Source organism: Esox lucius, chromosome 13 (assembly GCF_011004845.1).
Source record: "Esox lucius isolate fEsoLuc1 chromosome 13, fEsoLuc1.pri, whole genome shotgun sequence".
Lineage (NCBI taxonomy): Eukaryota > Metazoa > Chordata > Actinopteri > Esociformes > Esocidae > Esox > Esox lucius.
This window is the reverse complement of record NC_047581.1, coordinates 7,410,711-7,535,070: the sequence shown is the minus strand read 5'-3', so window position 1 is coordinate 7,535,070 and position 124,360 is coordinate 7,410,711. Positions and strand designations below refer to the sequence as shown.

Genomic DNA, 124,360 nt, shown 5'->3' with positions numbered 1-124,360 from the left:
AACTAAATCAATTCAAAACAATTTTGTTTTCAGAATACTGTTATTTACTGCATTAAATTATCTTTTAACTAAATATTATCGCTGGACGCAAGAATAATCTCAATTGTCCATAAACATTCACAAGCCAATCTTATCTCAAATTTGGGAAATAAGTGGTTTTCTTCTCTTTACTCCTTCAAGGGTAATTGTTGTAAATTTTATTAGATAATGATATTATCATTAACAGATGACAACATTATCAATATCAAACCAATAATGAGGGGAACCAACACTACTACTCAGTTGTGGGTTGAGGTTTTAATATCAAGCCTGCCCTCTGCTGGTTTGTAAAATATAAATATAACACATAAGAATAAGAGCCCTTGTTTGAATCCCAATCATTACTGCTTTGTTCACTAACTTAAAATCTTTGGATTTGTGTTTGAAAGGGACTCAGTGTTTCAATATATATCAGAAAAATCACTGAAGGAAGGTGAATAAGTTTGCTTCAGGATAATGGGAAGATTACTGAGACACAGCCCTTAACAAATTCCCTAGGAAGTTAATCTGCACAAATAGTTTAAAGCAATATAGTGTGGCCTAGTGTGGAGCAGCTGTCTGAGACACTCCACCAGTGGACATGCACTGCTGCAACATGGGTTTAAAACAGGCCCACGGCTCTTTCAACAAGACCTAGAAAATATAACTGAAATAGAACTTTAATTAGAATCAATAATTATTTACTTTGAATTTATTCAGGAGTGTTTTCCTCTGATTAACACACAAGAAGACCACAATGTCAAAGTGAAAAATAAAAACTATAAATTGTTCTAAATTATTTAAAACTATAAAACCAAAAATTATTGAATGCATATGGTCACCCCCATCATATAACCCACCTGAATGAGCTGTGGTGCAACCATTTGTCTCTAGAAGTCACATCATTTGTTGAGTGGAGTCCATCTCTGTGCATTCACGTTCCACATGATTTCAATCTAAATTGGTTAGTACAATTCATAACAAAACCAACATGATGACAAAGGAGCATTCAAAGGAAATCTGGAAAAGATTCTTCAAAGCACCAATCAAGGTAGGATACAACAAAATTTTCAAGTCATCGAAAATCCTCCAGAGCACAGCAAAGCCCATTATTAACATAAGGAGAGGTGCCCTCAAAAACTGAGTATGCAGGCGAGTAGGACACTAGTCGGAGAGGCCACCAAGAGGCCTTTGGCAACTTGTAAAGATCAGCCTAGAAAACTAGTAAAGATTGAGTGTGAAATGAATGCAGAAAAGTACTGAGAAAACCTGCTAGAGTCTGCAAAAGACCTGGAAGAAAATTAATCCATAGGACAATGACCCCAAACATACAGCCAAAGAGACCTTTCTTAAAAACAAAAAGGTCACTGTCTTGAGTGGCCTAGTCAAAGCCCAGATCTCAGTAAAATGGAGAATATACACTCACCTAAAGGATTATTAGGAACACCTGTTCAATTTCTCATTAATGCAATTATCTAATCAACCAATCACATGGCAGTTGCTTCAATGCATTTAGGGGTGTGGTCCTGGTCAAGACAATCTCCTGAACTCCAAACTGAATGTCAGAATGGGAAAGAAAGGTGATTTAAGCAATTTTGAGCGTGGCATGGTTGTTGTTGCCAGACGGGCCGGTCTGAGTATTTCACAATCTGCTCAGTTACTGGGATTTTCACGCACAACCATTTCTAGGGTTTACAAAGAATGGTGTGAAAAGGGAAAAACATCCAGTATGCGGCAGTCCTGTGGGCGAAAATGCCTTGTTGATGCTAGAGGTCAGAGGAGAATGGGCCGACTGATTCAAGCTGATAGAAGAGCAACTTTGACTGAAATAACCACTTGTTACAACTGAGGTATGCAGCAAAGCATTTGTGAAGCCAAAACACGCACAACCTTGAGGAGGATGGGTTACAACAGCAGAAGACCCCACCGGGTACCACTCATCTCCACTACAAATAGGAAAAAGAGGCTACAATTTGCACAAGCTCACCAAAATTGGACAGTTGAAGACTGGAAGAATGTTGCCTGGTCTGATGAGTCTCGATTTCTTTTGAGACATTCAGATGGTAGAGTCAGAATTTGGCATAAACAGATTGAGAACATGGATCCATCATGCCTTGTTTCCACTGTGCAGGCTGGTGGTGCTGGTGTAATGGTGTGGGGGATATTTTCTTGGCACACTTTAGGCCCCTTAGTGCCAATTGGGCATTGTTTAAATGCCACAGCCTACCTGAGCATTGTTTCTGACCATGTCCATCCCTTTATGACCACCGTGTACCCATCCTCTGATGGCTCCTTCCAGCAGGATAATTCATCATGTCACAAAGCTTGAATCATTTCAAATTGGTTTCTTGAACATGACAATGAGTTCACTGTACTGAAATGGCCCCCATAGTCACCAGATCTCAACCCAATAGAGCATCTTTGGGATGTGGTGGAACTGGAGCTTCGTGCCCTGGATGTGCATCCCACAAATCTCCATCAACTGCAAGATGCTATCCTATCAATATGGGCCAACATTTCTAAAGAATGCTTTCAGCACCTAGTTTAATCAATGCCACATAGAATTAATGCAGTTCTGAAGGTGAAAGGGGGTCAAACACAGTATTAGTGTTCCTAATAATCCTTTAGGTGAGTGTATGGAAAGAGTAAAAAATTGCTGTTCATCAAAGTTCCCCATCCATCATGATGGAGCATGACCAATTTTGCAAAGAAGAATTGAGAAAGATTGTTGTGTCCAGATTCTCAGAACTGGTAGATCCTAATTGACTCATGGCCGTAATTGCTGCCAAAGGTACATTGGCCTAGAAATGAAGTAAAGGGTGAATACTCATGCAATCAATTACTTTATTTTTGTTATTTGTAAGTTATTTACAACCCCATTTCCAAAAAAGTTGGGACGCTGCGTAAAATGCAAATGAATAACAAATTGCAATCTGCCAATAATTTAATCACTATTTTTACCTGAAAATAGAACAAAGACAACATAACAAATGTTGAACCAGAGAAATGTTATTGTTTTTAGAAAAAGATATGCCCATGTTGAATTTGTTGCCAACAACACGTTTCAAAAAGTTGACAGGGGCATATTTATTATTGTGTTGCATCTCCTTTTCTTTCAACAATTCTCTGTATGTGTTTGGGAACTGAGGAAACCATTTGCTGTAGTTTTGAAAGTGAAATGTTTATCCATACTTGCTTGATATAGGATTTCAGCTGCTCAACATTTCGGGGTCTCCTTTGTCATATTATTATTTGTTTCATAATGAGCCATACTTTTCAATGGGTGACAGGTCTGAACTTTTTCACTACGAAGCCATGCTGTTGTAATACATGCAAAATGTGGTTTAGCATTGTCTTGCTAAAATAAGCAAGGCCTTCCCTGAAAAAGACATTGTCTGGATGGCAGCATATGTTGCTCCAAAACTTGTATATAGTGTTCAGCATTAATGGTGCCTTCACAGATGGTCAAGTCACCCATGCCATGTGCACTAATGCACCCCCATACCATCACAGATGTTGGGTTATGAACTATGCACTGATAACAAGCTGGATGGTCCCTTTCCTTTTTAAGCCTGGAGGATGTGGCGTCCATGATTCCCAAAAATAATTTCAAACCTTGATTCGTCAGACCACAGGACAGTTTTCCACTTCGACTCAGCCCATGTTAAATTAGCTCAGGCACTGAAAAGGCAGAAGTGTTTCTGGATCTTGTTTCTATATGGTTTCTTCCTGGCATGGTAGAGTATTAACTTGCATTTGTGGATGCAGCGACATACTGTGTTCAAAGACAGTGGTTTTCGGATATGTTCCTGAGCCCATGCAGTGATGTCCACTACAGAATTGTATCTGTTTTTAAGGCAGCACCGCCTGAGGGCCTGAAGTTCACGACCATCCAATTTTGGTTTTCGCCCTTGTTCCTTGCATACACAGATTTTTCCAGATTCTCTGTAACTTCTAATGATATCATATATTTTAGATGATGAGATCCCCAAACTCTTTGCAATTTTACGTTGAGGAACGTTATTCTTAAATTGTTGCACTATTTCAGTTTTTTACAGAGTTGTAAACCCCTCCCCATCTTTACTCCTGAAAGACTCATCCTCTGTGGGATGCATTTATTGTGTTACTGATTTGTTGCCAATTGACCTAATTAGTTGTGAGATGTTCCTCCAGGTTTATTTTTATTAGCAAAACTCAACTTTTCCAGTCATTTGTTTCCACTGTCCCATATTTTTTGGAACGTGTTGCTGGCATAAAACTTTAAGTGGGCATATAATTTCCAAGAAAAAATAAAATGTCTCAGTTTTAACATTTGATATGTTGTCTTTGTACCATTTTATTGAACATAACTTTTAAATGATTTGCACATCATTGCATTCTGTTTTTCTTAAAATTTTACACAGCGTGCAATCTTTTTCGGAACCAGGGTTGTAAGATAACGGTATGAAAAGACACAGTTACATCAGAAGATTGTTTTATGGAGACTTGTGTTTTTACAGAAAAAGCTCAAACCTGCCTGTTCTATACTTCCATTCAAAATGTAACATTGTTCTCTGAGAATCCACTGGTCAGTATCATATTAGCAATATAAAGATGTACTCACCCTCAAACTCAACTCTGAACCTTGAGGCCAGTTCCGACCCCGTTTGTTCACTGCAACCCTCTAATCAGGGACTTATTTAGACCCGGGATACCATGTGCGTGCGAATAATGATGAGGTTGAACAGAAAACTAGCCGGCTCTGGACATTGTAAGGTAACAGCTGAATTCATCTAATGTACTGTGTATTATGCCTATTTAATGTAATTAGTCAGATGTGCCTTTGCTTCCGTGCAGGTCCTGGCATGGTTTGAACACTGCTTCCCTGCAGGAGACCAGGGTCTCATATCTGCTCTAAATCATTCTAGACAAGCCTATCTGCGGGTAGCTACTGAAATTCAAAATGAGTGGCACCTTGAGGAACATAACATAAATGACACCAGCTTATGGTTGCTTAAGCACCATTTATCCTATAGGATTTCAATATATCACATAGCACACTTGAAACAGTAGTCCAAGCTAACCATAATCCAATAGATATGTCAACAGATGTCCAAACTTAAAGCTGTAACTCAAAATCCAGGGGGGGAGGACATCCTAGAGTTGATTTGTTGTGTCATGTCCCCTCATTATCTCCAAGCCTATAGCTGGATTGACTTCAGAGCAGAAAGTTAAGTTCATGAGTCGCGGGGTGTACAGACTTTCATTCCAGGACAGTTCTTAATTAGTTTAATCAGGTGTTTTGTTGCTGGGCTGGACGTAATGGTTACCAAGTTGCAGAGCTGCCAATTTTACTGAAAATCTTGAAAGTTACTACCAGAAATCTGGTAAATGATGTTAACATGAAATTATGTTACGTAATAAGAAAAATAACATGATACATTTTTACTTACTTTTAGAATATCAAATGTTTTTGAAATTATCTATGATTTAAACATTTTACGATGAGAAAAAAATACAAAATGTTTGGATAAAATTGTGTAAAGGTTTTTTCTGGTAAATTGGTTGGCTTCAATCTTATGGTCTATGCTCTAGGAACAAATAGGCATCATTAATTTTGTTTTTAAAAAGTACAAATTGTAAGTACAACTATATCATATAATACCAAAATCACAAAGATTCTGTATACAGTACTGTGCAAAAGGTTTAAGCACCTGAAAGTCAAATTAAAGTCATTTATTTGGATAGTGTTTATTTGCAAAAAATTATATTTTATATATATATATATTTTATATATAATCACATTGTATGATTTTAAATAATGAATTAGCATTTTATTGCATGACATAAGTATTTGATCACCTACCAACCAGTAAGAATTCCGGTTCTCACAGACCTGTTAGTTTTTCTTTAAGAAGCCCTCCTTTTCTCCACTCATTACCTGTATTAACTGCACCTGTTTGAACTCGTTACCTGTATAAAAGACACCTGTCCACACATTCAATCAAACAGACGCCAACCTCTCCACAATGGCCAAGACCAGAGAGCTGTTTAAGGACATCAGGGATAAAATTGTAGACATGCACAAGGATGGGATGGGCTACAGGACAATAGGCAAGCAGCTTGGTGAGAAGGCAACAACTGTTGGCGCAATTCTTAGAAAATGGAAGAAGTTCAAGATAACGCTCAATCTGCCCTCGGTCTGGGGCTCCATGCAAGATCTCACCTCATGGGGCATCAATGATCATGAGGAAGGTAAGGGATCAGCCCAGAACTACACGGCAGGACCTGATCAATGACCTGAAGAGAGCTGGGACCACAGTCTCAAAGAAAACCATTAGTAATGAAGAGTACATATGATAAAAAATACAGACTTCTACATGCTTTGTAAGTGGGAAAACCTGCAAAATCGGCAGTATCAAATACTTGTTCACCCCACTGTATATCTAATGCTCTGTAAATTGTTTTGTAACCTTCTCCTGACTGATATCTTTCAAAAATGAGATCCTTCTGATGCTTTGGAAGCTCTCTGCAGACCATTGCTTTTGCCCTGAGATGCAACTAAGAAAATGTCAGTAAAATCTTACTAGAACAGCTGAACTTTATTTGTGATTAATCAGAGTCACTTTAAATGATGGCAGGTGTGTAATGATAATGTTCTGTTTAACATGAGTTGGAATGTGATTGGTTAATTCTGAACACATCCACATCCCCAGTTATGAGAGCGTGTGCACACTCATGCAACTAGGTTATTGTAAGGTTTTTATTTTTCCTTTTTCCCCCTTGAAGATTTCAGTTTGTTTTTCAATTGAATTGTTCACAATATTGGTCACATTAAAAGTGGAAAAAGTTCTGAAATGATTTATATCTTTGTCTCATTCTTATACATCACAAACACCTGCCATTTTAAAAGGGTTGTGTAGTCTTTTTATATCCACTGTGTATATATTATTATTAAAAACACTTAAATTGCCTTTGTTTGACTTCCAGGTGCCTAAGACTTCTGTACAGGACTGTATGTTAAATGATGGCTGGCTATGCAACCCTCACTGGAACAAATGCCTGCAAAGCCAATTAGTTGTTTCCAACTGTGTGTTTGTGCTGTTTGTGATGACTGGGGTGGGGCATACACACTCATCTCTGAAGAGGATGGACAAGATTCCGATAACTCTCGCTTTGACTGGAACTAAAGGAGCTATAGTAGCCAACCTTTAGTTGCAGAACCTCATATAGGTTGACAGAAATGTTTAACATATCAAAACCCATAAGATCTTGGCAAAACGCATTTCTTATCAACAATTTATTTCATAACAAGAAAGTAAAAGTAGGCAAGTTCTGCCAGGCCGCAAGTAGAAGTTATTGTGGAGAACTAGGGAGGGGGTTTGAAAAAGAAATATTTATGGGCCAATGCCAGCTTTGTTATGAGAAGTGACCATATACTGTTGCTGTGATAATCCATAACCTATTGTATGGAACACCATTTGCGAATGGTGTAAACCGATTACTGATGTCTAATTAAAAGCTATACAGTAGTCTACGCATAATTAAAACAATGTTAAGTAGTTATTTTGAATTTTCGTAATAATTTGGTTTCAGGAAACTATTTTCAGTTTTCCTTTTAAAATAGTTAAAAAACAGATTAAAAGTCTAATTGTCTGTATCCAACTCTAAGAACCTCGGGGAAGGGAAAAACATGAATGCTACTGGTTTGTAAATCAACATATATTCGCATAGTTAACTTATTTCTTCACAAATTTCAGTCAAGCGGATTAGTTTGAAACTGCTCTTCTAGGATGAGACAGCCGTTTTGGCTTACTATATGTAGCTACTGAAGTTTGTAGCTGGTGACGTTTTAGTTTATCCTCAACTAACCCTAATTTGTTTTGTCCCTGGCTGGATTTGATACCCAGTCTCCTGTGTGGTAGGCTGCATCTCTAACCACTACACAGTCAGTCAGGTTCCGTCTGTCAGAAAAAATAGGCTTAATTAAATAAAACCATTGTTTTTTGTGAAGTCACACTCAGTGACAAAAACACTTGTGAGTGAAGATTGCATATCAACCTTTAATTGGTTTCAATATTATTAACTTTTCTGTCAGTCTGAAGTTCTGCAACTTGGAAGATATGATAACTCTAGTGTTGTAGAATTTTAGAGTTACTGGAACCTGCTATCTGGAGCCGAGGGAGCAGGTTCCAGTCCCGCCTGTCCCCATCATTACAACAAGCACAAACACAGTTGGAAACGACTAATTGTTGGTGCTATTAATTGAGTGTTTGCTCTGGCAGTGAAAAGCAGGGGAAGGGTCTGGGTGGCCAGCACCCCCACATCTTTTCTCCTCCTCTCTGCCTCCCTCCCACTCTCCATCTTTCCTGGATTATATTGGCAGTCTTGGATGAGATGAAATATCTTTAATTCCTCAACCAGTACTGGCACAAGTTGGCTGGCTCTTCTATACGTCTCAGCGTGTCTCAAAGCGGTAAGGGAATCTCCATGCATGGTTAAATCTTTTTTCATTTAAAACAACAACAATACATTTCACCAAAGCTCCATGGAATTGGTCTAGCCTTTGACAGGGGAAAGTTGGATGCCAGTTGATCACAGGGTGGGGAGGACAGGTCCCTAGCTCAGCTTCCACTGTTCCCGCATACACGCGAACCAAACCTCAGGTAAGACGTATCCTGGCTGAGCTGTTGATTTGCAGGCTGCCTGTCCTGCCAGTCCTTTGTGATTTGTGGGTTCTGTGATCTGACGGACCGTTTTCCCTTGCATAATTGGTGTTCTCCCCCCTGCGGTTAAACACTCAGCCAAGTGAAGAACACAGCAGTGCAGGAGGCCTGGGAGCATGTTGAGGGAGAGGGAGGAGATGGAGAGAGGGAGGAGATGGAGAGAGGAGATGGAGAGAGGGCGAAGAGGGAGGAGATGTAGAAAGAGAGGAGATGGGGAGAGAGGAAGAAAGAAAATTAGGACTTTGGGAGAGAGGTAGGAGATATGGAGAGCTGGAGTAAATATGGATAGCTGGAGATGGTGGAGAGAGGGTGGAGCAAAGGGGGGGGGGTGAGGACAGAGGGAAGAGATGTAGAGATGAATGAAAAGGAGAGAGAAGAGATGAGAGGAAGGAGATGGAGTAAGGATACAAGGTGTGAAAGGAGAGCGTGAATGGAGAGGAAGACAGGGTTGAGACCGAGTTAAAGGAAGAAGGACAGAGTGAGAGAAAGATGGGAGACGGGTATGAGTGGAGAGGAAGAGGGGTGTGAGAGATGTTGAAGGACAGACAATGTCCCAGACTGTATGCTTTCTCATGCACTGAGTTCCTCAGGGTTTTCCACCTTTCCCCTTTCGTTCCCAGGCTCATTTCCAAATCCCCTTTCCTCGGAACATGTCACTACCTGTCACACTCCTTCACGCTGCAGTTCTTTGAACTTTACTGCTGAACATTTATGTGCTCAGGCATTGATCTGCTTCTTCAAGCTTCATTTTTTTCAAAGGACTTTGATTGATCCAGGTTGACCAGACTGTTCCACACAGCAATACACATTACTTACAGCTCGACTGTTAGGAAATATGCCTGTTTAGTTCTGTTGTTGGATGAAGTTTGTCTTTTAACAAGATGCACTGGCATCGACCGATCGCCACCAACCAGCCAGAATGATCAGGCTTACTCTCTGCTGTTCTTTTTTTGAGGGTCTTATTTGTTTATTGGCTCGTGTATATTTTTAGCAGCAGAGTTGAGGTGCAGTGCAGTGCTTGTGTGCGTGTGTCTATGTGAGCGCATATGACTACTTAATTGTCAGAATATCACTTACTAATATTAATGAATCATTGAGAGGAACAATTATTACTGTGAAGACAATTTAAATGACTTCTTTCACTCCATTCCCCCCTGAGTCCATACCTGTCCCTGCAAGCCTTAAAAGGTGCATGTGCCCCACCTTAGAAGGACAGAAACACACTCGGAGAGGCCCTGTTGCTCAGAGGCTCTGGTGTGTGTGTGTGTTCACTATGGAATTAGGGCCTATTGAAATAATTCTCCCTAATCTACACTTCAAAGTCAGCATTCGCCCTGGGGCAGATCTGTCTAAGGGGCGGGACAACGGAGACTGAGGCGGTGTCAGTGCTTCTCAACACTTCAAAACCTCAACTATTCTGCTTGGAACCATTTGAAAAGTGAAATTAAATAACAAATCAGCGCCATAGGTAATTATTATGAAAAGGAAAAAGTTAATAGTAAATGTTTTACCTATACTGTTGTTATTTTTCCCACGTCCAATGAAATTACCACAATTTTACTATAATACCATAACAATACCAACATCAACATTAACAACAATAAAAAAATTATAAGTCTGACAGTCATTTGTCATCAAAGACATTGCTATTGATGGGGGGGGGTTCGACTGTCCTCCAGTCTAGACAATTTCGGAGTATGGCACGAAAGCAAACACTATCAGTGAGATCAAAGCAGTGTCTTTCTTTCTTCTGTCCCCCCTTTCTCCTTCTTATCTTTCCCCTCTCCTATCTCTCTCCTATCTCTCTCCCTCTATTATTGCTCTCTCCTGGCTATCTTCTGTCTCTCTCCCTCTCTGTAGCCATTTTGGTCTAAAGTGGCAGCAACAATACTACACAAGAGGTTGAGTTACTATTTATACACAAGAGTCCGTGGAGCGTGCAGCCTACAATTCTCACATCACTGCATCGCTCTGAGGGTCCAAACCAGGCCTTCTCTTCCACCTTCTCTCTTTCTCTCAATTGGCCCTTTGTTGGCGTAGTGCTGACGTTATGTTTTTAATGAAGAAAAGAGATGATGAGGTAGGCAGGGTTTCTATTCAGAGAGCAACTCTGCACTGTATTATTGCATAATGCAATTAAGGGGCGCTTTACCCCCAACTGGAGGGGGCTTCTTTCCTCTTGACGGAGCATGCTGACTGTTGGCTCTGGGAAAAGTAGGGGACTCCAAGGCTACATCCGAAATGGTTTTGTATTCCCTATTTCCTTAAGGGCCCTTGTCAAATGCACTGCACTTTTATAAGTGGCTGTGCACAGGCAATATGATGCAACTGGGCCTGCAGTTTGTTGCACATTAGAGATTTTGTCAGCTTTTAACTCTGCTCTGTCCCTTTGAAGAGTACAGTTGCAGGAAAAAATCTCAGAACTGGTAGACACTGGTAGTGGAGGTGGGGGCAATTCTTTAATTTCTTGTAATTTTTAGAGATGAAACCCGAATTAAAAAAAATAATAAAAATAAACATCATCTGCTTTCTGAAATAAACAATAAAATTTAAGACAATTTTGAAGTTCTAAAAAAACAAGGCGAAACACAAAAATGCTGAGTAGACTCAGAGATCAAACATACATTCAGATTAATCAATTTCTGGAATTAGGGTTGGCTACTTTTGTCTAAAGGTAACAAATGATGTTGGGTACAGTGCGCATTGTATTGACTTACATGCAGTAATTCATACTGAAACTGTTGCCTGTAATAATATCCTGGATGCCAGAGGCGTTGCTAGGATCACAATACATTTGGGTCTTAGACACCCCCCACCCCCCTGGGACAGAAATTACAGGGTTAATGTACATGAAAAAAATATTGCTGTACATGCTAGCAGCCTACACGTCTACATTAATATAATGCACAATTGGAATTATAGACGAATAGATCAGGGGAAATGTTTTTATTATAATTTATTTTGGTAAATATGAGAGCTATAGCCTCAGACGCCCAGGCCTAATGATGCCACTGCTGGGCGCTATAATGAACCTCCACTTAATGTGGCAGCCTCAGTCATATGACGCTGCCGTAGTCAAGGAGCATTAGTAGTGTCAGCTAAAGAATCTGCTTACTGATACTTAGCGAGAGCCATGACCAATTTTAATACACAGATTTCATTCTCAGCTTCTTTCTTCTCAGTTTTATGCTTAAACAGTTGAGCCTATTTTTGTAACCAGAGACACCGTAAATATGGACACAATATTCACATTTCAGGTTAATACCATTTATCTGTAACTATAATATGTATTTCTTATAGATCCTGATCAAAGTTGGGATTGATACCACTAACAACAAAAATATAGTCAACAAGTAAGGGCAGTTTACAATTTTTCAGTAAGTACTCACCAGAGGTGGGGGACTCGAGTCACATGACTTGACTCGAGTCTGACTCGAGTCACAATTTTCAGGACTTGTGACTTGCTTGATTAAAGTATGAAAATGACTTGACTTGACTTTGACTTGAGAACAAGTTACTTGAGACTTGACTTGAAGTGGAAGACTCGACAATGACTTGAACTTATAATAAACAAACAGCAATACAATTATTTTATATGTTGTGACATCAGCACCACTAATCAGCGTATGTGCCTTTAACGCTGCACAATTCAAACCGCGCCAAACATGGCAGACAGTAACGTTAGTCGAGCTCCACAAATAGTATCGTTTGGATACAAGGACTTTGAACTGGACCGTGTGAATAAAAAAAGATTTGCCAGATGCAAAATATGCAACAACGTCAAATATCATTCGTTATTTTAAGAACCACAAGGACAGGTAAGAAAGTAATCTCTTTATATTCAGTTTCACTAAGATCTATAACGATTAAGTTACTAATGTAATGAATTAATCTTTTGTTTGTCATAATTTGGCCTTGGTTGCATATTATGTTTGTTTTTTTCATGTTAGAAATGTGACCATTATCATTACTGAATACGTCTGGTAAATAGGGAATTTGACTATAACGGTGGCAACTTTTAATGTTGATGGGCATCTTAAAATGAGCGGGCATGTATATTATTACACGTAGGCTATAATGTCTGTATTAAATGTGGGCATTTTTAAGTGTTTGTGGACTGCGTGTGGAAACTAAAAAGAATTGTGCTTACAGCATAACAGTTAACTTTACTGCATGAAAGGCTAACATGGAGGCGCCGATGTGATTGCTAGCACCTAAACATTTCGAAGAGTTTTTTTTTACTCATACAGACAAGAATAATTACAGCGTAATTACATATTAGGCCGTTTTTCAGTCACAATAATTAGTTTATAAGGTTGTTATTATTATCCCTTATTACATGGATTGGCTGAATTCCAGTGCAGCATGCGTGTTATTTCTTGATAACAAACCGTTGCCATGAAAAACAGCGCGTTGCTATGGACGCAGCAGGATTCTAACTAGAGACGGAACGGACTATTTTCTTTAGAGGAAGCAATACAATCGTTTTTAAATCAATAAATTCCTTTTGAAATCAATATTTTGTGTCAAATTATAGATTTATTTGGTAGGTAGCCATGTAATAAGCGGGATAAGGTATAGCGAGGGGGTTGTTATAGCGAATACAACCACTTCAGGCTGATTCAAGATCCCTCCGCTTCGTCCCCCCAAAAAATTGTACCGCGGAGGAGAACAATATTTGATTTTGAAAACGAGCTTCGCACCAAGCGCACGTCAGAAACAGAGGACAGTGTGTGTGTGTGTTCATCTCTTTAGTACTGTGACTTGACTTGAAACTTATAAGGACTCGACTTGACTTGCTTAGGGTGAACCCTTGACTTGACTTGCTTGATTTATCTGAACTGTGACTTGAGACTTGACTCGAGACTTGATGGTTAAGACTTGAGACTTGCTTGGACTTGACCATGTGTGACTTGTCCCCATCTCTGGTACTCACGTATTCAGAAAACCTAATGTACAGTATCTCCCGCTGTAGATAGACATTAACTTTTATCTGTATATATTTATTTTCATTTTTAGGTTTCTTTCAGCCATGCCAAGGCCAAATGATGAAAGAGTAGTGAAGAGGCCTGCATGTTGCCTTTTATCCATGCAGTTAACCCCATCTTTATCAAGGCATGTTGTAGATATAGTGCTATGAACTTGTGTAAAGCCTGACTGTTTTTTAGAACACATTTCATTGCTAAGAAAAATCTAAGCTAAGAATATACAGTATCAGTTTTCACATGATTTGGTCCCCTTTTTCACCCTCCCCAATATTCCTGGTATTATATACTCTGTGTCTTTGCAGCAACTCCCAACAAGCTCAAGAGAGTTAAAGATCATAGTATGTCTTCCTTCTAGGCATCCACACCATTCTGTTTTGTTTTTTTCCCAAACATTAATCTGGAAGGGTGTGATGAAAAAAGAAAATCCTTGCTGATGTTGCCACCCCTAACGTAGTCATTGCCTTATGGGAGATGATTCCACAATCACAAAAATGTATAAAGTATAACTGGCCAAATGAATTGAATGAAATTGGGGTTAAAAGAATGCTCTTTTATGGACTATGGACCTCCTAGTGCAAACCACTAATTAATGAATCTTTCAGGTCTATGTGGGGGAGGGGTTTGGTTAGCCTGGGAATCTACAGAATTAGGATTTAAGTCTGGGATGACTAATCTGAAATAAAAGTGATTAATTGGACAGTTACAATATTACAGTAAGTGTTAATGCTGGTCCTAAAAACTGAAAATGCCCTTATGAGCCAGTGTTTATGGAATGGATAAAATTATTAATTAAACAATATGGGATTAAATTATGTTAGCAAAGATGGTGGAGGAAAATTATACAAACCCCAAAAGGCTACAGGAATGATTCTTATCCTCCCAGAGAGAATAAGTAATACACAAAAATCTGCGCTATGAAATATCTTGCCATAAAAAAAATATTTTAATGTTTTGTGTTTACAAAATTAGTTCTCACATAAGACATACATGACTGAAAACGTCTCTTATTCAGTTCTAAGTTGTGATGTCAAGGTCAAAACTTGCTCAGGCAGGGAAGCAGTGGAATTTGTGCAGTTTTCTGCATAGACAGAGATCAAACATTAAAATAACCTTAGTTTCACTTTCTTATTCCAAGATCAACATTTCTCTTTATAGGGTGATTTGCAGTAAACCTCCTCTTGGAAGCTGCTTTGCATTACAAAATTTGCAAAATGTCTACGTTGAAGTGGAGGGCCGATCTGCTTCCTATCAGGGTTCAGGTTGAGTTTATTTCCAATGAAAAAGAGTGACAAGGGTGAGTAGGGGCAAAACAATTATGTTTAATTGAAACTACAGCTGTGGTGGTTAAAGAAAGATGAAGGAATTTATCCAGAGACAACCAGAAAGAATAATTCTTATTGTGTGAAATAATTGGATAGGCTCAGTGGCTATTAAAAGCATTCACCCCTCTTGGACCTTTCCACATTTTACTATGTTATATCATGAAATCACAATGGATTTTCTTCCACTGGTCAATATACTAAGTTCATAAAATCTACTAATTGTTCTATAACCCGTTTCCAAAAAAGTTGTGACACTGTGTAAACAGAATGCAATGATGTGCAAATCATTTAAACCCTATAATCGATAGAAAATAGCGCAAAGACAACATATCAAATGTCGAAACTGAGAAATGTTATTGTTTCATGAAAAATATGTGCCCACTTTGAATTTGATGCCAGCAACATGTTACAAAGAAGTTGGGACAGGGGCAACAAAAGACTGGAAAAATTGTGTAATGCTACAAAAAACTAAATTAGGTTAATTGGCAACAGGTCAGTAACATGATTGGGTATTAAAACAACATTCCAGAGAGGATGAGTCTTTCAGAAATTAATATGGGGAGGGGTTCACCACTCTGTGAAAAACTGCAGGGGAAGTAGTGCAACAATTTAAGAATAATCTTTCTCAATGTAAAACTGCTAAATAACGGTACATAATATAATTCAACGATTCAGAGAATCCGGAGAAATCTCTATACACAAGGTACAAGGCCGAAAACCACTGTTGGATTGCCGTTCTATTCTGGCCCTCAGACAGCCCTGCATTAAAGCTTCCGAAAACCATTGTCTATGAACATACTAATTCCGCGTGATGATTGGAGGATCTGACGATCTGTCAAACTGCATCTCCTTTTGACTGACAGCGGTCTGTACTATAAGAAGTCACTGAAGCTATTTCGCGCTCAGTCCCATCACGGATTCCTCAAGTGTATTCAAAAGACAAACTGCTGCAATATTTCTTGATATTTGTTTGGTGAAATTGCTAGCCAATTTGCATCATACATTTCACACAATTATAGGCTACACCACAACCCCTTGTTTCAGTTTTACAAAGTTAAATATTTTTTTTTTAGATTACAGTAGTAGGCTAGGCTAGCGTCGTACGCGGGTGAAACTGCGCATGATGGCAGACAGTGCTAATATTGTCGACCTGATTTTAGTGAAGCCATTAATAGTAAATTAAATTAATTAGTAAAATTATATTTGTAAAAAAAATAAAATAATTAACTTTGGAACAGAACAATATGTGTTATTGTCTGGGGTCCAAAAGACCTCAAAGACCCCCAGGGTCACTACAAATGAAGACCATCAGAGGATTATAATGTAGGCCAAAAATGAGCTTCCCCTCTTTGAAAGACCAGCAGCCGTCACTGTTCAAAAGGCAGCATCCATGATGCTATGGGGGTGCAGTTCAAAAGCCAGCATCCATAATGGTATGGGGGTGCAGTTCAAAAGCCAACATCCATGATGGTATGGGGTTGCAGTTCAAAAGACAACATCTGTGATGGTATGGGGGTGCAGTCCAAAAGCCAGCATCCATGATGGTATGGGGGTGCAGTTCAAAAGCCAATATCCGTGATGGTATGGGGTGCAGTTCAAAAGCCAACATCTGTGATGGTATGAGGGTGCAGTTCAAAAGCCAGCATCCGTGATGGTATGGGGGTGCATTAGGGCACATGGCATGGGTGACGTGCACATCTGTGAAGGCACCATTAATGCTAAACAATATATACAGGTTTTGGAGCAACATATATGGCCATCCAGATGATCTTTTTCAGGGAAGGCCTTGCTTATTTCAGCAAGACAATTCCAAACCACATTTTGCACATATGACAACAGCATGGATACGTAGTAAAAGAGTCTTTGTGCTTAAATTGGCCTGCCTACAGTCATTGAAAAAATATGTCGAAGACCCCGAACTGTTGAGTAGCTGAAATCCTATACCAATCCTATATCTAAACGTGTCTACCTCGGGAACCTCATTTCTGCTATCCCTGAAGTTCATTTGCACATGCCACCTTGAACCTTCAATTTGCCTGCACATTAAAATTGGAATTGTGCTTGCATTTTTCAGTTGTTACATGTACCATAGGCAGAAATCCGGGGAAGGACATGGGGGACATGACCCCCCCCCCCCCCCATCTTGGGGAAAACTATGATTTGTCCACCCCAATATATAAATGTAAACATAAATATGTAATTTCAATAATAGTAATGAGACGCAATAAAAGTACTTGTGCTCATTATAGACACATTTAAGTTAAAATAATTGCGACACCCCTCACAGTGGTTTGATCCACTGCCCCCCAGCCCTCAGCATTGGCACATTGTGCAGGTACAGTGCATGTGTGGGAATCTCACAGTGTCGTTGGTGGTTAACTTTCAGTCAGTAGTTCAAACAAAGGATATGACAGACATTTCTTTACTTCTGCTACTCAGTACAATAAAAAAAACATTTCTAACGGTCACCAGCCTTCATTTTCTATGCATTGAATTACAGGTCACTCGTTATGTTATCTAGCGGTTAGCCGACGTTTGCTGGCAAGCTACAGTAACATCAACCAGCTTTTGCAGCTGTTTGAATTCTAGTCAATGAGAAAAGCTTGCAGTGTAGTGTTCCTTAGATGGCAAGGTGATAGTGTTCGTGACTACCATCTGAAATGCACGTAGCTAACCTGGGCTAATCCAGTAAAAAAAATATATATGTACACAATAGCTGAATATTTGCAGAGTTACAGTAGGAAGCAAACCGATGGTGTAAACTACAACAGTATTACAGAACTATTTTTGGTGTCCCGCTCAAAAATTGCTCTTGAGAATATGTTACGTAATTGTCCCCCAAAACTTGATATTAGATTTTCACCCCTGACATGTACATGTCTACATCAGGAACCTTGTGGCTGCTATCCCTGCATTTCAGTTGCATATACTGCCTTACATCTCCAACCTGCTCGATTGCAGTCAGAATTGCCATTTTGCAGTCAGAATAGCCATTTGCCTCATCGCACAACTATTAATTTCCCACATCTACATACATGTACTTAGTACTTGCATATTTTCGACCCTCCCCTATTAGTCTCCATTGCTCTTTTAGAATTGCCATTTGCCCTGTATTTGCCTTCATTGCACAACTATACATTCCACTTGTAACATACACTATACTTAATACCTGTACATTTCCTGCCCTCTTTTATTTGCACTTCAGGTTAGATGCCAACTGCATTTAGTTGTACTATACTCACGCTGTTCAGTTATAATATAGTTGAATATAATCTAATCAAGCAAGAATGGGAATACATTTCACTTTCAAAACTACAGCAATTGGTTTCCTCAGTTCCCAAACGCTTACAGAGTATTGTTAAAAGAGGTGTTGTAACACAGTGGTAAACATGCGCCTGTACCAACTTTTTTGAAACCTGTTGCTGCATTAAAAACAAATGGGCACGTATTTTTTCCAAAAACAATAACATTTCTCATTTTCAACATTTGATATGTTGTTCAATTAAATATAGAGACAAATGATGCCTAAAACAGCATTCTGTTTTATTTTGCATTTTACACAGAATCCCAAATTTTCTGGAAATGGGGTTGTACATCTCTCTCTGGGAGCCATCACCTTATCGTGGTGGAGAGGTTTGTGTGTTCCTATGAACCTGAGGGCTGTGTTGTCCGGGCCTTAGTGCTCCTGGTAGGGTTTCCAAGGGCAAAGTGGTCTCAGGGGAGGAGCCAGACTAAAAATGGTTCAAAATACCCCTATGTACAAACGAGAAAGAGGAGTTACCCTGCCCTGAGGAAGCCCGGGGCCTGAGGAAGGCTCGCCGGCGAGCGCCTGGTGGCCGGGTTTGCCGCGGAGCCCGGTCGGGCATAGCCTGAAAAAGCAACGTGGCATCCCCCTCTCCATCCTCACCACTCATGGGAGGAACCGCTGGGGTTGGGTGCGCTGCCATATGGGTGGCAGTGAAGGCCAGGGGCCTCGACAGACCAGACCTGGGCGGCAGGGGCTGGCTCTGGGGACGTGGAACGTCACCTCTCTGTGGGGGAAGGAGCCGAAACCTGTGAGGGAGGTGGAGCGCAATCAGTTAGATCTGGTGGGGCTTACATCCACACACAGTCTTGGTTCTGGAACTGTACTCCTGAATAGGGGATGGACTTTATTCTTCTCTGGAGTTGCCCAGGGTGTGAGGCGCCGGGCGGAAGTTGGGATACTCACAAGCCCCTGGCTGAGTGCCGCTATGTTGGAGTTTACCCCAGTGGATGAGAGGGTCACCTCCCTACGCTTACGGGTTGTGGGGGGGGGTCTCTGACTGATGTTTGTGCATATGCCCCGAACAGCAGTTCGGAGTACTTGGCCTTCTTGGAGACCCTGAATGGAGTCCTGTATGGGGCTCTAGTAGGGGATTCCATAATTCTGCTGGGGGACTTCAACGCACACGTGGGCAATGATGGAGACACCTGGAGAGGCGTGATAGGGAGGAACGGCCTCCCTGATCTGAACTCGAGTGGTCGTTTGTTATTAGAGCTCTGTGCTAGTCATGGATTGCTCATAAGTGTATGTAGTACCAGAGCACCCTAGGCCGAAGGTCGATGATTGATTTTGGGTTTTGGGATTGTGTCATTGGATCTGAAACTGCATGTTTGGACACTCGGGTAAAGAGATGGGCGAAGCTGTCAACCGATCACCATCTGGTGGTGAGTTGGGTCAGGGGGTGGGGGAAGACTCTGGACAGAACGGGAAAACCCAAACGAGTAGTGCGGGTGAACTGGGAATGTCTGGAGGAGGCCCCGTCCGAAAGATCTTCAACTCACACCTTCGGCTGAGCTTTTCTGGCATCCCTGTGGAGGTTGTGGGCATTGAACCTGAGTGGTCGATGTTCAAAGCCTCCATTGCCGAAAGCTGCGGCAGGGAGCTGTGGTCTAAAGGTCTTAGGTGCATCAAGGGGCGGTAACCCTTGAACACCCTGGGGGACACTGGTGGTCAGGGAAGCCGTCCGACTGAAGGAGGCCTTCTGGGATATGTTATCCTGGAGGACTCCGGAGACGGTTGCAGTGTACCGACAGACCCGAAGGGCTGTGACCTCTGCTGCGAAAGAGGCAAAACAGCGGGTGTGGGAGGAGTTTGGGGAAGGCATGGAGAAGGACTTTCGGTCGGCACCAAGGTGTTTCTGGAAAACCGTCCGCCACATCAAGGAGGGGAAAACGGGGAACTATCCAAGCTGTGTACAGTAAGGACGGGACACTGTTGACCTCAAATGAGGAGGTAATTGGGAGATGGAAGGAACACTTTGAGGAACTCCTAAATCCCACTAACACGCCCTCTATAGTGGAGGCAGAGCTGGAGGCTGATGGGGAAGCATCGTCAATCTCCATGGCAGAAGTCCCTGAGGTAGTCAAACAACTCCACAGTGGCAAAGCTCCGGGGATTGACGAGATCCGTCCAGAAATGTTGAAAGCTTTGGGTGTGGAGGGGATGTCTTGGATGACACGCCTCTTCAACATTACATAGGAGTCGGGGAAAGTGCCTAAGGAGTGGCGGACCGGGGTGGTGGTTCCCCTGTTCAAAAAGGGGGACCTGAGGGTGTGTGCCAATTACAGGGGTATCACACTTCTCAGCTTCCCTGGGAAAGTCTACTCAAAGGTACTGGAAAGGAGGGTTCGGCAGATAGTCGAACCTCAGATTGAAGAGGAACAATGCAGATTCCGTCCTGGTCGGAACAACCGACCAGCTCTTTACTCTTGCAAGGATCCTGGAGGGGACCTGGGAATATGCCCATCCAGTCTACATGTGTTTTGTGGAATCTGGAGAAGGCGTATGACCGGGATATTGTGGGAGCTGCTGCGGGAGTATGGGGTGAGGAGGTCCCTTCTGAGGGCTATCCAATCCCAGTATGTCCAAAGTGAGAGCTGTGTTTGGGTTCTCGGTAGTCAGACTCATTCCAGGTGGGGGTTGGCCTCCGCCAGGGCTGCGCTTTGTCACCAATCCTGTTTGTAACTTTTATGGACAGGATATCGAGGCGTAGTCTGGATGGGGAGGGATTGCAGTTTGGTGGGCTGGGGATCTCATCGCTGCTTTTTGCGGATGATGTGGTCCTGATGGCATCATCGGTCTGTGACCTTCAGCACTTACTGGACCGGTTCGCAGCTGAGTGCGAAGCGGTTGGGATGAGGATTAGTACCTCTAAATCTGAGGCCATGGTTCTCAGCAGGAAACCGATGGAGTGCCTCCACTGGGTAGGGAATGAGGTGTTACCCCAAGTAAAGGAGTTCAAGTATCTCGGGGTCTTGTTCGCGAGTGAGGGGACAATGGAGCGGGAGATTGGCCGGAGCAGTGGGGGCGGTATTGCATTCGCTTTACCGCACCGTTGTGACGAAAAGAGAGCTGAGCCGGAAGGCAAAGCTCTCGATATACCGGTCAATTTTCGTTCCTACCCTCACCTATGGTCATGAAGGTTGGGTCATGACCGAAAGAACAAGATCGCAAGTACAAGCGGCTGAAATGGGTTGTCTCAGAAGGGTGGCAGGCTTCTCCCTTAGGGATAGGGTGAGAAGCTCAGCCATCCGTGAGGAACTCGGAGTAGAGCCGCTGCTCCTTTGCATCGAAAGGAGCCAGTTGAGGTGTTTCGGGCATCTGGTAAGGGAGGTGTTCAAATTGAAATAAAGCTCATTTAAATCTGCTGTAAACTTGTACAAACTTTTCTGAACATGTTTATGTTTGAGAGTGGCTCTATCTCCATTGGTTTAACAAATATTCTATTCATTATTTTATGTAATTATCGACTTGGTGTGTTCCAGGGTCATTTCTGCTAAGGTTCAGCAAAGGCGGATGTCTAATTATTATCAGTATATACACCAATCAGCCATAACATTATGACCACTGACAGGTAAAGTGAATAACACTGATAATCTCGTTATCCTGGCACCTGTCAGTGGGTGGGATATATTAGGCAGCAAGAGAACATTCTGTCCTCAAAGTTGATGCGCTAGAAGCAGGAAAAATGGAAAGCGTAAAGATCTGAGCGACTTTGACAAGGGCCAAATTGTGATGCCTAGAGGACTGGGTCAGAGCATCTCCAAGACTGCAGCGCTTCTGGGGTGTTCCCGATCTGCAGTGGTCAGTACCTATCAAAAGTGGTCAAAGCAAGAAAAAGCGGTGAACAGGCAACAGGTTCAGGGTCAACTCTCATTGATACACGTGAGGAGTGAAGGCTGGCCAGTGTGGTCCAATCCAACAGACGAGCTACTGTAGCACAAACTGCTGAAAAAGTAAATGCTGGTACTGATAGAAAGGTGTCAGAACACACAGTGCATCGCAGTTTGTTGCGTATGGGGCTGCATAGGCATGCTTTGGGCAATGTTCTGCTGGGAAACCTTGGGTCCTGCCATTCATGTGGATGTTACTTTGACACGTACCACCTACCTAAGCATTGTTGCAGACCATGTGCACCCTTTCATTGCAACAGTATTCCCTGATGGCACTGGCCTCTTTCAGCAGGATAATGTGCCCTGCCACAAAGCAAAAATGGTTTAGGAATGTTGACTTGACCTCCAACGTCCCCAGATCTTAATCTAAGCATCTGTGAGATGTGCTGGAAAAACAGGTCCAGTCCATGGAGGACCCACCTCACAACTTACAGGACTTAAAGGATCTGCTGCTAACATCTTGGAGCCAGATACCACAGCACACTTTCAGAGGTCTAAGAAGTCCATGCCTCGACAGGTCTGGGCTGTTTTGGTGGCAAAAGGGGAACCTACACAATATTAGGCAGGTGGTCATAATGATATGGCTGATCTGTGTAACTTTCAGATTCAGAACCATCTTGTGTTCCATTGTGATTGAAGTGTAGTCTCACAGTTGACCAAAAGAGGGTAGTATGATTCAACTCTTCACCTGGGGAAAAATCCCCCCTAATCTCACTGAAAGTATTTCCGAGGTTTTACAGTAGTTAGTCCTTATTTTGAAGGCAGGAAACAATATAGGATGGTTAAAGCACAAAGGAGGCCTTTATTTGTAAAACCAACTAGACACATTCGGCTTGACATAGCAAAACAGATTTCCATCTCTGGGTTGTGCATCCTTTTGCTAAGAGCTCCTTACCATTGGTTGATCACTGGATCCTAAATGGCACCTTGTTCCCTATATAGTACACCAAAGGGTCAAAAGGGGCGCGGTATATACAAAGCAGGATGAATTAGGAATTAATAAATTTTTCTAAAATCACCAGAAAAAGAAATTGAAATATTGCAGTGTCCATTTTTGTTTCTTTCCAAAGTACAATTCATGTTATTTCCCCATTGTTTGTGGTGGGACATTCTTAGGTTTAAAACCCCAGTCAGAAATACCCAAGACATACTGTCTGACACTGGGCCTTGCCTTAAGCTGGTCAGAGTTAAGCATTCTCAATGCAATAAAATCCAGGGCTGTACTCATGAAAGGTCCAGGATCGGCCATTAAGATCCTTAGGAATTACATTTTATGGAGATTAGGTTGCTGATTCTAGACCAACAATGTTTCTTCTCACAGTTTAAATCCAGAGTGGATGGCCACCACTCCCCCTGTGAGGTTGTGATAGCGGACTGAAAAAAATCCTGCGTCCTCAATCATTCCTTTGAAAGTCTCCTGTAAAAGTGAGAGGAGAGAAACTGTTCAGTAATTATTCAATAAGAATAAGATACAGCTAGAAACTGTTCAGTAATAATTTAATAAGAATAAGATACAGCTAAACGTAGATTTACAAACTTAGTTTAATCAATAAAAAAAAAAAGGAACAAGTCCTAATTCAACAAATGAAAATTGGCCAGTATTTTTACGATATCAAAAAGTTGCAGAGAATAAGCCAGATTTAATAATGTTTCCATAAATCTGCCCAAATAGGTGCTGAAGGGACGACTGAATCAGTCAAACCTGGTCTGGGAATTTCCTGATGCTCTCCACTAGGTACTGATAGGACTTCCAGTCACCAGCGATCACCTCCCCCAGAACTGGAATCACCTGGAAACTGTAGGCATTGTAGAGCTGGGACAAGAGTGGGTTGGCCACCTTACTGAACTCCAGACAAATGAACCTTCCTCCTGGCTTCAGCACCCGGAAAGCCTCCTGTAGGGCCTGTTTGGGAATAAGAGTGGAAAACATTTGATGTAAAACACCATTCCACCCTGCTACATTAATTTTGTTTGATTTCTGGTGAACTTTCAGGCAATTACCTAAAGACAGCTATGACTATGATTTACATAGTCCTGGAATGCATGGCCAGCTAAAACAGACTAAGACCTAGCATTTGGTTTTGCTGGGCTAATATGGAGTAAGAAAACCTTTAATTACCAAGTCTATGTGTGTGACGTTACGGATGCCGAAAGCAACGGTGTAGACATCAAATTGGTCATCATCGAAGGGCAGCTCCTCAGCATTACCTACAACCCACGACAGGCCTGTAACACACACACACGCACACACGCACACACGCACACACCTTAATTGACCGGGTTAAAAATAATATAAAATGCACACTAAACTTTGAGTGCTAACTAAAAGCAGAGTGGACAAACCTCTTAACAACAGTCCCTATACTTTTCCAATGATAATAAGGTGAAATATTTCGAAATACATATTAGAAAAACTATTGAGGGGACTACTAAAGGACTGAGTGGTCATCCTGTAGTACAAAGTGATTGACACAAATTCAGAAGAAGTAACAATGTGATAATAAAGTGATAAAAGAAACGTCACCTCACATGTAATTTAGGCTAATGTTATCCCAATCCTGGTCCCGTAATCACCCTACCAATTATTTCATTTGAATCAGGCTTGTCAATGCTTGGGCAAAAACATGCATCCCTTGGGGCAAGACCGGGAAACACTGACTTAGGCAGTCAAAAGAGAGAGACCGACAGAGAAAGCCAGTAAGGAAAAAGTTCAGCAACACCAAACCTCCCTACCACTAGTGAGGCCCATGCGGTCTGCTTTCTGCTGGCCCACTTTGAGCATCTCCTTGTTGATGTCGCAGACTATGGCTCTGGACCGACGGGGTTCCACCTCCTCCTGACCGGGGGCTGCATAGCTGGTAGAGATCTCCTGCCACGAGGGCGTCTGGTTGGCTTGGGCCACTCGCCGCGCAACACGCTCCTCCTGTGACCTCACATAGTCCAGGAACCTGAACGAAATGTCACCTGGGCAAGCACAGCGGAGGGATATTTCAATGGACACCCAAACGGTAAGGGTTTGTAAACGTGTGAGATGTGAACCGAACAAGGGCTTTACATTGTGACTTGTGAGTTACTTCCTGGAAAACAGCAAGTAACATACTGTTTTCAAGCTGTTTACATCCAATATTAACAAATAGGAATGTTCCAAATCTAGTGTAGTACATGGGCTGAACTAATTACAGGGGTGCTATTCATAATCAACTCCTCTACATAAAGACCACTGCTAATAACACTGAATGAGGTTGCACGCACGCGCATACCAGTTCCTCCAGCTACATCCAGTAGTCGCATGCCCGGCTGTGGGTTCATAACATGGAGAAGCATATCCTTCCAGAGTCGGTGGACCCCAAGACTCATAGCATCATTCATCAGGTCATACTTCTGAGCCACACTCTCAAACACCTTGTACACTGAAGAAACACATACAGGCAAAGGTTGTTATGGAGATGTAATTTAACAAGAGGTGTATATGACTAAACTTACCACAATTTGATGTGCCACATATTACACCTGCATCGGCCTATGCGCGGCTGAGCGTGGTATTGCTACTGGTAGTAAGAGGGTGGGGGGGGCGTGTTGGCTACCCACGCTGATCGTTATAGGACAATGTGAACGACCCGTTTTGAAGTGGTGCAGCAGTCAGTAACACATGAAAATGGGTTGACATAACAATTTGATGTACATTTGCATAACGTATGTACGAACAAAAGTTTGACACTCGACTGAATCGGAGTGTCAGAAGAACGTTACCTCTCTCTGTCTTTTCTCCTTCAGGAACGGTCTCGAAGCCAAAATGAGTAGTTTTGTTCTCTGCATTGTCGCTGAAACAACGGCACGCTGATAGATTTAAAGGGCAACTTGATCTGACTATTTGACAAGACACGCTACAGTTTATGTTTCGAGAATAGTCACGAACCATTCTCCGAACAAGAAACCTAATGGAGGCCGCCATATTGAATCTGAATTTCATATGTCAACTGGACGCCTAACAACACGTCATATCTAAACGACCGTGATATCTGTAGTTCGCTTGTTTTCAATTGTGTAGTTTCCTTGTCAGTAGTTTATCAAGAGAATTATGTTAAATACAGTTTATTCATGTTTGTAGAATACATTTTATTCAAATTTTTTAAATCTCAATTGAGTTACATATTTTCAAATTGATTTACCCTATTGTGATGCCATTTCCACGGTTCAGTGTTTACCCATTATAATGTTTAATAATTCATACAGTTTCATGTATTATATACACACGTTATGTTTAACTGACCTTGTGGGGAGCCCATACATTATTCTCTTTACCTTAACCTAACCTTAACCCCCAAAACCTAATTCATTATATTCAACCACTAAGCCTAAATCTGAGCCTAACCTCAACTGACCCTAAGCTGAAAATGTTTTTTTTTACTCATGGGCACCAGGAAAATGGCCCAATAGGTTAACATTTTCCTTGTTTTATGTGTAGTCAGACATGTACACACTATCCTACTTGTGGTTTTATAACCATCCCACTCCAGTTTCCGACTGAAAAGTGGCAGGTCCTGCCTGTTCATCGATTGGGACCAAACCCTTTCTCTATTCCATGGTAACCAGACACCTGGGTCCATTGTCTCCATTGTTGGGTTAATTAGAGGCTAGATCTCAGGTTTGAAGGAGATGCTGGCAACAGTCTTTTCTCATGGCCCCTGCTACTGTGTAGTGGACAGGAAGAATAGAAGACCAGTCCATGGACATCCCAATGGGATGGTGGAAAGACACTGGCTCTGTGCAGAGAGAGGAGGGACAGGATTCCTTCTATGTGACTGTGTCACACATGGAGAGAGGAGTTGGTAGAGTCCTTGGTGTAATGTTACAGCCTAACAAAACGCTGGCAGCAACAGCAGACCAGGTGAGCAAAACGAGCATTTGGGACCACTATGTGTGGTGAGTGTGTGATAGCGATGATCCCCATGTCTTTCCTAAGTCCTCTAATTCACAGAGCAAGTCTCTCCCATTCATTCTTTATGAGGGGTCAGTGTCTCGCTAGGCTGTCTTCATTCTTTGTTCTTGTAGATGAACTATAGCTATAAGCTTGAAGAGTGCAGCACTGTAGGCAATCACTAGAGGGGGTAAGAGGACAGCATTTCAAAGTACACAACCTGTCACACAGGCTCTTATGTAAAAATATTCTCTGCATAATTGAACATCATACTAACTTTAAAAAATGTCTGTCTCACTTCAATCAGTGTCATTGATTTTATGATCTCCTTTAAACATATCTAAAGTAGTTATTGGTTCTAAATGTGTGTCTTTTAAGATTCAAATGATGCAGCGTCATTCCAAGACTCCTAAATGTGATTCGTTTTTTATGTGCCGTTTTATTTTATAATCTACGAGTCCCGTTGAGTTAGGTTAACCAGGGCCTCTTGCCCTCTGTCATTCAGCACAGTTGAAGAAAAAAAATACCTCTTTGATGCCTATAGCTACACACTAACCCGCATGAATGTTTCAGATTATAGCGTACCCGTTCATGTTTTACTCTTCATGCGGTTCCAATTGAAACTCTGACCTCACACCCGAACAAATCTCCAGGTTGCATGACCGACCTCCGTCCGCACAGAACAGAGGCAATGGTTCACACATGGTGTCCCCTAAAATATACCTGGGTTCAATTGAGTTTGAAACCATTCAAATACTTTGAGTGTTTCCTTTAGCCTGGGCTACTAGACGAGCAGGCATTGCTTGATTTTCACTTACTCTGTTGGTTGTAATGCAACATGCTTGCTCAAGGAACCACTGCTAAAGTGTTAGAAAGGACTTTGTGTAGTATCTGAACCCCAGTGTGGTCCGAACACCCACAGCTGCATCCGCTGAGGTATAGATAAGGGGAGGGGATGAGAGGGGAGAAGAAAGGGGATGGGAGAGAGATGTTGGGGTATGAGAGAACTGAATTTAGAGACAGACGGGAATATAGAGAGAATTTAATACAGCGTCAAAGGGGAAAATAGAGTGACCTGGGAGAGAGAAAAAGGGTGCAATAGAGAAATACTGGCACTATTCAGATACCTGATAAGCATTATGTTGCACAGTGAAGTATGTAATATTTTCTTCTCTAACACTGTATGGGAATATCAATATTATGCATTTATCTAGAATGTGTAGGAATTGTAAATATGAAGTCAATAAATTCACACTGGACAGAGAAATAAGAAACATGCATACAGTATTTATTTATTTATTTATCAGGATGACACATTAAATAAAACTACAAAGGTACTTCACTGATACAAAAGATAGAATATATCCCATTCAAATACAAAATAACAATAATTTACTGTATAAATTAAAATTTCACTATTTTATTTACAATGCTCATGGAAAGAAATGTTTTGTATTTTCCCAAAATCCCCTTTTGTCAATATCACATAAGTTTGGTCATCTTTATTCTGATGGCCAGAAAATCATGGGGGTGTACTATTTAGTATTACCAAATGTAAAGAAAGCAGAGGGGACAGATTCCATTACTATTACACTCTAACGTGGAATTGTCCGCTTGACCGGGAAGAAGAGTATGTATTATTCATCAGGCTATCCAAGCAGATTTGACCTTGCTAGATTTAAACTGTCGGGCTTGGTTCATTTCTATTTGATTTGACAAGGACTCCTCTGTCTGATCTTCCCTATACAAACACACATGCTTCTTTCTCTCTTTCAAACACCCAGAAACACAATCTTACGCACATGCTATCTCTGCCTGTCACGTGTGCGAGCACACAGAAACAAACAAACACACACACACACACACACACACACACACACACACAGATATATGATTCCCTTTCTCTTTCTCCCTCTAAGCATGAACTGCTCTTAACATCACCGACCCAAGGGAATGTGGCCTTTCTTGTCCTGCGATAATTAACTTGAGGAATAGATAAGCAGACTGACAAAAAACAACATCAGTCAACCGGCAGACAAACATGACCGGGGAGATGAACGTTCCCTTCATTGCGAGGCAAGGCACTCTTATTAAGCCACACCTACAGTAAATCCTAAACCTCATTCCAATGTGACACCGTCTGCATTCCAAATGGCTCCCTAGAAGTGCACCACATTTTGTTCGGCATCCATAGAGCTCTGGGCAAAAAGAGTGTACAACTTATATTTGGGAACGGGGTGCCATTTTGCATATTAACTATTCTGCATATTAACTGTAACTGGTTGCGAGGGATCTCAATGTCAAGTTTTCCGTTTGCATATTTCCCAATATCAATTGTGAAAGGTTTTCGTTCCGGAGCGTATAAGAGACATTCTGGTTTTAAGTACTTTTCATCTATTAGCTCACAAGTTGAGGCAAAACTAAGTGCATTGATGTTTTGAATTAGCTTTCATTGTGTTTGTGACTGTTGGGGAAATGCAAACTTAGAAGTGCTTGAGCAACACAAATATCTTCATCATAATTCAACCTAAAAGTCCCAGGGGCGCAGTAATGTGCTGTGACCTTTGACGTAACGCCAAAGGTCACGGAAACACATGGGACTGGCCTGCTGTCTGCTCACCCAGCGGACACTCAGCGAGCCGGTTTATTCATTCATCCCACATGCTTTGGCCAGCTTGACGCGAGTTGTGTGAGGCATTTCTCAGGGTCCGACAAGCCTTCTGAATGGGGGAATTAATCTGCTGCAGAAGACCAAAGAAAAGAAGAAAAAAAAGACGCCCCGACCTCGAAGCTAAGTGGCGGTTGATGAGTAAGTACATAAACGACCCTGATGCATTTCACCATTGGTTCGCAGGGACAGCAAATGAAAGAGCAGGACACACGCCATCATCATCATCCCACCCGTTGAATTACACAATATACAGCTCCACTTACTCCTCCTTGTAATCACACGGCAACACAACGAGAACAATATGCTCAGCAATGTCCGAGAAGACTACGCATAAGAACATATACTGCAGAAGAGAAGGGGGGGCGGGGGGAATTAAAGCAAACATCAAAGGTCTCGCCCACGCTGCTGTAATTCCCATAGCCGTGGTCTGTCATCGAGTGGACAGGGAACACAAGCAATGGACTTAGGCAAGGAGCAGAGGTGGAGTAGGGATACATGAGAAAAGCCTAGCAGCCGGGTTGAACATTCCCAAGGCACTTAAAGACAGGGTTCCTATTCCCCGTAGTTTGGACTTTATCAGTACTATGGGAAAGGTTTTGTCTGACCCCATGTGGAACCATTGAACAATCCTTTTTAGGTTCCAGGTAGAACCCCTGTAGGTTCCCACATAGAAAGCCTCTGTAGGGTTTCTACCTGGAACCTAAAAAGGGATATTTATAGGGTTCCCCCCATAAGGACGACCCCCCCGCCCCCCAAATAACCCTTGGGGAACCCTTTTTTTCTAAGTGTATGTGAATGCGGTGCCATCTGGGGCAGTCAAACCAGACAGATAACAACCCGGCGCTGAGCGGCGAAGGAGAGAGAGAGAGAGAACCTCTGAAGGCTTCAAAGACTCTTTCTAAATGGCGGTTGGTTAATGACAACCCTCCTTCTCCCCTCCCCTACTCCCCCCATCCACCCCCAGGGCCACGGGAGAGACTTCTGATCCCTCTTCCCTCCGGGGGCCGCGTGGGTGAGACAGAGGCAGCGAGCGTCCCCCCCAAATTCTCCACGGCCTCTCTGTGTCCTTTGACGGATTTGGTTATTCGTTTTTTGCCAGGGCGTGTCGCAGCGTGCCAAGGATCCGCGGCACCCTTCTCTGTGACTTCTTGCCATCCATTGTGCAGAGGTGGATCACCTCAGCGCTCCAGCCTCTCTGAGACAAAAAGCCACCGGGTGGCCAACATAACAAAAAACATTTGCAGGTAACTCAAAGATTTCTGACAGGCTGACTGTTCCCTAACTGAGGATATTCCATAGTGGTATTAATAGTAATACACAAGTGCTGTTGGCCATTTTGTGCCTGACCGGGGCACAGTTACAGTGGAAGACCTGCATTCTGGAGGAGTCCTGTGGAAACTGGTTGCTTTGGCCGCGATCAACCCTTGTCTGTAGAGTGGGACTCCTTTCAGACATCCATGGAGGGATGATGGAAGTGGATCCATGAGGAGATGAGTGGCCTAAATCTTCTACCTCGCGCTGTACATCTGCCCTGCTCTTCTCTCCCGCCGTGTACACAGCAGACGAAGACAGCCCTGTCCGGCTCCTCTCCGGGAGATATAGCCCTCGGGCCATTTGGTAGTAATCACTCAGTGAGTCAGCGGATCAGTCATTAGTTAGCATGTTAGCTTTGTAGCTCAGTGCCCCCATAGCGTCTCATTGGGTTAGAGGGGCTAGCTCCGTGGCTAGCTCCGGTAAAGGCAGGCCTTGGCACAGGGTGCAGCAGCGGTAGCGGTAGGGGACCGGGCTGCAGTTGGCTAGTTGCCCACCAGGGGGCTGAGGTCTCCGTGGTGGTTCTTTAGCTTCTTCTTGAAGAGGGAGATGGTTGAGGGGCGGTAAAGGATGATCCAAGGCTCAGACGCTGCGCTCTGGCCGCCACAGCTCTCCGAACCGCTAATGGTCGGGATGTTGGGAGATCTGAAGGAGAGATTAAAAAGGGACAGCAATAGATATGGCGCTGGAGTCAATTTGGCGTGAACTATACTTTGGTACTTTCGAAGTGTTGGTACAATACAACGCCATGCCTTTGTCAGTGACTGACAGCGAATGAGGGAAAATGAAATACTTACTTGACGGTGACGTGCAGCAGTAGTTTAGCCACCATTGCTATGACCGTCAGGGTCAGGAGAGCAGCCAGGGCATATATGGTCCACACTGTCAACAGATAAACACACCATTTAAATCAGGCAACGAATAAGAACACTAAACAGATGGAAAAGTACCAGAGACACTCTGACAGTTAGGTATGGAGACACACGTGGTATTCTGATCATGAGCTGATAAAAGGCACGTTTCACATTTCTGGGGAAATTTGTTTGCACAATAGAAAACAGTAGAAAGGGACTGTTGGTTACAAATGAGATACCGCAAATGTAAACTCAGCTTGCAAATAAATGTGCATTACCACTTATTCTCCCACGTAAACTGACTGAGAACACACCCCCATTTTTCAACCGGGGGAACATTTACTGGGAGGAGTTGGAATGAATGAGCCAATTAATGAACGAGCTGGGGATGATTAGGCGGCCCAGACGGTACGAGTTGCAGATTTTGCCAGTACACCAAGTTAACACGATTTTTATGGAAACGGCCAAGGTTTCTTTGCAATATGATGACCACAACACAGGATGTGTCCTAGGAGAATAAAAGGATGATTATACCTGAGAAAGAGAAAAAGGATGATGAAATTTAGACACTACAGGTTGACAGGATAGTTCAGTAGGATATTAGTATCAATATGTATTATAGGTTGACTGGATAGTTCAGTAGGATATTAGTATCAATATGTATTACAGGTTGACAGGATAGTTCAGTAGGATATTAGTATCAATATGTATTATAGGTTGACTGGATAGTTCAGTAGGATATTAGTATCAATATGTATTACAGGTTGACTGGATAGTTCAGTAGGATATTAGTATCAATATGTATTACAGGTTGACAGGATAGTTCAGTAGGATATTAGTATCAATATGTATTACAGGTTGACAGGATAGTTCAGTAGGATATTAGTATCAATATGTATTATAGGTTGACTGGATAGTCCAGTAGGATATTAGTATCAATATGTATTACAGGTTGACAGGATAGTTCAGTAGGATATTAGTATCAATATGTATTACAGGTTGACTGGATAGTTCAGTAGGATATTAGTATCAATATGTATTACAGGTTGACAGGATAGTTCAGTAGGATATTAGTATCAATATGTATTACAGGTTGACAGGATAGTTCAGTAGGATATTAGTATCAATATGTATTACAGGTTGACAGGATAGTTCAGTAGGATATTAGTATCAATATGTATTACAGGTTGACAGGATAGTTCAGTAGGATATTAGTATCAATATGTATTACAGGTTGACAGGATAGTTCAGTAGGATATTAGTATCAATATGTATTATAGGTTGACCGGATAGTCCAGTAGGATATTAGTATCAATATGTATTACAGGTTGACTGGATAGTTCAGTAGGATATTAGTATCAATATGTATTACAGGTTGACAGGATAGTTCAGTAGGATGTTAGTATCAATATGTATTATAGGTTGACCGGATAGTCCAGTAGGATATTAGTATCAATATGTATTACAGGTTGACAGGATAGTTCAGTAGGATATTAGTATCAATATGTATTACAGGTTGACAGGATAGTTCAGTAGGATGTTAGTATCAATATGTATTACAGGTTGACAGGATAGTTCAGTAGGATGTTAGTATCAATATGTATTACAGGTTGACAGGATAGTTCAGTAGGATATTAGTATCAATATGTATTACAGGTTGACAGGATAGTTCAGTAGGATGTTAGTATCAATATGTATTACAGGTTGACAGGATAGTTCAGTAGGATATTAGTATCAATATGTATTACAGGTTGACAGGATAGTTCAGTAGGATATTAGTATCAATATGTATTACAGGTTGACAGGATAGTTCAGTAGGATATTAGTATCAATATGTATTACAGGTTGACAGGATAGTTCAGTAGGATATTAGTATCAATATGTATTACAGGTTGACAGGATAGTTCAGTAGGATGTTAGTATCAATATGTATTACAGGTTGACAGGATAGTTCAGTAGGATGTTGGTTTCTACATACTAGAGGTGTGTCCGTTGGTTCCTTTGGGTCCGGCCCACTGACCTGGCACGTTGTGGTCCGGTTTACCAGGACTGGATGTTATCACGTAGACGATCTGCGAGGAACGGCCATTTCCATTCCCGTTGGACTTCTCTGTTACATCATTGAGCTGCGGCTTCGCTGTGCTAGTGTCCTCTTTCTCCTCTTCCTCACCTACAGGCCTGGTGTCCAGACCTCTCAGCGCTGGAACAACAATAACGATAAGGAACAACAAACGTTAGAATGTTTCACCGCCTCTCTTGTGGTGTGCCAGGGTGCTTGTTTCCCCAACCTGGAGTACTTGGTTTTCTTCATGTCATAAAAATACTTTCAAGTCTAAATTGGCAAGGATGTGTCTGAGTTCTTATTAGAGGAAAAAAAAGAGAGTTTTTCTTCACCCTTTGCCTGACTCTTTAGTAAGAGTTAAAGGCTTTTTACTCACATAACTCAACCTGACTACGATGTTCCCACATGTTCTCCATTTACCAATAAAATGCTGCTTCAAATCTCGGTTCGGCCAAAAATTCCTGAGACGTCATCTGAGAGCGTTTATCCTCATCTAAGGAGAAAATTAACATTGTAGCAGTCTGTACTGGGTAGATGTGCTAGCATTCTGGTTGGTATTTACATTCATCCTGCTTCGCCTCAAGGGAGATATCTCTCTCTCTCTCTCTCGTTTTCTCCATTTCTCTCCCATTTTCTCTCCCATTTATTTCCCTATACCCCCATCTCCCCCTTTCTCTCCTCCCAGAAAACCGATTGCTTTACCTGACCTTTTCTTAAAACAGGTTTCATAATATTGTATATTATTTATTTTCCCAACAACCTCTATTTCAGTTACGTGGTCTGAAACAAGTGAAGTCAGGAGTGAGACATAACCAGGAGCAAATTGGTGGCCAGTCTGGGTCACAGGCTCTAACCTGACAATATTGAACAAAACAAGAGGAGAATTACAGAGTGTGTGTGTGTTTGTTTGGACTGTGTGTGTGTACCTAAAGGCCTTGTAGGTTCTTAGTTTTAATGTCAACCGTATTAACAAACTCATAGCTGTGTGGTGTGCAGACGCCTTAAGAAAATAGAATTGAAACATTTCCTGTTCCTCACTCAAAACCTTCCTTTTTTACTATTTTGGAAAGGTGCAGTGGTCTCTTACATTTTTCAGGAGCTGTATGTTATTGACATGTACGAAAACCTGTGACAAAAAAACATCCCGCCTTACTGGCAAAGGATCGTTAACAACACGTTCTATGCTTAACATGCTAGGAAGAGAGCGCCCTTAAATGGTGTGTATACACTGCAAAAAACATGTCTTATCAGGTATATTTATCTTGTTTTCAGGTTAAAAATCAAACCATCCTTAAAATAAGGTACATTTATCTTAACAAGCTAAAGTTGTATTAGATAATACCGTTTGATTTTAGAATATATCCCTTGAATATCAAGTAATTTGTCTTGTACCATTGGCTAATTATTTCACTTTTTTTTTTTGCAGTGTGCCGGTGAGTTCCTAGAAAAAACGAAACTTTTCAGTATGCAACACCGATCTCCGTCGGGAGCTTTGAGGTATTGGCTAGCAAATGAGAAGAGAAAAGGTTCGCCACCCGCCCAGCAGCGCTAGGAACCTCGCCAGTCTGTCTCACTCTCTTTACACACTTGCGCGTGTATATTTACGTGCATGCTCCTATCCCGGAGCCACAGCCCATTTGCCTGGTTAATTTAACCGTGGCCGGGTGGTGCGGTTGCTATGCAAAACCCGGCCGTGGAAGCAGGATGTCAGGCTGCACCTGTTCATGCAAATTATGGCTCCTGGGGAGAAATGAATTGCTGTGGTTTCAGTGTGTGTGTGTGTTTGTGTTAGTGTGTGGGATTCGCTGAGCTGCGACTGAAATGCTTCAAGGCGAGCCAAGGGCGATAGAGGTCTGGAAAAGCTTGTTATCGCTCATATTTACTACAACAACTTTTTGTACAATTTTTCCAATTGTTATGACAATCTCTAAACAGTCTGGGCCAACGTTTTGGTTGGGTAATATGCCATTATAACCCTCTAACTAAAGTGAGTGATTGTTTCAATAGCATTAACTCTAACATCACTACAAGCATTTTGACTAGTAAAGTTATACATGTGAGTTCTTTACCTACACAATGTTTACAGGTCTCTTACTTTGTGTGTGTGTGTGTGTGTGTGTGTGTGGTTGTGTGTGTTGTGTGCGGTGTGCTGGTGGTGTTTGTGGGTGTTTATGTGCAAACCCACCTTGGTATGTGACAGCAAAGCCTTGAGCCTGGTTAGTTCCATCTGAGTAAAAGTAAAGGATGACAAAGTCTCCAGTGACGTTAACCAGATCTCTGGGTGGGTTGCGGCCATCGAACCTCGCCACCACCTGGTTGGTAAAGCCATCCAGCAGTTCAACCATGTCCTTCTGGTCCGAGATGTCGAAGAAGGTGAAGTTGAACAAGATCATGGAGGCTCCCGGAACCTGGTAACAACAAAAGCAGAAATAATTAACACAACTTTATTATTTCTTAGTTTTTCTAAATGAAGATGTCAGACAGGACGATAAAGCAACAAGGAAAAACATTTGAAACAATGTAACTGTATATAGCGAAACAGAGAGTGTAGGTTAGAAACCAAACCACATATACCTGGATGGTCCAGTAGCAGACCCTTCCAGCTTGGTACTTGTCAGGGAAGTCAGGGGAGTAGACAACCCCAGAGGGGGCAGAGTAGTTACCCCCACACGCCCCCACTCGAGCTGGAGGACAGAAACAGGGAAATATATTCAATTGATAACTCTTCAGTTATTTCCATTTGATTTACATGCAAGCTTTTATTTCCCTTGTTATTTCCCTTATTACATTTCAGTCATTTAGCAAACGCTCTTATCCAAAGCGTCTTACAGGAACAATTAGGCCAAAATGCCTTCCTAAACGGCACTATTTTCATTTGTATAAGTCAGTGGGATCTGAACTAGTGACCTTTCGGTTACTGACGTAATCATCGAACCAATCGGTTGTCTGGCATCTGTCAAACTAACCCCATCGACTTTTATGTGTCCATAGAAACATCCAGAAAACCACAAACAGTAAATACACAGTCTCAGTGAGCCACAGACTGGAATGAAGTGTTTTCAACACAGTGGAAAGAAGAGACTATATTGAACAAGGCGTATTTCATCATTGTTACAATTCTGTTGACAAAGGCTTTGAAATCTGTATTTCATTATGTGGCAGTCTGCCATTAACCTGAGAGAATCTATCATGTGTCCTTTTGCCAAAATCAGCAAACCATCTCAAGACAACAAAGGACGCGAGAACATTCTCTTTGTGTTACTCTTCCAACTTCTGAAGTGAAGTCTTTTACTTCTTTCAAAAGTTGGTCCTTGTAGATCCATTATTGTATGTGGGGAAATTGACGATTGCCAGTTTTCTGAAGCGTCTTCTTCCTTCCCCTCACACCAGTACATTTCCGTTGAGTACAAACAACTACTTTTTCAAGTGAAGCTTGATTATCGGGCACCAAGGAAGTGTTGGTGCTAAGGCTCCAGTACAGTTGTCTTTAATGGACCACATAATGGCAGATCTACTTACTGTCGAAGACGATCACCCAACCATCACCTCCACAGGGCTGGGTGTGGTCACCGAAACAAACGTGGTTGCATTCCATGCTGGGCGCCTCACCATGGCGACGCAGGTCCAGGTCATTGCCACAGAAACAGGCATAACCTGACTCCATCCCAGCCAGCTATAGAACAGGGAGAGACATGCAAATCAGTCCTTTGTACAAATAACTTTTATTTGTTTTGGACTTGTTTGACTCTTCAAAAGAGGACCAGACCTTTCGCATGGTCCTCAAAACAAACCCTTTCACATGAGAGCAAAGGAAAAAACACCACCTCAACCACCTTATGAGATTTAATGGCCGCACTTGATCAGAGATGCTATTATATTATCAAATTGGAATAGCTTGAAAATGGTTTCATACTAAAAATAATATATGTTCATTACCAAACTAAGTACAATCAGACGTTTGATGATAATTTGGTTCGTATTTTAGGGGAAATTAAGTATCCAGACACTCTTCACATGTACCAAATGGAAGCATATTCCCCAAACTGTGCACTTGCTCAACATAAGGGAAGGCTGGCATTCAGGACACAGCCCAACTCTGTCGGCAGTAATTAAAGGCTGCCTGCGAGTACCGTCTAAACATCAAAGCCCTCTCAGAGGAAGGTCAAAATAAAGCAGTCTGAAACAGTGTCGCCGTCAGACCTCTTTGTCAGAACACCAGCAAACATTTCCTTAAACCATGTTGTGGCAAGACATATCAGAATGAGAAACCAAATAAAAATACAGGTCCTAAATTACAGCCCATTCCCTTAATAGTTCACTACTTTTCAGCAATATAGAGTTTAAATGGACTACTAGGCTGCCTTTTTGGGAGCCCAAAACTATTCAAACGTCTCGACCTTCCTTTCACAATTGAGATCTAAACCAGCCATGCTCAGTTTAGAGGCAGCCCACTGACTAAGAGCTCCCATTGTCTCCAATTCAAAGACCGTTGTGTCATTTTCTTCCCATAAATGTATTCATACGAAGGTGCCGCATCACTTCCCTTCCCTTGGAACGTTTTCTCATTAGGCTGGAATTTATGGAACAAGGCTCCTCTGCCTGCCCACCCGACCAATGTGAGTGACGGCGTCCTCGCTCCGTGTTTATCGGACGAAAAAAGCAGTCAATGGGAGAGGAGGGAACGCCGACGTGAATTCCTCGGGTGACAGACCAGAAAGCGGTGGGCTGTGGCATCTGAATCACTGGCTGTTTTCCAAAATGGCTCCCGGTTCCTTATATGCCCTGGTCAAAAGTAGTGCACTATATAGCTAATAGGGTGTCATTTGGGTTTCACCACTGACTGAGTGACTGACTAATGGTCTGGTTAAGGTGGTTTATTATAGTGAAGTCAGATGGAGTCAAGGGACAATGCGTTTTAATTTATTTTTTAAAAGACAATCAAAGTGGTGAGAGACGTTGTGCCGTCAGGCTGTCAGTTCCAAGGAGTGGTGACACACACACACACACACACACACAAACAGGCGCACAACAGAGAGCACAGGGAGAGGGACTGACTGTCACTGCTCATCAGTGAAGACACCAGACAGGATCCGATAGTGGTACCAGACGCAGTGCCAGCCGGATGTAGTCACACAGAACCGAAACACCTGGCACCGTTTGTACTCATGGTCAATGCCCAAGATGATAGAAGGCCAAAGAGCATACATTAACAACTGTCTTGGACGATTTAACGTCTAATGCCACACTAGATAAAGAGTGTCTCAAACCGACTGCCATTTTCCCCATCAGAGGTAATTATTCGCAGACGAAACTGTGGTTAGGGAGTTCAGATGTCACAGTGTTTTGCTGAACCAATCTTGAATGGCATCCTATTCCCTATATAGCTCATTAAAGCGGGAGTCAGCAGAAACAAATTTAAAAAAGCTATTTCCACACCCGTTTTTGTAAAATTCTAAAATTCATGACAGCTGCTGTGGATGCAAGGGCCGACCAGCCACGCTAAAAAAGAACAGAAATGTGTTTTGTAAATCAAACAAGCTGATATATTTGGTTTTGAGTGAAACTAAGCCAACAAGGCATTTGGATTAGTGCAACTGTGAAACTAAGCTCACAAGGCGTGTTATATCCTTAAAGAATCTGTTGATAAATATAGGTTATTTACAAAATCAATGAATAAAGTTATTTATAGGTCCCTAGATGTATGAGGCAACTCCAAATGACTTTAAGTGATGAAACATTTTGTGAATTTCTTTTTTTGTGATACTGTTTCATGTATTTTTTAATGTATTTTCATGTACGTACTTTAATCGACCAGACAGTGGAAAAGAGAGGAGTATTGGTGCTGAAAGGGCAGTGGGCTGGACTCAAGCTCCTGCTGCAGAATGTGTGCCTGAGGTGGCGTCTCAGACCACTAGACCAATCAAGGCCACAAATTCATGGAATTTCAATTAATTCCCTGTTTTTCTTTTCTGGAAAATATGGTGCATTACCTTTGAATAGGGTAGGGTAGGAAATATGGTGTAATTTGGAAGAAACTGTCTCTGTGCTGTCTTACCTTGTATTTCTGTTTGCGGCAAAAACCAATGCAGTTCTGGATGGTGAGCTTGTTCGAAGTCTCACTGCTCCCCGTCAAGGTGGGCGGATCGCCACTGTCCTTAAAACAGCCCAGGTTCCCTGGCACTGGTGAAAGAACAGAGAAAAGGGCAGAGTTTAGCCATGTGGTACTTCAAACATTCACTACATTTCCCAAGATGCATCTTTAAAGATTGAGCGTGAGTTCTGAGAGAATTGGACAGCCTGACCATATTGCTTTTACTAGTCCAAATGATCCCAGAGAGATCCTTTAAATAATCTCCAGGGCACCATACAAACTACTAGGTTGAAGGACTCATAGAGCAGTGGTCTCTGGAAACCAGACTTCTTATGAACTACCAGATTTTTTGAACTGGTGTCAAATAAGAGATAGAGAGTTGCTGAACATGCAAGTTTAGCTCTTTAAGTAATAACATAATACTCCAATTCCCAAGAGCCATCTATGTCTCATAAAATGGGTGTCAACCCAAGACAAGGAACACAGTCCCTGATAGGCAGTCCTGGGTTGTACCTCTTGAATAATTAGGTCCTTATTCACTTGGTCTGTCCTGAGGCCCTATTGAAAGGTTTTATAAATTAACACTTCTTCACCTCTGGCAGTTTGGGCTCCATAATAGACATGTACACACACGCACAGACAGTCAGGCGTGTGCACACACAAACAAACACATACGCACACACACACACACACATACACACTGGGACCGCCATGAAACACAATGAGCTGCATGGAGCGGTGCGAAAAAAAAACGTCATCTCCCCGGAATTTTCTGGCTGGCTCAGATTGAGATTGTTTTGTTAATTGTCAACAGGCAAAAACTTGGGCTTGGAAGAAAGCCGGAGAGACGTGAGGGCTGGGGTAGGTATGGGGTCTGAGCCACAGCGAGGAGGTGCTGGAATCTAGAGTATGTGCATTGTCTAGGTTGAGCTGGGTTCATTTGGATGACAGGTGATAGGGCAAAGGATCATAACACTGGAAGTATCACTGCCATGGGGCTAATGCCTGCAAGTCTCTGTGTGTGTGTGAAACCGGCAGGAAGAGTGTGCACTTTCAAAAACTATGCTACAACACTGGCATGCGCGCACACGTGTGTCTGGTTGTGAGTGTGCATCTATCTGTGAAGTTACAATAGACAGAAACAGAGATATATCAGTGGGCGGAAGACTTCATACACTCCGGTAGTGGAGGAGGCCTTCTGAGACAGAGATAAAATAAGAGCCAAAAGATATTGTGTGTCTAGCACTGGAATTCACAGGACTAAACACTAGAGAGAGCCTGATTTGGGATGGCCTTGGGGAGGTTGGGGGGTTGCGGTTGTAAGGAAAAACACTAGATAACTAACTTTCTTTTCTCTCTTCTCTAGACCCACCCCAATCCACTGTAAGTTCATTAGACAGTGTGTGTAATAAAATGCTAAACTGTAGACATTGTGAATAATATTAGAACTCATGTTCCAAGATTAACAAACTCACCCGCAAGCCTGGGATAACATATCCGAAATAATACAGATTCCTTTGTGTCATTAGAATTCCAATTGTTTTACTTTCATTTCACTTCTATGTTCTGGGGCTATAATAGATTAAAGAGAACAAAAGTTAAACTCCACATCAAACTTGTTTCTGTTTCGAGAGAAAGAGGGAGAGAAAGAATGAGAGACGGGGACAGTTGTTCTATCAGGACTAGTTTGAAAGCCAAGCCGATGATATAACACTTTTAATACAACCTAAGGTGCCAAGCTCCAAGTAAGCTAATTCAACAGCAAATATCTGAGGCGTTTATCACACACACACCTGACAGCTGAATGAGATTGTGTAAACCTTAGTCCCTTTCCAATGAAAGGAGAGAATCAAAGATGTAACCTTAAGCCAATCTAGCTTATTGTTTATAGCTTATCGCTTATGACATTAAACTCTTCCTGACATAATAAAGAGGTACTAGTCTAGTTCTAAAGAGTTTGGAGAGTTCCAGAACAGACATGTTGTCTGTTCTGGAAAATAATCCCTCTGAAATCAGGTTACACAATTACAATGGTCTGGGAAATATTAATCATCTTGCAGCGTTTCTGCATTAATTAACATTTGTTTTGTTAAATATGTATTGAAATACAAGAAAAGGTTTTCAAAATGCATTTGTTAAAAAATGCAGCCATTTATTGAACTTTGTTATATACTCTATATTTATATAATTGGCAGAGGTGGTAAAAGAGGTCATTGGGAGAGAATGCTTTTACAATATGTTGTTTGGAGACTTTCATGTTTGTCAACTTCAACATTGTCACCAATCAACTACATCACAATTAAAGATGCAACCCGGGATTTCTGGCCATTAGAAGTAAAAGTGGAGATTTCAAGCCAAAATGGACCCGAAAACTGTAGACCAGTGATGTTCAAATCAGGCCCTCCAAGCCAGTTGCACATCATTTCTTCATTGCAACCCCCTAATTATGGACTTATTTAGACCTGGGACACCAGGTGGGGGCAATTAATGATGAGGTAGAACAGGAGGCTGATTAGGGGGTTGCAACAGAAAAATGGAGTGGATCTGGCTTTAAGGGACATATTTGAAAACCCTAACCCTATTGCTGTAGGCAATATCACGTATTTGCTGATATACACCGTGTCATCAAAATCACTTTCAAACTCTGACTTCCATGGCCTACGGAGATATAATAGTGATCCGACTTAAAGATTATGCACATTCCCTACAAACAACAAAAGTCCTAGCTCTGTTACCAAACTATTGTGTACGTTAGTATTTTCTCCTAAAAGATAGAAAGCACATTGTGGGCATGCCACAATACATAAACCTGCGGGATTTGAAAAAAATCTGCCTCGAGTTCCACTGAGATTTCTTGAAGATGGTGTCACTGCGGCTTGCTTCCTATTGGTCTCTTCACCGCATCTATGGACATCGTGTCAGCACACGCGTTTAAGACTTCAAACCAGGGCTTGTGTTTTGTTTCTTCGGGACACATTCTATACCTCGAGAACCGGAGAGAGAGACAAACAGCCAGAGAGAAGTAGGGAGGGGATCACACCGAGGACCACACACGTGTGCTCACAGTCCCGCTGCCTGCCTCAGCGGTGCCAATGTAAACGCTTTGGCTGACACCATGGCTTGTCTACGTAAACAGCAGCAGCCACAGATGCATCGATGTTTGCGTAAGGATGAAACACAAGCAGGGCAAGGTTTTCTGGGAATACCAGAAGAGGTTTAAAGGCCAGCGCTGAACACTCACTATCCATGAGTGCTTCCCAAATGGCACCACATTCTCTATGTAGTGCGCTACTTTTGACCAGGCGTCATGTGGAAAGTTTTCTCTTTGGACCGCTCTTCCGCCCCACGCCACTCGCCCACATTTATAGACCACAGTCATATAACACGGTTGACCGAAGGGCCACGACAAGATGAAAAGAGTGCGGACGGACAAATAGTATGGGAGAAACAAAGAGCGATGTAGAAAGACAGAGAAAAGGAAACACTCTGCGTTTGAGTGGAAGAGGAAACTGACAACATGTCCTCTCTATAAATCAGCCCGTCTGCCTTTTCTTTACGGCCACGTCAAAGCCCTCTAACTTTATCAGCAGATGAATACCCCCGTCTGGCTCATTTAGCGCACTTGGACGCAGCGGAGCGGCAGACTGAAGGACTCTATGTCAACCTTCCTCCACAGAGTTAACGCTAAAGCGGCCAGGTAGGCAGCAGAGACCACTTCAACAAGGCTTTCAAACAGCAGGCAAAGGAACTTCAGCGGGTCTCCAAGTTCCCTTCGACTAGAAGATCGCAGGCTACCGTCAATTCATCTGTCTTAGTCCTCCTGTCATCTTAGAGGCAACAGCTGGATGTGGATCGGCGGGGCAGCCAGGGGCGTATAGTGGGTGTTATTGGCCCCGTATATCTGCGTTCTCGGTTGCTCGGAGCTTGTCTGGAAATGGAGACGACAATGAAAGGCGGCTTCTCCGCCGACGTCTTTCAGCCACCTCTTTCTGCCAGCGTCCGCAAATAACGGCCCAATGGCTTAAGCGTCAGGGAAAAGCCCTGAGCGGAGCGTTGTTCATTAGCTACATCTGCTGCACAGACTCGGGCCGAGCAACAAGTGCAACATCTCTGCATGTGATGAAATAAATACCCACATGGGCGTACGTGGTCACACTTCAAAGAAGTCAGTGGAATTTGATTTAACAAGCTGTTGGGGAGAGAGAGACACAGGAGGGCGGAGGGGGGGTTAGAGGAAACAGAGAGAGAAAGAGAGGAAAGGGGAAAGAGGAGAGAAACAGACAGAGAGAGGGAGAGGAAAAAGCAGAGAGAAACTATATTTACAAAGGAAGACAACTGCAGCCAGATAGGACCAGACCAGACTGAAGGAGGGGGGAGACACAAGGACACACACAGAGACAAGCGCACAGACACACATACAGGAGGGCCTCCATAAACTGAATCGTCACAACTGTCTATGAATAAATCAGTTACCACAGCAGAAGACACATTTGAAACAAAAGCAGACAAAACAAGAAAAACAAACGTCAGAGTGTGCCTGTCTGCAACAGGATGAGACGGCTCATGAGAAGAGGCAGACACAATAACACCTAGGCCACACCTAAACACATGACAGTGGGGAGAGAGAAAGAGAGACACAGCATGATAACAAACACAACAACATCAGAGACAGCCACCAGCAGCAGGCTTTGGCAACACACTGCACTTGGCAGCCGTGGCGGCTGACTGAGTCTGTTTGTGTGCCTTCAGTCTCTCTCTATCTCTCCCGACCCACTGTGTTATTAAAGATGGGTAATTACAGACATAAATTGCGATGACATCTGGAGGGAGAGAGAGGAAGAGAGTCTCTCTCTTCAACAAACCATGTACTCTCAACCCCACACGTCACGCCCAGAACTTCAGAGATACTTACACAAAAGATGAGAGGAAGACATAAGCGAGAGACTGGGAAGGAAAGAGGGGGAAAGAAAGACAGCGGGATTGACAAAGGATGAGAAAGAGAGAAAATTTAGCTAAACAGAAAAAAAGTAGAGCAATATATAAAAAAAAGGAAAAGCAGAACTAGAAGAAGACAATGACAAATGAACTACCTAACAACCTGCAGGACTTATTCACAAACGAGCACTTTACAGATCCCAAGTATTGACTTGTCAACACATCAGTGTAAATGAGTCAACGGTCAGCGGTTCTGTGTCAGCCAAAAGAATGAGCAGCGGTCTTTCGCTGAAACACAAGTTCAGGGGTCACTATAACTCCTGATGAGGGTCAGCCCTCCCACACAGACCATAAATGATATCTGCCATCTCAAATGTCATTGTGTGGGCCAGTGCAGGCAGACAGCGTAAGGTCCCTTTAGCTTCTTAGCTAACGCTGTGGGTCCCTTCACATCTAACTACATTCCTCTGTGATGCCATGAAGGGAGAAGCTCATAGCACTTCCTGTTGGGAACACTGGAACGTTGTGAGGTCACAGGGAAAGCAGGAGCCTTTAAAGCACATTGTTCACAGTGTGGTAATTCAAGATGTTCAACAGGGCCGGGCCTTTAACTACTTTAATGTGTATGGATATGTGTTTCAGTGCCCTGCAACATCACAGGAAGGTATTCTGAGGCTTGGAAAGGATCCCAGAGGCCCATAAACGATGTTACCTCACCTCCACATTGTCAACACCCTAACAACTCTGACACACACACACACACACACACACTTGACACCAGCACTGACAACGTTTCTCACTTTATCTTTCTATCACAACTCATCGTGGAATGCTAGGACAATGCTCTTAACGTGGTATATTAGCAGTAAACATCTGACATATATTATTATAGGCTTAAAACAAAGAAATAAACACCTGTACCATGTCAAATATAGAGCTGACAATTTCATTAAACTTCAAGTTTGAAACTCAATATTATACCTACAGATAAAAGAGAAGGGATATAACAAAATCCCTAGTTAGCTTATTGAAATATTCACTAAGGTGGGTATGCAGAGATAAGGAGCCAATCAATTCTCCTCACAAGAACTTCCCCAGCATTTTGTAACCATGTTCCCTGAAGACACCTTATACCAATATGTTTGCATTGACTTCCATTCATGACAAGACCTATGCATTCACTAGTGGATTATTGTTCAGGTTTTGATGTAAGGCCTGCCAGCAGCTAAAAATGTATCACTCTGTGGCAGAGGGAAGAGAGACTAATACATATTTTAACTAGTGATATGGCATGCTGATCACCAGGGATATATAAACCAGAAATATTTATATATTATAAAGTGTTGTGTTAAATTAATGTTTCATAATGATGCCCATTGGGGCACTGTTTTTGTCTGTAATGGCTGGTATGAGACATCTGCTCACTTTGTTAGGCATATGTTGACAAGATGCTGGGAAATAAAAAAAAGTATTTTTATACAATGTAATTTTTGGACTAAACCTAATAAATTTCAACTCTATTTCTGACATAGTACAGATGTCCTCATTGTCTTCAGCCTATACTTATGCGTGATGTGTACACTCACCTAAAGGATTATTAGGAACACCTGTTAAATTTCTCATTAATGCAATTATCTAATCAACCAATCACATGGCAGTTGCTTCAATGCATTTAGGGGTGTGGTCCTGGTCAAGACAATCTCCTGAACTCCAAACTGAATGTCAGAATAGGAAAGAAAGGTGATTTAAGCAATTTTGAGCGTGGCATGGTTGTTGGTGCCAGACGGGCCGGTCTGAGTATTTCACAATCTCCTCAGTTACTGGGATTTTCACGCACAACCATTTCTAGGGTTTACAAAGAATGGTGTTAAAAGGGAAAAACATCCAGTATGCGACAGTCCTGTGGGCGAAAATGCCCTGTTGATGCTAGAGGTCAACGGAGAATGGGCCGACTGATTCAAGCTGATAGAAGAGCAACTTTGACTGAAATAACCACTCGTTACAACCGAGGTATGCAGCAAAGCATTTGTGAAGCCACAACACGCACAACCTTGAGGAGGATGGGCTACAACAGCAGAAGACCCCACCGGGTACCACTCATCTCCACTACAAATAGGAAAAAGAGGCTACAATTTGCACGAGCTCAGCAAAATTGGACAGTTGAAGACTGGAAGAATGTTGCCTGGTCTGATGAGTCTCGATTTCTGTTGAGCTATTCAGATGGTAGAGTCAGAATATGGCGTAAACAGAATGAGAACATGGATCCATCATGCCTTGTTACCACTGTGCAGGCTGGTGGTGCTGGTGTAATGGTGTGGGGGATGTTTTCTTGGCACACTTTAGGCCCCTTAGTGCCAATTGGGCATGGTTTAAATGCCATGGCCTACCTGAGCATTGTTTCTGACCATGTCCATCCCTTTATGACCACCATGTACCCATCCTCTGATGGCTACTTCCAGCAGGATAATGAACCATGTCACAAAGCTTGAATCATTTCAAATTGGTTTCTTGAACATGACAATGAGTTCACTGTACTGAAATGGCCCCCACAGTCACCAGATAGACCCAACCCAATAGAGCATCTTTGGGATGTGGTGGAACGGGAGCTTCGTGCCCTGGATGTGCATCCCACAAATCTCCATCAACTGTAAGATGCTATCCTATCAATATGGACCAACATTTCTAAAGAATGCTTTCAGCACCTTGTTGAATCAATGCCACGTAGAATTAAGGCAGTTCTGAAGGCGAAAGGGGGTCACAGTATTAGTATGGTGTTCCTAATAATCCTTTAGGTGAGTGTATATGTTTGCTTGAAACTGTTAAGTGACTGTATGGTGACTTTGTTTCAATCACTGCATTAAGATTACATAAATTTGTCCAAATAGCAAAAGGGCAGTCATTTCTATACAGTTAGTGGATGATAAACCCTCAAAATTGACAGATTGCTCTTTAACCTGTTGCTGGAAACAGAGCCCAAGGCAGGCCACTACCTCAATCTCACCCTTGCCAGACGGAGCTGCTCTTCCTTCAGGGAAAGGGCTGTCCACTCCAAGTCCTCTCCATTACGGTTGACAACATCATAGTGTCAACCTCCAAAAAGTGTATAACACTTTGGCATGACACGTTAACTTGTCGTTTTCCACAGACATCAAAGCGAGGACTCGCTCCTGCAGGTTCATGCTCTGCAACATTTTGATCTTAATTCACACAGCTTGGTCCAATTTCTCCCATGTCACCCCACTCTTCAACACACTCCACTGGCTTCCAGATTAAGCTTGCTTCCGCTATATGAGGAAATTGTACCTGTCTCTCTTTCCATATCACTTTACTACCCTTCATTAGTCTGCATGTCTATATTCAGACTACATAGACAAAATACAGCCAAGTCTTATTAAGGTCAGAATAGCTCTGTTTACTCCAGCATTAAGTTTAAATCTAATCATTGATCTTTTTTTTTTTTTTACTCAAGCATTCAGTGCTGAGTAATTAACCAAACTGTCAGTTTTTGAAAAACTATTAAATCCCAAACCGAACAAATTGCAAATCAATTTGGATTCCATTTCCAACCACAGCTTGAAAACATTATAGCTCTTTTACGTGATTGATATATCTATTTGAAAGAATATATCTACTTTGAAAACTATAAAAATATTTAAGTCAGTTAGTTCTGGGTTGTATTAGGCACCAGGCTACAGCACTAGCTAGCCACCTACTGCTAGTGTAGCTAAATTGATGAAGGGAGGACAGAGATAACATCACAGGGTCTGGCAAGGCGGTAATAAACTGCTTAGCAGAAATTTGATTATAATAATAATAATAATACTTTGAATTTGTATAGCGCTTTTCTAGGTACTCAAAGCACTTCACAGGGTGAGCGAGCATACAGAATACAATCACTTTAATAGGTGCAAAATAAAGAAATATGTGGTTAAAAACTAGGGAATTGTGAGATGGAGGGAAGGCAATAGAAGGGGTTCATTGCCGAACGCAAGTATGAAGAGATGGGTTTTGGGGGCCTGTTTGAAGGATAGCAGGGAGTTTGCCTGACGGATCTGGTTGGGGAGGGCGTTCCAGAGTTGGGGTGCAGCAACTGAAAAGGCCACTGTCGCCCCAGGTCCAGAGCTTGGTCCTGGTGGTTTTAAGAGTGGTTGTGTCCGCAGACCTGAGGCATTGGGTAGGGCGGACGAGGAGGTCGGAGTGGTAGGGAAGGGCCAGGTTATTTATGACTTTGTAGGTGGTGAGTAGTAATTTAAAATGAATCCTATATTTGACCGGGAGCCAATAGAGATTGTAGAGAACAGGGGTGATGTGGTCTCAGTGATGGGTGGTGGTCAGCGGGCAGCAGTTCTGGACATATTGAAGTTTATTGAGGACTTTGTTGGGTGAATGGTAGAGGATACAGCAATCAAGTCTGGAAGTTATGAGGGCATGGATGAGTGTTTCAGCAGTGGTAGAAGACAGGGAGGGCCAAATGCGGACAATGTTCTTGAGGTGGAAGAACGTCATTTTAGTCACTTGGTGGACGTGATGTAGGAACGAGAGGGTGGGGTCAAGGATGATACCTATGTTGCGGACCTGTGAGGAGGAGGTGAGGGAGCTTGGGCCAATTATGAGGATTTCAGATTTATTGCAGTTAAGTGTGAGCAAGTTCAGTTGCATCCATGATTTAAATGTCTGCAAGGCAGGTGGTGAGGGGGGAGAGGGTGGCTGAGGTGAAGGTTTGGAGGATTGGTGAAGTTGAGTGTCATTGGCATAGCAGAGAAACTGGAGGCCTTGACAGCGCGGAGGATCTGTCCACGAGGAAGGATGTAGATGAAGAGGAGGGGACCGAGCACTGAGCCCTGGGGGACACCATGGGTGACTGGGACGGTGGAGGATTTGCAGATGTTTATGGAAATGTATTGATGCCTGAGATAAGAGTTACTCCTGGAGAGGGCGGTGCCAGTTATGCCAAGGGAGTATTGATGGCGTTTGAGGAGGATGGAGTGGTTGATGGTGTCAAAGGCATACAAGGAGGATGGAGTGGTTCATGGTGTCAAAGGCATGTGAGGAGGATGGAGTGGTTGATGGTGTCAAAGGCATGCGAGAAGGATGGAGTGGTTGATGGTGTCAAAGGCATACAAGGAGGAAGGAGTGGTTGATGGTGTCAAAGCATGCGAGGAGGAAGGAGTGGTTGATGGTGTCAAAGGCATACAAGGAGGATGGAGTGGTTGATGGTGTCAAAGGTGGCGCTCTGGTGGAGGAGGATGAGGATGGTGATGAAGCCAGAGTCAGCAGAGAGAAGTATGTGATTGGTGATTTTCAGTAGGATGGTTTCTGTGCTGTGTTTGGAGCAGAAGCCAGACTGGAAAGGTTCATAGAGGTTATTGGAGTCAAGGTGGGATTTGAGTTGCTTAAGGATTTTGGACAGAAAAGAGATGTTGGAGATGGTCCGTTAGTTGTTAGGGGTGTCAGGGTCAAGTCCAGGTTTTTTTAGTATCAGGGTGACAACAGTAAGCTTGAGGGTGGGGGGACGAGGCCATTGGACAGGGAGGAATTAATTACATTGGTGATGAGAGGGGAGAGTGTGGGGAGGCATGCCTTGATTAGAAAGGAGGGGATCAAGGGCAAAATTTGAGGACTTGATGCTGGTGACTATGGGGGATAGTTCAATTTCAGTGATTTCAGTGAAGGATGAAAATGAGTGGCTTGGAAGTAATAATAATAATACAAACAATTTATATAGCACTTTTCAAAGACCCTTTACAATACATACATAACAAACAGCTACAGAGGAGACAAACAATGAGCAATGAGACAAACGGTAGCTAACAAAACAAAAAGGGGGGGTGGGTCAAACAACATAGGGCAGGGGCTAGGGATAGGCTTGTCTGAACAGATGAGACTTGACGTGGTGGATGAAGATGGCAACAGATTTAGAGCCACAGATGAATTGTGGAAGTGCATTCCAAAGTCTTGTAGCAGCCTTTGAAAAAGCCCTGTCTCCAAAGCTACGCAGCTTGGATCAAGGAATGATAAGGAGGCCAGCAGTGGCAGAGCGGAGTGACCTGGAGGAATGGTATTGGGGAATAAGGTCCGAGAGATAGGGTGGAGCAAGTTGGTGGAGGGCTTTATATGTGAGAAGAAGAATTTTGAAGTCAATGCGTTTAGAGATTGGGGGCCAGTGGAGTTCTTGTAGGATTGGGGTGATGTGCTGCCAGGATTTGGAGTGTGTGAGAAGTCTGGCAGCTGAATTTTTAACTAGTTGTAGTTTATGTGGCTTTAATTTTAAGAATTAAAGCCAGAAAGGAGAGAATTGCAATAGTCAAGACGGGCAGAAATGAATGCATGTACTAGTGTTTCAGCGGCAGTGCGGGACAGGGAAGACTGTAACCTGGCAACATTGCGAAGGTGGAAGAATGAGGTCTGTTTTATGTGTTGTTGGAAGCTGTAGTGGGGGGTTCAGGGTGGTGGAAGAGGAAGCAGCCAGCTGACTGTGTATAATGTCAACTTTGGTTTGGAAAAATCATAACTAACTGACTGAGCCATCAAATAAAACAGTTATATACACATGAAACATTGAGATGTGGATGAATGACGTAGGCTACTGTTTAATGGGCATATCAAAACGAAACTGAACCGACCTCAAGAAGCACTAATCGCTCAGCGCTACCAGCATGTTATGCCGTAAGTCCCCTAGGGAAATGACATGTACAAACATTTTAGTTTTGCTCATTAAAGAGGAGGAAGGGTGATTCCTTCTTAATGTCTTTATATGTCTGTGTGCTTTATACTTCATCCATGGCTTTAAATCGCCATAAACTCAGACTGCTGCAAACGAGGCAATGCAAAAAGGCTTTCATAGAACGCACACATTATGTTTGTGTGTGTGTGTGTGTGTGTGTATGTGAGCCATAAAACACAGTGCGGTAAAAGGCAGTTATTGTTGGTTATGGCAGTGCAAGACAATAGGCAGCAGATTGTAAAACAGATTATTTTTATTTTACCCAGACTGCCTCACTTAACTACTTCTCAGGGAAATTGGTGTCCTCCCTTCTGCGGAAGATGGGAGAGATTTTTGGGGGCAGAGAAAATAAGGGTGTGTGCTTGTGGGTGTCGCCTGGGCTGTGTTAAAACAGATAGACAAGGCAGATAGATGAGGCAGGGAGATCAATGCGTTAGCCTGAGAGGTTATGGGAGAATGACTAAGCAGCTAATTAAAGGACAAGAACACAACACGACTGCTTGGAATGAATAATTAGAGGGCTTTCCGTGTGACTGACTGAACAGGAAACAACAGAGTGCAGGGAAGAGGGCCTCCGTGCCGTGCTCACACAGAGCAAGCTCATGGAGAGACACGGGGCATACAGTATATGTACATGTATCATACAATGCAGACAGCCCAGCGGCTTGTGTAAAATAGCATGTGATAAGACACACGTCATGCCAGACGGTTCAGACTATTTAGCATATTACAATGATTCTTGTCTCTTTCGATATGCTTTGAAGGGATCGTCCCATTTGGCCTTAGGAGAAGATCCAGCCAGGAGATAGAGGATGACAGCTGAAACAGCAAACCAAACAGTACATAACAGGATGCCATTTCTGACTTCATTATCAACGGACATCTGGCCTCTCTGACCTGAGCATTCCCTAGCTTGCAGCTTCATTTATCAATGAGGATCAAATGGTTGGTCTCCTACACAGTGTACCAGCAATCCCAAAACCTTCATAGTTTTTTGATGTACTTTCCCTGGACTTGGTTCAGCTCTGCGGATTCCAGTTTAAGTGGGTGACATGGTATTCCGCTTTTCTTAGATGATGGATTAGTTGCTATACATTTTTTGGGGTTATAGTCTCCTGTATTTTTTTTTGCAAGGCTTTTATTTTCGGTACAAACCAGAAGGAGACAGGTAAGGTGGAGACAGAAAAGTGAAGGGAAGAGATGGTATTGAAGCCTGCTCCCTGACTGGGAGATGTTTATACAGCGATATATGGGAGCGTTACCAAGGCTTTGCACAGAATATGTTTCAATGCAAAGCATCTATTTTATGTCTGTGGAACAAATAATTGTTGAAATCCATTAATTTAAATCAGTAGTGTAGACAGTAGAGAGAGACAGATAGAGGGTGGAGAGAGAGACAGATAGAGGGTGGAGAGAGAGACAGAGAGAGGGTGGAGAGAGAGACAGAGAGAGGGTGGAGAGAGACAGCTAGAGGGTGGATAGAGAGACAGAGAGAGGGTGGAGAGAGAGACAGCTAGAGGGTGGAGAGAGAGACAGAGAGAGGGTGGAGAGAGAGACAGAGAGAGGGTGGAGAGAGAGACAGCTAGAGGGTGGATAGAGAGACAGAGAGAGGGTGGAGAGAGAGACAGCTACAGGGTGGAGAGAGAGACAGAGAGCCAGTAATTCATCAAATGACTCCCTCTGTTTTTTGTCAAGTCCCCCTCCTCCATAGACATCTTATCAGCCAGTCTGTACCTGTGTGCAAGTAGCCCCCTGCAGGGGAAAGGTTGGTGGAGCTATGAGGTCACAGGTCATGGAAACACAACAAAGAGTTGACTCAGATGGCGACCATGAGAGAATGGCTGACAGACAGGTGTCAAGGCTGAGATACAGATGAGTCATACACACACAGTCACGAATGTAAACACACACACACACACAAATGCAAGCATGCAAAGACGCATGAACGCACACACCCCTTCAGGGAACCACTTCAGTGAAGTTGCGACAGAATGATGACCACAAAAACACAGCTTGAAAGTCTGAGCAGGTGTGTCTGCCAGTGTGTGTGTGCAGAAACATACAACACTTACTGAGCAGTAATTTATAATAATATAATTGGTATTTTAGTCTAGGTAATTAGACAACAATAAGAAATCATACCAGCCTTACAACAGCATATTATTACAGCATTTTAATAATAATAGCGTCATAATACATAATAGCCGCATCCTAATGCAATACAGCAGTATTATAATGCATAGTAACAGTAGCATAATGTATTATAAAAACATCATAAAGAATTATAAGTGCACCATGACTACATTGTAATATATTATAGCAGCATCATAATGCATTATAATAGCATGAAAACACATTATAACGGCATCATTGTCCATTACAAGCCAACGTGACAATCAGTTTATGTATTACATCAGTCCACTGTAGCGAGGGGATACATAGAGTAAGCTCCTTATGCTACTGAACCACACGGGTCTCAGTTTCGCCCTACAATAGTGCTGTTGAGCTAAATGAACAATGGACCCTGTGGTCTCTTGGACCTGGAACGGCTAATAAGTTACACCTGAATGGAGGGAGAGTTCTCCATCTCAGGTGTCCGGTGCTACCGAGGGAAGATAAGCTGATATGACTTTACCTGAACAGTTTAAACCTCTACGTACAGATCTAGGATCAGCATTGCATTAACAAATCCAATTCTTAACCATTTATGGTGAGAAACCTAAACTGAACTCTGAATAGCTTCTAGGGGCAACTTGTCTCCACAGCAGCATGTTTTTCACTTATAGCTCTGGAAAACATTAAGAGACAACTGCACCTTTTCCTTTCCAAAAAATTTGAAAAGGAAGGTTTTGAATGAGGAACAGAAGGGTTAAAATTCAGAGACCACTGCAAATGTAATGCTTCTGTATCCTTTTCAACTTTTTTGGAAAGGAAAGAAAAAGGTGCAGTGGTCTCTTCATTTTCTCCGGAGCTGTATAGTGGCACAAATCTCGATCCCAGACACTCCCATCCAAAATCGCAGAAGGCCTGGTAGAAAAATCTTTTGTGTCTTCAGGATTTTGTAATTCAACTGAGGGCTGGACTTTTGTTTTGCAATGTACAATTGTGGGTCAAATTCAAAACAGGAGTTATTAAAACATTAATAGGTTTCAAAGTAAATGTTTTTCTTTTTTTTACTCCCATGAAAAATATTTCATTTTATACTTAAACCTACCAAGGCTCTCGGTCTGCCCATCCCTGCTTTCAAGTGTGACAATAAATCAATGGACCATGTCGTAGGAAAAAACGTGGTAAGGGCATTTGGAAGTCCCTCTGATAACAGAACAAGTGCACCAGGCAGCTTTAGGCTTCACCCATGTCACCCTCAATCAATCACTGAGACACAACCTTCAGCGACTGTGTTCTTTGAACTTCAACACCAAGCAAAGATTTATCTGTCTGATCAAGGTCTCTGTGTAGACTGAAATTGATCTACAACCTTTTAAAAACGTAATTTAAAGCAAACAATATTTTTGCAGGTGCAACTTATGCACAAAGTCTGACCTTTATGCTTTCATTGATCACAAACTACAATCTGAAAAGACTTGCCTTTGAACCTCACCTACAGAATTGAATTACCATATGCCCTAAGAATATGCTTGACACTTCAACTGCACTGAAGAACAATCTGTAGCTCTTCTCACACATGGGTTATGCTTGACAGTAGGCCTGGGTTTAATGATAGTGTGGATGTTTATGACGTTAAGGGATTATCAAACCAGACCAACAAACACACCATTCCTTTCTTCGAACCAAAAATGTAAACATTCTGTAAAGAACAAAGTGTACTACCGCGAAGACATAGATACAGTGTCTGAAAGCTGGAATTTAACACAGAGCCTGTTTTTCCTTGGTCATAAGGATAGTTGTTGAGAGGAGCTCTTCGCCTCGCTGACTTCAAAGTCTCCAACTTTCTTTCTATTTTTTTGCAGCGAAGGCTTTAGACTACAGTGTGTGTTGTGCGTGCTGTTTGTGTGTGTGTGTTGCTCCAGATCTGCAGTGCCCTGAGCCTTTCTCAACCTGCTGGAATAGAGTGGGTTGATGCTCATCAAGTAAAGTCAGCCTGGAAGCTTTTAAGACTGGAATGTTCTGCAACTGGATGAACCCTGAGCTGAAGTGTTCTCAGAAGCTGTGACATAATCTGCAGTAAAATGTTCTTTAACTTGCATCTGCTCAAAGGGTGGGTGGGTGATATTGAGTTGAGTTCGATAACTTGAAAATGTTTGCAAAAAAAACAAACGTGTATATTAGGCCCAATGTTTGACAGAATTGTTTCTGCTATGAGCATGCACCTTTTTTGCCAGCAACATTTCTTTTAGACCTTTTAGATCCCAAAGTTACTGTGAATAGCACATTTAAAAAAGACTTAAATGTCAATGATTGAATGTTACTGATTAAACTACTTGTCATCATTACATTTCCGGGAGCAGATGATTGGTTGGTAGATTATGCTGTGCTCTCTCCCAGTCTTTGTATTTGCTAAAGGTCAAGGTTCGCTCTTTGGTCCACCAGACTTCGCGCATTTAGGCTCAAGAGTCTGGAAAAGAGATTGACATAGAAATCGATGTGCCCCTCTCTCACTTCTACTGCCTCCATCTCTCCCGCTTTCTCCCTTATCATCTTTCTCTTCCTCCAACTCTCTCTTTCTCCCTCCATCTCTTGCTGTCTTCCTGCCTGTGTCCCTCTCCCTTCATCCGCTGACCTGTTTCACACAAGTGTCAAGTTATCCACAAGCGTCTGGACCAGCCTGATCCCCCACCTGGCTCTTTGTGTCCGAGCGGGGTGGTCCAACCCACCTACTCATCCACCTATTCCCTCTGGTTGGACTAAGAGCTTAGCCGAATCCTTATCTCAGGGAAATTGAGGCCAGCCTTTGTTGTAGTGCAGATCTGTCTGCCAGGCCATTATCGCTCTGCTCCCTTTCTGCCTCCCTGGATGCCTTTTTTGTCCGTGCGGTCTTCCAGTCTGGACCGGTGCTGCCCGCCTAGTTTGTAACCCATCCCTGTTCCATGTGCGTTTCACTTTTGCCTGCTTCAAGCTTCGCCCATATCAAATGTCGCTCAACACGCACCCTTCCTGCTCCCTTATTCTCCCTGGTATTATAGTACATAGATAACCACTCACTATTTGTGAAAAGACAGATAATTGAGAGAGAGAGACAGAGGAGCCTTAAGCAAGTCATTTACAATGAAGATGGAAAAAGTGTCTGTTCCTTTCTGAAGGAGATGTCTCCGCCTGCGGGGAAACCAGCAGAGAGAGAGAGAGAGAGTTCTAGAAGTTCTAGCAGTCGTCTCATCTCATTGTCAAAGCATGGTCGCAGCATGGTGCGGTCTGTCTGTCTGCCTCTGTCTGCCTGCCCTGCCTTCACCTCCAGCCATGCCTGTTCTCTGTGTTCTTGGCAGCTGCCAAATGAACGAAATAACACACTGCCGAGCACAATCTTACAAACAAAGAGTGCCTATGGTGTTTCCAAAAAAATGTCACAACCTGTCTGTGTTTAAGTTGATCTGCATTTAGTTTTGGATGATCTGCATGTTGTTTTCATTGATCTGCATGTTGTTTCAGTTGGTCTGTATGTTGTTTTGGGTGATCTGCATGTTTTGATTGGTCTGTAGGTTTTGGTTGGTCTGCATGTTTTGGCTGGTCTGCGTGTTGTTTTCGTTGATCTGCATGTTGTTTTTGTGGATCTGCATGTTGTTTTCGTTGATCTGCATGTTGTTTCAGTTGGTCTGTATGTTGTTTTGGGTGATCTGCATGTTTTGGTTGGTCTGTAGGTTTTGGTTGGTCTGTAGGATTTGGTTGGTCCGCATGTTTTGGCTGGTCTGCATGTTGTTTTGTCTGTGTGACAGTTTGTTTCTGTCTGTACCCGCCTGGATTGGTCAACCAGTCTTCCCACTTGTAAGCTGTCGTCTGGGGTCGCACCACACTGGTGAGGAAGTGCGACGCGGCCACACCCTGTTGATATTATTAGTACCAGACTAGGGTCACTTAAATCAAGGAACGTCTAGGCTTCTAGTGATCTTAAAAAGTTGTTTGTTGAGGCTCCGTAACAGCATAATATATCAAGTCAAGAAAGGCATGTGAAAGTCTAAAACGGGTTCCAGTAGCAGTGATTGCACCGTGTAACAAATTAAAAAAATGGTTTTGTTCCTGGGTAGTAAGTGTTATCTCCCAATTGCTTATGCCTCAGAAGTATAGAAAATGATTCCCCACAAACTTTGCTTTTGTGTCCAGGATCTGCATGTTGTTTAAAAATTTACCTATTTTCCAGAATATTCCAGATACATGAAGTGTTGAGTAAACTTGGAGTAACCTCTAGAACCTTCTAGAACTTTCCAGTGATATGAATAGTAGTATAAATACTGGATTACAACAGCATCAACACTATGCTGGATGCCTTGAAGTATGATGAGTGTGGCTGGGAGGTCATAGGAGACTTAAAATTGTGGAATTCCTGATGAGTCTCCAAGGCGCTTTTACCAAGTTTGCCTGCTATCTTTGCCTTTGGGACAGCAGGTTGGTGTCCACAGGCGGGACTGGCCACAGTGGACCGAGTTCTCTGTGGAGAGGAACAACTTCAAGTGAGAGCCACTGGTGGACCCCCGGAAGGTGCTGATCCCACCACTGCATATCAAATTGGGCCTTATGAAACAATTAGACAGAGCTCTAGATCGAACATGGGAGCATACTCAGAGTAGCAAGGCGAGTACTTCCACCAGGATATACTGGACTTTGAATGCTGCCACAACGGACAGTATAATGAGAACATGATGGGAATCTAGACATGGGGTCTGATTCGTGAAAGTGATTCACAGTATAATCGTATATCTCGAAAAACCATTCACTTCTAAATCTTTTGTAGTAATTTTTGTATTACTTAATATGAGTACATGTTAATTTGGATTCATATGTTGTTTATTTTCTGACTTTATGTGAACAAAAATACTGAAATGTGCCTGTTTTCTCATTGGAAATAGGTGCATTTCAAAATATCACTGTCCTGGTCACAAAAGCAAAGTTTGTGGGGAATAATAGTGATTTTCTATACTTTTCAAGCATAAGTGATTACAAAATAACACTTACTACCCAGGAACAAAAATGTTGTGTGTTCAGGTCATCTCCAAATTGTGATTCAGTTGATAGGCCTAGTCTCTCTCTCTCTCTCTGTTCCTCCCAGCAATCAGGTAATGGCTAATAGCAGCAGTTCCTATGCCAAGACCTTAATTAGGGGGAGGGAGGAGGGTATGCTGTATGTGATAATGAGACTGTTCTAGGGTGATGGAATTAAAGACAGACAGAGGCACCTCTGCTAGGTCCTGGCCAAGCCAGCAGAGAACGTATGAACACATCAACACACACACGCGCACACACTGCTGAGTTCTGACAGCTAATGAAGATAGATCACTGACAGCAGTGTAAACAAACACACAGACACACACACTGAGTTCTGACAGCTAATAAAGATAGAAAACTGAAAGCAGTGTACACACACACACACACACAACCACACACACAACCACACAGAAGAATACACACAACATTGGTTACAGTAGGTAACTAGAACTTTCCCATCAAGAAATTTCCAAAATATTGCTGTGATGCATAATTATGTATTAAACACCTCCAATCAATAGATAATTATGTTGGCAGACTGAAAAAAAACACCCCAAATAGTGTTTTACGGTGGAATTTTCTTAATGTATACTTAATCCTCTCCTTAATACCTAACACCTTACCTTAACCATTCCTGTACAGAGGGCATGCTAATCTTCCCTGTATCGTTCATAATCATCTCTGTATGGAGGCTATGCTAACCTTCCCTGTATCTTTAATAACCATCCCTGTACACACAACATATACACGTCTGAGTCAACCGTGATATTACAATGAACACACACACACATCATGCCCACTTAAAGTAAACACAATGTGACTAACTAATTGACTGACAGTTCATATCGAACAGGCAGGTCTGGACACAGCAGAGCTGTTGATGCGAGGCAATTAGGGAACATTCTTCAGGATGATAATAGCTCAGTGAAACCTGGATGACAACCTACAGATCCCTTATCTTAATTTGATCAAGCTGTTGTTGCTGGAATTTTCCTATAGAGCTTGAAGAGCAACCTTCGGGTGTATTCAAGGTTTAACAGGAATCTACACTTCAGACCGGTGGAACATGTATCAACCCCATGTGAGATTTTTACTACTGTGGGGAAATGGCTCAAATCAAGACATAGCATCTGGTGACATGTCTTAAAAACGATCTATCCGTCCAAAAGAGTGACGAAGCGAGCGACATGGAGATTAACGGATGATCATGAAAGGAAAAAGGCCTCTGGGTGTCATTTCAGCCAGGGTGGAATACAGGGTGTTGACTCCTGACACACACACACACACACGTTCATGAACGCACGCACACACTCAGACAAACACACAAGCGCACGCAACCGCTCACACACCAATGCAAGAAGACACACACACACAGACACAGAGACACTTACTGCGACAAGTGGGGATATCGCAGTATCTCCAGTAGATTCCATCCTCATGGTCTGCAATGTAACACCACGGCTGAACGTCACCGTCAGGATTCCTGAAGAGGACGATGAAGAGTGATGAAGAGGAGGGGAAAAGAGAGACAGGGAGAGAGACATAGATAGACGTTAATGACCGGAGAGTGAATGCTGAATAGCATTTCAGTTGGCTGTCTGCTGTGCCTTTTCTCTTTTTTCGTTTCATTGTATGGTTTTGTGGTGCCAAGGATGTTCTGCGTTCAGCACCTCCGCTAGGTGCTAATGTAGATAGCTGCTCTGCTTGTTCAGTTCGGCTGCGTTCTGACATGGCTTGACCATTTATGTCCAGCAGAACCTAAATCAGGCAGTCAACTGTCAGACAGACCGAGAGAAAGAAGATGGACAGCAGAGGCACATACACACACAGACACACAGACACACACAGACAGACACACACAGACACACACACAGACACACACAGACACACACAGACATACACACAGACACACACACTGGGTAGACAGAGACAGTCAGAGGCCTGGAGGAACATAGGGTCTTTGTTCTGGCTGAAACAGAGAGATAGACTCCTGTCCCCGAGAGAGCACAGCCTTTTGTGAAAAGGGGCCAGGGCCCTTTGAACCTCCGCACTGCTCTTTTAGCCCTTCAAACGTAACAGCCAGACCCCCCCCCCCCAAGCACCAGTTGGCCCCCTGCGGCTCATTGGCTGTTTTGGTTTCACTAAAACCAGGGTTGGGAAGGTGGGATTGGGGATGAAGTGGAGCACATCTAGACTTGGCTTTAGAGCAGGTGCTGGTTTCTATGCACTGTGATTTACTGCTGCCAAGTGGATTATGTTGTTCTACAATGGCCTTGAGTCCTCATTTCTGATAGGAGTAGGGAGAATTCTAGAGTGTGCATTATTTCCCTATGATGCACTGTATATCCGTACAGTAGAATTTCATAGCTTTACATTTTATTCTTTGACCTGATTTTGCAAATGTCAAATTTAAAACATTACTGGCATCAGTGAATTACACATTTATATTACCAAACTAACTTTGGTTAGCTCAGCTGGCTAGTTTGGTTACCAAGGTAAGTGTAGCTAGCTGGTAAACTGTCCAGCTACATCAGTGAATTATGTCACATTTATGGTGGATTTATATGTAAAATTAAAGCGATGCAATGGAAAGGAAAGGATTATCTCAGGGGTTTATGCACTCTCTGGAAAATTATATAACTTTGTGAAAGTTTAGTTCTACTCTACTAATGGAACATAGAAACACACTTCCATGTTGTGCATACGTTTTGCTTTAATTATCTTTTACCTATATTGAAATACTCCACTAAAGTAAACTTGCATAAAGGGTTCATGTAGAGTGTGTAAAGGGTTTATAAGAAGTTAATAGACTGTTTATTACATAATGAGTGACTAGGGACACTCAGAAGCAGATATCTGGATGTGGAACCTTTTTACGCAACGGTTCACAGGGCAACGAGAAAAAAACAACATCCCGGGTCAATAGAGGGGAGGCTTGTCTTTAAAAGCCACCACTGTTGTCTTTTTCACAGCTATGACTGTAATTGCCGGGACCCTATTCTGTTCTTTTCTTTAAATCTTCATTGTTGCCGGTTGAAAAAAACCCTGAGGCCTGAGCTATCCCGTTTCAGCCCTATTGTGTTGGGAATTCTGAAGGGCGTTTCCCTTTCCTTTCTTATCCTATCAAAAACACTTTCCAGGGTCTCTTCCTCTCTTTTCACAGTGCAGGAAGACGTTTTATTGAGCATGATGTGGTTTTAGGTAAGGTGGGTTATTTTATTTTCTTAAAAGGAGGACATACTATGTTTTCTGTCCTCCCTGGCAGAAAACAACCCCTCTTCTCCTACTATGTGCTTGTTAGCCCAATGTCAGTACGTTCCCTATCATAGAACAGTGCACTAGGTGGGTGATAGGGGCCGTCGAGCATTCAGCCTCTATTTATGATTAGATTACAAATCATTATTCTCTTTGTAGTATCTTGTACACTTCCTGGTATCTGAAACCCAGAAGTAAATCAAAGACAAGTCATTTGCATGATGTCCCTCTAGTCCAAATGGGTAGTCTGCCATGCACAAGCAAAACAGCACTTGTTTTCCACACTGATTGGCACAGTTGATGTTCACAGTACACCAGAATTTTTTACTTGAAGGGGATGACACTTGTTTGGTTGGAGCGGGGGGGGGGGGGGGGTGATTAATGCGTGTGATTCAATGATGGGGGACAATGATGGGGGCCTGTGAAGCTCAGATGTTAAGAGCATGGTGCTTGTGACAACAGAGTTGTGGGTTCTATTTCCGCAAACAGCCATCATAAGAACATATGAAAATCTATTCACTCACCAAGTCGCACTGAATAAATGTGTCTGTAATGTCAATGTAATGAATACTTGAAGTAGTACCAAACTTACTGCTTTGCCCTTGACTTACTTCAATTCACACACGCACACACACACACACACACTATACCCATGGATGCATGCACAAATAAACACTAATTAGACCTGTCAAACTCTTGCAGCACTTCCTGATGAGGTTATCCATTGCCTATAGTGAGTCATCAAATTCTCTTAATTATTTCTCTGCTAATTACACCCTCAGGAAGACATCGTCCTGAACACACACACCTAGACATATTTACTTGTTTTAGACACAAACACACACACTTTGGTGAAAAAATCTGCTTTCCCTCTGCCCTTCTGGCCTTGAGGGCCCGTGATAGGAGTGCAGAAGTAGGGAGCAGCTCCTTTCATGTAATACAGTAACCAGTGGAAATGCATCCATGGGAGAGTGGTGAATGAATGGCTAAAACCACATGAAAGAGGAAAGGCATTATCCCCAGCCCTGACGTGCGGTGGGGGGAGGCGATGCGGAGGATGGAGAGAACAGGTGGAGGACAGACTGTGGCAGGGAAAGAGAATCCATCACTTAAACATGTTAGTGTTTAAAAAAGCACTGCTGCCTAAATGATGCACTGGCTCCGATACATTAGCTTTAGCGGTGTGTGGCTACGGTGTGTGGGTACGTTGTCTGAGGGGGAGCTTATATCAGAGAACAGAGAAAAACAGATGTTCCCCTGCTGGCCGCTGTTCAAAACACTTCGGTTATAATAACCGTTTTCCAAGTACCGCTAGTCATAAAATGTATGCTAAACCTGAACATTTTTGGCATGGCGAAGCAATAAAACTCTCCAAATCTTCAACAGAGGGGAGAAAAATACCTGCAGTTCTGTGGATCGTCGAGCCAGGCTTAATATAGCATACGTTTCTGTGTGAGGCGGTTGGTTCACCCAGGAATCCCACTTTTAGCAATAACCAGCCAGCAACTAGAATCTGGTCCAAACAATATTTTTATGTGTCCTATATTTTTCAACTATTAACCAAGACAAACATAAGGGACTGCAGGTTACCTAGGGGTAGTAACATCTGAACAGTAACCAAAAGGTTGCTAGATCGAATCCCTGAGCCAACAAGGTGAAAGATCAACCTGTCAGTTAACCCTAATTGCTCCCAGACCATTGCTGTAAATTAAAAAGAGTTCTCAGTCAAATGTTTTTATCTTGAGCTAAAAGTTATTTAGGAAAAGTGTATTCAGATATATTGAGATACTTTCACTAAAAACTGAAGTCCTTCAACTTTGTGCTGGCATACAGATAGACTAAACCACTGCATGAAATCATTGGGACAGCAAAATATTTTGTCTCTACATGTGACGACTCCACCTTCCTGCACACCCCTCCCTGGGGTGTCGCGCTTCAGTAGGTCGACGTCATCGGCCTACTAGCTGCCCCCGTCCCATTTTCTCCATGTCTGGTTCTTGTTTTTCTTTGGATCACGCAGCACACACCAGACACACATTATCCGCTATCTGTATATATACTCCTTCAGTTCTGGGTTTGGTGTCCTATGTTGATTTGCTGTACATTCCATTATCTATGTGCTGCGTCACATCAGAAGAGACTTACTGTGCTACATTCTCCTGTCATTTTGGGGCATTTTTCGCTGTTTTTACTTTTGATCCAAGAGCCGGGCTCATTAAAATTCTCTCCACCTGCGTTTGGGTCTTCCTTTTGGAACATTACACTACACTCTAAAAGTAAAAAAAATCTAACAATTATGAAAACCTTTTGTAAGCTTTTATTAAAGGGAGATGTGTGTACATACTGGTTTCACCATCTGGTTCGCCCTATTTCAGGACATAAAAGTATTGGGACAATTGGCTTGAGATGTGTTGCAATCGACATTTACGTTGTCAGTGTGCAAGTGATGTGTGCCTTCACCTGTCCACCTGAGCACTATGCTGTCACAACATTCCCAGGCATTCCCTGTGTCAGTCAGGGAACCTTCTGAAACGCGTTGTGTACGGTGGACTCTCACAATGTCTCCATACCTGTCAAGTCTCCACGGAGGGACATCAGCACTCTTAACCTTTAATGTGGCTTTGGTCTCCCTTTCAGGGATTAATGTGACATTTCCTTCTGCTCTGTCTCATCCCACTCCTCCCTGTTTTCATTGGGCTGTTTTATGGCGGGCCGTAAAGATGAAATGTGAATGCTATTAGACCCCCTCTCTGCACAGCGCCTCACAGAGCCACAGACCCCTTTCAAGGAAATCAGGATGGTCGAAAGCCAACGATGGGATGGCAACAGGCAGGGTTTTATGATCCTTCCCTCGCTCCACGTGAGCCCCATCCACCTGCTTCTCATGTCCAGGTCCCGCCAACACATATTTTTTATAGTCTATTTATAGTCTTTAAAAAACACACACCTCACTCACCCCTTCTACATCTGATCTGTGCAGCGATGTCTGTTAGAGTGAAGGCACGCTGAGCGATACCTGGTCCTCGATCACCACCTGCGCTCAGCTCCGGGCTTCCACTGGTTCATTGGCTCCGGGCTTGCACTGGCCTTAAGATACTGTCGTTAACCCCCCCACCCCCAGACTCAACACCTCATTCCATCTCTCCCTCTCGTTCTCCATCCCTTTCTCTCTCCCCGTCTGGGTCTAACAACCAGTGGAGAAACTCAAAAGCCAGCTGAGGCCCTTTAAAACTCATTTCCAACACCTGCTCTGTGAATGGAGGGAAAGAGAGAGGTAGGGAGAAATAAAAGCATAAAGGTGGAGACAAAAGATGATGGAAATTGAATGGAAAAAAAAAATTTAAGGAGAGAAAAGGGAGAGAGAAGATGACTGAAGGAGACAAGGTGGATTCACTCTGTAGAGGGAAAGCAGTTGGCTGGTGAAGAGGCAGAAAACTGTAGAAAGAGGGAGGTAGAAAGAAAGAGAGAAATAGAGGAAGACAAAAAGAGAGTGAATATGAATTTCTATTGAAATATGCCCAGAATTTAAATTAGGTATTTTGCAATCCAAATGCTTCCGTCCAAGCTCTTATGTCTAGTCCGATCTGGCTAGACATTTACATGGAGCCCAGTCAACCAACTCTGGGATGAAACCTAAATGGAATAAACTAAAGAGCATTCGTAGGGATTCTAAGAATCCCCCCCCCCGACACACACACACGCAACAAAAGAGTGAGAATGTGTGCATAATGTTTGCAGTTATTGATTGTTTATTTAATTGCTTTGACAATTTAACCAATAAAGCCCATTCAACTGAAATTGAATTGGGAGAGTTAAAGAGAGAGAAAAAGAAACAGAGAGAAATCAGTCTTACCTTGTCCTCTCCCCCTCTCTCCTTTTTTCCTCAGCCCTGTTCAATGAAATGCCAGCGAGGATAAGGCACGGCAATAACAAAAGAGTCTGTGACTGTGACTGAGCCACTCGTAAATGCCATTGATTATCTATTCACTCTGAATTGTAGCCTCTCCAGTCTACATACAAACTGCTGAGGAGAGACTCCCCAACAGAAAGAGAGTGAAACAGAGAGACGTTTTCAGATTTTCTTAATTATTACACATTTCTGCTTTGCACTTCCTTCTGCAATGCAAACAAATGTTTACCATGCCAATAAAATCTTTGGAAGGCCGCAAAGAGAGAAAAAAAAATGATAAGACACAGAAAACAAGTAAGAGAGACCGACAAAAAAGAGAGACTGAGAAAAGTCAGAGGGAGAAATAAACCCAACTCAGACAATCTGGCTTGACCAAATTATAACCAAACAAAAAGAAAACTATGTTCACTATTGGGAAAACATTACAACATCTCAAAGTAAACTTCAATGCTATTTGGCTGTAAACAGACTGTACACAGTGGCCGACTATCTGACCACTGTGACTGATAGAAAAAGGGCAAAGAAATGTACTGACTCAGCGAGCATAGCCTGGCCATAGAGATTGGTTGTCATAGACTCTCCAACAGAGGGGAGAGTCTATGACAGTGCCCCCCCCCCCTCAACCCCCCCCCCCCTACACACACACACACAAAGAAAATACTGTTGTCAAAGGCAAAGATTTTCAGCCGCAATGCCAGACGTCATGTTTGGTAAAAAAGAAGCACCGCCTTTGAATAGAAGAACCTCATACCAAACCTAGAACATGGAGGTGGTGGCATTATGGTTTGGGGCTGCATTGCTGCCTCAGGGCCTACATGCCATCATTGAGTCTACCATGACATCCATATTGCACAAGAGAATGTGAGGCCATTATCCTTAATCCTTAAAGCTGAAACTGAACAGAACGTGAACAGAACTTGCCACAGGACAATGCTCCAAACACAAAAGCAAAGCTAATGTACAACAAAATGGCTCAAAAATAAGAAATGGAGGGTTATGGAATGGAGTGCAAGTCCAGATCTCATTCCTATCAAAATGCTGTGGGGGAATTTGATGTGGGCTGTGCATGAAAGAAAGCCCCTGAGCATGACACAGTTGAAACAGTACTGTAAAGAAGAGTGGGCAAAAATTCCTCCCAGTTGACGTAGGTGACTGATAGGCAGTAACAGGAAATGTCTATATTAGGTTATTTCATCCAAAAAGGCAAACACCAGCTACTGAACCTAGCAGTGTACTTATTTTCTTGCACTATAAAATTGCATTTCTGTGGATTTTTAAGTATAGCCTTTTAGTGTCATTTGTTGAATTAAACTACAAAACCGATTCCAAAAAAGTTGGGTCACTGTACAAATTGTGAGTAAAAAAGGAATGGAATAATTTACAAATCTCATAAACGTATATTTAATTCACAATAGAATATAGATAACATATCGAATGTTGAAAGTGAGACATTTTGTAATGTCATGCCAAATATTGGCTCATTTTGGATTTCATGAGAGCTACACATTCCAAAAAAGTTGGGACAGGTTGGGACTGGAGGATCAATTTGCAACTTATTATGTCAATTGGCAACATTATTGGGTATAAAAAGAGCCTCTCAGAGTGGCAGTGTCTCTCAGAAGTCAAGATGGGCAGAGGATCACCAATTCCCTCAATGCTGCGGTGAAAAATAGTGGAGCAATATCAGAAAGGAGTTTCTCAGAGAAAAATTGCAAAGAGTTTGAAGTTATCATCATCTACAGTGCATAATATCATCCAAAGATTCAGAGAATCTGGAACAATCTCTGTGTGTAAGGGTCAAGGCTGGAAAACCATACTGGATGCCCGTGATCTTCGGGCCCTCAGACGGCACTGCATCACATACAGGAATGATACTGTAATGGAAATCACAACATGGGCTCAGGAATACTTCCAGAAAACATTGTTGTTGAACACAATCCACGTGCCATTCGCCGTTGCCGGCTAAAACTCTATAGGTCAAAAAAGAAGCCCTATCTAAACAGGATCCAGAAGTGCAGGCGTTTTCTCTGGGCCAAGCATAATTTAAAATGGACTGTGGCAAAGTGGAAAAGTGTTCTGTGGTCAGACAAATCAAAATTTGAAGTTCATTTTGGAAAACTGGGACGCCATGTCATCCGGACTAAAGAGGACAAGGACAACCCAAGTTGTTATCAGCGCTCACTTCAAAAGCCTGCATCTCTGATGGTATGGGGTTGCATGAATGCATATGGCATGGGCAGCCTACACATCTGGAAAGGCACCATCAATGCTGACAGTTATATCCAAGTTCTAGAACAACATATGCTCCCATCCAGACGTCGTCTCTTTCAGGGAAGACCTTGCATTTTACAACATGACAATGCCAGACCACATACTGCATCAATTACAATGTCATGGCTGCATAGAAGAAGGATGCCAGCCTGTAGTCCAGATCTTTCACCCATAGAAAACATTTGGAGGAATAAAGAGGAAGACCTAAGACAGTTGAGCAACTAGAAGCCTGTATTAGACAAGAATGGGACATTCCTATTCATAAACTTGAGCAACTTGTCTCCTCAGTCCCCAGACGTTTGCAGTCTGTTATAAAAAGAAGAGGGGATGCCACACAGTGGTAAACATGGCCTTTTTCCCAAATTTTTTGAGATGTGTTGATGCCATGAAATTTAAAATCAACTTATTTTTCCCTTAAAGTGATACATTTTCTCAGTTTAAACATTTGATATGTCATCTATGTTGTATTCTGAATAAAATATTGAAATTTGAAACTTCCACATCATTGCATTCTGTTTTTGTTCACAATTGTACAGTGTCCCAACTTTTTTGGAATCAGGTTTGTATATTTATCTGTTAATATTGCTGAAGTGAAGGTAACATATCCATATGCCCAAATATGTAAAAAAAAGAAGTAGAAAAAAAGAGACAACTTTCCTGGGGGTGTACATTCTTTTCACATTACTAAATTAATAGAATGTGTGTATATTACTCTATTATACATCATGATCAATATGTTTTGCTGCCAGTGGTCTGAGCAATTTGTTCTTATACATACTGTACTCTTTAACAATGTAAATACACTAACTTTTAAAGTCATTATGGTTTACTGGACTGACTTCAAAACATAAAGACAGGCAGAGAGAAACATAGAGAGTAAGAGAGACAGAGAGAAACATAGAGATAGAGAGTAAGAAAGAGAGACAGAGAGAAACAGTGATAGAGAGTAAGAAAGAGAGACAGAGAGAAACAGTGATAGAGAGTAAATAAGAGAGACAGAGAGAAACAGTGATAGAGAGTAAGTAAGAGAGACAGAGAGAAACAGTGATAGAGAGTAAGAAAGAGAGACAGAGAGAAACAGTGATAGAGAGTAAGAAAGAGAGACAGAGAGAAACAGTGATAGAGAGTAAGAAAGAGAGACAGAGAGAAACAGTGATAGAGAGTAAGTAAGAGAGAGGTGTTAGATTTAGTGCAGAACAAAAATGTATCCCACAGACAACTAAAATAAGAGTACTCAATTGTCCATTTTCCTCGCAGATGGTAGATGTGTGTATTTCGCTTAAAACTCAATGACATTTATGAAGTGGTGAGTTGTCAATAGCATGAATCATAAATCGTTTATTGTGCTAGGATCACACAAAAGGCCAGTCTCCAAAAAATAAAGATGTCCTTTTATACATTTGTTGTCAGTACTAATATAATCTTAATGTGCGGTGGAAAGCCTTTCACCATTCTCTCTGTGTGCCTCCCAAATGGCATACAGTGCACTCTGGTCCCTCACCAGGGCACTATGAAGGGGACAGGGTGCCGGTTGGAACTCATGCTCTACTGGCCCACTCATAAATCGGCAGAATCCCAATCCAAGTAGAGCAATAACAAATCTATCCCTGGCCACTTCAAAGCATTGTTGCTATATTACTTTATGGCGATGACTTAGACTAAGGAAATGTTTTAAAGGGCTTTTAAGTGGTGGGATTATTATTAATTTTTTTATTTCTACACCATTTATGTCACTTAGCAACTTATTGGATCAATGGCTATGACTCAGGAAATGTTTAAGTGGGCTCTCTAAAGTGGGGAAACCTTGTTTATTTTCCTTCCCCAGTTACACAAGATTAATTCTTGTTTAAAAACCTCCAAGTTACAGCGGTCTCTACAGTAGATTAAAAGGCATATAATACAACACAATTAAAATATTGTACAATTTCTGATGTGAATGCTTGCTACAGTGGATCAAGGCGTCTACTTGATAGCTTACGTGAGTGTTGTATTTGAGTACAGCTGACAGAAATGTCAACGTACAAGGCAACGTACAATGTACAGTAGATTTACAGACCTATCATGTGATAAAAAAAATGTTTAAGTTAGAGGTTTTCCAGTATGAGTGTTGTATGTAAGTGTTTCTGACAGGGATGGAGGGAGTTGTGTTTTCCAGACAGCCCGGACAGTGTCGTGTCCTCCCAGCGCTCCCAGGATTAGCGGGATGGGGGGGCCCTGCCTGTACAAACTCTTCAAACGTGGCTAGCTTCCCGGGATGACAAGGATAAAAGGACAGCCCGGGAACCGGCGTGAAATTTTCTGAGGTGAATGTCTGGGGCAAGGCGGGAAACACACAAATGCTCACGCACGTACATGCAAGTGACATTGCGCACACACACAGATACACACATCTCTCATCTTCTAAATGTGCACTTTTTGAGATAACAGTAACAGTCAAGGCTAAGAGGCTATGCTAACATTGGCAGCAGGTAGCCAAGCAGAGCATTTAGCCAGTTACTGCACATGGCTGCAGGTTTAAATCCCAGAGCCAAAAAGCTATCTCTTGGTTTACCATTGATTCAGTGTGAAGATGAAATACACATAGTGGTTAACTGAACACAAGGTTCAATAGAAATTTTACTTTTAACCCAACCTCTAGATCACAGAGGTGCTGGGGGCTGCCACACTGGGACCCAGGTGAGCATTTAGGGTTAACGGCCTTGCCCAAGTTCAGAACAATAGACTTTCTCCTCCAGCTCTGGGAATCAATCCAGCAACCTTTTGATAACTTGTCAGATTTTCTAACTGCTAAGCCATCTGCTGCAGTTAACCCTAATTGAACCAGGGTCACAGTCCATAATGTCAAGTCCCTCGGCAGTGACCCCACTCTCTGACGGTTGTCTCTGTAAAATATGTCTTATACGTAAAAAGACCCACTTCCAATTCACACCAAAACCCTTGTTTAACACTTCTACAACACCGGGCTTGAAGAGCACAAATATACGCACACCAAATTCGATCTTTTTGAAAGCCTCCAGAGGGGGTCTCACCTGCAGTAGTTGTGGCTGCCCAGACCCCCCTCTTCGTTGGGGTACTTCAGGGTGTTGTAGGGGTGCTGGAATGTCTCGTTCCAGAAGAGGCAAGGCTTGCCCCCAAGGAGGCTAGTCTGGTTCTGGCAACCCCGGTAGTCCTCTCCATTAGCTGTGTAACATTCTAGACAGAGGGTGAGATGGAGAGAGAAAATGATTAAACAATATGTTTGGCTCTAAGAGAGAGAAAGAAAAATGGCAGATTCTTTCAGGCAGGTTTTCACATGATCTATAGTGATTAACTCCTGAATGGGAACTGAGATAAATAGGCACTGATTTATGTTTTAAATAAATAGTAGGGCACCACAATTAATCGAAATAGCGATATTGATATAATACCCAAATCGCCAAATGATGCGGTTTTCAGCTCCAAAGAATGTGCTTCACGCATGCATCGTACGTCCATAATTGTTTTTCTTGCAGGTGCAGTAGATATTTTTTTAGATTACTTAAATACCTGGACTAATTCTGTTTAAATTCTTGATGGTTTTTCAATGTTAGTTTGAGTTAACACAGCAACAGCTAGCGAAGATGTCTGCTTAAATTTAGCGAGTGGCACCAAGATATATTGTCCCACATACACAACAGCATGATTATTAAAAGTTTCGACTTCAATGTCAGTGCCTACAAACAAACTTAATATGGGAGTTTAAATACCTCAAGGTTGAGAAATGTTGCCTAAACAGCTATGGCAACGGCACAAACAGGAAACGCTGCAAATGCCATTGCATTAAATGAGAAGTTAAATGAATAATTCAACACAGGCTGCACCTTCAAATTAGTAATAAGTGTAAAATAGAAAACACTGAGCTTTAACTGGATTTGTTTTCAGTTTAATAGCACATTATGCAGGCTATAATCAAAAATTTTAAGTGAGATTTTTTATGCTGTTTACACCCATGTTTGAAAATCGCAAATCATAACCATAATTGCAATATTTGTCAAAGAAATCGCGATTCAATATGTTATCCAAATCTAATACACTACAATTGTGAAACATGGAATATGTGTGCTCTTTGCCCAGTTCTGGCATTTCAACGAAGGTTGAGTGTGTTAGCTGGCTAACATGAGATCAATCACACAAGACTGTTCCAATGAATGCCTCCTCCAAAGCTACACAAGGGTTTGAGAGAACCCACCACGATACATAAAGTACAGTAAAACAGGCATGGTTCAAATCTTTGGAAAACTCGACAATAACCATATGGAGACAGGGGGTAGGGAGGGAGGGAGGGAGAGAGAGAGAGAGAAAGAGAGCGAGAGAAAGGCAGAGATTGGAAATGGCATGGTTCAGCTAACATCTCATCTCCACTCTGGGCCAAGTAGAGTATATTTTTCTAAGACAGAAGAAAGAAAAACCAAATAAACAGAACTAAGGCTGGTGGGAGTCTGATGAGCCCTAATAGCTCAGTGTCTCCCTGGGGCTGTGACAGAGGGAGGAAGGGAGGGGGAATGGTCTGCCTGACTGGCCCGTTTAAACAATGAAATTACATCTTAAACCCTCCACAGTTTGTCACAGGAACGTCCAGCACAATTCTCTGTGGATTAAAGATTTCTGTCAGCTGTTGGCTTTTCAGTCTACCCTGCATGCAGTGACATCCATTTACCCTGAGAGAGATTGCAATAATGTCTTCTCTTGTGGAGCTGAGTGTAGAGCTCCACAGACCCAACGCGAAGTGGGCTTGCGTACAGTAGCGTGTCTGCGGTCCCTAACTCTGGTCCGTAACTCTGGTGCGTAACTATGGTGCGTAACAATGGTGCGTAACTCTGGTCCTTAACTCTGGTCCGTAACGCTGGTCCGTAACTCTGGTCACCGCTGGATGTGTGTTCGTTGGCAGACCTAAAGGAGTCTTTGAGTCATATTGCTCCATATTGGTCTGGCTGATAAGGCCAAGTTTCAACTGAACATAGCAAAAATAGAACCAAAGCAAAAATCCAATTGCTTTTGGTCATCCTATTATCCGTCCATGAGGTGGTTTTTCACTCAATACACCATTTTTCAGTTCCACAGAAAGTAGCAGGAGGAAAGAAAAACAAATAATATCTTGTCACATACCGCGCTAATAAACGTCATTTCTATTCTTGCTGGAGAAAAAAGATGTGTCGACGCATCAAAGCTGGAGAGGGCTCCGGTTGCTTTCAGTGTCACGTAAAAGTGGCTTTTAATAAAAGCTGATTAGGGTATGCGCCATTGTTCGGTCAGCCCGATCCATCAACGGTATGACAGCCAGACAGATCCAACAGAAGCCAAGGGGTGTAGGGTTTCTGTAATTATGATACCGTTCCATTGTATGCTAACTGTATATGGCTCCTCTCCTCCTCTTAATTAAGTCTACCAGTGTCTAGAGGCGTCTCAGTTTCACCCGGGCATTAAGAGTCTACCCCGAGTCTAGGAGAAACAGAAAATCGCTTCATAACAGTCGCAATCAATCTTAATATCATTAGGAGACGTCTCACGGCCGCAGACGTGAAAGAACCCCCGTGTGCTTAGTATGGAGAAACAATCACGGGTTAAATGCTAGTGTTACACAGCATCTCCACGGCAGGCGAATTGTTCATACACAGATACAAAGCAATGATTCTTAAACTGGGGTCCTTCGCGCTGGGGTCGTTAGGTTTAGAATGCATAATAGAATGCAAATAATCATAATCAACAACACTGTCAAACATGTACAACATGGGCCTTGGTATCCACAGGACCAATTGCACAATTCTATACTGTAATTCGAAACAAATGTTTTTTAGGCCGTAAAATTCACTGTAATTTCAATCCGGAGTTGCTACACACCCTCTGTTGTTGTCATTTCAACTGCTTATTCACACTTCAACTGTGTTTATTTGTGTGCGTGCAAGCCTGTCGCAGAATGCCCAGTGACCAGTGGAGTATTTGCCGGCCAGTGCCAAAGCATTCATGAGTCATTTTCAAGGGTGCCCCGTTCTCCACTGAGGTCGTCTCGGAGACTGCGCTGCCCAGGAAGTGTTGAGGCAGAGGCTTGCATGACAAACGGGCCCTGTGTCTGTCCTTCAAACTGGGACTCCTTCACACACACAGATCCACACACATGCAGACCACCACACACGTGATTAAAATGAAATATGTCGCCTGCTTTGCAAAACAATGGGGAAAGGACAGGAACTCAATGTGACTCTTATTTGGATAACTTGGTGGGAGCTGACTATTTTTGTGTTTGGTATGAGAGCTTTGGGTTTTTCCTGCTGCTGCTGGCAGTTCTGTCCCCTCGGTGGCAAGGCTGGCTAACCCTTCCAGTACCAGTTGGTAAATATGGCAGCGTTTTCCTGGCGGCCGGCACCGGGGGCTTGATGTGGTCTGGAGCCACCATTTGCCTGCGGTGGGGATGGGAAGCAGCAGGTCTGCCGGGACTCAGAGATAAGTAAGGCCATCGTAAAGATGAATGGAGCGTTTTGAAAGGCCTGCAGAGCAGAGATGGAAAGCGCTGCGCACAAGTCCTTCAAAAGAAAAGTCCTGCAGTGGGCAATGAACAGGAGGGGAGATCAAAAATCTGCAACCCGATGTCCCCGATATCCCCCAGGGTATTGTACCCTATTCGCTGTCCACTACTTTTCACCAGGGCCCATAAAAAGAAGTGCATCACATCAGGGAGTAGGAAACCAGTTAGGACACATTTCAGATACGTCCTGGGCCCTCTGATTGGTGACTACCTAATAACCTCTCCTTCCTTTGCCTGTCAACATGTGAACGTTCCACTCGAGTCACATGACTAGGGCCTTTCTTGTGGTCTCTTCACAGCCTGATGGGAAACAGAACCAGAGACCGTGGCCTGCATGAAAGACAGATACTGAGAGAGAGAGAGAGAGAGAGAGAGAGAGAGAAAGAGAGGGGGGAGAAATAAACTATTGTAAAATACATGCAAGACCCTCAAATAGAAAAATCCGGGAAGAGGGAGTCAGAGAAGAGGAGGACTTGCCACAAACCCAAACCGATAAAGCCCTGCTCTCCCAGAATACCACACAAACCCAGGAAACAAGAGCAGAGTCTTAAAAGGGAAAGATGGGGAGGATAATTCGCTGAGAGCTAATCGCCCTGTTATTAGATTTGTCAGGATCTGCGGGCTAATTACTTCCATACTGAGACTTCAAATAGCGCTCGTTGCGAGCGGTGGAGCAAGGAAGAGGGCAAGAGGAAGAGACTGAGGAAGAGAGCAAAAGGCGGACAGAAAGAAAGAGAGGAACAGAAAAATTGAGGGGGGGGTGCTCTTGGTCATGTGATCTTACCGGGGAATTGGCAAGCGGAAAAGCAAAGAGTGTTGCTCTGTGGAGCTCTGGCAGGCAACTCTACCACTACAGAGGGGCATGAGCCGGGATGAAACTCTGGAGCTGGCTCGTCACAAGGCCCCAGGTTCTAACTTTGATCAAGGGAGCTTTTTGAATCATCTCTTAATCTCTATCCACCTATCCCTCTGTCTTTCTATCTATCACTCAGTTAGCAGGAAGCACAGAAGGAAACCTATAAGGACAGACTGTTAGTATTGGTAACGTATAGCCAGCATTACAATATGTTCTATGTCCCGAGCTACGGCTACCATGCTACCAACATTGATCTAGAAGTTTTCAGCACTTCAGAAGACACTGAAAACAAGCAAAGCAAAAAACGTTCAGGCATTTTTATTCATTAGCATGCACAATGCCGTGTATCCTTATGGTTACTACGTTGCAGTGGCAACAAACCGTGCATCTACTTTCAATTTCAGCGCTTTTAAAACTATTCTGAAACGATGGCTATTAGGTATAAGCTGGTTAGCTACACAAACCCAGTGCCGAAAACACTGCATCCATGAAACGCTGGCTAAAAAATGAACACGTTCAGTAACTGTGTACAAAACAACATTCCCCTGGATACCGGGTGTGTATACACATCAAACCTCTGCCTGCATCTGGGCATCTGTTCCATTTAGTTAACTGCTGTTAGCTGCTGGTAGCCATTACCAATATGGTGCTTATTACTGTGGCAACCAGCGATGCCCGGGGGTGCGGATTGGGTCTGGCGCAGAAGGGCCAGGACCAGCTGTGGGCTAGAGATCCAATCTGAAGGGCTGACTGCGGAGGCGAGGTGGCCCTGGGTGTAAATAGCTCGCCTCTCCGCGCCAAAGTCAGCCATTTGCACATCAAACTGGTGTCACTTCAGAAGAAGTAGTATCAGGGCAGACTAACGCAGGAAGGGCTCCGGGTTCCATTCTTTTCCAAGCGCTGATGCGTTTTTACAGAGGAGCTGTAAAAGTGCTTCCAATCAAGGTGCAATGTGTAGTGTCATACTACTGGGTTTTAGTGGTGTAGCCTTTATGTAAAGAAACAATCTTTCCACTTTTAAAGGTCAACGAAAGGGCATGCGAATCATATTAGGTCTGTGCTGCTGCCAAGTGGGCCCTATTCTGTAGGGGAGTAACTCTACACTTATCCTTACCGGTCGGCACAGGTCGTTCGGTACGGTACGCATTGTGATCCGAATGAATATAGTCTAGTTTTAACCACACATGTTACTTTTTTGTGTGAGAAACTAACATTCTAAACGGGTTTCCCCCAGAGACGGATCTTGGAGCAAAAGTAGCCTAGAACATGTAATTTCGCTTGCCGGTGGTGGGCAACAGCCAATCAGAAAAGGTATGTCTGGTACACTTTTCCGCTGGTTCCCTTTACAACTGTTCCTACTGTACAATCTTTCCTATAGCAAAATGGACGAAAATGTTATAATTTTTTATCATTGGTTGGGAATACTATTAATAAGGTGGAAACATTTCATTTGGTATTATAAAGCTACGTCGTCATCGAATACACAAACATTACATAACCAGCTCGACACTAGTAGCTACAGACAGTAGCCACTACATCGCCTATAGAGCAATTCCATTTTTTATTAACCTAAATAAATTGTGTATCATATTACTACGATGTAGCTGTACTGGCTAGCTAGCTACAAGAGCTAGTAAATGTGATCTCCCGGTATTGATAAACACAACAAAATGTACATGCCCACAAGCGGCTATGAGCAAACCAAGCAAAAAAGCCAAAAGGCAGATGGACACCCTGAGTTAAGACGCGTTTCCACCAGAAATACCAGACTAGCCCTCTAGTTAGACTACGCTCTCTACAGCTAGCAACCAGGAACCCTAGGTTAACGTTAACAAGGCCGAGAATAATGTTTAACTCTGAGTTAGCGCTTTTTTGGAAAAGGTAATTATGTTTCATATAATTTCGTAACTTCCTTTTCTATCACATTCTGATCAATGATTAATTGCAAAATGCTGTGATTGTTTTTTTTTATAGAAATAATCCTGCATGCTTTAACTACAGCGGCAATTGAAAAAGTCTATAACTTGGTTATAAATTAAAAGAAATGTTATGTTTTGTCCTTTTCAACTGCGCCGAAATCGTACCAAACCGTGACTTAAAATGTTCGGTACGTACCGAACCGTGACTTAAAATGTTCGGTACGTACCGAACCGTGACACCCCTACTATTCTCGCATGAGCGATGCCCCGTCACTACCCAACGTCTCCTTTGAGGTTGAAAATAGGCTAGACATTCAAATCTAAAACTATCCATACGTACACACACGCAAGCGACCCAGCATCTCCCCAACACAGCCACAGAGTCTGGAGTCCTTGCCAAAAGGGGTGCCTGTAAAACCTGTCTGCTTCTCGTTGTAGTTGGGTTTGCATGTCTGGGTACTGACATGCCCCCTATTATAACCCTGTGCCCACCCCGTCATGCAAAGACACCAACGTAGCCTTTAGTTATTTTTTCTGCCATCAGAGCCACATACACGCACACACACCCGCACTGCCAATTTCTTTTTCTTCAAATCTAAATAAAATAAAGCTGAGAAATTAAAGTTGCCTGAGGCTAATATTTTGGCTTTCAATTGAAGTGGTTGACCGATGTTAGATAATTTATCAGAAAATCTATCAAAGGGGATAAAACATAAACTATTCTAACAAGCTGTACATTCATTTGGCATGATGTCTGGCCGACCACAGCCGTTCTGATGGCGGCTTGATTCGGGGTCTGGCTGGATCCAAACGGGCAAACTGCATCCTGATTCTACACACTTGTACAAAAGTGTGCAGTTCCACCGTCCGCGAGCCATGGTAGAAAGTGTGCAAGTAGCCTAGGTGCTCCAACGGACTGCCGCTGCTGCCGTCGGCGTGGATTCGAATGCGGCTCACTGCTCTTTTTGCGAAAACGCTCTCATTTATCTTTGCCCACACTGTCAAATAAAGCGTAAACGTTTCCCGAAGAAAACATTTTCGTAATCAAAGAAAACAGAAAATGTTTCATTGGTGGAGGGATGACGCACTGAACCACACAACTGGATGACACAATGCCCAGGACGAGGCCCTCTACAGAGAAGTGGACCTGAAAGGAAGGACTTGACACCCGTCAACCCAGAGCTAGGTATGCCTAGGTGACATGGGGGAGGATGGGTGTCACGTTCAATTACCTCCCCCCTTGCAATGCTACTCCCATTCAGTTTCCCCGTTTCATCTGGAGTCCCTCTGCTCCGGCCATCTGCTGTCTAATTGACGAAGAGTAAGAGGCATATTCGCGCACACGAAGGTGCGCATACTAAAGTGTGCACTCACACACACACCCACGAACGCTCACAAACACGCACACACACTTCACCTCTGCCTGCCTTTCCCCATTACTGTATCTGAGCCATCCTTTCTGTGATTGATCCTCCATGTCTCTGGCCTTTAGAGACTCAATGCAAGGGTTAGCAGGTTAAACAAATAGTGATGGGGAAATGTCCCTCCCGCCACACCGTCCCGCATACTCAGCACACACCACCACTGAACTCACTCTAAACCAACTGTGACACTAAAGTAAACAATGTGGAAAGGGAAAGAGAGCATGAGGCGAGTGGGGGACAGAGAGGGTGAGAGAGTGCGAGAGAGAGCGAGGGAGCCTCAGCAAAGCAGCTCTGCGCGTTCCAAGGTACACAATTAGGGGGTTTGGGATGAATCCATCTGAAATCGTAAACCAAACCGTAAATTAGGTGGATGCACGGAGAGCAAAGACAGGATGAAAGAGAGAGAGAGCGAGAGAGAGAGAGCAGCAGTCAAGAGAAAGAGAAAAACACAGAGACGAGAGAGACTTGAGAGAGACAATACTTCACAGAATGTGCCAAAAAGTAACAGCAGAAGAGAAGGAGGAAAGGGAGGGGCTGTATACGATCTTTCATTGTTAGTTCAAAGCCCTAATTTTCACCATGTTGTGAGATTCTCCAGTAAAGTAACACATGATTTACTTTACATTTCCTATTGTTATGTAAGGCCCCTTCGAGGTCATGAAATGAACAGCGAGACAGCTAGCTAGCCCACGCCAGGCAGGCCTGAGCACGGAGCTACCAATCCTATTCCAGATTAGCTTGGCGGCGCGGCTGTATTCTGGGCCCCTATACGAGCAGACAACCAACCAGTCGGCTTACTGAGAAAACTGAGGGATTTGTTTGTCTTATGCTGGTAAAGGGACATAAAGACGCAGTCGCACACACACACGGTGTATGTGTGTTCTTTCTTTCATGATCTGGGCCAGGCTAGCTGTGCAAGTTCATAGGATTTGATACACTACATGACGGCCCAGGGTTGCTAAAGTCAGTTCAAGCAACGCATGAGGGTATTATTTTCCACTTAGTTAAATAACAGAAAAGAACAAGAGTCAAAGTGTCCCAACATCAACTACCACGTAAATGCGGCTGACAAGCACTGACAGAAAGAGAATCTGTCTGCTAGCCATGGTGCTACTTGACTTTCTGTCCTCTCTTTGTTTCCTTCGCTCCTATTGCCTTTCCTTCTCCACTATATTCTTCCTACATCCCGTTCTCTCTCCTCTCCTCCCACATGTCTCTCCTTCTTTCATCACTGTTAGAAAGGATGTGTGCAATTTTTATCAGCCAGGGAGAGGCAATACTATTCTGGAGGACACAGACTGTATTGTTTCAACTTCCCAATGGTAGGGATTGTGTCATTTATTAACTCTCACCCACTACTGTGAGGGAAATGTGTATATGTGTGTGTGTATGTGTGTACGTGTGCACATGTGCTTCTTCCTTTGCCAGTGATATTGTCCCAAAGGATGTCTTCCCACTGTGCGTACCAGTCAAATGAATTTAGGACAGCCAGTGTGTTCCAGACATTCAAAGGATGCAATCAAATATATAATATATATAAAGTCAGCCTGTGATTTCTACAGTCCAGTAAACTAATGTGGCTTCTTCATTTCCTGGAATTCTGAACAAAAATAATGTGTGGAAAAGAAAAGGAATGCTTGCCAAGTTAATCTTCAGACAATAACTGTTACTGTGATAATCTATATTGATGGATTGTATCAATCTCAATCAGATCTAGGCCTTGTATTTTTTATAAATTATTACACTTTTTTTATCAGCTTTTGCCTCCCTTCCCCAATTTTGTCACATCCAACTGTATTGTCAAAGTAAAAAAACAGGTCCCATCTTACTGCGATGAGTCCCAACAAATCTAGGAGAGTTGCTGCACTTTTGCCTTCTTTCACACACCTTGTTGAACCAGGTCACCCATGGGTCAACACATGAAGGCACACTCGCTCACCTGACGACTTCAGTTAGAATGGCAGGAGCCCGAACCGCCATGGCACGATAAGATCAGGAATTCCCTGCTGATGAGGCTGTCGCTCTACCCAGGTGACGTTGGCCGATTTGCATCACCCTTGGATAGTGGCACAGTCAACACTTGAACCTAAGAAGTCAGCACTCTCTTCTAGCTCTAGCGATTCAAAGATAATCCCAAGACCACTCTGTAACTTTCTAAACAAAGCTTCATTTGTACACCACTTTATCAAAGTATTGGCCACAATAGCAAATATGCCTCACAAATGGAGAGAGAGAGATGTCAATATGTCCATTGTTACGTCAACTGCATGTTATAGAGAGTGCTAATCGCTGGACACACGTGTCCCTGAAAAATCTCAGAACCATTGCCCCACCCCAAACCACATGTAATTAACATACCAGAGACACGCCGGCAAACCGGAGCATAAACAGGACGATAAAAAACAGGTGTGTTTCAAAACTAAGACCCTACTCACATCTTTTCTGTATCTCGTTTCTCCCCCCGCCTCCCTGCGTAATTACAGGGCTTGGGGAAGATGGGGCCAGACCAGGAGGGTAAATAGATGGCCTGAACTGGGGTGACTCTAGTGTGAACTCCATTAGAAATGCACTCCAAAACCAACCCTATATTCAATTGTTACAGAGAACTGAGCAATTGATCTTCCTTCCAGGTACTCGTTTTGCCTAGGTAACATTTAGATCTACGAAAGAGATTATTAATCAACACTTATAGAAATTAATTAAAATGTAGCATTGGTGTTTTAATGTAACCACGCCAAAGTCCGAATATTTTGTTGTCAGAAGTTTGACAGTTTGAAAACATGCAAGAAAGTGGTAGGAAGATCCTTCCAGTGACACCAGCTTGGTATTCTGGGAATCAGTGATTGGAACTTCTCCAAGAACTCAGCAGTCGGCCGCCACCATGGAAGAATATCAAATCCGCTTGTGATTTCTGAAGCCAGTAGGCTTACTTTGGAATAATTGTTCTCTAAATAAGATCAAAAGTGCCGGCTGGAAATTTGACTTCATTTGATCAAAATGTCTGAGGAAGGCTATGAGCAATGTGTTTTGATTAGTCGAGTTGTAATTGAAGTAGACTAACATTTGATTTGGTTCACCCTTTGGGCAGATGACATTACATAGAATAGTTTTAAAACTGCCAGTCTTTCCAGTGCTACGGTTCTAAAACGATGACGGTTGTTTTCACGGGCACGGAATAAGCCTAGTCCTGAACTAAACATATTTCTGGTCTACTCTAATTCCACAAAACCGACCCTGACTGTTCCTTTCTCAACATTTTTAAAATGTTTCTCAAGCACAATAGTTCTAGAACCATGTTCCTAGCTCCAAAAGTTGAACACATGTTGCCGAACATCATAGTCTGAAAACTTTTGTGAGCAGTGGGTCCATGTGTGGAACACAAACATGTTAGAGAACATCTGCATCCAATGACTGTTTTCTAGCAGTATGGAGGTCCTTAAAAGAGTACATCAGAAAAGGCCCTGCAATGTTTGTTGCTTCTATCTTGGTAGACTACAGATTGTAGTCTTGGCTAAGTCCCTTGTTAGCCTGATTTCATACACTTTTAATGCGATTGAATCTGAGAGAAACAAGATGAGAGAAACGTTTGTAGTGTGTGTCAACATCTCATTGTATCTTTCCTTCTCACCCCTTTATCTGATATGTTCCTTTAAAACATTCTCAAAAAGGGTCCACAACAGATCACGTTCATTTTGAAAAATCTAATCAAAAGATCAAAAAATAGACAATACGTCACATGAAACAAGAGACAGTGATCATCGTGAGCAATTTAACCCACGCGTGTGCATTTTATGGTGGTGTGGAAAAAGAAACCGCATGTCTCCGGTCAAAGGAAGAGAGAGAGGGGGCATCCCAGCCCAATCCTTGATATAGAAGATCGGTTCCAGGGATCTACTGAGGGCCGGTGGATCTGGTTTCATGGCACCGACCGTGTGTGACCTCCGCCTGGTCGCTCGAATGGTGTATTGAACACGCTGGGATTGTGCCACGCAAACAATCGTCATGGGACACACACTCAAGCCCAAGCAAGTTGTTGTCCACAGGGGCTGCATCCAAAACTGCACCCTATCCCCTTCACAGTACACTCCTTTTGACCAGGCTCTGATCAAAGTGAGTGCACTACATCAGCAGTAGGGGAGGCAAACAGCTAATCCAGTCAGGATTGGGTTTCAAATCCATTGAGTTTTGAGTCATTTTCGAAGAGATTCGAAGCGCTGCAATGGGATATCCCTCAGTCGCGGCTAAACGGCTAAGAAGGGTAAGGGTTAGCTCGTAAAGCGTAGGTCACCATGATCTTCATGAGGGTCTCCGAAGTTTAATGACTTACGTGAGTTGTTGGGACTGCGGAGTTCACTCCACCCCCCCGGATCCACTTAGCTATGGACACGTTCTGCCTTGTCCGCCTAGCTGACTCACCTTTTCAGTTCTGTGTGTAAAAGGTCTTCTCTGCGTGCACACTGGAGGCTACGAGACCCCTGGGGCTCCCTAGGCCACACCTGCTCAGTACACCTCCCTCTACAGCCCACTTTGCAGAATCTACACCCTGTCCAGACATCCGGTCTTGTTAACACCCATGTCCTGTCCCGACTTATCACTGTCCACTTAGCCCTGTTGTCCTATTGGCTAGTTCTGTCTGTGGCTGTTTCCCGCATCAACCGAAGGGGAAAGGCAACAATCTGTCTCGTTGGCCGAAAAATTCCTGCCAAGTACAGGCCCCTGGACCCATAGAAATGACTCTCCATTTACTGAGGGAGTCTGGGATATCCTTTGACTGGTGCGTTTGTTTAAAGGGGCTGAGACTGTCATTCCTCCGGAGTCTCAAATGGCACCCTTTTCCCAGTGTACACTGCTGTTGACCATTCAGGATGCAGACCATCTCAGTGGTCACTGACCCAAGGCCAAACACAACCCTCATATAAAAAGATGAAAGGTCACAGGACAGGTCATGTTCTACACACATACACATATACACATGCACACACACGCACACACACACACCCAAACACAGGTCATGCCCAGTCCCAAACACAGTAGTAATTATATCTGCTGTCATGATAGCTACGGCCCTCCAAACAGGAACTGTATGTGACACCACAAAACTACACGGTTGACATTCGGATTCAGCCTTCTGATTATTTTTGAACACCCTACCAATCTCCAGCGGATGATGTTGGAATACTGTTTTGTGTTTCTACGGACAGAAACAAAAACAGTTCCTTAATAACACAACTTTATGGGATCATAATTAATAGCTTCCTAAAAGAGGAAGCGAGCAAAGCAAACACAATTGGTGTTGAGGTTTTACTGGGAGCGTAGAACCGTGTCTCACATAACTAACCGTGTCTTTCTGTCCGAAATAAGACACAAGGAATATTTAGCGTAAGCCTACGCTATACTAACAGGGATTTATCACAGCACAGACTTAGAATAGCCATGTTTATTATTTTCATATCAGCGGGCCCACAGCTCGCCACAAAGTACATTTAGATGTGAATGTATTATTTTAATCCAAAAGCAGAGGCACGAAAACTCATTTCATATTTCATTATATCATTTCATATGCACCCAAACACATTTCCCCCCTTGGGGCTTTCACACAAAAGGTACTTTAAAAATCTAATTGCATTTCAATAATGAAAAAAAAAGATGTTGTAAAGATTTGATAGAAATCTCCAAGAACAGGGTGCAGCAACGTCTGCTTTTAACCTGCGTCTTGAAGACAGTCCATCTACACTCCATTTAAAGCATATAAAGGCCACCCTATTCCATACAAAGTGTACTACATTTGCCCAAGCCCTATATGATTCTGGTTGAACACAGTTCACTATTCGGAGAATAGAAGTGCCTTTTGGATCACAGTCAGAAAGCGGTCCGGTGGGGGCTTGCCTGGGATCGACAAGGTCAGGGTTAGAGGTCAAGGTACAAGCAGAGAGACCTGTCTGAAATGAGTGTTCATGCACCATAGCATCCGTGAACAGAAAAGTGAGGTTGGAGGTTGGAGAGACAGAAAGGTGGGGAGACAGAAAACGAGAGAGAAAGAAACAGAGAGAGTGAGAAAGAAAATGAAACGAGTGGATCTTGGCATCTGTTACCGACAACAATATGGACAACATTCTGAAGGAAGGGACGGTACATTAAACTGGACACATCCAAGCCAGTTCACCAGACATCCCCAACCGAGTTTGACATTTGACAAAAAAAAGACCTGGGAAAAGTCTAAGTAGGTTGCTGGCGTAAAAAGAACATGCTCCTTTCCACCTAAACATTGTTTATGTCCTCCAGCCTTGGAGTGGTGGTGCATTGGACACACAAACACCCACACGCACGCGTGCAGTGTTGAAGCAGGCAGATGCTTGACAGCTTAATTCTACGTTGTCTACGAGGGAGAGGAGAGCTGCCTTTCTGTGTCAGGACAGACCGAGCAACACAGCGGAGTTGACACCACCTTGTTTGGGGCCATTTCTCACAACACACTTTACATAACTATCACAGCTGTCATGTCCAATCTACTCACTTCCTTGTGGCGAAGAGAGAGAGAGAGAGTGAGACAAGCTGTCCCCCTTCGCCTCCTCCCACTTTACCGCAGCGTCTCTGACTTTTTTTGGCACGAGACGGGGCCTTTGGCACAGAGAGCGAAAGAGGCGAGGGGAGAGGGACAGTTCGCTTTGATTCCTAGTCCACATGTCTGAGAATCCGCCTTACTGACACGGGACAGGACAGGGCCAGGGGGACAGAGGATTGGCTTGTTTTGCCTCCTGGTTAACTAATCTGAGGCTCTGATGGAGGGAGAGAGAGAGAGAGACAGGATCTCTGCCTTTCTGACAATGGGGACAGGGCTGCTCGGCAACCCAGGACAGGTTGCAGAAATCCAGTGTGGTCCCCGGACAGGTGTTTATTTGCATTTAAGTTGAGGGAGGGAGTGAAGGAGGGAGTGGTGAAAGAGGGGAGAGCGACAGAAACAGATGAGGGAGAGACGCGGACTGAGGAAAGGAGCATACGATCGAGCATTAAACATTTCTTTTTATTGAATCATTTTTTCTTCTCTTGATTATTGTTGATTATTGTTCTTCTGTTGACAAGATTGATTAGTGTTACTTTAAAGATGTTATATTAAAAATTAATAATTATTCCCAGTGTGTGTGAATAGGTCTTGGTAACGTGTGCATTGATACGTCATGCCAATAGTGCAAACTAAATTGAATGAGAAACAGACAAAAAACGGCAGATACAGATGGACTGACCAATAGAATAAATGAGACAGAGAGATGGAGATAGACAGACAGAAAGAAACAACTCAAGTGTTGGATGAGGAGCCAAAAAACACCTCTTGACCAGGCTCTGTAATCAATTATTTCAATTATTATTTGGACCAGTACGATGCCCTGGGATATGCTGCCATGGCAACCGCAAACCCAGAGATGGACAGATACTTTTTTTTAACACTAACTGGCTGAGATCGTAATCACAGTCTCAACCGTTGTGTTTATAATGAGTCTCTGCCCAAGTCTGGGTCTGTGGTTGCCATGGTTGCCCATCCCTGGGCGTCGGCCGTAACTTGACCTCGACAGGGGCACCACCCAAGGGGTCAACAGGAAGTATAGCTGCTAGGCCAGCGGCTGGACACAAAGCCACACCAAGCAGACCAGAGTTAGTTTCTTCTTCTGTTTCCTGCTTCCAGCCAAACTCAACTCACTTTGAGCCAAGTAAATTGGAGTCTTGTTCTGAACCACTTCTGCAGACATCGCAAGCCAGGACATGTGGAGGGCAGGCAAATAGGAAGCGCTCTCTCTATCACTTTCTTCCTTTCTGCTCTCCCGTCTCCCCCTCCTCCGTTTCTGTATCTCTCCATCTCTTTCCACTTCTGTACGCCTCATCTCTCTCTACTTTCATTATCTCTCATTCTGTCTCACCCTTACTACAATATCCACTGTCTTTGTATCTTTCCTCTCTTCATTCTCCCTCTCTCTATTCCTCCATCTCTAGACTTGGCACTATGACTTCTAAACTCACAGAATATCCCAGTTACTTTTGATGCCCATCCCGCTGTGTCAGCGCTGGGTGCCAGACCCGGCCAACCTCTCCTGGCATTCCGTCCGAGGTTTACGAGGGTAGCGCATGAACCGGAATACGCCACTGATTATACAGGGTAGGGAGGGAAGAGGAAAAGAGACAAAAACCACTCCGTTCAGTGGTTCCCGTCTGGGGAAGAGGTTTCCAGTGCAAGGTCCGGACGAAAGGACCACATGGGCCACATCTGAAGCCGCCGACCCGCTAACCCACCCCAGGGCTAGGTTAGCAGGAGACGGGGAGGCTTGATTACCAGCGGCCCGGTGCCCACATCTGTTTCCATCCATGGCTCCAATCTCTGCTTCTAACTCCACCCCCCCCTCCCCCCCCATCAACACAAAATCATCCTCGGAGTGGCTCCTCCCCTTCCAGCTTCAACAATGCCTGTTCACCTGTGAGCCGGGTTAAAAAGCAGAAATACTTCCTGTATCGAAGGACGCCACCGTGACTCTGTGTGAATCCACAGTGCGGTCATTGGGGTGGGGGGGGGGGATAGAAAGCGGCTTTAACAAGACACAAACCCTGAGTTGTGGGGGATGAGGGCAGCACCTGGTTATACAGTGTCCAGAGGACTTAGGGTCATGGTCGATGCTGTGTCCGTAAACCCCCACTCACGCACAACCTCAGCCCAAAAAAACGTACACGCTATCACAAAGTCCATTTGTCTGCCTCAATTCAGACAAATTGATAACAGTGGCTCACAGTCCGTGGAGTGCGGACACGGCTCCCGGGTGGGGTCGGTCGGTCGGCGCTGGACAGTTTATGTGACGTCCAATAACAAGAGGAAGTAAACCTACCTGTTTGTATCTGGCTCAAGCTGTTCCTGGATAGACCTCAAACCACTGATAACAAAAACAACCCTGTGTGACCCGGACAGGAGAGATGTAATGCCAGAGACAGCAGCTTCAATCCACCCACATGTAAAATGAATGGTCACAAGGCAGTCGTTTCAAATTAAACCGGCTGCTTAATGGCATATGTTACATTATTATCACAACACACGTCATGTATGCTCCACACCTTACACATACTGACACTAATCCAGATTCCAGTATTTGATATGGTTTTCTTCATCTAAATCCAGTTTATGTTAGAAGGCCATGCTATTGCTAAATACGCAACATGTCAGATCAGTTGACGGCAAACCTCCACGCTCACTGAAAGGCGAACACTCCCCCTTAACATGTCACATTAGCCCAGCCTTTACAAGTCAGATCCTGCATGGCGTCTACATCACTGGAGACTTCTTGGGAAGCCCACCCCACAAGATGAAGAACGGCCAAACCTAATCCTCTCGGCTGTTCCATCATTTCCAACTCGATTTAAATGGTGCCCTTATCTGATATTTCCGCCTGCCTGGATATTCACATCGTGTTTCCAACAGGGGAAGGGTTTCCGACAGTTCTGTTTCCTTCAATTTTTTCACCCGATACTCCCCCCTTTCACCAACTGTCACACCCCGCACCCGATTCACCCTCCACCCCCGCCCACATCAGAATCAGGCCGCTGCGGTAGGACTGATGATCCTCAGCTCTGTAGGCAAATATTTTCACTAACGCAATTGGAAAACATTTCGGCTGATCCCCGGGGGGGAATTCAGTGCGCGGTGTGCAGTTTGTTTTTGGTATTGTTTTTCTTGGTAATAGAAGCTGGGTTGGATTCGCCCTCAGCACAGAGTTACGCCCCCAGTGCTGCTATTACCATCGTGTTAGCAATGTACAGGTACTTATCCATCAAACCAGGCATCCATGAACCAATCTGGCGAAACAGAATTCACTTAGGTCTAAATAAAAAAGGTAATATAATAGGATATGAACAGAAACAAATAATGTAATGTAACTCAGGTGATGGCTGACACATAAAACCAGTGTGTGTCCACATTTGATTCAACGGTTGTATTTGAGAGGATGTAGTGTACACTGCAGAACAGCGCTGCGGGCCAAAAAAGCAACCGTTTCCAAAACGTTAAGGCTGTCAAATCCCCCGAAACACATATGCTGACAACAGAATAACAACAGTGGTTTAACTGACGCTGTCTTGTTCAATGCCCCCCATCGCCCCCCCCCACACACACACACGCACACACACACGCACACCAAAAGCAAAGTAGGTATTTCGGTATAGACTCAATTACACATTTGCTTAGATATGCAATAACTTCCATTTGTGTCTCGCTGGCTGCCAAGCAAACACTCTCTCCGTCTTAGCTGGGCCCAACCTCAACAGTTTGGAGGGAGGTTGTGTGGGAGTCCAAGCAGCTTAGCCTGTTCATAACACCCTCAGACACACTCAGTTGGTGGAACCCTATTCCCTTTAAAGTGCACTACTTTTTAACAGGGCCCAATTGGCTCTGATGTATTTCTTGAATAGTGCAAGAAATGCAGTATAAGGAATATAAAATAGACAAACATTTGGGATAGGAGTATTATGAAGAGAAGGTATAGATCGCTACCAACTCAATAAGTCTGTGGTGCACAGTAAAGGTAGAGACTATCCTATCTGTTCTGTAGAGAATACAAGATATGAAAGAACAATTGAGTTAAACAGAAATTCAATTTGAAAGAGTGGCACAGTGGGAAACTGTGTGTGTTTGTGTGTGGGTGTGTGTTTGTGCATGTGAGTGTGTGAGCGTGAGAGATCCTGGTTTTACTAGACATGTGGGGACCAGAAAAGGGTAAAACCCTGTGGGGACCTGTGGGGACCTGTCAAAACAAATTGAAGGTTTGTTTTGACAGGTCCCCACTAGGACAAATGTGATTTCAGGCTTAGGAGTTAAGTTTAGGGAAAAACAAGTGTGATTTCAAGCTTAGGAGTTACGTTTATAGGAAAACCTATAATTGGGCATTCTCTTAGAATTGGGATTACTTTTATGTTATGGCATTACTGATTAGGGTATGAAATTAGATGATATAGTCAATATTTTAATGTATAAATAAGATGATAGTCAATATCTGCAGAGGCTTAACAGTATAACCTATAGTTTACTACTGGAGGCCAGAATATTGTGTTTTTCTCCACTGCAGGGCAAAGAGGGGGAATACCATAGCTTTAAATACATTGTTAATACATAGGGACACATGGCAGCACTTACGCACATAGCCCAGATGGCCAAACCTCTCATTGGAATCAAAGGGTATAATTAAGAAAGAAAAAATTAAAAAGGAAAGCACAAGGAGTTGCTGTTTAGACATGAAACACAACACAAATTACAGCACCAGAAGATTGGGTTATGTGGTCGTCATTATAAAATACATTTAAATTAAACCAATTCTTAATTTTTCTGTGAAAATGGGGGTTCATTTTGAAACGGGATTCACTTCGATGGGATGTGTGCAATTTAGGAAGTTTCCCCACAGTGTTTTGATTTCAGCCTGAATAAAAGATCTGTTGGGGCTGGCATGTTGGATGATATCTAGATCGCCTGAATGCACTGCATGAAAGGTTTCAAGTTCATATCCTGGAAGTCAACCCACCGGACTAAACACGTATTACATTATTACCTAATTATATTGGTTTATATATATATATATATATATATATATATATATATATATATATATATATATATATATATATATATATATATATATATATATATATATGAATGATTTGTAGGCTTTTATAATCGAACAAATTCAAATAGCCTAATGAAGTATGCGGTGGGCAATAAGAATGCCCATCTTAGAATAGCCTTTATTCGTAAGACAACGGACTTATGAATAATTATTTACGGTAATTATTTCTTTCTGAATTCAACCAGTGACAGTGCCTTTTCTGCATCAGCTACGAATTACTATAGAAGGTTAAAAACTTGCAAGTAGCCTAATAATAGAGTTAAAAACATCCCATGAACATAATAACAAGTCTGGGACCGCGTAGACATACGGTCGTGTAGCCTAATATTATCTATTCTGTTACAGCACATTTTAGATTATTCACATGCATAAAAGCTGCGTTTCATAAGTTCAACGCATTGAATTCAAAAATTATATTCAGAAATTATACTTGCGATTAATTTCACATCAATAGCAGTCTTTCCATTGAGCTGCTTGCGAGGATCTTATGCTGAACCTCAATCAACGTACTCAAAGAAGCCTAATAAGTTTGAAAGGCTTATTTTGGTCTAGCCGATGTGTTGGATAAAGACATGCTACATGAGAGAAGAACCAACAGCAGAAAAAGTTTACGACTTACCAGTGTCGAACTGTCTGGAAGTGGTTAAGGAGAGAAACCGAACTATTAGAAGGATAGCGGTGATTGTCAAAAATGAATCCATCGCTCAAGTCTTGAGACACAGAGAGAGAGAGAGAGAGAGCGCGACTTGTCTTGGATAGGTTGCAGTCGTGTTGCGAACGGAGCGGGCAGTGTTCGCAGCTTCGGACGCAGGTGAACTGTGGTCCTGAACTCAGCCTGATGCGGACTGATGCGTTGAGTCGTTTTGTGTGGAGGTGTCGTTCCAAGTCTGTGAAATGAACTCCAAGGCAGGCAGGTCTAAAACACACTAGGAGACACGAGAGAGATAGTAGAAAGCAAGCAGGGGATCCTATTTCGAATCATGTGACAGGAAATCGTGGCAATGCATTCAACCTGCAGCATTGGGCACGGAGAGAGGGAGAGAGATCAGAGTCACTGGGGTTTTCATGTCAGCGTGGTATTAAACGCCTCAGTGAAATAATAACACATTAGGTCTGCTTATAAACGGCACATGGTAAAATCCTACTGGTTTTATTGATTTATAAAACCGAGTGTTTGGTAATGATACATGGTTTCTCAAGTAGCCTAAACATTTAAACAGGGAATGACGATGACACGTTTAGAATTGCCTACATAAGAGGCTGAGTTAAATTCTGCAAGAGAAACTGGAGTAATGAACAACCTTCTTGTGACAGAGACGTCTGAATCGCCAACGATCACTGGTCAATTGCAGAAAACGTTTTATTACAATAATGACTGCTAAAACCTGGTACTGAGTCACCCTCAGAGTTGACAAGGGTGAACCATAACACGGTAAATAATTATTCTACATTTTGAGACAAAGGGGAACGTACAATCGATTTTCTTACAATTTGTTGTATTGAAAACAAATATGATGTTTACACAGTTGATTATATCCAATACACGTTTGGTTCTAGGCTACTTGAGGCGGGAAACGTGCAGATATAGAATAAATTATTTTTTTTTTAAACAAAATAAAAACGAAGAATTAAGGTGTAACATAATCAGCCATACATTTCTATTCAACGCCTCTTGTAATTCATACGCCTTTAATCCGTTATCATGACCAGATACGATGTAGAATTGTACTGCAGAACATAGGCTCTGGTAATTCTGCTTGGCCTTCTCGCACCCGCTCGTACCTCTTCTTCAATTGTTTGTGCAGAACAGCGCCCTCGTGTGTTAATCTAGAGATAAATATAATCACTATTAGGATGTTTTCAATGTAATTAGCTCTGTGGGACAGGCGCGCACAAAAGAAGGAAGCACGCACGCACACACGCGCGCACAGACACAAACACACAGAAAGTAAAGGTCGGGACCTAAAATAGAATCTTAATTATGATCTCACCTCCTCAACTGAATGATTGTTGCCAGAGACCACAGGGCCGGTTGGCTAGTTGGTTGGTTTGGTTTGGGAGGGTACGTTATTGCGCTGGGAAAGTAATCATTCCGGCTGACGCGTGCCCTTCAGAGACATTTAAGTAACAAAGTAGTCTGAAGCGGCTTAATGGACACAATACGGCCACACTGCCTATTAATAAGATCCACTAGAGTATTTACTTAAAATAGTGGATTCTTCTTTTAAGTCAATACTTATAAGGCTAAAAAACGACTTCAATTGTTATACTCCTTGTAATTTATACTATAAAATACTTTTAATAAAATTTCTGTTACTTCCATTACTCATTTTTTTGAAAATACAAAATAGCCACACACTCTAGAATCTAGCTCCCACGCAATAATTTATTACCAACACTTCCTCACAGTATCATGTCAAACACTGCAGGTCACATGCTTTCATGTGGTTAAATAGGACACATGCAGGTGCTTGTAATAAATACCAGGATTGTCATTAATATATTGGTCAATTCTGAAGTAACACAATAAACAGAAGAGAATGTAAGAATGAAGGGCATACACTCGTAAAGGTGACCTGCAATAGGCCACATTAAATACAGACAATGTTACTGACATAGCAGCTAGAAAAAAATCACAGGTGGCATATGGTAAAACTTTACATTGAGTCCTGAAGGAGCAGCAGTCTTAAGACTGAAGATTCAAGCAGCCTCTCTTTTTATTAATACATAGTCCAGATTCCTTCCTCTCCTAGTGTGGGTGACGTGGTTCATTTTAGGAAAGTGGGCAGCCACTGGGTACATCCACGACCATTGCTCCTAAGTTTCCTCTGTCCGTACTGTAGTGCAGAATAATGAAGCGGTACATGCATCTCTCTGAATCACATGTTACTCTTCTCAATCCCTCATCTCTCTCTCTTTTTCATATTTTTGACACTTTATTAACATTTATATGATTATAGAAAGGATGCCGAAAGGTCAGGGATACACACTATACGGGTTGGAGTGGAGGATTGAATCCCAGTCTCTGGTGAGGAACTCACAGATCCCCAGTCTCAGAACCTCTCTATCTTCTGTTCTATATTCTCCTCACCTTTCTTCTACTCTCTTTTCTTCCCTTCATTTCTCCCCTCTATCGCACTCTCCTCTCCCCTCCTCCTGTCCTTCTCTCTGTGTTAGGATCACACAATACTCCTTCTCCTCTTCTCCTGTCTGTGTTAGGATCACACAATACTCCTTCTCCTCTTCTCCTGTCTGTGTTAGGATCACACAATATTACTTCTCCTCTTCTCCTGTCTGTACATGCTGCCTGGTTGCATTCCTTGTGGTCTACTGAAGTTACAGAACCTCAGCTCTTTGTCTTTCATCCTGCACTCTGCTGATGAAACACAGTATGCACTTCATGCATGCATACATGAAGTTTGCACTTTAGGATTCGTTGGGGTGGGTTCATGACTCCTATCTACAAATGATCTGGAGTGGTGTATGGTGATCATAGCGTGGATGTTTCAGTGAAGTGTATATCTCAGATTTTTTTTTGTCTAGGGCAGAGATTAATTGAAACCAACCATAGCAATGCGGTGACTTTATTTACAATATTTGTAAAGAGAGCAAGTGCGTGAATATTGCAAAATGGGTTTGAATAAATTGAGCCCTGTATATTAGTGTGTGTCTACAGGTCAGTCCTGACTCAGCAGAGGGGAACTGTGCATACCACCAACATCCAAATGTCTGATGCAAATGCAAATACTATGTCATGTTTTTATTTCATGTTGGCTAAACATCAGAAATGTCTTGTTTGATTAGCCGTTTCATGTTTCAATTTAGAGAGAGAGATAGCGAGGAGTAGATAAAGAGACAGAGCCAGAAGTTTTAAAAGTGCCCCCCCAATCTTTTGATTCAACTTGTATTTATAGGTGGTCTTAGCAACAACGTGACAGAGAAAAGAATTACAAGCTCACACATATTTCTTTGCAGTTTGGCTAACACAAAAATGCTTGTGTTCTCCCCACTCCACCCTTGACTTGACTGCTTCATGTTTGACTCCACTTATAGCCGTCAGGGAATTTCCAACTATAAACGCCTTTCTTGAGTCACCAAATTAATTAAATCAATTATAAAACCGTCCAGTCGTTACCTTTCTAATTCCCTTTCTAATACCACAGTGTGCCAACATGCTTAACTACACACACCGCCAGGCCATCTGGTTGTTGTCTGCCGAGTGGGGTGAGTGTGTTTTACGCCCCAACCCCATTAAGACTGTTGGAAGCCTCACAGCTCCTCCTCAGTCAATAATGTCCGTCATTAGAGGTGAGACGCGTCGTGGTGTCATGTCTTAGTGCCCCCCACCCTCCCCACCCCAGTGAAGTGGGGTCCTAACTGACAAATGATCCCCTCCAGGAAAATCTCTTCACCCTACCCCGCCCACCCTATCCTTCACGGGCCCCCCCCCTCCCATAGGCCCTTAAGCCTTGCCCTCGTTCAAAGCAAAGAGATAAAAAGGTAGAATTTACAAACCGTAGCCACCTGCACGTAACCAGTGTCACCCCTCCCTCCTCGCACACGCGCATACACACGTACGCGCACACAAACACACACATGCCCAGTCTCACACACACAAAGCGGTCATCCATCTCCCTCTGTACCTCCATGGTCTCTAATTAGCAATGGGGTGACACCCTTTGGAACGCCTGGTTATTATAACGCTGTCTGCTTTACCTCAGAGAGAGGGGAAGAGAGGAAGAAATAGAAAGAAAAAAGAAAAAAGAGAAAAAGAAAGGGGGAAAAGGCTGAAAGCGAGAGAGGGGCATCTAAAGAGACAGATTAGAGGTAACTTACAGAACTGTTTGTGATTGATGCAACCATGCATCTAGACTGACTGCTGACATCATGGATGGTCTTACAGAGTCCTCAGGTAGACAAAACCAGAACACTATTACATGTTTGGCTTTATTTCCAGTTCTCTTATGTCTCTCCTCACCAAAGTCAGTGCTCTCACCTCTCTGATTTCAAAGATATAATGCTGATGAAGGGCATGAACTTCTTTGGCAGCTTGTGAATACAATGGCAATATATCGACCTTTCCCAAAATGACAGCATAACCAGTGCCACATGTATGAATGTAACAAGTTCCAAAGTAATTTTTCAACGTGAAGTACCGTAAGCCCAGTCCATTTGCTCCGCTCGGCCTACACAGATGTAGGTCAATCTCCTGCCACCCCCAGTGGAAAGGGTAAGTGTCAGTGAGACATCTGACTAGCTGCGTGTTGTTTTTAATGGACCACTACTTGAGCGGATCGACAAAAACCTTTCACTGACTTTGCTCTGAAAGTCTGTCTGTGGCTTCAAACACTTACAGTAATTAGCTTTGCTTTTTACCTTCAGGTTAATTACCTTGTCTGGCCCGAGGGAAGTATTTCCTTCTGGTCTTCCCTGACACTTTCTCTTGTCATCGCTGTTGTCATCGTCATCATCGTCCCCGCTTACCATTATGCTATTTTTAGTAGAGACAGGATGCGTCTCACTGGGATGCCAGAAAAAGAACACGGCTGTGCAGAGGCGTACTTCTCCTCTGATGACCTAGCCCCCGTTCCAATCTGTGGAAACGACACAGAGAGAGATGTCCCTCCAGGCCCAGAGGTTTCAGTGGCTGAACATCTGACTGCTTCCACGGGAAACTGGTCAGCTGGCAGGAGAGGGAGAGAGAGAGAGCTATAAATGACAGAATGATGAAAGAGAGATGAAGGGCGGTGGGGAGAGAGAGACCGTGATAAGAGGTGTGATAACACTTTCCACACCACTAATCCTCTCCGATGCAACCAGGGAAGAGGCAATGGATCTGTCCTGTATGACATCATGTTCCCTCAATTATGCACTCCCTCTGACCCCTCTTGTTTAGTAAACCTGCTCTTCACTTCGCAAACAACCACATGACTGTTGACCTGAAACACTGGGTTGGAATGATCACTTGTAAGATAGTAACCATGTTAAGTGTACTGTTCTGCTGAGTTATAAGGATTAGTGACGGGTCATTCACAAATGAATGGCTCTTTATGGTGAATGTCAGGAACCAAATCTTATTGATGAAATGGCCCTTTTTGATTGGCTCCATAATTCTCCTAATTTTAGCATGAACAATGCATTGCAGAATCAGTTAATAGTGGGGATAGTGCACCATTGTGTTCCAGCACATTTGTCCTGTTTGGGTACATAAGAAAAAAAAAAATCAAAATTTGAACACTTGATTTGTGTTAAAAACTTGACTTTTGCTTATATTTATCACATATATAAATAGGTTATATTTTATCATTTAAGGATTTTATCAAATTGTTAGATCATTTTATGATCAAAACATTTGATAAAATATAGCTATATATTGTTTTTTTGGTTGTTTTTAGAATTTTTTAAGAAAATATATTTCGGGGCCAAATAAACTTGCTCTGTTATGTGAATAGTTGGCTCTCCAAAAACACTTGGATTGCTCATAACTAACAAGGATTATGAAAAGATTTTGTATTTTTGAAGAAATAGGACAGTTCTTGAATCTTACAAAACGTATATTTTTATTTAAGCCTCAAGGGTCTGCATGGCCTACAAAAGGTGATTGTTTCCATGCTACCATCTTGAGTTCATTCAGAATGCTTTTTATTAAGCAGGGGAGGTTTTAACTGCATGGGTTTGCTTATAAGTGTGAACAAATCAATAAAATCTGTAAAATCCTATATTCTGTATATTCTAAATGTATTCTAAATGTATGCATTCTAAAAGGTAACTCAATCTAGTGTCAGCTATACTGTGAATAAACTTTAAACGTGCATGTGCATGTGTGTTCATGAATGTCTGTGGGAAAAACTGAGAACATATCCTGGTTCCGCCACTATACCTTGCTTTTCCAAGCTTTCCAAACGTCCATGTTTTTCCATCAATACCGCAAACATCTTCCAATGAGCGTTCTTTCATTTGGCGCCTTTAGAGAATGCAACGTTTCCTTGCACCGCAACACACCACATGAGCAGAGTAAATAGCACTTGATGAGAAACATACTTGTTCTGCCTCCTAAATAGCAGCTGAGTGCAGTACATAGGGAATAGGGTCTGATTAAGGACAGAGTATGCTCATCTCGGTTTGGTCACAATGTATACAGAAACACCAGAGAGAACAGATGAATGCTTCACATTGATGCTGCTTCATATTTCATCACAGCAGCTCTTCATTAAGCCTTTCTATGAAGAGTACAGACACTGTAAAATGTCAGGTAAAATGTAAACTGCTCAACAGTTTTGGGGTCTTATATGTTCCGTAATGCGCCAAATATTTTCAATGGGTGACAGGTTTGGACTGCAGGCAGGCCAGTTTAGCACCCAGACTATTTTACTATGGAGCCATGCTGTTGTAATACGTACAGAATGTGGTTTGGCATTGTCTTGCTGATACAGGCCGGACCTTCCCTGAAAAATACGTTGTCTGGATGGCAGCATATGTTGCTCCAAAACCTGTATATATTGTTCAGCATTAATGGTGCCTTCACAGATGTGCAAGTCACCCATGCCATGTGCACTAATGCACCCCCGTACTATCACAGATGCTGGCTTTTTAACTATGCGCTGGTAACAAGCCAGATGGTCCCTCTCCACTTTAGCCCAGAGGATGCGGCGTCCATGATTCCCAAAAATAATTTCTAATTTTGATTTGTCAGACCACAGGACAGTTTTCCACTTCGCCTCAATCCATCTAAAATGAGCAGTGATGTCCACTACAGATTGCAGTGATGATTGCAATCTGATTGCAGTGCCGCCTGATGGCCCAAAGATCATGGCCATCCAATATCGGTTTTCGGCCTTGTCCCACGCATACACAGATTTCTCTGTATTGTAGATGATGAGATCCCCAAAGTCTTTGCCATTTTACATTGAGAAACGTTATACTTAAACTGTTGCACTATTTGCAGTCCCATGCACAAATGTAGTCTTTCACAGAGGTGGGAACCCCTCTCCATCTTTACTTCTGAAAGACTCATCCTCTCTGGGATGCTCTTTTAATACCCAATCATGTTACTGACCTGTTGCCAATTAACCTAATTAGTTGTGGGATGTTCCACCATATTTTATAGCATTACACAACTTTTCCAGTCTTTTGTTGCCTGTCCCTGCTTTTTGAAATGTGTTTCTGGCATCAAATTCAATGTGGGCATATATTTTTCAAGAAACAATAAGGTTTCTCAGTTACAACATTTGATATGTTGTCTTTGTACTATTTTCTATTGAAAATAGGGTATAAATGATTTGCACATCATTATATTTGGTTTTTCTTAACATTTTACACAGCATCCCAACTTTTGTGGAAACAGGGTTTTAGTTAACAAACACAAAAGGAAAACTGTGTCCCTTCAGAAACCTCAAACAAAAGGACGTTATAAATGATACGGTGTTCCCAATATTGTGGACTTTTTGAACAGGACCAGGCAACATGAGGGGAATAAATTATCATTTAATACAGATGTATTCTCTTTTGCTTGGAAAGGACACCAAAATGTGAATTTAATGATAACAATCCAATTTAATGTCCACTGAAAACTAAGCGTATCATTTTCTTATTATGTCTTTTTTTTTTTTTTACCTTGGTTTACTTTGAAATGTGTTATAAGCAAAGGCCTTCATTTCTGGCCAAACAGAAAATGAACGCCTTGTCTTTAAAAACACCAGAAAAGGTATTAAAAAATGTAATTTAGAAACACAATAAGTTTGAAGTAACCAACTGAACTAATATAACATTGATATTACATTTTGAAAAAAAAATTTGCCTTGATATTTCCTAGCATATTGTAATTCAGTTAAAACATATTACAAAGATATTTTCTAATTTCTCTCCCATAGTTAGAGGTAGCATAACGAGTAAGAGTAGACACTAGCATTATATTGTGTTCTGCTCTAAATGTGTTATTAAGTTAAAAAAAATCTATAATAGAATGACTGCAATTTAATTGTCTAAATTAAAAATAGTACAATTTGATCACCTGCTACTGTCTTTACATAGTGACTGGTATTCTGAATCAATACAGTCAAATGAATCAATCAGATCAGATCATAAAATATATTTGAATCTTTTTAATCACAGATTCTTGGAAATAGTCTTTTTGTCCAACTGTTGAATTCCATGTCTATATTGTTTAACGTAACAGTAAGTAACCTTGTTTATTGTTTCCAACCATAACCAAATTATACAGTCCACAGAAAATAATAGCATAGGCCAATTTAGGTTGCAATGAAGAACAGAAATACAAAAGTTCTCTAATTCACCATGCATGTTTGGTGAATTTTAAGTTAAGGCGAATGCACATCTTTTCACATCTTAGGCTGCAATGAACAACAGCAATAAAAACATTTGTGTCTCATTCACACTGTGCATGTTGGGTTTCTCTTAAGAAGCATGCATACCTCTCCACATTTTATGCTCCTTGCGGCCTATATTTGACCTTAAAGACAGCTAATTTTAAAGGCAGTTATTGTTGGCCCACTTTGTTGGGTTTTGTCTTTCTGTGGTGATCTGTCACATCTTAAAAAAGATACTCTCAGAGGGGAAGTTGCCACAAGACATACTATATTGTGAAATGTGCGGATTCTCCACCATTCAAGTGGGTCTGGTTCTCCGGGTAGCAGTGGTTCCTCCATATATGAGTGCATCTCAGTATTGGTGTCAATAATAAATAATCAGCCCTGTTTTTTATCTAAGGTCCAGGAGTGTTGCCACCATCAGCAGTGGGTTGGTTGTTAGAGGGCAAAACCTCCTCACTGTTCCCAAGCACAGTAACTCAACCATCCCCATATCAGGCCTCTGGAATGAGGCTGCTTTCTGCCATGATGTTCCCATCCTCCAGAGTTAACATAACTGATACATAACACAGACAGTGGAAATGAGGATAAAGCATGTGGTAAGAGTATGTTCATGGGACAGAAATATCAATTATGATAATATCAATTCATTATTTCTAGTATTATATTCTCCCTAACGCTCGGCGCTCACTTTAACCGTTTCCTCAAAAGGGCTCAGCACAACTGGCTCCTCAGCGATGATCTTTTATTTGTCAGTTGTCAAGGTTTCCAATGCGGTTCTGCCCGAAGCCAGAGTGGTGATGATTGCATCCTTCGTGTCACAGCAATTCCAACGTGTGGGAACATCTTGCTTTGCACGCAGCTCTGGCATTCCCATCTGTGTCGCTGACTGGCAGCCAGGCTTTCTGTTGCCAATTGTACTTTCGTTTAACGGTTCAATGATGGACTTCCTTTGTCAAAGGCTGAGTGGTCTGAAGGCAGAACGTGAACAGTATGTGAAGAACAGCGGACACGCCTCCACCCTGCAAGCCTTACTGCTGCAACAATGTTGCTCGCATCATCCCTTACTACTCTCACCAGTTTGCCTGTGATGCCCCACTCTCATGTGATGTGTTTCAGCTCGATTTTATGCTGTATGTCTCTAATTTGAAGGGTGAAATCCATTCTTGGTGCTCGATGTCCAGCAGTCAGTGATGATGCAGCTGGAACATTCTTTATGTTTTCCTCCAAACATAATCTAGTATCCTCATAACATAATCTTAGAACAGGGGTGCGTGGCAGAGTTCTCCTAACTCCAAGGATGTAGGAAGGCTCTATTGCTTTGCTGTAGACCCTGAATCCTTTGTTTTCCACAACAAATAATGGCAAAAAAATAAAGTGCTATCATTTTGGCAAGTTGTTCATTTAGCTTTTTGTGTCTTGTTGGACCCATTAGCCTTTCAGCAAAACTACTGTAACATGTTTCCTGCAGAGCCTCAAGCAATCTTACCACTGGAAAACCACATGTTTTTTAACTAACTGAAGTTATAGTTGTAACTGTAGTTGAACCTGTAACTGAGGTTGATATTGCATCTGTATTTGTGGTCGTGGCTGTGATGGAGGCTACTATTGTGGCTGGAGCTGAAGTAGACCTAGCATCATTAGCATCTGCTGTGTCATCCTCACTTTTCAAATCTTCCATCCTCACAGTTGGGTGTTTGGACCTGAAATGACAGTGGAGATTAGATGTTGATCCTCCACAGGTTGAAAAATAGATTTCCTGTAGCAAGTTGTGCACTAGACAACATTTTAATAGATTTTTGCATTAGCGCTACTTCGTTGCTGTCACTTATTTTGCCTTTTTTCTTCTTCTACTGGCTGCACATACTGTACATCTTATGCCATTCACTTATATATCAATAATTATGTTTGACTATATTGAAAATGTTAACTGAGATACTTTCTGAGGGTTAATAGGTAATATGTTTATGTCTCATTAGGTGGGCTTAAATGACAGACATTTAAAACATGCTTCTAATCATTTATAGGTGATAGTTTAATGTTTCATCATTAATGTAATCTGAGCTGAATTGCTTTGAAAATGGAATTGAAAATGAAGAGGTAATTTTATTCATATTCATATTTGCTTTCACAATTATTCTGTGTGATTCCCTTCGTCGTTTAGAGCAGTGATTCAGTAAACTCAGCTCACTGAAAAGATTTGTTAAAAAAAAAAAAATTGTTCACGATTCACACACCATTGTCTTCGCATCCAGTGGCGTACAGTATTTTGAGATAATTGTGAAAACAGTCTGGACAACCCCTCCCACTCTCTTTCCCTCTCCTTGTCTCTTTCAATGTGCATATCTCTCTCTTTCCCTCTCCTTGTCTCTTTCAATGTGCATATCTCTCTCTTTCCCTCTCCTTTTCCGTCACTCTCCCCGATTTTTGACAACAATCCACAAGCCCTCCTATGGGTTGAGCGTATGGGTTGAGCGTTATTAAAGTTAAATATATTGACAGTTTATTAGGGTGTTGCTGTTGGATACAGTACATGGGCAGTTAAACCAGTGAGTTTTAAGCCATAACCAAACCGTAACCCTTTACAATGATGAGACAATCTATAGGGAGGACCTGACAGTGTGGTGCCAGGACAACATCTGTCCCTCAATTCCAACCCTACCAGATATGGTCACTGGCCTGCCTATTCGACGTATAGGCCACAAGGCACACTTTCTGGCTGGTTGGAATGCAACAAAATGGGGTTGCTGTCTAACCCTAACCCAAACCTACCTCCATTCAGCCCTTGCGACACAAAATGCATTATTTTATCTATGTCGTAAGCTTGCAGAAGCCGTAAGACGGAGGAAAAGCCGTCAGAGACCCAGTGACATCGGATCACCCAACAGGAAGAGCCGTCAGAGACCCAGTGACATCGGATCACCCAACAGGAAGAGCCGTTAGAGACCCAGTGACATCGGATCACCCAACAAGAAGAGCCGTTAGAGACCCAGTGACATCGGATCACCCAACAAGAAGAGCCGTTAGAGAACCAGTGACATCGGATCACCCAACAAGAAGAGCCATCAGAGATGTATAGCAATAGCTTTTTGTCAGGTTCCATTTTTTCTATTTTCCATTTATTTTCCACTTTCTTAAAATGTGGAGACTTTTTTTCTGGCAGTCGAGCTCAAGCATACAATTATAGAACGACTGCACATTGTCGGATCCAGCCTGCGCAGCAAAACACATTGAGACCACGAACATACAAGACTCAACATCACTGGTGTTACATATTGTCAGTATGAATAATAGCAAGGGAAAAGCTACCCATTGGGTTCTGAGAGGCCTGAGAGGAGGTGCCAATGGATGGGGAGAGTGGTTGATTTAGCTCCTCCTGAAAGACAATAATGCAACTGACCAAAGCTTTGTTCTCTTGAAGCTTCATTTTCATTCAGTAGATGTATGGCTGGAAATACCAGCTCATGACAATTTGCCATACATAGCGTAGTATTAGCCTATGTTAGTCACTGAAATAGACTTAAAAGGGAGGAAATGGGTCAACCTGGATGGCTCACATGGTCTCCTCACCCAAGTCCTCCTAAACAAAATGAAAGAGAAAACCTGTTCAAATTGTGCCAATATGTCAGCATTGATGAATCCACATTACTCATGAATGATTTCCACACTTACAGTATCTCACAAAAGTGAATACACCCCTCAAACTTTAATAAATATTTGATTATGTCTGATCATGTGACACTGGAGAAATGACACTTTGCTGCAATGTAAAGTGTACAGCTTGTATAACAGTGTAAATTTGCTGTCCCCTCAAAATAACTCAACACACAACCATTAATGTGTAAACCGCTGGCAACAAAAGTGAGTACACCCCTAAGTGAAAATGTCCAAATTGGGCAAGTTTCGTCCAAGTTTAGGTCGGGAACTGAAGATTCAAAAAGAAATGACACTTTGATGACATTTTGATAGATAATGAATTATGGTTTCGGCCTACCCACGTCTTAAGGCACCACACCACGGTCTTTGCCTATGCGTATATATTGGGATGATGAGCATTCAGAAGTCTTTTGATCACATTTGAAAGTGCATCATGAAAAAAGACACTGAGAACCTCTCTTTCCAAAATCCTCCCATCCAGCTAATTAGCGTCTCCAGTTCAGCCAGGAAACCCAAGTGGTAATTGGTCAGCAAAGCATCAGCTGATGCAGGATCACTCTTATCACATGTCAGATTGCAACCTATATAACCATGCACCTGGGTAAGGCGACAGCCTTCCCATCCAAGCGTCACCGGTTCGAAACACAGGTCAAACATTTTGTAAAAAAATCTTCTTTCATAGCGTTTGTAAATATCATACGTTTGTCTGGCGTTCGAATGTTATTTTATGTTTTAATAGCGCTCGTAACATTTGATATGTTGTAATAGAGTTCGTAAGATATGTTACGTATAAATAATTTCGTTATGTATCATACGTTTTGGTGGCGCATTGTAATGTAACCTAACGTAACGTCACATATCATACGAAATCGGGTGCCATGGATTTTCGTAAAATAGTCTACGTTCCTGAGACCAGGTTGATCAGGTACTCACTCAGTCGGTTGCTGAGCTTGTACTAGCATTCAGGGCGGCTCATTGCCATGGGAATTGCTTAAATAATAACAAGGTATGTTATTGTGTTAGGAGCGTATACACGATCATGTTATGGCAATGAGTTACCCTAAAGGAGCAGAACCTAACGCCAAGACTTGCATGTATAGGGCAGTACATAAGTTCTCAAAAACATGGTTAAACTCATACTCATACTCATTAAACTCATTTTCTGTCCGAATCGTATTTATATGTGACTATTGTCGAATATAAATATATTGTATATTTCGTCTAGTCTCGTTTTTGTCAACTAAAATGAAATGTATTTTTCATTTATTCTGTTTAGTCAGTAGTAGTCTCGTCAACTGCCACTGAAAAATAGTTCACTATTTATGTTGACGAATATTTGGTACTAAAGAATGTGCAGGATACTAAATAAATAAAGGTATAACATCACATTTTCAAGCCATTTCTAACAATAGGAAAAGTGGTAATAATTTAGAGTAAAGCTCTAGAGTAGAATAGACCATTATAATGGCATTGCTGATCTGGAGCACAAGATTTACAAGCTATATTCAACAATAGAATAACAGTTAAGCACTGTGACGGAATGAAAAATGCTGATGTTAAAAACAGAGTAAGTAGAATATTTGGTACCAGGTAATGTGCAATATCAAGTTATCAGAGGTATGAAATAGTATTTCCAAGCTATTATTAATAGAATAACAGTTAAGCACACTGATGGAATGAAAGTAGAATTTTGGTACTAGTTAATGTGCAATATCAAATAACAGGTATGAAATAGGATTTACAAACTGTAATAGAATCGTTAAGCACTGACAAAATGAAATAAGCCAATACTAAAGTTAAAATACACACAAAAAAAGTAATTTCCACAGTGAACAGGGTGGATTTGGTGAGTGTAGTCTGGTACTTCTGGCTTCTTGATGTTACTGACTGCAGGATAAAGAAAGTGTTCCAGTTCAGTGATGCTGGGGTGTCAGTAGTCAGCCTAGGTTTAAGGGGTCAGCTGTGGGTCCCTCTCAGCTGTGCTGTGCCTTTTTCTGCCTTCATGGTCAGATGCTCCTTTCAGGTAACGCCCCTACAGGGGTTCCCAGAATAAAAGAATAAAGTAGTCAGTCCTGGTCCCTCAAATACTAAACTATGACATTTATATCTAGGTCTACTACATGTACAGGCATTAAACTAAGAACCACAGGTGTTGTTTGCAAGTTGTACCTGATTGCCCAGTGAGAGCAAACGTCTTCAACATTGTTCCTACTTGCTTCACCTGCTCTTGAAGTGAGCCTCTGTCATCTGAAGCTACAAAATGAAAGACATATGGTAATTCTGAACCTACATTACACACAAAAAAGTAAAATTTAAGAAAGAGTGCATGTTCTCACCTGCTTGTGCATTGCAATCCCTCAGGGCTTGGTTCTCCTCCCTCAGAGCTTGGTTTTCATTCTGGAGTCTCTGGAAATCTATATAAAAAAAAATAAAAAACTACTAAAGGAAATATTTTCAATACTGTTAAAACACTGGACAATAAGACATAGGCCTAGAATATACCTTCATAGCTGAAAACTTTGTGCTGTACACGAGATGCCAGGGGCATCCAAGGGCCAATAACAAAGCGATGACTTTCTCCTATTGATAATCATTGACGTAAAAATATGTTTGAAGTAATTGCATACATTTAATGAATTGGACTTAAATGTAAAACTTAGTTTAGCGCAACGTATTACATACCTCCAGCGTTTTCACCCATATGCTGCCAGGGTAAATTTGCTGCTGGGGGTGTAAAGCTTAGTACTTGACGAGCTGGGGGAACAAACATAACAGCTTTAATTCCACTGCAGAGATTGCATATTCAGTAATGAAACAATAATTGAACAGTGCAAAGCTAATGGAATGTACAACACACCTCGACACCTTTTATCCAGAAAGTCAAGTTCCCAAATGAAAAACAGATTATGGATAAAATGATTCTAATCTTAAATAGAAGCAATAGTTTCCAAGACAAAAAACGTCACAAATAACATCACTTACTTGTACTCAAACTCTTGGCTCTGTGAAGTGGAGTCTGGATTACTGGGGAGAAACCTGGTTCTGAGAAAGAGGGAACAGAAATTTGAAAATCTAACAAAGTGTATAGTTTAGGGGGGGGGGGGGCATTATCAGCCAAATGTAGAACAGTGAAATTGTTAAAAATAAAATGTATTCATTGAGTGTTGTGATTCAAGTGAACACAGACTTTTCCTCAAACATAAAAAGTACAGCAGTTCAGAGAATTAGAAATCACAATCGCCTAAATCCAGTAAAGTTGCAACACAGCACAAAACTTGCTAGCCACAGTGTGTACTGTAAAAAAGGCAAAACAGCATGTGCTAGCTAACTCTAGCCACTCTAGCTACTGGACTAGTAGCATACTTGTTCAGGCAAACAAAATAATTTAAACAACATATATACATCGTTATATCTAAAATATCTAAAAGTTAAACTTAGTCTTCCTAGATGTAAAGCTTTTGCTACCTACTATAGCTCGTACATTTTTTCCATGTACTAGCAACATTGCTTAAACAAGGCTACTTTAGCTAGTTAGGCAAGAACAAAGATGACTACACATTTTAAATATATAAACTAAAAACAATGGAAACATAATATTTCGTTACACAAAAAGGAAACATGTAAGATTTGTTATGTAGGCTACCTCATGTGTTTACATTACCTGGCAGTTAAAACGCATGGTCTCTCAACAAGCGGAGTTTTAAGAGACCTCTGTAAATTGAACACTTCTGTTCCTCACTCAAAACTTTTCTTTTCAACTTTTTTGGAAATGAAATAAAAAGATGCAGATGTCTCAATTTTTTCCAGAGCTGTACATTTGCACTGCATTTAAAGTACTATCCTGTGTCTTCCTACATTAGACCATAGCATTAGACCATTTTGTACTCTTACATTAATAAGTGATTGAAAACCATTTCAAATGGATTTGTTTGTTATTGTGAAAAGTACAGTCATTTTATGCATTATGCTATGCATGACACTGGCTATTTATATATTATTAAGGGAATTTAACTGTTATAAAAAGTAAATTGCCACTTATACCATGTGTTTGTATTGCATTTTGTTTAGAACAGGTTCCAGGTAAGATGGCTGTCAAATTCTGATTTATAGGGGCTCTATGACATCAGCCCATGTACTGTTCTATTATCTCTGATCCTGACATTATCAAGGTGCATTCTTCTGGGAACAAATATGGAGCACAAGCCATTATACAAAAACTCAGCCTGTGTTGCGGAACATGCCCCTTTTAAACAAACGTGCATATACTCCAATTAAGTTAACACCGAATCAACTGACACACACTGTAATCACAGTCGTTGTACCGTTTAACTCCAATTCAGGCAATCAGAGTTTGTTAAACTCCCTCCGTAGTACAGGCCTCAGGTGGCTTTGTCTTTTGCATTTCTTCTCCATAATGATTCATTCATCTCACTCATCTTTAGTCCAAGTCATGTAATTTCTGTGTAAATTGCAGACCAGACTTTTGTTCCCACCCCATCTTGCTCGGAAACTATATTTGTTCTTATACTTGAATCTCTCTTATCATTACCAACATTCTAGGTATGCTGGTATGGGACCTTTATTATGGTACCTCTATGTCTGGCTGTATGCTGATGAATCAGTTCTATCATGTTCCTTCATCTAACCCTACCACTAACCAAACCCCATGTGTTGGGCAGCCAGCTCATAAAGCATTTTGTTGTTATCTTATTTCGACTCCTGTCTCAGAAAACGCTAAGGAGATTTCATCTGATGGTTTCTGCAAACAAAAATATTTGCATCTCAGTATTTGAACTCTTCTACCGAAGTTTGGTTTGTTTACAACATCAGTACTTGCATCTAGACCTGATGTGTTAGCCACTTCAGAACCTTTGCTTATGTAATCTGCTAATTACTCAAGATCTCCATTCCTGACTATATTACTTTCAGTCAGGATATATCTGCCAAGTGTGGTAGGTTAGCTATTTATTGTAAATCTGCAATGATCTGTTATTCTATCAAGATCTATGCCCAAACAGTTTGAACTATTTCTTAAAAAAAATGCAATTCTTCAGATACATGACTCTCATTGTTGCTGACTGCTATAAACCTTCATTAGCTCCTAGGTTTGCCATGGTTACTCTGTGAGCATATCGGCCCTCATCTGTACAGTGAATCAAATATGAGGGCCTGCAATCTAGACCACTGGATGTTTCAGTGGATGCTCCTTATGGTTCGATTCTCGTGCCAATCTTATTCTCTGTATACATCAGCATCGTTGCTTTTGCTGCCTGTCATTCTCTCATTCACCTTTTTGGAGACCTGGACCTTCCTTCAACACAGCTTCAATGACATTCCAGACACCTCTTCTTGATCACCAATTAATCCTCCATTCTAGTAAAGCTAAATGCCAGCTCTTAACTGATCCTACCCACCCTACAAACATCTTCACACTGAACAGAGACGATTTAGGGTATGTTGATACAAGTATGTATCAACATACTTACATACCTCAACTTTAAAATCAGATCAAGAATGGATTTCATATTTTGCAGCAAAACATCCTTCACCCACACTGCAAAACATACTCTCGTAAAACGGACCGTCCTACCAGTCCTAGGCTTCGGTGATGTAATTTACAGGGTTGACACTAATATTTACATCAGTGAATTAGATGTATAGTAGCTAATCACAACATCATAAGCTTTGTCACCCCTACAACACTCACCACTGTGCTCTTTACGCTCGGCTAAACTGGCCTTCGCTGCATACACGACTCCAGACTCATTGGTACCAGCTTATCTCCAAGTCTCTCTGTAAATTCTCACCTCAGCTCACTCCTCGATATCTCTCCACCCACTCAAAATCTGCACATCAACAGATACATTGCAGTAGTGTTTCCTAAAGGCAATGCCTCCTTTGGCTATCATTCTTTTTCAGTTTTCTGCAGTCGATGACTGGAATGACACACTGATCACAAAACTTGACACATTCATCACTCCTTATTCCTGTCTGAGCTGCTCTCTGATGGCTGTACTTGCTAAGCACCTTCATCTGTATATACAGTATACGTACAGTATATATTCATATGGTGAACACCTACATGTCAGAATAAACTGTATGTATTTTTAGTGTCACCACATATGGTTTAATTTATTTCTTTGTATACACAGTATGTATCACCGCACATTTTGTGAGGATTATAACTACTATGTGTAACTTTGTGTTATCTTGCACTGTCATTGTCCAGGTCGACATTGTATGTGTCAGGAACACACGGGCAGGGGAGGAGACAAGCACAGAGCGCTATGTTTAAGAACAATCCAAATCCAGAACCCAAAAACATAGACAAATAGGCAATAGGTCAGTACACAGGCAGGTCAGATCAGGCAGAGGTACAGAAGGACTCAGAGGATCTCTGGATGCGACTAGAGGACCAGGAGAGGCGTATCAATGACCTGGCCCCTCTCATTATGAGGGCCATAGCCTCCTGCGAGGGGGCTGCCAGCTGGCCACTTTGGTCCTCCGCCCGGAGGCCTCCCAATTTTTTTGTGGGGGAGCTATGGGGGCAGCCGCCACGGAGGGTCAAGAAGGGGCCCGGTGGTGTCTCTGAGCCAGCCCCACACGGGGTCCTTGGTGCTGCCCTGGGGGTAGCACGCTCGCCAGCGCTGATGTTCCACTCCCTGCCTGACATCATGCCCCGTCCGGCTCCGGAGCCGCCGCCTGCCTGGGGTACTGCGAGGTTCAGTTTGGTTCCTTTTCGTTTTTTTGGTTCTGTTTTTGGATGTAGCTTCTTTTGTTTTGTTTTTATCTTTTGTTTTTGAATGTAGCCTGACCTTTTTGTTCTGATTGTGTACACCCGTTTGTTGTTGAGACCTCGTTAGCTCCCTATTTGGTTTGCCCTCTTCTGTTAACCCTTGATGAGTCATGTTTTTTGTGCCTTTACCTGCCACCTGTCTTTGTTTAACCTGCCTGCCTGTTTACCTGCCTCAGTTACCCCATTAAAAAAAGTTGGTTACCTGGCATAGATAAAGGTGGAAAAACAATAAATGTTAAATGTGATTTTTACATGATTAACCTGACTGAATTTATACCTAACCTCAACCCTTAAAATAGCCCTTAACTTTTAAACTCTAAATCTAAATCTTATTTTAGCTAATCAGAATTAAAAGCTAAGCCTCCTTTTGCAAGTTTAACAGTGAATAAGCTTTCATCCTTGTTCATTTGCCTCTCAGTTGAACACATCAACCATTTATCTCACATGCTTATCTCCTACTCAAAAACATCAGATTTTGATGGAATTCTTAATAATTTCCAGCTAATCTACAATTCCAGTTAGTAAAAATATATGATATTTAACCAGAAAGGCATTAACAGTTATTTTTATTCTTCTTCTTCAGATAAATCATCCATTGTTGTGTGCTTAAATAATGTTGGTTACAAGATCGTATTCAAGGTGAAAACATTTAATTCATGATTTGTCTTGCTTTTAGCCTTTACATAAACATATTATTGTTGTCAGTAGATTTATTTCAGTTTATTATTTTCAGTTATCTGCTGCCAACAACTAGAATGCTTTGTACAGTGGGATTAGTACAGTAAAGAAAAGTAGAGTAGAACAAAGTATAGGTCTGTACATTACAGATTAGTACAGTAGAGTTGGGCAAAGTATAGGTCTGTACATTACAGATTAGTACAGTAACCAGTTTATTTTTTCAATATCAGCTTATTCGCTATTCTTTCAGCAAACATTTGTATATCTTCATCCAGAGTAGATAGAGTCAACTAAAGTATTGGCCCCCTTCATGATATTGGAGGGATCTTGGACCACTCCTCCATGTAGCACAATTCAAAATACTTGATAGTCTTAGATTTGATCTACCAAAATTTAGATTTTAAAAGTATTGGCACACTACAATACTTCATGATGTCTTCCCTGGAGTGGCACACTACAATACTTCATGATGCCTCCCCTGGAGTGGCACACTACAATACTTCATGATGTCTTCCCTGGAGTGGCACACTACAATACTTCATGATGTCTTCCCTGGAGTGGCACACTACAATACTTCATGATGCCTCCCCTGGAGTGGCACACTACAATACTTCATGATGTCTTCCCTGGGGAGGCACACTACAATACTTCATGATGTCTTTCCTGGAGTGGCACACTACAATACTTCATGATGTCTTTCCTGGGGAGGCACACTACAATACTTCATGATGTCTTTCCTGGGGAGGCACACTACAATACTTCATGATGTCTTCCCTGGTGTGGCACACTACAATACTTCATGATGTCTTTCCTGGGGAGGCACACTACAATACTTCATGATGTCTTCCCTGGGGAGGCACACTACAATACATCATGATGCCTCCCCTGGAGTGGCACACTACAATACTTCATGATGTCTTCCCTGGGGAGGCACACTACAATACTTCATGATGTCTTTCCTGGAGTGGCACACTACAATACTTCATGATGTCTTCCCTGGTGTGGCACACTACAATACTTCATGATGTCTTTCCTGGGGAGGCACACTACAATACTTCATGATGCCTCCCCTGGAGTGGCACACTACAATACTTCATGATGTCTTCCCTGGGGAGGCACACTACAATACATCATGATGCCTCCCCTGGAGTGGCACACTACAATACTTCATGATGCCTCCCCTGGTGTGGCACACTACAATACTTCATGATGTCTTTCCTGGAGTGGCACACTACAATACTTCATGATGCCTCCCCTGGAGTGGCACACTACAATACTTCATGATGCCTCCCCTGGAGTGGCACACTCTTGGAGGGATCTTGGACCACTCCTCTGTTTGTAGCACAATTCAAGATACTTGATAGTCTTAGGTTTGATCTAGCAGACCACCTTCTTAAATTCCGACCACAGGTTGGCCTATTATAAAGATGGCCTATTGTAAAACATTGAGTTTCTGGTCCTGCAACCATTTCTGTGTTGATTTTGATGTATGTTTGGATTCATTGTCTTGTTGAAAGATCCATCCAAGGCCAAGTCTCAATCTTCTGGCAAAGGCAGTCAGATGTGGGCTAAAATATCCTGATACTTAGTGAAATTCATTAAGCCATCAATCTTAACAAGAGCAAAACAGCCCCAAAGCAGCAATGATCTGCCAACTTATTGTACTGTGAGTATCAGGTGCTTTTCCTTGTATACAGTACCCTTTTGTTGCCAAACATGCCAATGGTGTTTATGGCCAAAAAGTAAATTTTTTGTCTCATCTGATCACAACACATAATGCTTAGTAATGTTCAGGTGATGCAATTTGTGGGTTCTGAAACTATGATTCTATGGATTCTTTCTTGCCTCCCTCACCATCTTTGTCTTGTGGATGGGCAATGTTCAAACCATTCCCTTCTTGGCAAATTCATAACTGTTCCAAACTTCTGAAACTCGTTGAATAATGCTCTGACTGTGCATAGTGGTATTTTTAACTGGTTATGTATTTTTTATATACCTGTTCTGTGTATCTGCGTCCTTTCAGCTGACAGCTCTTTGTTTGTAACCATGTTGATGACGAGACAAAGGGATTTATGTGTGTGTGACCTCATATTTACACCCCAGGGAAAAATGAAACAGCAGGTGAAAGGCATCAGTACAGTTCCTGGAGACTGAGACCAACTGAAAAGCATAGATTTTCATTACAGAAGCCACTTCATTTAATTTGATTTTAAATATTCTTTAGCAGTGCCAATAGTTTTGAAACCTACAGTATGTTTTACAGAACAAATCATACTGCTCAATAACATTTTTGTTTGAGAAATGAATGTGTTGACATCAAAATATGTCTCCCCCCTATGTTTGAGCCAAAATATGACTAATTGCTTGGGATGTTTATTTTTTGCAATAATTTCAGATTTTCATGAAGAGTTCCAATACTTCTCGAGTTGTTTATATATAACAGTGCTTTGCAAAGTGTTGTAAAATAAAAAACAATGAATGTTTGATCAGCATTCTGTTCCAAAATGTAATATCTACAAAGAAGTCTTTGTGTATAGAGTCATAGGGTTTGTTTAACTTAGCAATCAATGGTTTTAGTTTTTTATACATTCTAAGGTGAAAAATGGTAGTCTCAGTGTTATTCTGTTACCGTGGAATTGCCCTCTAGCAAACCTAGAAAATGGAGTTTGTTTTTTAGAAGGTTTTGGATTTCAGCAGAAGACAGGTCCTAGGTCTACCCCCTGAGCATTGCAACTTGCTGCACTGTGATAATGTGCCACGGATGTTTGGCACAACTCCCACCAACCGCACTGCCCACTCCCAATTACCAAACTAATCTAGTCAGGGAGAAGTATTTCAGCTATGTCTTCTACTGTCAACCGATTCAGTGCATGGTGGTTAGTTCTATCATAAATCACATTAAAAGGCAGTAATGTTCCACTGGAGTGCAGTTGTGCAACTCTAGTTTGTGTCAGATTGCTTCTAAGGGGCATACCATATTATTGGTATATTTTTTTTACTTAAACTGCATTTGAGGTGACTTATTTTACAGAACTGCCATCACCAGACCTGGCTTTTGACACCTTAGCCCCTGATGATTTTTCCTTAGCCCAAGGGTGTTTTCAGGGCTGTTTTTTGCTAAGCCCCTAGTGTATTGCCGCTGTGAAGACATTTTGCACTGTGAGCCTTTTCGTAGCTGTGACTGCAATCCATCTATGCATTGAAGGTAGGCCACGAGCCAACGAATCAAACAAAAACAAAATCTAACCCCAGTGTGGCACAGCAAATTAATGCAGAGAGTCAGGCGGGGGAAATTTGGGTGGTTGGTCAGACGCGAGTTAGTCAGACGAGGGTTACTCAGACGGGGGGATAGTGAAACAGGGTTTAGTCAGATGAGGGTTCGTGAGACAGGGTTTAGTCAGATGAGGGTTAGTGAGACAGGGTTTAGTCAGACGAGGGTTAGTGAGACAGGGTTTAGTCAGACGAGGGTTAGTGAGACAGGGTTTAGTCAGACGAGGGTTAGTGAGACAGGGTTTAGTCAGACGAGGGTTAGTGAGACAGGGTTTAGTCAGACGAGGGTTAGTGAGACAGGGTTTAGTCAGACGAGGCTTAGTGAGACAGGGTTTAGTCAGACAGGGGGTGCGCTTTGCTTCAGTCATGTTTGCATAGTTGATGGATGTGTAGCCTCAGCACACGTTTCAGCTAAAGGCTTACGGGTTGATCACAATCAGACCAGCATGGTGAGACGTGCCAATCTTCGACCATCCCGTGCCTGCTGTGGAGCTGCTGAGAAGACAAGGCCATAATCGTGACATCCCAAAAGGGGGAAGGGGAAAAAAGGGTTCTATTTGTTTTAATACTGATGCTGTAGCGATTGTGGGTGGTGTCTGTCAAGCCGCATCTGTTTCTGGCCCACTGGATTTGAGAACAGACGACTGTATTAATAGTAATGAGTGCTTAACCTCAGGTCTAAATCTGACTCATAGAAGCCAGAGTTTATAATAAAAGTGAGGGGGACCGGGGTGGGGGGGGGCAGAGCAGATGTTCCAGTGAACTCAACCACATAGGGAGCTATGCCTGGGATCCCCCACCTCCTCTCCTGTCGTGTTCAAACCGCACTAGTGATGGGAAATTTCCCCACAGACTTCACAAAGCACACAGCTCACGGATATCATAAAGAACAAGGACGACTGATTTAGACAAGGGAGTGGAGGCTACTGAATAGTCGAGTCAATTAATCATTTCAGACAGACTGTAGACATCCTATACTTTCATTCCCTTTTTTTTCATAGTGGATGAAAATGGGACTTCACAGACACTCACACATACACACACAAAAACAAGCAACAACCATCAACCATATAAAAGTGCTTTGCGAAGTGTTGACAAAATACCAAAACCCACACTAGCTCCAAATCAAAAAAAGTGCATATAATGTATACTGCTTTACTTGGCACGTTAAAAAAAAAACAGACAAAGGGAGATGGGGAGGGATTGCAAATCTACCCGAACATCTACAGCAGTCTGAATGTGTTGTTTGAAGTTTCTATTCCTTCACTGATGTGACTCTGACTGTGGCATAGCGTGGTTAGTTAATCAGGTCATTAAAGGTAATGGTTAGCCGCAGATTCCAACCCTTTATCTCTGCTAGCAGGAACAAAGTTCAGGCAGATTTGGAGGATTCTGAGGTCCTGGGGTGGATTTGACGTGAAATTTCCCCTCTCCAGTGAAAAAACAGTAAGATATAAAACAACCTCAGAACCTCAGAAGCAGTTAGTATGAGAAAAGAGGACAGCTGGGCAAATGTGTCATTAAACATGGATCAGGAGAGATGAAACAGCACGGCTAATATTCTCCACACTGCAGGACTAAAGTAGTGTTAACTGAATTGGATTTCATTCGATTCACGCCACAAACAGAAACAGTTGGATAAATTGCAGAAGAGAAAACAGCTCTGTTATGGGTCAATTGAGATAATAGTCTAAAGGCTTTCACAGTCACTCAAATACATGTCAATTTCATCATTATATCCCAATGTTACTATAAAAGTATTTTAAACTGATTCTTAACCAGTTTTTTCCATTAATCAGTGGTGGCCATGTAGATCTAATGTTTCCAGTTTTATACACATTGTCTTAGCAGTCAATAAAATTATGACAATAAAAAATTATAATGAATATTACATTTCAGGGATGAAGTAAACTCTGTGTATTCAGGGAAAATTAATGATCAAAGCATCCATCTCAGTATCTTTAACTTGATAATCGCTAACCTTGGCATTAACTCAAAAAGTAGTGTTCAAAAGGGCAATCTGTCCTGCCTCAGTGAAATGCAACAGTTGAGCGGTTGCAAAAAAAAAGCTCTTGTTTGTCTTGGCAGAATGGCACAATGCAGAGCCTAGAGATCACACACACATACACACAAACAGATGGAGGATCTGAAGAGAATCTGATATGACTTAATTGAATTAAGTTGGCATGGTTGCATGTGAACTTTAAAGTGAACTATGTGAACCAAGGAGCAGCGATGCAGGTCATCGCAGAGAGGTGTGTCCTGAAGCTATTAGCTTGGTACTTTAAAACAAGCAGAAAAAAGACTGTTTTAAACAACACTACCACAACCTCCCATGCGTTGACAAGGTTTTCTAGCATACAGCTTTGAAATACCACAGTTATGTTGGCTTATTTACCTAAACTTCCCCAAAACAATATATGGGGAGGCTGCTAATAGTCTTTTAACCTTGTCAAACAGCCTAATTTGTATTCTTAAAAGAATGTGTATCTCAGTTTGTAGATCATGGGGTTATTTCCAATAGAGGACCAGCACAAAAATATATACTGTAAACCAAACTGGATGAGGGTGTTTGCTAAATTATATGACAAATCCTACCACAGTAATAACAGTTGCATACATAAGATCTTTCCATTTTTCTCCACACTATGATCATTCCATTCTTCTTGATCCGATGTGACTTTTTTGATTTCTGAAACCTGAATTACCTGCATACCTCCAAAAATACAGTCTGATCTTCATCAGTCATAGCAATAGATAAACACAGTCAAACAGACTTTTAACATATTTACATCATTGATCACATTGGTCAAACTTACATTGGCTAGGTAAAGTATGTGAAACATTTTTGGAAAATGGCTGGTGAACCATGACACAGCATTTCAATAGGGCTGTGGTCAGTACTCTGACTTGGCCATTCTAAGATGCAAATGTTCTTTTGTATAAGCCATTCAGATTTGCTTTTGTGTTTATGATCACTGTCACCCAACCTCTTTTCAGCTTCTGATATTTTCCTGTAAAATGCCCTGATACACGTTTGAATTCTTTGTTGCAACAATGATAGAGACACTGGAAACCAATATTGGGCTACGTGGACATGTTCTAGCCTGGTTTAAATCTTATTTATCTGAAAGATATCAGTTTGTTAGTGTGGATGGCATATCCTCTGACAAGTCAAAGGTATGCTTTGGAGTTCCTCAAGGCTCGGTTCTGGGCCCATTATTGTTCTCACTATACATGCTCCCTCTGGGCGATGTAATCCGAAATCACAATATTAACTTTCACTGTTATGCTGATGACACACAGTTATATATTTCAATGAAGCATGGAGAAGCCCCTAAATTAGCTATTTTGGAAGCATGCGTTTCAGATATTAGGAAGTGGATGACAGAGAATTTCTTGCTCTTAAACTCAAATAAAACAGAAATGCTCCTTTTAGGACCCAAAAAACAAAGAGCGTTGTTAGCAGATCTCACTGTGAACCTCGACGGCTGCATGGTCGTATCCCAAAAAACTGTAAAAAACCTTGGCGTTACCCTTGACCCTGACCTCTCCTTTGAAGAACATATAAAATATGTCTCAAGAGTTACTTATTTTCATCTTCGAAACATTGCAAAAATTAGAAACTTTCTATCAAAATCTGATGCAGAAAAATTAATCCATGCTTTCGTTACTTCTAGATTAGATTACTGCAATGCTCTTCTTTCTGGTTATCCAGACAAATTAATAAATAAACTTCAATTAGTGCTGCACACGGCTGCTAGAATCCTAACTAGAACAAAAAAATTTGAACACATTACTCCTGTCCTGGCGTCCTTACATTGGCTGCCTGTTAGGGTTAGGGCTGATTTTAAGGTTTTACTCTTAACCTATAAATCAATACATTGACTTGCTCCTACTTACCTTGCTGAAATGATCCAGCCATACATACCTACACGTGACCTTAGATCGCAAGATGCAGGCCTTTTAATTGTACCTAGAATTTCTAAACAAACAGTTGGCGGCAGGGCCTTTTCTCATAGAGCTCCACTCCTGTGTAATGATCTGCCAATTAAGGTTAGAAATGCAAACTCAGTGCAAACTTTCAAGTGTCTACTAAAAACTCATCTCTACAGCACGGTTTATAATTAGATGTAGCCTGGCCCGGGGGCGTGAAGGTGACCAGAAGGCTTGATACTGTCCACCCTTGCTGTCTTGCCAGGTGGGCTCTCGTCGCCACTGGGATGCCCTCCCTCCAATGCCTTTCGAGGGAAGAGTCACTGGCTTGTTGTTGATTCTCTGTTGCGCACTTGTGCAATTGGGCTGTACGCCGCTAGCAATACTCGGCCCTCATTCAGGGGGGTTGCGGTTGGTGGGTGTCCCTTTGGTTGATGCCTGGCAATGTGGTTGGATTGATTTCCTGCCTGTTGGGCCCTGTCCGGGGCCTCCCCCGGGTATGGCCACAGTGTCACCGGACCCCTCCGTCTCAGTTCCAAGGTGTTACGCTGCTATATTATTGTGCTGGGGGATATAAGGGATGTACTACTAACTTTACTCAGTTTCCTCCAGTTTTAAATTTTAGAAGGAGATGCGGTCCTGGTCCACACCTGCGGATTACCTGGTTTGGGGGACCCGTTGCTGTCCCTGTCCACCTGGTCATACTTCTGACCTAGTCTAAAATCAAATAGTCTCTGGATTTAGCCCAGAGAAATGTATTTATTATTCCAATTGGACTCTTAATATCTCACCCGGCACAGCCAGAAGAGGACTGGTAACCCCTCTGAGCCTGGGTCCTCTCTAGGTTTCTTCCTAAAATTCGACCTTCTTAGGGAGTTTTTCCTAGCCACTGAAATTCAACATTACTGTTGTTTGCTCCTTGGGGTTTAAGGCCGGGTGTCTCTGTAAAGCACTTTGTGACAACTGCTGTTGTAAAAAGGGCTTTATAAATACATTTGATTGATTGATTGCAAGCCTCAGGGCAACAAAGCAGCCCCAAACCATGATGCTCTCTAGACTGAGGGAGAAACACAGGGAACGAGGCACTGTGGTTGTGTTCAGAGTTTTTATTAACAAAAAATGTATTAACAAAAAGAGGAGGGTGACAGGAGGATGTGAGGGAGAAATCAATACCAAATGGCAAACCCAGCAGTGTAGACTCATAGGCAGCCTTCCGGTGGGGGTTTGGGAGCAGGTGCTGGCTATCGTATCTTTGGTGACCCCTGCACCACCATCTACTGGCGATTTTCTTCCATCTCCATATTACTTGCTTCTGGTCGGGGCGCCGAGCTGGGAGCCCTCAAATACCTCCTCAGACAAGGTTCCAATAGGAGGCAGGTGTGTAGAGATGGGGCTAGCCCAGCTGGTACCTTCTGGAAGCTACTAACTTTTTCTGTTGGAGATGTTGGTGCGACACAGATTTGTGGGGTGTGGGTGTGTTTATGCCACCATTATTCTCAGTTGGGATGAGGTTTTGATGTTGGTATGCAGTATTCTTCCTTCTACAAGCATTAAGTTGTGCCCTTCCTTCCACAAAGTAAGAATAAATCTTGTCTGTTCATAGAACATTCTTCGTGTAGTGTTTGCAGGTGTGTATCCAGGTGTTTTTTGGCAAACCTGAGACGGGCAGACGTTTTAAAATACATAGTTCTCTTAATTTAGAATACTTCCTCCACTCAGATAATAATCTTGAAAAGTTGCCCAATTAGCAGATCCAAACACCAAAAGAACTGTTAAGTGCAGAGCCTGAAGTCTAAGATCATGTATTGCATGTAACTACAGCCACAGAGTTCTAAAGTTGGCACTAACCATTGTACAAATCTGCAAGAGTGTAACTGCTAAAATCATGTAAAGTAATGACCAAGGATATTTAAATGTCCTCAGTTTTTTAAATGATGATTATCTTTGATGCAGGCTGGGACTTATGAGGGAGGGTTTGGCAACAGTGATTAACAACTCATATCAAGGTGCATACTTATTAGGCAGCTTCATGACCTCAGGTAAAATGGGCCAAAAAATGTATTTAACTGACACAGAAAAATCATTAATTGTAAAAATGCCTTTCAGACGGATGCAACACTATTGAGGTGTGACCACTGGACACTCAAACATTTTGTTGTGAATACTCAACTGGAGTGCAAAAAATGCATGGAGAAGAAAAGACGCAAATTAACTGCAAAAGACTTGAAAAGAATTAAACGTGAAGCTACCAGCAACTCTTTATCCTTCAGTGCCATCATATTCCAGAACTGCAACCTACCTGGCGTGTCCAGAAGTACAAGGTGTCTAGTGCTCAGAGACAAGGCCAAAGTCAAGAAGGCTGAAACAAGACCACCACTGGATTAAGATTTGAAAAGTATTGTACAGATTGGGCAAAGAAATACCTGAAGACAGATTTTTCAAAGGTCTTACGGACAGATGAAATGAGAGTGTCTCTTGACATACCAGATGAATCGGCCCGTGGCTGGATCACTAATAGACACAGGGCACCCACTTCAGTCAAGTGCCAGCCAGGTCGAGGAGGGGTACTGGGATGGGCTGCTATCATTAAGGATGAGGTAGTTAGACTTTTTTGGTTTGAAGATGGACTGAAACTCAACTGGCAAACCTACTGCCAGTTTCTGGAAGATATTTTCTTTATGCAGTGGTACAGGAAGATGTCCTCAGCATTCAAGAAGGCCATGATATTCATGCAGGACAATGCTCCATCACATGCATCCAAGTACTCCACTGCTTGGCTAGCAAGCCAGGGCCTCCAAGATGCCTGAATAATGACCTGGCCCCCTTCCTCTCCTGAGTTAAAATCTATTGAGAATTTGTGGGCCATTCTCAAACGTGAGATTTACAATCAGGGAAGACAATACACCTCTTTGAACAGCATTTGGGAGGCTGTGGTTGCTGATTTGGCGAAAGTTGATCGTGAACAGATCAAGAAACTGACAGATTGCATGGATGGGAGGCTCATGGCAGTTATTGAAAAGAAGGGTGGTTATATTGGTCTCTGAATATTTTTGAAAGAAACATTTTATAATTGTCATTTTGTGTTACTTATTTGTTACACTTACTTTAGAAATTGAGAATAAACATGTGAGTTGGGAGAAATTATTCTTTGCCTAAGAATTCTGCAATTACAAGTCAAACTAATATAAAGGTGAAAACAAAAATATTTGCCAGACCGCGTAAGCGGTCCCGTGAAGAAGAGCGAATGTCTCTGACTGACTGACTGACTGACCCTTGTTAAATAGCATGGTGGTTAGAGAAGTAGAATGTGAACTATAGGTCCTGAGTTCGTATCTCCTCACAGGCGATGTGTATATTAATTATTCCGTATAGATGAAAACTTTGATGGCTAAAACTGTTAGTATCTACATTATGGTAAACCTGAAATAAAACAGTTTACTATTATTATTAATATTGCGACTGTTTCTGGTGGATTTTCGAAGAACGCATCCGTGCATGAGTTTTGGGTCAGGATAGACAAACACATTTTCTGGCTTAACAACGTAGTTATGATATATTAAGCCTTAACTGAAACTGTATACGGTTAATTGCGACTGTTTCTGGCATGGAATAGTTAATCTTCAGTCTCGCTACCATTTGCTAAATTCTTATGATTATTCCTAAGAAGTTAGTACATACTAGTAAGCCTATTTAACACAATCCTCAGTGCAGTCTAGGACAGGTGAAACTTGTAATGCCGTGGCGTAGTTAAAGACAGTGTCTCTCATGTGGAAGACCTATGTTCTAATCTATTGAGAGCAACAACATTTATTAATTATTTCTGGTAAATTCCACGATTCTGTCGTCTTTTCACTTAATGAAAAAGTTAGTTATCGTCGCCTTTATTGATAGTTATTGTATAAATGTAATTCACGAATGAAAGAAAAAAGTATGTTGTTTTGCCATGAAAGAAAAAAAAACATGAAATGAAATAGCTTTGGCAGACTCGCTAGCAATTGCTCAATTCTTATGACTATTCCAGTAAGTAGTAGATATCGGTAAAGCTTATTACTGGCTAATACACTGTTAAAACAGCCAGTGGCAAACGCAATACATAGCCGCTATTTGTGTTAGAGGTAAACTTAGTAAGAAACGTTAATCAGTTTAACTGTATCAATTTCATTCACGAATGGCCAATCAACTATTAAAACGGCCTGTGGCAAAATATTTGTTCAGGATAGAGACCAGAGGCTATACTGACCTAAGCTATACTGACTGGCTTTACATTTTATTTAATTAATGGTTAATTAGCTAGCTAATGGCTGAAGTAATTTCTGCTTCTACAAAAACAAAATACAGCTTAGCCAGCTTTCAACTGACTTTAAGGATCAATGATTAAGATGGCTCTGGACTAAACAGAGGTTATTCTCTTCACTCCATAAGTTAGAAGGTATAATGGAGGGTCTGGCTGTTGGGGACAGCACTGTAAATCGCATTTCAGACATCAAAAATCTATATATTTTTCAATTGGCGTATGCTTGGCTGGTTTACCAACTGACAATGGCGTAGGTGTGCTTTTTGCTTAGCTGGAATACCTGGCTGGACTCGGGGCAATGTGTTAGATAGTGTATGTAAATCTTTGATAGACAAAATCTTAAGATAAGTTACGTCAGGGTACAGATCAGTTTGTAGGGGCAGTGGTGAGGGTAGCGAGACGTATAGAGTGGCTGTTTGGAAGGGTGTTGTGGTTACTGAGGGTACACCGACAGAGACACCTGACCGTCACAATTTCAAAACCAAGGCGTGCTGATTTTGTCGTTGTTTTCTAACCTTAACCCTAACATAACCATTCTCATTTTGTAACCTTAACCCAAACCCTTAACCCATGTACTGTGATGCCTAACCTTAACCCTAACCTGACCCTAACCTTAAATTAATTTTGTAATATGTCATACATTATTGTAAAGGTACGATCGATTTTAGCATTGAGATGTGTTTTGAAATATTGCACTTATGTGATATGAATATTGCATAAAGTCAATATTGAAATGATGTTCTTTTTTTCCACCCCAATTTGCAATGCTGCTCCGGGTTCATTGCAGAAACTCACAGCGGACCTAGGACAGTCAATGTTGTGATGTGTGTCCTTCAAAGCAAATCCAAATGCCCTTCTGGTACATATCACGCTTCTCGCTCAACCAGGAAGTTCAGACCGAGAATCCTTACGGCAGGAAAACATTCTCAGACCTCCTGCCTTCATTGTGCTAACAGGAACCCAAGCTGTCACAAGGAGTCGCTAGAGCATGAGGATGCCAGGCAATTACAGTGCCCTTCACAAGATCCCTTTTACATTTTACCCATTTTTGTTTCTCCCTTCCCAATTTCATTATGTCCAATTCCTGATTATGGCTTTGCCCCGGCACTGCAACGCCACCAAAGTTTTAGGATGGTCAAAGATCAAAGGAGGTACGATGAGATTCTCTGGCCGCCGTGACGCAGCAGTACGAAGCACCTACTTGGACAACTGCATGGAGGCAATTTGCTGTGCACTGAATTATTTGCACAGCCCTAGTGCCAACAAGTTGGCATCCATCTATACAGCCTTTTTCAAGCTGTCCCTGTGTCATGCTGTATTTCCCACTTGCTTGAAAGAAACCACCATCATCGTAGTGACTAAGAAAACAGTGGTGACAGGTTCTAATGAATGTCACTGCGTCACTCTCACCCCATCATCACAGAGTGCTTTGTGAGGCTTGTCATGGCACACATCAAAGGCAGTCCACTAAGATCACAGAACCCTATCCGGTTTGCCTGGCAACAACCACTGTTATTCACATAGCCCCAACACATCTTGCGGAGGAGGAACACTTATATGACAATCTTGTTTATTGACTAAAGTTTAGCATTCAGCAATATTGTTCCCTCTAAACTTGTCACCAAGCTCAGTGCTAATAA

The 124,360-nt window shown here is 42.2% G+C and overlaps 2 protein-coding genes across 3 annotated transcripts; both read right to left on the bottom strand.

Moving 5' to 3' along the window:
• Positions 1–23,009: 23,009 nt before the first annotated feature.
• coq5 (coenzyme Q5, methyltransferase) lies at positions 23,010–26,214 on the bottom strand. The gene is made up of 6 exons (XM_010876037.4): positions 25,981–26,214; positions 25,491–25,640; positions 24,964–25,194; positions 24,350–24,456; positions 23,933–24,133; positions 23,010–23,647 (listed from the first exon to the last, which is right to left on the bottom strand). Exons 1-6 carry the CDS (start codon positions 26,198–26,200, stop codon positions 23,546–23,548), a joined length of 1,011 nt encoding a protein of 336 aa, XP_010874339.2. The 5' UTR covers positions 26,201–26,214; the 3' UTR covers positions 23,010–23,545.
• A 3,226-nt stretch (positions 26,215–29,440) lies between these two features.
• Positions 29,441–91,776, bottom strand: kremen1 (kringle containing transmembrane protein 1). 2 transcript variants are annotated; one of them, XM_010876038.4, is made up of 10 exons: positions 91,383–91,776; positions 71,414–71,576; positions 60,340–60,431; positions 40,102–40,226; positions 37,566–37,719; positions 36,621–36,730; positions 36,232–36,454; positions 33,963–34,184; positions 31,928–32,012; positions 29,441–31,775 (listed from the first exon to the last, which is right to left on the bottom strand). In XM_010876038.4, exons 1-10 carry the CDS (start codon positions 91,462–91,464, stop codon positions 31,616–31,618), a joined length of 1,416 nt encoding a protein of 471 aa, XP_010874340.1. In that variant the 5' UTR covers positions 91,465–91,776; the 3' UTR covers positions 29,441–31,615. The 2 variants fall into 2 exon arrangements, with proteins under 2 accessions (XP_010874340.1, XP_010874341.1); XM_010876039.3 differs by having other exon boundaries at positions 34,005–34,184.
• Positions 91,777–124,360: the final 32,584 nt, after the last annotated feature.

Bases quoted from the DNA above. Each gene is read 5' to 3' on its own strand.
- coq5 (XM_010876037.4), bottom strand. From the start codon at position 26,200: ATGAAATTCAGATTCAATATGGCGGCCTCCATTAGGTTTCTTGTTCGG. The intron at 25,195-25,490 runs GTATGCGCGTGC...GTGCTTGCCCAG, and splicing joins GGATGTAGCTGGAGGAACTG to GTGACATTTCGTTCAGGTTC. The intron at 24,457-24,963 runs GTAGGGAGGTTT...TGTGTGTTACAG, and splicing joins CCGCATGGGCCTCACTAGTG to GCCTGTCGTGGGTTGTAGGT.
- kremen1 (XM_010876038.4), bottom strand. From the start codon at position 91,464: ATGGATTCATTTTTGACAATCACCGCTATCCTTCTAATAGTTCGGTTT. The intron at 71,577-91,382 runs GTAAGTCGTAAA...CCCTCTGTCTAG, and splicing joins TTCCAGACAGTTCGACACTG to AATGTTACACAGCTAATGGA. The intron at 36,455-36,620 runs GTATATGTGGTT...TGTTGTTACCAG, and splicing joins TCTGCTACTGGACCATCCAG to GTTCCGGGAGCCTCCATGAT.